The sequence below is a fragment of the Ictidomys tridecemlineatus genome, chromosome 3 (genome assembly GCF_052094955.1).
Source record: "Ictidomys tridecemlineatus isolate mIctTri1 chromosome 3, mIctTri1.hap1, whole genome shotgun sequence".
NCBI classification, from domain to species: domain Eukaryota; kingdom Metazoa; phylum Chordata; class Mammalia; order Rodentia; family Sciuridae; genus Ictidomys; species Ictidomys tridecemlineatus.
This window is the reverse complement of record NC_135479.1, coordinates 117,643,296-117,787,474: the sequence shown is the minus strand read 5'-3', so window position 1 is coordinate 117,787,474 and position 144,179 is coordinate 117,643,296.

The following is a 144,179-nucleotide window of genomic DNA, read 5'->3' as shown; positions in this document are numbered from 1 at the left end:
AGTCACAGCAGGACACCCAGGATCTCAAGTACTTAAAGAAAACAGAGGAACATCACAACAAGGGAAGATGAAATTTTCTCTTTCCAAACATAATCTAGTTTTGAAAAACAAAAACCTTACTAGGTTACAGTGTGTTAAGTGAGGTGTCCAAGGGCAGAGAATGACTCACTGGCAAGGCTAAGAATAAAACATGGGCTTTACACCCTAGAAAACTTCTATTTAAAATAAAAAATGAAAAACCTATGTGCAACTGAAAAGCTGTCCTGAATTCTAAGTGTTTCACTGAAAAGTTATCTCTTGCATTCTCTCCAGTTGAGCTAAGCACTTAACAAAAAAAAAAAAAAAAAGTTATACTAAATAAGATGGCATTAACCCCAAGATTTAGAAGCTTCAATTTAAAGAGTTGAAAAAAGAACTAAAAGTGACAAGGTATAATTACTTGAAATTAGGTTAAATTAGGTTGAAGTTTGTAATTTGTGTTATAGTCGGAGCCCTCTAAATATTTCTTTTGAGAGGACATTGCCATGTAGTACAAAGGGTATAAGTTCTAAAAATCAGAAAATATGAGTTCAAATCCATGCACTGCACTATGAGACCTGGGTAAGTCTCTTAGTTTGAACTTCAAGATCCTTATCTGTAATTTAGGTTGTCATGTAGCCTAAAACATATCATGTTGGCAAACTCCAAAGCGTATGTAAGTATTATGCATGTTCAGCTTGTAAAATTTTACACCATTTTTCCTAATCCATGAAAGGATAGGGACTAATTCTAGGCAAAACTATAAAATAGAACAAATGAAATCTTCTCTCTCTTCCATTTTCCATGTTTTTCCCTCATTAGTTCTTATCCATGTCTACCCATATCTCATCCCTCTCTAAAACAATAACATAAATTTCCTCTACCCTTCAATTACCTCCTCCCTTTTCCAAACTCAACCAAGATGAGAAGGTATCCATGCCTGCCTATGCACATTCTATATAGACACATAAGAATGAAGATTTACAGCCAAATGTGAGATCTTCCTCTCTCCTGGTAGAATTTTATCAGTGGGCTCCAAAAGACAATGTCCCCATCTCCTTGGCATACTCCAGAAAATTTGCTGTCATGATGCGGGATCATTTGAAAACAGAAAACATAGTTTCAGCACAACAGGAAAAAATTAGGGAAAGTCAATGCCCTCACAGCCCCACTCATGGAGGAAGATACCAGCCACTAGCATATGCCCTTTATCTACTTTCTACTTTATTTTTCTAAATTTCTTCAAGAGAATTTCTGGATACATCATTGACTTTACAGGAGTTCAACAGTAGAACCATTAAGGCGTTTATGAAACAAAGTTGCCCAACATGAACTGCAGCCATTTTTAAACATGGAACTTCAAGAGGTATAAATAGCAATTGGATGTAAAATATAATTCAGCCAGATTTACATTCATAGATTGAATGACTAGCAAGGAGTATTTTCACTTTCTTGTCCTGGAGACATTCTAAATGTGTGAAAACAACTCTTTCTGCAATATGCCAGAAAATTAAATGAAATGGTCTGCAGTCTGAGAGGCTTGTCCTGGTGATGATGCTCTGAGATTTAAGAAACTGCAGATCCTCTAATATTCTTTGATTACCATTTTAAAAACATTTTAATAAGAACAATTACACACTCCAACCAAGTCGTGTGCTATTCTTGTACAAAGAAATTTAATAATAGTATTTATAAAGACTCTAGAGGACCCAGCAATTTGTCTCTATCTCATAATGCATTTCCAAAACCACTTGCTTTTAAATTGGAGTATGCATAATTTTGACTTCAGTGAAACTGCTTCAATTATGGAATGCTATTAATATCACATTGATATTGTCAATATATTTGATATTTAGTTTTCATGTGCCATATGTCACCCTATTTTGTCCAACTTTATAGGTCCTAACAAATATTTATGATCACAAATAAAGGTTGTAAATAATAAAGGACTCAGGAATTACATATGAACATTTATATTATTTTTTTCTGACTTTCAATAGTTATTTTGTATACATTTTACAAATCTCTTTCTTATTGTTTATAATACACACCCCTTCACTGTGAAAAGGCCACATCTATATCTTTCTAAAAATGTTCATGTACAATACATTCCCTTTGACATTATGGCAATTTGTGTTTTCATGTAATATTCCAACATTTTCTACAGTCATCTAATGTTTCCAACATGATGAGTTATGACAGTTTAGAAGCTATATCTAACTTCATAAATTTCATAAGAAAGTCTTGGCAAGCGCTTGTCTTTGCAAACTAAAATTCTGATTTGGACATCTTATTTTAAAATATGAAGTTTCTCTTCTCCATGTCCCTCAATTTTGTGCCCCTCAATCCTCAATTCTCAATTCCTCATGTTCCTAAATCCTCAATCCTGAATTCTCCATGTTCACTAATCCTCACTAGCTCCTCATTTGAGGATGTAAAATGCCTATTCTCTGTGTCGCCTCCAATCAGCCTCTCTGGCCAGGAGTCCTTGGCCATTCCTCACACTGCCTGGTACACTGCCGCCTGGGATCAATTTCACTGCCGGCTTTCTTAGCCTCCACATAAGCGCTTCTGAGCTCTGATGGAGAAAATCACACGACTGCTCCGATCGATTCCAATTCCAAGTTATGGCTTTCACATCCAATGGGCACTCACAACTGCCTGGCAAACCTTCTGTGTATCGCTAGACAGCTCTTCTCTCCCAGTCTGAAATTGGCTATTTCAAATGTTCTCCCTCTCCTAACGCCTCCTACTTCATCTCCTAATCTGTCCCTTTCAACACCTGACCTCCCTTCCTACTGAGAAAAGGAGAGAGAGAGAGAGAAAATCTTCAGGTCCTCTGGTTTCTAACCTGTCCTCCTCCCATGCAGGGAAGACCCCTAGGTTCTGAACTCAGCCCTGGGGCCTCCCAGATTACTGGCTGTCTCCCTCTGACAACTTCAATACCCTCCTTCTGCTTACAGTTTTCTTCCCACCCACACTTAACCCTATCCAAGAATCACCCTTATTAAAATAAACTTTCTTGAACTTTCCTTTTCTACTCCTGCTTACTCTCCTCCCACACACTTCCCAATCCTTATATCCCACTCTAACTACTAAAACCCTCCTTACCAAGTCACCAATGATTTTCTTTTATGGAATGCAATTAATGCCTCCTAATCCTACTCCGGATCATTTGAGTTCATGTGATACTTTTAATTTCTCTTCCTTTTTTGCTAAAATTTTCCCTCTTGGTGTCCTCTCTGACACCGACTGGACTCTCCTGATTCTCCTCCTCAATTTTTCCATGCTCTTTCTTGGTCTCCAGTCAAGCTGCTCTGACAATCCCTTGAAGACAGAGTTCAGAGGCTCCACCCTCAGCCTCCTTCTGCAAGCATGTTAAATATTTTCCCTGGATGATTTAATTCACTTCTGAGACTCATTTACTGTCTCTTTGCTGATAGCCTCCAGAATTATAGCCCAGACTTCTCTGCTGAAACTTAAGACTCATATAAACAACTGCTATGAGACATTTCAACTAGAATGTGCAAGACTCCTAAAATTGATATGGTAAAAGCAGAACTCATCAGATATTCATCTGACTTGTGGCAAACCTACCTATTCTCTCCAGGTTCTCTGGCTTAGGAAATGACATCCCAAATTCCCCCAGTTTTCCAAGCTAGTGAAATGTATGTCTATGTACAAATTGAGTGATATTTATGTATGTAGATAATATTTTTTTCTGACACCATTTTGCACTAAACACAAAATCGGAATAATTCTCTCTTCTTAGTATCCTTTGAACCTGTCTGCTTCTCCCCAGGCCCACTCCTGCTCACCTCATTCACACTGCCATTGTCATTCTCCTAGATTATGGTTAAAAGCTTCTTGCTTGTCTCCCGCCTTCTAGTGATCCATCTTCCGAACAGCATGTTGCAGCTGGAGTAATCATTTTATAGATGAAATCTCCTTGTAATACCTTCCCAGGTTACTCAGGAGTTTCTAACCCGAGCATGGCACTTCAGACCACTGAGTATGGTTCCCACTTAGCCCCACATCTCATTCCTTTCCAAGGCTGGTTCCTTCACTCCCTGTTCCTGTCCAGCTGAATTCCTGAAATCCCCCACAATTGCCCTGTTCTTGTTCTTCTCAGTCCTTAGCTCATGTCAATACCTTTGTCTAGACTGCTCATGTCTTCTGCTTAGCCTGCCTCTTCCTCTGTGCAATCTCATGCTGTTTTCCTGTACTGATTTAGAGGTTTTCACCTGCAACAAACCCCTCTTCCATGTTTCCTGCCACAAGCTAGCTGCCCTTCACATTGGTGCTGAGTGTCCTGTGTTTTATTAGCATATATACTCCATCATGATTTTTTGTTAACTTATTTTTTTTCTCCCACTAACAGGATGGCAAGGCCAGAGTAAGTACTAAGTGAATAGTTTTGAATGAATGAAAATGAGCACAGGCATTGGTAGCACAAGTGTTTATGCCTTATACATTTCCTTCATTTCCAAGGAAATCCTTTCTTCCGAAAAGGAAAAAAAAATGTGTCTACCTTAGATGAATAATTATATCCATTTTGAATTAAACATTTGACAATCTCTCAGCATAGGGAGCAGATGAAGGGAATAGAGACCCCTGTATGTGGTTTAAGACCCTGTCATATGCAGGCAGAGCTGGGGTACCTCTTGCTTTGCCATTAGTAATAAAGTCTACCAGCTAGGGGCTTCACAGTGGGAATTTCAGCAGTCACAATATGCTGAATTATTATTTCTCATGTTATCTAATTCATAAACTATCTGCTAAACACATATTGCATTAATAAAAGAGGGCAAAGCAATAATCTTCTGTACAAATCCATGATCATCATTTTTGAAAACATCTGAAGATCAAGATAATATTAAAAATACCACTCTAAATAAACACTACACTAGCTACTTATGAAAACTTCAGAATTCTATTAGTAAAATTCTTTATTTAGCACTTTAATATACAAACTATGAAGTTATTTAACTCAATTCCTAATCCTAGAATGATTTTAGCATTTTAGCATTTTTTTTGTAAGTAAAAAGCTTTCTTTCATCTTTTCTTCTTCTGGTAACTGATATTTCCCATTTCTAACTCCATGGAGAGTTTTCAAGTCTATTCATGGATTAGCCTGGTGACTTCTTATGTCAGTACTAAGAAGTCACAGGTTTTTTTTCTTTTTTTTTTTAATCAGAGAAGTGGTATTACAACCTGAGCAAAAAAAAGAAAGTCACACCCTTCCCACCCCATGCTGCACCAGTGACAAACAAAAGACCCAGACTGTCTTTATGAGCTGATGCCCTACTTGTCCAATTCAACTTGTTGAGAGAAAACAGGTTATTTTCCACTATGTAAGAGTGCCACATAATACATAGGACAACAAGTTAAATTCTAATTTCAGCTAAACTGAATAATTTTGAGTATAAGTGTGTCCTAAATATTCCATGGAACACACTTACAGGCACAATTATTCACTGTTCATCTGGAATTCATATTCAACTGGCAATATTATAGTTTCACTTATTAAATCCTCGCTATGAGGATTACTGCTAAATGAAGAATTCTCTCAAAAGTCCCTTTCTATTTCCTAACCAGCCACATCTCCACCATTCCTTATTTTATTTATTAATTTGTTTTGGCAATACTGGGAATTGAACCCAGGGATGATGTACCACTGAGCTACATTCCCGGTCCTGTTTCCTTTTTTATTTTGAGACAGGGTCATACTAAGTTGCCAAAGCTGGCCTTAAGCTTGGAATCTTCCTGCTCAGTCTCCTGAATTCCCTCTTCATTTTTCTTCAAAAGTCCCCCTAGTGAGAGTTGCCACTCAGAGATACAAGAAGAAAGAATGTTAATCTTCAAGTCCCACTTTAAGCTCACTGTTCTTATTTTCTCTTGAAAGATAATGGGTTGAGAGTTCAGTGGTTTGAATAAAATAACACACTATAGCGAAGTAGCTCATGGAAACTGAGGGGGTCCCAGTTTTTTTGTTAGCTGTAAGCTCAGCATTCTATCCCCTACTTAAAGGTATTGGATAGTTTAAAAAAGAGAAAGAATCATTTTCTTCAGGAGGTCACAACCAGATGCAGCTAAGTGTGGTTGAGTGAGAGATGATTATTGATTCCCCCTCAGAAAATCTCAGAGTCATTGAAATACTTACAATATAATGCAAAGTAAACCAATGAATAAGCCAAGGAAAAAAATATGGATACATATGGACATGCAAGACAGTATAGGAAAGAAAGTTAGCAACTGGAGGTGTTGCTAAATCCAGGGAACCGAGAGGCCCCTGGAGACCTGATCTTGTTCTCTTCAGTATAAGTGTCTTTATATCCCAGTGACAGAATGTACACAGAACTCCTGACACTTATCAATGTAAAGTATATCTGGAAAACAGTCAACACAAAATGGTACCTGTACATCTGAATACGTTCAACCTATTTGTGCTTGAAGACAATTCCTTTTGTGGAGTCTGCATCTGGGTCTGCTCTACCCTAAAACTCTCATTTGGATACTCATAGATATCACAGATGTGATGTTTTCATGTGTGTAATCTAATTTTAACACTGTTAAATCACAGGCATTTTATTCTCAAGGTCACCCTTTATGAGGATCAATTTTATGTGTCAATTTGACCGGTTAACGTGGTGCCCAGATATTTGCTGAAAAAGTGTTCCAAGTGTGTCTGTGAGGGTGTGGGTGGGCCTCATCCAATATGTTGCCTTATGAATAGGAAAAAGGCTTGAAGTAGAAAGAATTCTTTATTTCTGTTTGACTATCTTGGAGCTGGGACATCGGTATTCTACTGTATTTGGAACAAGAAATGGATTAGAGGCAAAAATCTATACAAATCTCTAAGATTGAAACCAGATTTCTGTAAAGACAGATATATATGATATGTTGCATCTAGGTTAGCAGGTCCTGAGAGCTAACTAGGTACCTCTTTACCCATACCAGGTGCGGTAACGTTGTTTTGGTAGTTAGAAAGTGGCCAGAAGAGGAGTATTTATATCAAGAAATGGACAAATCCCACAATCCAGTGTTGCTTGCTTATTATTTATTTACTTTTCTGAGAACCAGTTTAACAGCACAGCAGTGACTGCTGCCTAAATCCTGGTAGAGGAAACATGTCATGGGGTCAGAGAACGTGTCCTTTGGTGCAGAGAAGGCACATTCAGAGATAGAACTGGAAAGAAGGGTCTGGCATAGCTTCTCCAAATGTAAGGGCTCTACCTATTCAAATCTAGTTCAGAATAAAATCTAAGAATTTTCTAGCAGATTATGTTGAGACATAGAATAGGAAGAAAGTAAACTTTGGGTAATGTTTAGAAATGGATGTTCTAAAAACATGTCTATTTTTATTTCCATTTTGTTTTCTTCCTGAATTTTCTTTTGAAAAATTCAAATCCTACGTTTGCTGTTCTAAGGAATATAAATTTCTAAACCTTAGTCATGATAGTTCCAAATGAGGTTGCCGGAGCTGGTACAGGAAATGGAAAAGAGATGCTAAAATAGGCCAAAAAGGAATGTAAACTTAAACTTCACCTACTGCTGAACAGAAGCTAATGGCTATCTGACCAAGCACAGCTCTGCCTGGAGGGACTGCACAAAGCACCCACACAATGGTGGAGATCCCAAATATAATAATGAAGGCCTCCACCTACACCCTTAGCCCCCGAATTGCTCAACAATATCAGAGTTACCCATTAATTTTTTTTCCTGTCTCTTCAAGACAGGGACAAACCTTACACAATCTGTTTACATGGCCAAGCAGATAATTACTTTTGCACTTTAACCAGAGATAATTACTAAACTTATTCCAAAGAATAGGGGAATAATTGCTTGCATTTTCTGTACCAGTTGAGCCAAACTTGATAAAGAGATTTTAAGAACAAGTCCAATTATGAAATTCCCTTGTTTGTGCAAGAAGGAGCAATTATCTCTTTGGCTTTAATAAGAAACTGTTTTATTTACTAATACAAATACAATAGTCATTTTATAGACTATGTAAAAGAATGACCAGGGATAATATCATAAAGAAGCATATGACATGTTGTGTGTACCTGTACATATGCATTGGTTTTTCTACTTGGAGATTATATATAAAATTCATATTTGAAGTTTCTCCTAAAAACCATATTTCAATCATAATTCAATAGTGCCTTCATTTTAAAGTAGATGTAAATAAATAGTTATAGAGGAAAAATGATTATTTTAGTAATCAAGTGTTTCAAAGTCTACATGTTACATAAGAGGAACTATGTAGTTGCTATTGGTAGAACTCAGTTCCATCTGAAAAAGAAATGCCAACCTAGTATCTACTTATTGAGTTGTATAAAATATGAAAGTATATGATATTTAACAACTCAGGAGGAGTAAGGGCAGAGCAGATTAACTGAAACAAAACACTACAATCTTTGGGTGATGTTATCGTCCCCCTTCAGAGAGCCTTCCACCCACGAAAACCTCAGCTGGTGTTCTCAAATAGGATAATTCTCAATCTCTCATCTTTCCCCCGAAATTCCTGCTGAGTGATTTTTGACCAACTATTCACAATTGGACATTGTGAGACAAATGGCCCCTAAAATGCTTTCTACCTGCAAAATGTTCGTTTCTAACCCTGTGGTCACTCTCTCATCCATTCAGTACTTTTCTATTCACCGGCTCACCAAGTACTGCATTACCTATGTTAAAGGTGTTAGAAAATCTGTACTGTATTTGTCTGGTATTTGTAATAAGATGTCCTACTCTCTCTTGGCTTGATAGGTCTGAATACACACCAACAGAGAGTGTGATGGCTCTATTTTCAATTTCCAAGGTACAACCTTGCCTTAAGTATCTTCCCTTAATGTTGCTTTATGTTTCCTGGAAAAATGCCCTGGATGCGTCAAATTTTTGCATCAAGTGTTTTGACAACTAAAAGCAAAGATCAAAAGGTTTCTAATCCCAACCTCACTTATTTTATTTCTTGTTTATACTGACCTGTGTTCACAAACCACTTGTAATTAAAAAAATTAAATCAACATGAATAACAGGTTGCTGCATATGATTATGCAAGTAAGACTGAGCAATTCCTAAGGATGCCACTCATGCTATACTATTCATAGATGGCCCCTCCTGCGTAGCAGTGTCATGTACAATCTGCATGGCTTTACAAGGTGCCACCATCTTTTTATGGGTCTCGTTTTCTTATAATTATTTATGGAATACAAGAGCTATTCACTCATGTTTTGTGATCTTCGACAACTTCTTGTTCCCTCCCCCCTCCTTTTTTTTTTCCTTTCTGGTTTTGCAAACTCCCCCACTGAGTCTCAAATATACAGACTCCATACCTAATAAAACCTTCACTACTTGATCTCTGATGACATAAGGAAAACTTTCAGCACGAGATCATCAAAAATAGAATTCTCTTTAGTGGGAAGATTCAAGTTCAAAACCTTCAATGACTGAACATGTTACTATTGGACTTCGAGCCTCATTTTCTTCAATGGTATGACAGTGATAGACTCAGACTAACCTCATTCAGTTACTGCACTGATACCATGAAATTGAAATCATTTAGCACATTTCCTGTCATCTATAAGAGCTCATATTAAAGGACACTAAAGTAATTCTGTGATAGCCCTGAGATTTAGCCCAATTCTTGACTTTCCCACTCACTCATGCTAACCCAAAGGACTGAAGAATAGTGTGCTCATTCCACCGTCCTTCCTATCCCCCTACTCACTCCTCCCTCCCCTCACTCTCCTCTGCAATCCAAAGTTCCTTCATTCTTCCCTACCCACCCCCATTATGGATCAACATGTACTTATCAGAGAAAACGTTCAACCTCTGGTTTTTTGGTTTGGTTTATTTCACTTAGCATGATATTCTCCAGCTCCATCCATTTCCTGCAAATGCCATAATTTCATTCTTCTTTAAGGCTGAATAATATTCCATGGGAAGGACGTTGGAATGAGATGGACATTATTACCCTATATACATGTATGATTACACTACTGGTGTGACTCTGCAACATGTACAGCCAGAGGAGGGAGAAGTTGTGCTCCATTTGTGTACAATGTGTCAAATGCTTTCTACTGCCATGTATAACTAATTTGAACAAATTAAAAAATAAATAAATCAGTAAATAAATAAAAACAAACTTACATCTTTTGCAAGTAAAAAAAAAATATAGTGTGCTGCTCACTCATGGAGAAACCAGTGTCAAAAGTTAAGGAGACTAAGGGAAAAATATAGCTATAACAAACCACAGTAAGAGTACAGATTATTAATAAACAAATATAATCAAGGAAATGATAAACAACAATGAGAAAACATTTCTCACCAATTAAATGAACAAAGAAGAAAGAAAGATTCCATGTTGCCGAAGCTGAAATGAGATACCATCACACAGCATCTACAAAACTATAAATAGCATCATTTTGGTAAAGTGAGTATAGCAGGACACAGGGAAATTTAAAAATTAATGTGTTTTAACTTGGAAATTTCACTTACAGGAATCAGAGAAATAACTCAGAGATGTACATGAAAAGGTATGCATGGAAATAATTAAATGTAGCAAAAACTGGTCAGGAAAAAAACCTACCCTAAAGCCCTATATTCCAAATAAAACAATGGTGCATTCATGCAGTACAATAAAATGCAGAAAATAAATTCATAGCAGAGTATTAAGTGACACTCAAAAACCCTCCTTATACAGTATTAAGGGAGGAAGAGAGAATGGATTTCCCATTTATACAATATGGTAGAGTGGACTTTCAGGGAACACGCTAATGCTGGATAAAATATACAAACATATTATGTTAATGGGGGCTGAACTCAAAGAATACTAATTAGAAACCAGAGAAAAGTAACAGACATAAGTCCACAGAGGTACATGGGCACTTGAGCTTGCACTTTCCTGGATGCTAGCTCTAGAGATTTGAGTCCTCCTGAACCACACATGCAGAAGCCAGGAGATAGTTGGTGGTTCTAATAGATGTCAGAGGCAGAGAAGAGACTTCTACATTATCTGAAGGATAACATTTTCAGGGACTGATCTGGGAAAAAAGAATTGTCCTTTAGAGAAAATTAGTGAAGAGATTTACTGTCTCAGCAAGAACAGCAAACGGGAGGAAGAAAGGAAGGAAGGGGGGGTGGATATTACCTTCTGAGTGTTCCTAAACATAAGCTTACTTCTGTGCAGATTTGAGGATGGAATTCATACTATGTATGTGGATTGAAAACCTCAAATCAAAACCTTACTTAAGACTTTTCCAAATAGATGCCATTGGAAGATATAACAATGCTAAATATGCATATGCCTAATAACATTATATTTTATGTGTGTGCAAAACTATATGTTAAAATGGTAGAACTACAAAACTAACCCTATTTTAAAATAAAATATATTTTCATACTACAATATTTTAATATATCTTTCTCTGATAATAAAGCATTCACAAAAAAATTATTAAGAACACAGAAAGTTTGAATAATACAATTAATAAACTTGATTTAATGGACACATCTATAATTCTGCATTGAAAAATTGAATAATGCACTTTAGACACATGCAAAACATTTATAAAAATTGATGTTATATTACAACAAAAAAGCAATCCTTAATTTCAAAAAATTGATATTACACTGAGCACATTCTCTAACTCAGTTATTCTCAAAATGCTGGGTTCACTGAAATAACACGAGAGCTTTGTTAAAACACAGATTGTGTGGACCCATCCACAAAGATTCCAACTCAGTAGATTTCAGATGGAAGCCAAAAGTTGGCATTTGTTTTTTGTTTTTTGGGTTTTTTTTTTTTTTGAAAGGGGAAGAGTTGTCATTTTTAACAAGTTCTCTTGTGTATTACTCCCTAGAACTGCTGTAAAAATATCCCATAAACTGGGTGGCTTAAAACAACAGAAATATATTCTCTCATGGTTCTGGAAGCTTGAAGTTTGAAACTAGGTTTTTGGTCTGCTATCTCTGCAGAGTGGAGGGGAGAATCTGTTTAAGCCTTTCTCAGTTTCTGTTGTTGTCAGCAATCGTTGGCATCCCTTGGCTTTTAGAAGCATTACTCCAATTTCTGTCTCCACCATCACACGGCATGTCCTGGTGTCCATTTTTATATTGTTACCAGTTTTACTGGATTAAAGCTTATCATAACTAAATATGACATTATATTTTTACATCTGTAAAGACCCAATTTCCAAAAAGAGTCAATTCACAGTTACCTGGGGATAGGACTTCAACACATCTTTTGAGGAATATAATACCATTCACCACACCAAACAATCACATACATTGAGGATCAGTACGCAAAATAAATTTTAAAATGAGAAACAAATTCTGGCGTACTCTATTATACAGAAGGATGATTATAGTTGACAATATTGCATCCTGTATTTCAAAATAGCAAGAAAAGAGAATTTTTTTAATGTTCTCAATAGGAAAAAAAATGATGTTTGAAAGGATAGGCTAAATATTCCAATTTGATCATTACACTGTATATATGTATTTAAATGTCACACTGAATTCCATAAACACATATAATTATTATATGCCAATGCAAAATAGAAAACAAAATTAAGTGTTGATTTTGTATCCTGCCACTTTGCTGAATTCATTTACTAGTTCTAGAAGTTTCTTGGTAGAAACTTTTGGGTCTGCTATGTATAGGATCATGTCATCAGCAAATAGTGCTAATTTAAGTTCTTCTTTTCCTATATTTATGCCTTTAATTTTTTTCAAAAATTGTTTTTCAAAAAACTGTCTAATTGTTCTAGCTAGTGTTTCAAGAATTATGTTGAATAGAAGTAGTGAGAGAGGGCATCCCTGTCTTCTTCCAGATTTTAAAGGGAATGCCTTCAATTTTTTCTGTTTAGAATGATGCTGGCCTGAGGCTTAGATAGCTTTTACAATGTTGAGGTAAGTTCCTGTTATCCCTAGTTTTTCTAGTGTTTTGAACATAAAGGGATGCTGTATTTTGTCAAATGTTTTTTCTATGTCTATCGAGATGATCATATGGTTCTTATCTTTAAGTCTATTGATGTGGTGAATTACATTTATTGATTTCCGTATGTTGAACCAGCCTTGCATCCCAGGGATGAATCCCACTTGATCATGGTGCATGCTCTTTTTGATATGTTTTTGTATCCAATTTGCCAGAATTTTATTGAGGATTTTTTCATCTATATTCATTAGAATGTTGGTCTGTAGTTTTCTTTCTTTGAAGTGTCTTTGTAAACTTAATAAGAGTACCCATAATGGTGAAAGAATGTAATTTGTCCCCAAGATGGGGAATAAGGCAAAACTATCTGTTCCTACCTCTCATAGCTGGCATCACACTCAAGTTTTGGCAAGTATAAAAAAGCAAGAAAAAAATAATAAAAAGTATACATACATTAGGAAGGAAAAAATCAAATTACCTCTACTTATAGACAAAATAATTATATATTTAGATCTCAACAAGTTATGAGCACTGAATTTAGCAATATCACAGGAAATGACATTAATGTACAAAATCAGCTGTATGTTCACAGGATAGCAATGAATCAGAGGAAACAATGTTTTAAAAAGACTATTACAAGACAACCAAAAACATTAAAATCTTAAGTATAAGTCTTTAAAAAATATGTGCAAGAGCTGTACAACAAAGCTATAAAACATTGATAAGAAAAATCAAGGGTCTAATTAAATAGAGAAATACACAATGACTTTGGCTTAAAAGGCTCAATGCTGTTAATTTTTCCAAATTGATTCACAGGTTCCAACTCAATTCCAATCAACTTCCAACAAGATTTTTAAAAAAATGAACAAACTGATTGCAGAATTTACTTGGAAAAGCAAAGAAAATAGACTAAATGAAATAATTGTGAAAAAGAATAAAGTTAAGAGATACCACCCTCATTGAAGATTTACTTCAATGCTAAAGCAACCAGGAAAATGTGATATTGAAGAAAAAGTGAACGTATGGATAATAGCACTGAACAGAATCCACAAATAGATCCTAAATATTGATTTTTCAATAAAGGTGCAATAATAACTATTCAGTAGAAAAAGAACTCTTTTCAATGAATGGTGCTGGAACAGTTGGTCCTCCATCTGCAAAAAGAAATTAACCTCAATCCATAACTTTCACCCCACACAAAATTAACTCAAAAAGGATCCTATCCCAAATGTAAAACCTTTAACTATGAAGTTTTCAGATAAAAACTTAGGAGAAAAGCTTTGTGTCCGTGGGCTAGGAAAATTTCTTAGATACAAAATCAAAGCACAAGCCATAAAAAAGATTTTAATTAATTTTCATCAAAATTAAGAATTTCTATTCTTTGAAAGACCCTATGAAGAGAATGAATAGACAAGAACAGACTGGAGGAAAATTTGCAAAAGTGCATTGCCTGATAAAGGGCTTATGTTAAGAATAAAAGAACTCACAATTTTCAACAATATGAAATTTAATTTTTTGTTAATGAACAAAACATTTGACCAGATACTTCTTCAAACAAGCTGTGGGTGTCAAATATGCACAGGTAAGAAACAACATCCTTAGTTATTAGGGAAATATAACCTAAAACCACAAGGAGATGTCACATTATAAAATGAAAAAGAAAACAATATTAAGTGTTTATTGATAGTAAGGATGTAAAGTAACTAGAAGTGTCACATGTTTTCTAGTGAGAATGCAAAATGGTACAAAAATTTTGGAAAATAGTTTTATGATTTCTTGTGACATTAAGCACAATATGATTCAGCAATTTCATTCCTATGAATGTACTCAAGGAAAATGAAAACATTTGTGTATAACAATATGTATGCAAATATTTATAATAGATTTATTCATGATTACTCCAAATATTCTTCAGTTGGTGAACAGATAAACAATAGTATAGGTACACAATAGAGTATTACTCAGCAATAAGCAAGACTGAACTACTGATAGCCATCACAGAAACATGAAACTTATCCATTCCATGCTGAATAAATGATGCCAGACTGAAAAGGCTACTTGCTGTACAATGCCATTTATTTGACCCTTGGAAAAGATAACACTATGGGGACAAAACCACATCAGTAGGAGCTAGAAGCTGGAATAGTTAGCAGGGTTAACTATAAAGTGACATGGGTTACTTTTTCAGGTGACAGAAGTATTCTAAAGGCTGGTTGAGTGGTGATTACAATTAAAACTACCAGAATTGTTTACTGTGCTTAAAAACTGAAAGGAATCAGGTTTGGAAGCAATCTGGAGAGCCATTCATCAGTGAGAGTTGTGGAAGTGAGCTAGTAGGAAAACCATGGCTCCTGGAGGGGAACCAAAAAGCCTATTTCTTACACAGCAGATGTTACCCACACCTCATCTCAACTGAATATTGTATCTTACCTAGAAATGCACTTGCCCCATTTTTCAAAAGAATAGGAGAGGGTACTGGTAGAACTATTCGAATGAGACAATTCTGTTCCCTTTCTTCCCCCAAGAAGTGGAATCATAAAATTTAGTAATCACTTTGCATCAACTTTTTAGAAGATGATTATAAGCAATGAAAGCATAAAGTAGTGAAACCATGACATAAGGTTTAGAAACGGAAAACTAAATCATGGTGTTGGAAAAAGGAAGAGTCCGGGACCGGGGTTGTGTCTCAGTAGTAGAGCACTGGCCTCGCACGTGTGAGGTGCTAGGTTCAATCCTCAGCACCACATAAAAATAAATAAATAAAGAAGTTATTGTGTCCTACTACAACTAAAAAAATATCAAAAAGAAAAAAAAAGGAAGAGTCTTTACCTTTGAGGAGTAAAAAATAGTGACTGGAAGGGGCTTCTGATGTTAGGAATACTTTCTTAGGATGGTGGTTACTTGTGGGTTCTCTTTGTAATTATTTATTGAGCAGTTAATTCATTTTTCTATGTGAATGGCATATTTAAGTGAAAGTGAAACACCCATGATTTGTTAACCTACAAGGAAAAGCAAGGGGATGTTACAAAAGGGAAGAAAGATGCAATTCTTAGTGGTACACGGGGGTATCAAACATAAGGTAATATTCTATTTCTTAAAATATGTGGAAGGAACATGGCAGCTGTTTTAAAATGATTGTCTATATATATGTATATATGTCTTATGTATTGAATTTTACATTGTATATATGAAGAGAACTTAGACTTCTACCTATGTAGAGTTCAGAATACAAAGAAGTTAAAATATTTTTCTTCAGAAAAACCATACAAAACTTTATAAAGTGCATACACGTATATCATATGCCTTAGTGTGTGTGTTCAGAGTCACGGAAGAGGCATGGCCTATTTAATTTTTTAATCTATTCATAGTAAAAGGACTACAAAGGTACGTACTAATATGTTCTTTGTGCTTCTCTTTAGAGACATATCGTATTTTTTGGATACATCTTTTTGTCTTTTCCAAATTATTTTCAACACATCTACTACTTTCCGCATCTGGAAGGACAAATACTAACCACCCACGAGATGCAACAGGTGCAAGGCAGAGAAAGGAAGGGGAGGGCAGCAAGGCACGTGACTCCCGCAGAGTGGGCACGTGACTCCCGCTGCGGAGCTCCACGTCAGCCGCTGGAGCAGACAACCACGAGGCCTCCTGGCCTCGACTGGGACTGGGACGTTTGGAGCCTGGGCGCGGGGAGTCCAGAGCTGCGCCCCGCCTCCGTCCGGCTGAGGCCACTGGGGTAGGTAGGAGCGGTCCGTTCTCCTCAGTTCACATTTCCTTGGTTCACTGGTTTGGTGGGAAGGAAAAGATGATCCTGGGGACGCATCTTCCGTGATCAGGCAGAGGACGGCTTCTTTCCACTCGGAATGAGAAACGAGGTTACTGAGGGAAACTTTAAAAAGAAGTAAAAGGATCATCTCCCCTAGGCAGTTAGAAAACAGGGCTTTCCAGAGTGGTCCCATCTGCTACTTGGGGACCCCCACTTCTCCCCACTTTGAAGAGGAAAGAAAAGATGAGGTCCTACTTGGTTTCTGAGAAGAGTAACGGTGTGTGTTTGTTTGTTTTTGTTTTGCTTTATCCCAGTTAAGCTATATGCTCTAATGAAGTGTCTATTTTGAAGACATCTACTTCTGTGCAGAGATGATGGCTATTTCAGATTGCAGAGTCCATTTATTTGTGAGTGGAGGCCGTTGTCTCCTTTACACCCTGTGTAACTACAGACAAAACATCAAATATAACTGAGTAGGATTTTGGGAGACAGTCCAAACTCTCTCTTGCTAAGACACAAGTGTGTATCCCAACATCATACCTGGCATCAAATGTGTCATATTTGATGTATGAATGAGTGAATGAATGAATAAATGAGTGCCTTTATTTTTAACATTATTTTTTTTATTGATTCTTTTTAGTTGTACATGATAGTAGAATCCATTCTGATATAGTTATACAACATGGAATATATCTTATTCTAATTAGGAGCCCATTCTTGTGGATGTACACAATGTTGGGATTAACTGCGCTGTTTTCATATATGTACATAGGAAATATATCTCAGATTCATTTCCCTCCCTTCCCTCCATTCCTCTTTATCTAATCTGTTGAACTTCTAGCCCCAACCCCCTTTATTGTTGGCTAGTTTCCACATATTAGAGAAAACATCTGACCTTCGGTTTTGGGGGGGATTGGCTTATTTCATTTAGCATGATAGTCTCCAGATTTATCCATTTATTGGCAAATATCATAAAGTCATTCTTCTTAATAGCTGAATAATACTCCATTGTGTATGTATACCACATTTTCTTTTTCATTCATAAGGAGACAGCCATTCAAAAGCAATTCATCATGAACAATGAAAAATAGTTGGCCAGCTTAATTTAATAAAATCTACATTTCATGTTCTTTACTCCTAAAGTATTTATAGACATCAGTAAGGGGTCTCTGTTTTTGAAATACCAGGGAAGTGCTTCCCATTCTTGGTAAGCCACTAGTTTGAAATAAATGCATAAAAACTTATTTCACATTGATAAGTATTTTTGTTTAACCTCTTGTGATTAAATTTAATGTACGAACATTATTATTGTACATATCAAAGGCTTAGAATCTTTCAGATTTTGCCAGTGAGACCTTGGATTCATAAAGGTACTATCTTTTCAGTGTTATTGCAGGCTTGATGGACTGTTTTCTTCCAAATGAAAAAAAAAAATAACAAAAAACATTTTGGACCCAATAACATATTGCAGGATTTTTTGGTTTGTTTTGTTCTTCATGTGTGATAAAGGCTCAAGATATTTTGTAAAGCAAAAAGTAAATAAAGGGAAGATTCACTGGCAGCAAAGAGAGGCCAGAACACTTTAAAATAGCTAACTCTGTGCACAACCTGTAATTTTCTTCCTTGTCCTGATTTGAATAAGGAATGACTGATATGGGACAAAGGGATTCATTTGAGGCAAGTCTATTGTGTAGCATCTCAGCTAGGATTAAAACAATTTTCAAAGCTCTTCTCCAAGAGCATAGGGCCAAGTTAAATGGGTGAGCTGCCATGGAGTGTAACCAAGTACATAATCAAGATAGAACTGAGATTTTTTTTTTTATTCCCCAGTGGACTTTTCACTGAAGTATCTGTTTGACCTTATTCAATCTGTTACTCGTCTGTGTTATTATAACCAAATGGCTAAAACTTCCCATCTGGTCACTTTCAAAGACCCTTCCAGAGAGAAATAATTTTAAAAGCCATTCAGAAAATTTGAAAAACTCCTTTTTTTTTCTTTCTTGCCACAGTTAAGAACAGAAGGAAGTACTTATAAGTTGTTGATCATGACAATAGTGAAACCACCACTTTGGAAATTAATTAACAAGTTAAAAAAAGCAATAAGTAAGGCTGAATCATGAGTTATGGAATCTTACCATGATCTCAAGGCATAAACCTGGGTTTTAATGCTTACTGCAAGAGAATTTTTTTTCTAATTAACATGCACAATGACTAAAGCCACATTTTGCTACATCGAATTTGACTGCAAGTTGTCTTTTTTTTTTTTTAATGTGACACATCAGTTCAAAACAGATGAATAGGTACCCCAACAATGGTAGGACAGTGTAACAAAAGTGATACAAACACCATATGCTCAAGGGTTTTTAAATCCTTTTACATCAGGGAGCCCAGAATATTGTTTCTCAACTAGTGTAGAATATATTGAGTCATCTTCTTGGAAAGTAACATTCAAGTTTTAACATTTTGCACCCATAAACAGCCTTGCAGATTTTTTTCCAAGGATGTTATAAAATAAAATATTACAGCAGTCTGGCTTAAAGATCATCAAAATAGAGACGATAACTTATCACAGCTCTGGCTAAATTTCAGAATATACATGATGAATGAGCATGAGCCATCTGTCCAATAGAAAGAGAATCTCCTAATTGTCTAATTTTTAAAAATTGCTGAGCAATAATTCTGCAATAATAAAAATGAAAATAATGATAGGATAACAGTTAAATTTATTGAACATTTACTGTTATCAGACCACCTTCCTCTATGAGTCTTCTCAACAACCATATGAGGTAGATATTATCATTAACCCCATTTTGGAATTGAGGAAACTGAGAAGTCAGTGTCTACAACTGATATCAGCATCATTCCAAATTCTCTATATAATGGGAAAATTGTAAAAGTAACATGAGAATCATGATTCAACTTTACCTCTAGATTCTCAAAATCTTCAGGGATATATTTGTTTACATATTATATGACATAATATATAGCCACATACATCTGTGTACTTCTGTTAGAAATGTGCAGGATTCATGTATTTGAACCACTAATATTTCACAATTTGGGCAATTTCAAAAGATAATTGAGCTGATTTGACATGGGATAAGTGTTAAATAGCTCTTTTTAACCTTGAATGGGAACTGAAGCTGAAGTCACACTGTAATCCAGAATTGCATGACAACTGGAAGATTTAAATAGACCATTAAAAACCATATTTCAAAAGACCAGCATTATAATTACTGGATAGAAATCAGAGCTCCTGATTTAAATTCCTTTTCATAGATGAATTAGTTGTTCTATCTTCCTATTTGTTTTAGATTTACTTAAATAAGTCATACATACGCTTTTCAAGAGTAAGCACTGGTATATGGGATTGACATTTAAAATGATTAAATTTCTTTCTGCAGAAAGGAATTGTATATAACTGAGCTCATGTTTTCAAAATGTGTTTGAAAATATAGACTTGAAAATATTGGTCTTGCTTTTCTTCAGGCAGCCTTCGTTTATTACTTATGAGGGTGATAGCTCCACATGTTAGTTTAAAAGTTATTGGACTCAACCTGGGCCTGTGTTTGTCTGCTGGAATAACTTTCCTTAGGAAATCCCACATTGTGGGTGTTCATCTGATTTCACATGCATGAATGCTTCAATGCTCTCCCACCAGTTCTCACTTCAATTCCTATTAGCCAGCATAACTCAAGCAGAAGAATTCAATGCTGTCTTTAAAGATCGCCAGTTATAGCTCGAGAAGACACAGTATTGTCACCCCCACCCCCACAAAAAAAGCATGTATTTAACTTGTTAGAAATCAGCTCAATTTTGTTAACCTGAAGAGGTAAGGAACAAAACTATGGCATAATAACTACTTTAAATCCCTGTTGAACAGAAACCTGGAAACCAAAGTTTAAGGTATAGAAGAATAACAACAAAAAACTGCAGTTGTCCCATGGTTTCCACATTGATGTTCAGCATATAACCACAAGTCTAATATAGCTGCTTTCTAGAGAGGGATGTGTGTGTGTGTGTGTGTGTGTGTGAGAGAGAGAGAGAGAGAGAGAGAGAGAGAGAGAGAGAGAGAGAGAGAGAGATCCTCCTCAGAGAAAGACAGTGGAGGAATAAATACATGAAAGGCATTTAAATCTCCTTAAGTATTGGGGGTAAGGCTTAATTAAAGGCTATGAAAAATTCATACCTCTTAGTTAACTTCCACTTTTTTTTTATATTCACTATTGTAGTTAACACTATGATCACTACCACATTGAGGGGAAAGATTTGATACACATTAAAATTGTCACCATTTATAAATTTAGACATTTTGACTCAATACATTATGTGCAGAATGACTTAAAAATGTTGCCTTTATCACCCAATTCCGTGAATGTAGAAAAGGAAGTTCCACAGTTAAGAGAAATGTTAGCTTCTGCAGTTGCCATTTCTCCTCCCGTGGATCCTGCCTTCCATGGACCTCAGAGTGGTGTTGACCAGTACCTACACTAAACTGGTGAGCTGTCTTTGTTCTTATGTTTACATAGTGGGTGACATCTTCTGTTGGCAACTTATCTTTTGACATCCCAACTTCTCAGTATTTTTCTAATTTCTCCATGTTGTTCATATCTACACTGTGCTCTTAAGAATAATGGGGGTAGAGTTTAGGCAAAAGGGTAAGGAGATACTTTGGAGAAAATCCCTCCAGATCCTAATTCATCTCTACCTCCAGGTTTGAGAGTGCTACTTCTGTATGGAACAATCCTACCTGCAGATGTCTCTGGCATAGACTCATTTATGACATACGGGAATGGCAGAGGCAGACACATCAAGCAAGCTCTTGAAGCCCCATTCTGCCAGTGCTGGAATGTTGAAATCAGGACAGGGACTGTTAAAACTTGCCAATCGGAGATAATTCAGTAATGGTTTAAAATAACTTCATTGGGTGAATATTGAACAAAATAGAAGATCTAATTCCCTTTCAGGTCTATTTTCCCTTCTCAAGTAGTTACCATTTTCTTTTTCCTTGCCTAGACATAGGAGAGTAAAGCTTGCTCATTTACATGGCTACCAGAGGTCTTGGGTCATTGTCCTCTCTGGTCCTAACTGACTGCATGAAACATCCTTTTCCCTACTTATCCTAGGGATTGAGGGTTAACTGACATAGAATTGTTACCAAGTTTATATAATCATGTCTTTATTCACCATACTTCCCAAATGAGAAAGCAAACAGTTGCAGAGAAGTTGGATCACTAGAGAAAACATAGGGCTTTTTCCTCCTTCTGCATGACTAAAGTTTTACTATCATAATGGAAGCCAGCAACTTCTTCATGTCCCTTGCAGTTTGTCCAGGCTCTCTAGTCAGAGGCTCTTTCCCACTCTACCCATCAGATGCCCATTCTAAAAGTTTCTCAGATACTTTTAAGAATATCGTTTCATTTGTTCTGTTGTGGTTTTGCCCTCCTGGAGAGTTTTCAATAAAAACAACTCTTAACTGACTCTTACATTTTTACACTGCCCAAGACTCATATATTTTCTGACAATACAAACATTGTAGTAAGGGAGTAGGGGACATATGTTTAGGAAGGACAGACCTTAGGTAAACTCAGGGTCTTTGATATATGAACTTTCAAGCTGTCCTCATCTATAATATTGTTAATGGAAAACTCTTAATACAAAATACACATTTAGTAAAATACACAAATTATAAGTGGATAGCTTAAGGATTTTTTTAATGAAGTAAACAATTTGTGTAATCAACCCTCTAATCCAGAAATGGTGGTCCTGGTAATTTCAGGAGCCCCTTTCTGCCCTATTTTAGTTACTAGTTACCCTTTCAAGAGTGGCCACTATTCTGAGTTCTAACGCTACAATTAATTTTACCTCTCTTTGATATCTATTTAAAGGAGTTATATAATATGTGTTCTTTTCTTTCTGGCTTCTTTATCTTAACATTTTTTTAAGAGTCTTCCATGTGATTTCTTGCAGTTATGGTTCATTTATCCTCACTGCTATATATTTTTCTATTGTATAAATATAACCATATTTTTTACTGTTGATGGATGTTTATGATATATTCAGTATTTTATTACCATGAATAATGCTTTTCTGAACATTATTCACTAGTTATTTTGTTGAGCACGTGTATGCATTTCTGCTGGGTATATAAGAAAACAGTTAAGCTTTTTAAAAAAAGTTTATTGGTCATTTGGAGATTCTCCTTTGTGATATATTTATTAAAATTTTTGTCCTATTTATCTACCAGGTCATCTGCCTTTCACATTAATTTATATATATCAGATCTATTTTTCTTATACTTTGAATTGGCTTTTAATTTTTGATGGTGTGTTTTGATGAGCAGGAATTATTACAGGTTTCGTATCCCTTTTCAAAAATGCTTGGTGCCAGAAGTGTTTTGGATTTCAGATCTTTCAGATTTTGTAATATTTGCCTATACATAATGAATACCTTGGGAGGGAACCCAAGTCTAAACATAAACATTTATTTATGTTTCATATACACCTTTAATTTTATACAATATTTTAATTCATTTGCATTTTGACTGTGTCCTGTTACACAAGGAATTTCCATTTGTGACATCAGAAAGTTTTGCATTTTGGAGAATTTCAGACTTTAGATTTTTAATTTTCAGATTAGGTGTGCTCATCTTGCACTCATGACATGATCCAATTATTTTAAGAAATCTTTTCCTACACGACTTGTGAAAATTTTCTTTTAACAGCATTAACCTCATTTTTTTACATTTAGTTTTTCATTGCTTTTGAAATTGGTATTTTGTGTAACATGTAAAGGTTGAAATCAGAATTAATTTTTGTGTACTTTGTCCAACACCATTTATTTAAAAGATTATAATTCCTTCATTACAGGTCAGGGTAATTACTTAAATGACCATTTTTTTGTGAATCTACTTCTGGATTTTTTAGATTCTGTTCAGATTTTTTGTTTACACTTATATCAAGAGCTGTCTTAATTGCTATAGCTTCATTTATAATAACCACCAATACCTAGTTGTTTAAGTTCTCCAGCTTTATTCTTCTTCAAGATTAACATGGTTCTGCCAGGTGCAATGGTACATGCCTGTAATCCCAGCAGCTTGGGAGGCTGAGGCAGGAGGATCATGAGTTTAAAGCCAGCCTCAGCAAAAGAGAGGCACTAAACAACTTGGCAAGACCTTGTCTCAAAATAAAATATTAAAAAAAAAGGGCTAGGGATGTGGCTCAGTGGTTAAGCACCCCTAGGTTCAATCTCCAGTACCTAAAACAAACAAACAAAAAAGATTAACATGGTTCTTCTTGGCCCTTTGTATGTAAAATGTGAAATTTGTCCTAACTTACTTCAATTTTGGTAAAGATTTCAGATAAACTTGAAACAAATGTATGCTTCAAAGTTCTTCAGTACAAGAGTACACATCTGTCAATTAGATCAAGTTTGTGACTTCTTTTGCACAGAGCTTCTGTATTCTCTTAAGTTTTTCCCCACTTTTTCCTTTGAAATTCTGTCAGCTATTAACATTTGTCAATTTTGCCTTTTATCTTTAAATTTTTCTTTCTGTATTTTAAAGCCACATTATTGACAGTACGTATCTAAAGTGGTGCTATCTGCTTTTTGCATAGCCCCCTTGTCATTATAAAAATATCCTCTGCATCCATTAAGGTATAGTCAGCAAACAGAAACTAAACAGATCTACAACAAAGAATTATTAACTGGATAAAAATTATTTGACAACTAAAAGGAACAGAAAGAGAACAAGAGGATTGCAGTATCCGTAGCAATAAGGAAATGTGAACAAGGAAAGAACCTGGAACATGAGAGGATTTCCTGCAAGACTAAGATTCAGATCTCTGAGGAGAGGGTGTGGCTGTGCTGCGTACTCAGTAAAGTGGGTTTTATTTGCCTTGAAACCAGGAAAGCAGCATGGCTATGGTGAAGAAAGTTTCCAAAAGGATACATCTGCTGTCCTGTGAGGGCCACCACTGAAGTGGGAAACATTTCTGGACCCCTACAAACCAAAGCACTTGCTGCTGGTGAAAACAGAGCATCAGAAAGAAAATTCCTTTCTTCCTCTTCCAGCCCTGCAGTGTTTCTCTACTGGCAGTGGCTGACTTCCAGCCCACTGGAAAAACAGAAATGTCATCAGTTCAGTTCCATTATCACATACCAGGAGAGGTGCGGTTTGCTGCTGACAGACAGTAAATTAGTAACTTCATCTGATATTAGTAGAGCCACCCTCTGAGTTTGGTTGATGTTACATGGTTTTATTTTTAACTTTTTTGGGTTCTTTATATTTAAAGTATGTATCCCCTAAGTAGAATACACTTGAAGTTTGTTTGGGTTTTTTTTTGTTGTTGTTCCAGGATGGCAATCTTAGACTTAATTGGAATCTTTGATACTTTTAAATCTTAAAATTACAGCTGATGTATTTTGGTTTATATTTATCATATTACTACCTGCTTTTAATTGGGTCCCTTTTTATTCATTTCTTCTTGTTTTTTTTAGATTGATTTCAAAATTTTCATTTCAAATTTTTCCTGTGTCAATTTTTAGTTATATATTTTATTATTTCTCACTTGTACCCTACAAATTACAGCATAATTCTATATTAATTAAATCTATTACAAATAATTATGAAATATCTTAAACTTTTAGAACAGTAGAATAACTTACTTATCCTTTTTCAACTTTTGCATTGTGATTGCCATTATTTTTAATTCCATATACATTTCAAAGCCTGTAGAGACATTTTTAAAATTCATTTACTTTTTTTGTGGTGGTGGTGCTTGGGCTGGAACCTGGTCCCTCCTGTGTGCTAGGCATGAGATTCATCCCCAAGCTCCTGAGAAATTTCTATTGTATTTGAGTATTGTTGTTTAACAGTAAGTAGCATTCCTATATGTATATTCTCACATAATAACCCTTTATTATTCCTCATTTCCTCCCACAATTCTCTTTTGCTTCTGCCTCATTCTCACACTGTGTTCCTTATGGGTTTTAACTACACTTTTCCAGAACTTTTTACTGTGTTTTGCATCTCTAAAGTTCTTTTCTGTATTTTCCATTATTTATCTGCTTAACTTGAGGCATTTTTCTATTTACTGTTTCTTAAATTTACTAATCCTGTCCTCAGTCACATCTAATCTGTCATGAGTTAACTGTAGATAGCATACTTTTCAGTTCCAGAATTTTTGTTTAATCCCTTTTTATAGGTTCTGATGCTCTCTAAAATATTTTTCACCTCCCCTCTCATCTTGAATATGTTAGATAAGGCTATTTAAAATCCCATGTGTGTGTTTTTATTGTCTATATTTTCTTTTGTTCCTTTTGTTTTTGTTTTGTTTATCTAATCTTCAGAGACTTTAGCATAATTAATATTTTTCTACTAAATGCTGACTATTGTGTTTAGAAAATTATAGAGGATCCATGTGATACATCTTCCCTGTAACAGATTAGCCCTTCACTTCACTAAGCAGATAACATGGTGGTTCATCTTAAATAATTAGAGACTAGCTAAGCAACATGTTCCATGCAGAGGCTGAGTTGCAGCCCTGGAAAGAGTCTGCCTCCTGTTCACCTGGTTATCAAAGCATTTCTACTGAAGATCCGATGCTTCCCCAAGGCCCTTCTTCTTGTGTATCTTTTGTCTCATAAGATTGCCAAAATTTCACATTAATTTTCAGAGCTTTCTACTGCAATATCCTGCTCCATGTAACCCCCCAAATTGGCACTCTTTTTCTGAGTGGTAAACTGCTTCTGTGCTTGAACCCCCCAAATATCGACCCAAAGCTGTGCTGGTTTCAGTATCACCCATTGCTGCACCTCCTTGGCAGAAGGCTGAGTTGCTGCTCTCCAATGGACCCAATAAAAATAGCTAAAAAAAAATTAGCTTAGTTTGATGAGGGAAACCCTCTTGGTTTCTCATGGCCTCCCCAGCTCTCTAGTATACTCCAACAGATGATTTGTTACTTGATCCTTTTGTTTGTTCTTAAAAGAAGTTTTGATCTGCTACTCTGCCTCACCCATAAGCAGAAGTCTAAACGTGTAACAGTAGTTTCATTGACATAGTTTTTCAACTTGAGATGTCAAAACAGCAGTTTTAAAATATGGCTTTGTTTTGAAGTTTGGCACAAGTCAAAACTTTTATTCTGAGAACTCCTTTGACTCTCTGGTTCTCTTTTGCTGAGATCAGTTGGGAAAATATTAGTGAATGATTAATGTACAATCAGTTCTTAAGTATTTCTGAGCACCATAAGCTTGTAAATCTTCATTAAATGTAATTGAAGCATGATTGAAAAAGGTTTTTAAAATCTCTTAATCATTTCGATACCATCTTTTGTCTTAATTCCAAAGTTAATTTCTCCCACAGACAAATGCACTTGTACAAAATAAAATCATGAATTATACCAGACAAAGGTTTAGAAGAAATCCTCAAATAATATCATTAAAAACTGTACAAGTTAAATTATTATTTTTCTTTATCTAGGACAAATTTATATAAAAGTTCCAAATAGTTCTGTTTAAAAGCACTACATAATTATATTGTCTTTGGTAGAGAATCAAACCAACATTCTTGCAAAGAATCATGTGAGCCCTACTTTCAGCTCAGCTTTACATGATGTGAAGTGACTTGGCATTGATAGTTAAGTGGATAGATAAGGCTGTCTCCTTGTCCAGATTCTGTAATAAGTACCATGCAACATTGAATCAGTCTTCTTACCTAATAGGCAGAATCCAGTGCATCACTCAACCTGAGTCAGAATCTGTGAAGTCTGGAAACTATGGGCCTCAGGGGACTCTGATGCATTCTGAAGTAGGACCTTTTACTAAACCATAAACTCCCTGAAAGTGAAAGCATTACCAGTGCCAACCTAAGTCACAACACAGAGTGGTTACTTAGTAAATTGTGAACGAATGATTGAATAAATTAATCAATTATTAAGAAAAGGTGGAACTTTGTCAGCACTCCATAATTCACCTTTGTCAACCACCTACTTTATGTCATGAGATTTTGGCTGACAACTACTGAGGACACTGTGTTTTTAACAAATAAGTTTTGATTAACTACACTAATATGAATGTGGTGGAAATCTAGAGTCAGAGACTGTAGATCAACTTCCTCTTTTACCACTGAATAAGGATAGACCCTTCTTGGCTTATCCTAAAATAAAAGAATTATAGTAGATATGCCCTATGATTCCTTTCAATGCTAGAAATTTATTTTCATGTTTAAAATGTTCGTTTCAAAATAATTGCAGGAACTATTACCTAACATTTTAGTACTCTTTTACTTGTGTTTCCTGAAATGATAGGTTTTACTTTTGAAAAAGTGAGAATATATACACTCAAGAAATAGTAAAATGTGGCAGGAAAAATCAGGTTAAATATGTTTTTTGTTTGTTTGTTTTTTGTTTTTTAGCAGATCCATTAGTGGTGACCAGGTCTCCATCGGAGCATTCTAATCCTACTGTGAGTTGAGAAAAGGAAGTCATCATTTGGAATCATTGTAGATTAGATTGTAGGCAAGGGTTATCAGTGGACAATAAATAGAGAGGGGAAAGTTTGATGAGGAAGCAGGGAAATGACATGGCCTTAAAGTACCTCCCCAGAGACTGTGTTTAAATTGCCAGGGGAAAACTTGTAACTATGCTCTAGAGAAACTAGATAACATCTGGACCAGTCATCAAAATTGTCATTACCAAAGTAAGCCAAGTGGACACAGTATGCCTCCAGATGTGAGGCATTGAGAACAAAACAACATTATTTTGTTGTATGCTGAAGGGGGATGTTTAACCTGAACATAATTATGAAGAAGTATCATCCTCAACCCCAAGGAAATATAAAATTGAAGTAGATTCTGTAAAATAATTGGCTCAGACCCTTTCAAGATGAAAAAAATCATGGGTGGGATGGGGAAGAGCCTGAAGAACTGTCCCAGAGCAGAGACAAGTCAACAATATTCAGTACATTGTCTAGGACTGGATTTTATCCTAGAAGAAAAAAATTCTAAAGGGACATTATTGAGATAACTAAATAAATGGGGATAGTAAATGTAGATTAGACAGAAGTATTGTATCAACGTCAACATCCCTGACATTGATAGCTGTATTTTGTTACAATAGAAAAATATCCCTGATATTAGGAAATGTACACTGAAGTATTAAGGGGTAATGAGGCATGATGCCACCTCTCATCAAACATCTTACAAAATGAAATTGTATATATATAACTGTATATATACAATTTCATTTTGTAAGACATTTATTTACATATATATTTATGTGTGTGTGTGTAAATTTAGTATCAGGGAAAGTGTTTACTATCTAACAAAGTCTAAAGTAAAAGACAGTTGGATAGGTACATTATAAACCTTGTTGACTTGAAGAAGCAAACAATGAAATTAGAAAAAAAGGAAAAAGAATTGGGATGCCACCAGGTTTGGAGAATCTTCACATGGAAAAGCCAATTTGTCAAAAGTTACCTTATATTTAGTAAACTGTACAGTTTAGTTGTATTTTTATGTTTGTTTTACTTTTTAAAAATATTTGTTCTTTTCAGTTATACATGAGAGTAGAATGTGTTTTGACATGATACATACATGGAGAATAACTTCCCATTCTTGTGGTTGCACTGGTCATATGATTCATACTTTCTCATTCCCATTCTCCCTTCCTTCCCTCCACACCACCCCCATCAAATCTGGTGAACCTCCATTCCCCCACCCCCCACCTATTATAAGTCAACATCCATATAGCAAAGAAAACATTTGACCTTTGGTTTTAGGGGATTGGCTTATTTCACTTAGCATGATAGCCTCCAGTTCCATCCATTTATAGGCAAGTGCCATAATTTCATTCTTTTTATGGTTCATTAATATTCCATGGTGTATATGTACCACATTTTCTTTATCCATTCATCTGTTGTAGGGCACTTATCCTAGGTTGGTTCCATAGCTTGGCTATGTGAAATGAACTGCAATGAACAATGATGTGGTTGCATCACTATAGTATGCTGATTTTAACTCCTTTGGGTATATGCCAGGGAGTGGGACAACTGGGTCAAATAGTGGCTTCATTCCAAGTTTTCTGAGCAATTTCCATACTGCTTTCCAAAGTGATCGCACAAATTTTCAGTCCCACCAGCAATGTATGAGTGTGTACAGCTTAGTTGTAAAGTGGTATAACTACAAAAAATCATTTTTAATTCTTCTTAGTTGAACAATAAGATGGAGTTATACAGTTGTTCAGAACATCAACAGACATTTATTGTTTACCTAATCTACCTGGAGCCCATTCTCTGAATATAGCAGTGAAATGGCATTCAATGTACAATCTCTCATTGAACTTACATTCTGGTGGGAAAGATAGATGTGAATGAAATATAAATAAGTAAATGCCACTGTAATAAGCAGCATGGAGAGATTAAGATAGATCTGTGACTGGTTATGTAAGTTCATCAAATATGGATTTGGGGGGAACAGAAATTTACACCATTATCTGAATAATGTAAAAAACACAATGGAGCAAACATTTCAGCCAAGCAAATGCAGAGGTTCTGAGGTGGGAATGAACTCATTTAGTTGAGCAGAATGAAAGTTATGTGGCTGGAATATAGGAGACAAGAAGGAAAGATGCGATGAATCTTTAAGGGAGAACAGAGGCATAGGGAATCATACTCTCAGTGCTAAGGGCAGCTTGGAAAGTTTTAAGCAAGAATGAGGTGGGATCTGATTTTTATTTAAAAGGATGACTTGGGCTACTATGTGAAGAAGCCATTGAAATAATCAGGCAGGGGAACATGGGACATGGAGGAGGATATTAGTCATGAATTTATATAGAGGCAGACCTTTGAAAGAAAGAGTCAAAGGACTAGACAATGAATTTTAGCATGGCTTTTGAAAGAAAGAGGGATTCAATTCTTTCTTGTTTGTTTTTGTTCAGACTTCCTCCCCTTGACCTCTGGCAGGAAAAATTTATCCCTTGAGATTTCCTCTAGGACATGATTATTTACAGTCACTACAATTTAATGATTTCTTGAAGATTTCTTTGTAATTTATCCTCCTTTTCTTTTTTTCATTCTTATATGCAGTTTTCTTTTTTCAAAAAATACTGTTTTTCTCTTGGGTATTTTAAATTATTAAAAAATTGTAGCTTCTATATATTCTTTTTTATTAATTTTTTATTTATATATTACAGTGGAATGCATTATAATTCTTATTACACAAATAGAGCACAATTTTTCATATCTCTGATTGTATACAAAGTATATTCACAACAATTCATGTCTTTATGTACTTTGGATAATAATGTCCAATATATTACACCATCATTTCTAACCCCATACTGCCTCCGTTCCCCTCCCACCCCTGTGCCCTATCTAGAGTTTGTCTATTCCTCCCATGCTCCCCCTTCCTATCCCACTAAGAATCAGCCTCCTTATATCAGAGAAAACATTCAGCATTTGGTTTTTTGGGATTGGCTAACTTCACTTAGCATTATCTTCTCTAACTCCATCCATTTACCTGCAAGTGCCATGATTTTATTCTTCTTATTTCTGAGTAATATTCCATTGTGTATAAATGCCACATTTTTTTATCCATTCATCTACTGAAGGGCCTCTAGGTTGGTTCCACAGTTTAGCTATTGAGAATTGTGCTGCTATAAACATTGATGTGGCTGTGTCCTGTAGTATGCTGTTTTTAAATCCTTTGGGTATAGGTTGAGGAGAGGGATAGCTGGGTCAAATGGTAGTTCTATTCCCAATTTTCCAAGGAATCTTCATACTGCTTTCCATATTGTCTACATCAACTTGCAGTCTCACCAACAATGTATGAGTGTGCCTTTTTCCCCACATCCTCGCCAACACTTACTGTTGTTTGTCTTCATAATAGCTGACATTCTGACTGGAGTGAGATGAAAGCTTAAAGTGGTTTTGATTTGCATTTCTCTAATTGCTAGCAATGATGAACATTTTTTTCATATTTATTGATTGTATATCATCTTCTGAGAAGTGTCTGTTCAGGTTGTGGGCCCACTTGTTGATTGGATTATTTGTTTTTTTGGTGCTTAGCTTTTTGAGTTCTTTGTATACCCTAGAGATTAGTGCTCTATCTGATGTGTGAGGAGTAAAGATATGCTCCCAAGATGTAGGCTCTCTGTTCACCTCACAGATTGTTTCTTTGGCTGAGAAGAAACTTTTTGGTTTGAGTCCATCCCATTTATTAATTCTTGATTTTAATTCTTGTGCCACAGGAGTCTTATTAAGGAATTTGGGGCCTAGAAAGAGTTGCACAATTTGCTATAACTAAAAAAAGAGAAGTAACTGATTTGAGGTACAGGACAGGCAAAATCTCTGTAAGCACAGCCTCCAGAAGTCAGATGGATGGGACAAGCATGTGCCAGCAGCCTGCGCCCAGATCCTCCTTCTTTTGACAAGAATTCACTTCCACCTTTCAGGGCTCCTTCCAGCAGAAACCAGACTGTCTGCCATCACTTAGGGGATTTGTTCCATCTCTGTCATCTGTCCTTTCATGCCACATCCTCCTAAAATTTTGGAATTATATTTTAAATGCTCACAAAGTCTTATTGATTTAGGGTGTTGCACATTTATAAGCACCACTGCACAGCACTGCTTCATGTGTAAAATGGTCAAATCATTCCAAATCAAGCCCAGCCCTTCACATCTTTCCTATGTTATTCCTGCTCAGTCTCACTTCAGTCACCTAGTGTTTGTGAAATGGCTATGACTGAAGAAGGGTAAAGAAGAGGATAAACATTTATGGAATGTTTTCAATAAACCAAGTTCTAAAGCAGAAAAGGAAGGAAGGAAGGAAGGAAGAAAGGAAGAAAGGAAGGAAGGAAGGATGGATTAAAGAATAACTTGTAAAGTTGTGTCCTGGAGTAGATGTATAGGGAGGAAGAAGACCTGGAAAGGGATAATTTAAGGGAACAGGAATTAAGAGATGTTTAGCAATTATTGATTTTAAGATGCATTTTAAACAATCCAAGTGGAGATGTGGTATAGCAAATTGACTATACAGTTTTGAAGTTTAAGAAAAATATAAGGACCAGAGTTGTGATGCTGAGATTTAAGAGCTTATAATAATATTTGAAGTCAGAGGACTGGACAAGATAGCCTAAGGAGAGAATGCAGTTGAGGAAAAGAAGAGGATCCAGGACTGAGCTCCTGGGTGGAACAGAAGAGAACAAGCTAATTCAGGAGATGAGAATGAGTGATAAATGAAGTAACAGGAAAATTGTAAAAACATGGTCTGGAGAGCAGGCTGCACCCTTCTCAGAGTGACTTTATGATGTATAGAACAGCAGTTTTCAGACTGTGTCTGCACCTGAGTTATGCTTTTTATGTAATAGTAGTTTGTCATGAGTTACTCCATTTTGAGTATAAATGTTGTGGTAGAATGACTCTACACCATGTTTGTATGAGTTAAACACCACCATATGCCTAGCATAACCATAAAATGCAAATGGATAAATTAATTTGCTTCCTTTTTAAACTAAATCAAGGAGTACCTGAACACATAGACATCTCAGATTGTATCAGGAACATCAAACACAGGAGCCTATTAACCTCACAGAATGCAACTCCCTCACTTAAGACCCATAAAAAGAGGACCCCTACTCCAACACTGGACACAACAGCACATTGACCCCATCACTTTGTTGCTCTTCCTGGGAGTTTGGCCCAGGAAAAATCAGCAATGAGCCTCTGAATCTCTGTTCTCAGGCTTCAGCAGAGAGTGATTTCTCCTGCCCATTACTACCATGTAACCAACTACTCCAAGCTGACATCTCAAGTTGACACTCCAAGTTGACATTCTGAAACTGCCATCCCTCCAGACCCTAGCCTAGAATAAGTTCTCATGTTGTGACATCTTTGTGCCCTGAACAATTTCTTCAGCTGGTTAGTAATTTTATCTTCTGAATTCCAAGAGTGACTCTTTGCTTTCAGTATCTGCTCTCTCCCTTTGCTCCCAGTTCAGCCTGCTGAATATTTGTGGCTTCCTTAACCCTTTATTAGCCAAGATGATATATATATATATATATATATATATATATATATATATATATAGTATTACTTTAATGATAAATTACATTTATACACACACATATTTGTGTTAAGTATGTGGCTTGAGCACTATAGGAATTAGAAATTAAGATTAGAATGAAAGAACTTGCATTTGCCCAGTATATGACTATCAAAAGACCCACAAGTATTTCTTGAACTGTCACCACTTAAAGTAGTGTAGCCTGTGAAATTATTATTATTCAATAAATTTTGACATTATGGAAAGACACAAACAGCTTTGGTCTGTGTCAGTGACATAGCTTACTCACAGCACAGGCTGTCATAGGAGGTGAGAAGAACACATTTCACTAGAGAGAGAGGCTCCACTGTGAAGACTGCTGTCGAGAGCTCTGGCGGATGCCAGGCAGGAGTGGCCACTGGGTTTTGATGTAGAAGTCATTGGTGACCTCTAAAAGAGCAGATGCAATGGTTTGGTCAGGCTCCAATATAAGTGGATTGTGAAGAGAATAGATGATGGAAAAGTGGAGACAGAATGTAAAGAACTGCTGTAGTCTCTTTTGCAGTATAGGGGAGCCATGGCTTGGGGTGGCAACAGGAAAAAGATGTGAAATAAGATTGGGGCATTTTTTGGTTTGGTTTTCTTATAAGAAAAGGTTGAAGGATCAGCATGTTCACCAACAGGAAAAATCCAATAGCAAAAGAAGACATGGCAATGTAGAAAGGTGATAATTGCAGGAGCAAAATCATTGACAGGAGTAAGGGACAGTATCCAAGCAAAGGCCTTAGCCATGGAGAGACAGGCATCTTCTAGAAGCTATTTTTGGAATTCCCAAACCTCTTCTCTTAAAAAGTACCATTTCATAAGTTTTCCCATTTGATTCTTGCATAATACTCATGTGTTTGATCATTCTCAAGTTCCAGAGGAGGAAAATAATGTTTAGAGATTTTGGATAATTTCTCCTAGAACATACAGTGAAATAAATGATAAACCTAGAATTCAAGCTACTCTTGCAAACTGAATGCTCTTTTCATTATGTAGTACCATGATAAAGAAGCCCTTGCAGTGTTCTCTCTAACACAAGGTGACAGATATTCACAGTGTATTAGCTATAGAAAAAAGTACCGTTGCTTTAATGCCATATTCCCATTTGGTAACTAAGTGACCAGCAAATGATGTGACAATGTTAAACTTTAAGTTACTTAAATCTGTTCATGTGTACATTTTATGTCCACATCATTTTTTTTCTGAATATAATGACTGCTGCAATATAACAGGGCCATAATTACACTTGCAACTGAATATTTCTAAAAACACTTAAAATGTACTGTGCCTTTCTTAACCAATTTTGTCCATCTACTCAAGTTAACCATTAAATGTTTTTATCTTACCATTTTTAAGGAGTCTCACCCAGTATAACAACAGTAAAGTCGAATATCTGGTTAAATAATTCTGTTAAAATACATTTCTAAGGAAAATAAACTATAAATTTCAATCAATGGGAGCATAAAATCAAGTAATTTATTATCCAGTGGCCCCCAAATCACAGAATTTGTCATCAAATGTCCTGAGTTCAGTTCTTAAGTTTGGTAAATTCTCCTAGTAATCTCTTTCAAGTTGTTTAACCTATCAGTTTCTTCATTCATAAAATAAAGCTGATAATATTTATGTAAAGAGTTGTTAGAAATAAATGGATTAATCCAATGAGATAACTTTACAAATAGAGATACCTAGTGGTTGTTATTATTTTGCATATACTAATCTGTGGAAGGTGTTCTTTTTAAAAAATTTTTAACAAGCACTTTGAACTACACTCACCTTTCCCTTCTAATAATGCTACAACATTCCTAAAGGGTACTTGGATAAAAGAGAGAAAAATCACCTGCATAAGAACCTTTATTCTATGTTTTTCAAAAAACAAAAATAACTTCCAAAATATCTTGAAATTGCATCAGTCCCATGTTCCCACAGAAGCATGTCCATTATTGCTACCTACCATGGTACCTAGTACTTCACATTCTCTCTAGTAACAAATGTTCATTGAGGGCCTATTATGTTCCAGCTCTGAAGAAACCTACATCAGTATAGAAAATGGACTGTCATACATTTCTGCCTAGCCAGCAGTTCAGTAGAAGATCATCATAGGAGTGAAGTTTTTTACTTATGTGTCTCCCCTGTCTTTCTACACTCACCCCAAGGTGTGAGCAATAGAATGCCAAGGCCCTGGATCAGCTATCTTGAGTCTCCTTAATATTACCTAGCACAGTACCTTACTCAAAGTTGAGGTGCTCAATAAATGATTATTAGATTCAAGGGATATTTCGTAGTGTGTTTTTAGAAATATCAAGGTGCACTGGTAGACTAACAAGCAAGGTGTTTTTCCCCGTAACATCTCTCTGGTTGCATTTAATGGCAAGTTAAAATTAGGTCTTTTTTCCCCCCCCCTTTTTTTTTTTAAAGAAAGAAAACCATAGCAACTGTGATATTGAATGTTTCAGAGAGCACATTTTTAAGGATTCTCTTTTTCTGAATTGCCCGTGTTTGAGCTGCCTATTTCAAGTGAAAATCTAATAAATAATTTGTGTTACTAATAGCCATGTAAACCACCGATTGAGTCTAAGAAGCAACAGAAACTCCCACATAGAACAGAAAGCTTGATGAAAGCTTGAAGAAAAAAAATAAATGTGTTGAAAATCCACTGAATAAATTTAAAATGGTTATCCGCTGGAAATGATTGAACATTAACCTCTCTTTGTTTCTTGTATCTGTACTTAATAAAAACCTTGGAGCTTGCTCTAATGTTTAATATCAATATTTGCTGGAGATCTTTTTATGCCTGTATGAGGAAATCAATTTTACAGTGCCCCCTCTAAATTAAAGAATGGGCATTTTTACCAAACATCAGCAAACACTTCTTTGACATACATAACAATTGTCTAATAGTATCACTAAAAGTATTTTTTATTGAAATAATGATTAAAATGTAGCTCAGTGCCTTAGGAACGCTGACTAATGTCATGTTAATCGACTACCAAAAAAAAAGTGAAGAGGTTGATAGTTTAAATCTAGTTTGTACATGATTCACTTGAACCATCAAAGAAGAAAATGTATTTTACCCAGAACCGAATTTAAAGCTAAACAAGACAAAATTCCAACAAAACCTCTCAGAAACCAATTTTTCAAGGTTTTGGTTGTACCTTTAGGAAAAAACTCAACTTTGTTTTTTGTAAAATGTGTAAATTAGCCTTTGATTCACAACATTCATATTGATCAACATCTATTGAATGCCTACTCTATGCAAAGCACTGAACTAATGTCGAGATAAGTAAAGCATATTTCTGCTTTTAGTGAGTTTATTGGAAGAAATAAGTCATCCAGGCATAACTGCAATATAAAAAATAAGTGCTATAAATGCTGTCGGCATTCCGAGGAGGTGGAGATGGATAACTCCTGGCTTGGTTTAGACAGGTGGAATGGTGTGGGAACAGGAAGCTGGGGAGTTCTTAGTAGACAGAGTGAAAAAAGAGCATGTCTTAGAGTTCAGCTTGACTTCAAGGTCGTTTGCAGGAGGAGAGTTGAATAAGGGAGACACCTGTTGGGCTAGTGATAAAAGACCTTTAATTCCAGATTATTTAAATGAAGTTTTTATAATTGTTAGAAATGCTGAAAGGGAGCAGTTCCATAACTCTTCTGTATATGAGTGACAATTTTTTTTTATAAAGAACATGTTTTAAATGTGAAATCAAAGTCACCTGATTTGCAAACAACACTGTAAAATATTGATTGGGAAAAAAATATTGATTGGGTTTGCCTATGCATTTTCATTCTGCCTATTTAGGATGTTTTTAATGTTCAGGTACGTAGACTGGATTGTAGGGGTACTTAAATTATTGTTTCTTGGATAAATTTGGGATAGCTGATCTTCCAGATGCCTGAAAATTAAGCATTTGCTCGTATAACTTAATACCTCGGAGTGTCCTATATATACCATGTCTACATTTCCCCTCCTGTTATTGTTTCTGGTAAAAAGCTGCCCTAGAGACCAAACTGACAACTTCTACACAAGGTTTAAGGGCTGATGCAGAAGCACTCAGAAGCCTGCTTCTAAAAAGTAATAAGACCTTTCTTCTTATAGGGAGAGAACGGAACAGGATCGGGGAGAGTAAGGGGAGGATTGGGTAGGATGAGTTTAGAGACAAAATAGGCAGAGGAAAGGAGAGAAGTGGGGAGAGAACAATTACCTTTCAGAAGAAATGGTTGCAGGCTAGGATGGCACATGCCTATAATCCCAGCGGTTCAAGAGTCTGAGACAGGAAGATCTAGAGTTCAAGGCCAGCCTCAGAAAAAGCGATGCACTAAACAACTCAGTGAGACCCTTTCTCTAAATAAAATACAAAATAGGACTGGGGATGTGACTCAGTAGTTGAGTGCCCCTGAGTTCAATCCCTGGTACCCCCCCAAAGAAATTCTTACAAAGATAACTTTATATATTTATGTGTTTTAAGAGATATGACATAAATACAGCAGAGATAGCTGATGCTGGTGCAGGTGTTCCAAGCGTTACCAACAACAATCAACTCCAGATATTCTGATATATTTTAGCCTCTGGTGCTTCAAGTAAACAATTTAGGTCAGATAATGGGAGATATCATGGAAATTTTGGGAACAACTCACCCACCAACATTTACTGTTTATATGTTTACAGTGTATTGTGAGAATTAATATGAACCAGAGATGCTTAAAACCAAGTATTTTGATCTTTCAACAAATTTCAAGAACTGCATCTCTGCTATTGAAAGAAATTTCCTGAAATAGATGCATATCTAGAGTGTCCATCCACCAGAGATCTGAACTAAAGAACAGAAGCTAATTTTTACTCAATCATGTGGCACAAACACAAACACAAGATAAGAGTGATGGCCAACACAGTTTTCTCCTTGCTACTTGAGGTAGCCAGGTTAGTGGTCCAGAAGACATGCTAGAGAGTAGCAATGATTCCAAGAGGGAAAAAGGAGAAAGCATCCTGCTCAAAATGAAGCCTGTGATTCACAGCCATATTGATCTTCCTCAGCACTGAGCATAACACAGACTGGTAAAAATGTCATTTTTTTTTTTTTGTGTGTGTGTGTTATCACACCAAAGCAATACCATTCTGATATGTATGTGTAACTCAATGGGGAAATATCACTCTAGCTTCTAACTTTTGCAAAATTAATATCCAAGATAGGCATTATTGAAATTATTGGAATTAGTTAATTCTATAGACTATATCATAGTAGTTTCTTTGTGTTCGAATATTATCTTCAACCTTTCTGATGACACATACAGTTATAGGGAGGGGACTGTCAAAGGTTACAGCCATTAGTGGAGTTTTGTTGCTTCCTTTATTTTTCTTAATGATCTTAAGGTCTTCTGCAGGCAAACTGCTATCTTTCAAACAAACTAAAATAACCAACAGCACTAACAAGTTTTAAGCTTTGAGAAATTACTGAAGTTAGGCATTGTCTTGTTGTAGATATAAAGAAACAAATGTTAGATTTTATCTCACTGTTGTTTTCACACTCTGCCATCTTTCTTGCCTTTTCCTGGTGTCTTTGTGGTCTGATATAAGTCTACTCTTAGCTCTCCTAAACAATATGCCATAGTGGAAGTACCCTACGTTAGGAATAGTGAATACAGTTCTAGTGAGGAAATAGGAATCTAAATGGGTATATCCCACTAATGAACATGAGTGTGACGTCTGTTAATAAACTCACCCTCTCTAGCTCTTGCAAAATGCCGTCCTTATCCTTATTTATCCCTCAAAATTATTTCTACAACAGAACGGGATAGGTGAAACAATTTTAACAATAGAAACAAGGGCTGGGGATGTAGCTCAGTACTATTATGCTCCTCTCATATGCAAGAGACTGTGGGTTTAATCCCTAGAACTAAAAAACAAAAACAAAAGTAAAAAACTCAAAAAACACCTAAATAATGATTACTTTGGAAAAAAAGTTGTAAGCAAGGTTAGCATGCAGAAAACTTTGAATCAAAAGACAGTTATATACAGTGTTAGTGCCTTAAGAATTGCTTCATCTTCATAAAATACAATATATGGTATTGATAACCATTGCTACTAACATGCTAATCCAGTAGACTCAAGCTGAAAACAGCCCCATATCACTGTGAGGTTGAAGGTCATGTTCTTTTGCTTTGAAATCTGTTACGAACACTAGTTGTATTTAAAGCTGTTTGAAATTCAGGTTTTCATTATTAATAGAAGAAACATTGAGGAAACATTGTGCTCACACTTTTGGAAGCTTTTTAGAGGAAGCAGCTGTGGTTTCTTTAAACTTCCAAGTCTATTATGCAGGTTAGCAGTGTATTTTGTAATGAGTTCTAGACCACCTGCCTTTCTGAGGAAATTAATATAGAAATAGATTTTAGGGGGATCTTTTTTTTTTTTGTCCTGGTGACTGTGTATGAGATTTTCCTCTTCAGTGACTTTGGGCATCTCATAAAAATATTCATTCAAGTTGGTCAGCTGAAGATTATTTTTAAGGCAATTTCTAGATGTGTTTTCAATCATTTCTTGTTGAGTTTTAAAAATGAAACATACATTGCCTTAGTAAAACAGTCAGGAGATGATATAAAGACAATTTTTAATGTAAGGCAATAAATACCTATAGTGACTAAATACCTATGATGACTAAAACAAAATTAAAATGAAATTGACTATAGTCTAAACTACTAGAATTTCAAAATACTATTTTAATTACCCCTCCCCCCTTTTCTTTTTTTTTTTTTTTTTTTTTTTAACCTCTACAGGAGTTTGGGGTGAGATCAATGGATTCAGGAAGCAGTAGAAATTTGGAGAATACAGTGAAGAGAATCTATCATGATCAGCTTGTTCCAAAGATAAACACAAGCAAGAAAATGTCCACCTTAGCAAATTCACCTAACAGCCTGGAGGTGCCACCAGAGATGAAGAAAAGCTGCGGAGAGAAACAAGTAGAAATCACAGCTGAAAGAATAAAAATGGCAAAGAGCATCAAAGAAAAACAAAATAATGATTTAGAGAAAGTAGCCTTTAAACGGAAGGCAGAATGTGAAGAAAAACCAGTGGGAAAGAAAGAGGCAAAGATACTTGAACTTGACAATCAGTTAATCACCATGCCTCTGCCTCATATCCCCTTAAAGAACATAATGGATGTGGAGATGAAGTTGGTCTACATTGATGAAGAGGACGTGAGCTATGAGTTTGTGGAGTCCTTTATGTCCACTGGGATTCAGCCAGCATGCCAAGCTACTGAAATAGTAGACCCTTTGAGTGTACCTAATTTCAGCTTTCTGCCTCAGATTGACAAATGGCTTCAGGTAGCCTTAAAGGATGCCAGCTCTTGCTATAGACAAAAGAAATACGCCGTGGCAGCGGGACAGTTCAGAACAGCACTTGAGGTATGGGATTTAAGAAAATATAGATTGGTGACAAGAAGCTATGAAATGGAAAGTTGCAATTACATTGAGTGGTTCTGATCATACTGTAATGAACATTGAGCATGGGGAGAAAATATTTAATATCAGAATTATGCAGTTCCCAATTTACATAAAGCAAATAAGATATGCCTTCAAATTAATATGCCTGTGTGCACTTGACATACAGAAATAACCCCAAAGCATACCTCATGTTTTTTTTTTTTCTGTTAAGGAACCCTGCAGTGAATGGCAACATATATAAAAATGCAGTTGCCTTCATAATTTAGATGTACATCTATAAAAGCCATAAAATTTCAGTGTAGTGTTGGTCGGTAGAATAAATATTTTCTAGAAATAGGCAATTCATGAGTGTTTAGATTATTATAGTATGTAGTCTTCATGAGCAAATAACCACATGAACATCTTTCCATGGGCTGACACTTAGTACATGATTTGTTTTTTCAGTACTAGGGATTGATCCCAGGAGTTTACACATACTAGGTGAGCACATTACCACAAAACTACATTCCCAGCACTTTTTATTTTGAATTGTGCCTCTATAAAATTATAGAGGCTGCCTCAGCCTCCTGAGAAGCCAGAAGGCATGTACCATTGTACCCAGCTGTACATATTTATTAAGAACAAAATAGCATCATTTTATTTAATCATCACACTTCACTTCTTTCCCATTCTGGTGAGCTTTGAATAATTAACTTTGTCAGCAAGCAGGTAAGTTTGTCAACATCTTGGCATTAAGAAATAGCCTGTGGACTAAAATAAACTTAAGTATCACCACTAAAACCAAAATAAGTCATAAGAAAAAAGATGTTCCATCTCATGACTCACTGACCCTATAAAAGACCAAAGTATGTAACTAGAAGTCCCATTGGCCTGGCAATATTAGTGACCCAGTGCTTCATTAATTACAAAAATACATTTCAATGCATTCTATACATGCCTGCTGGGCACTGGAGATATTTTAAAATTGAGTTAAGGTAGGGTTACTTCTCTTTAACAGTGTGGTGAGGGACTCAAGCCAGTAAACATGTAAATAAAGATGGCATAGAGGAATAATTGATCTACCACAGGGACATGAGAGAGGACAGGAACCAAATATGAGATGTTGGGATAGAGATTTAAAAGTAAAGTATTATTTCCCATTGTTATTTGCAGGTTAAAATGATTAAATCTACAACAAATTATTTATGGGAAATACCAGGCAATGTTGCTTCTAAATATTTTAAAAGAAACTAAGCACACACACACAAGAAAAGGCCTGAGTAGAAATGAAGGGACTGACTAACACACAAAAAGATATATCTATAAATATTTCTGTTCTCATAAAGGGTCAGTGGAAAGAAGTGTTATGTGCCATGTAAACTTCTAAATGTTGTTGTAAGTGCCACAATGTCTGGGCCATCCCTTGGGCTCTGAGATCACTTTGTGCTGTCTTTTGAGCTGCAGTCCAAAAGCCTGTGGCCAAGGAAAGGATGGTAAAGATGTGTAATGGTTTGGATCTAAAATTGTCCCCTGAAAAGCTTATGTTTTTAAAGTATGAGCCCCAATCCTGGAAGGTTATAGGTGGGGTTTTGGGGCAGTGATGAGAGCTCTAACCTCATTGTGGATTAATCTATTCAATGGTTAGTAATTTGAGTGGATTACTAGGTGGTAACTGCAGGCAGGTGGGGTGTGGGTAAAAGAAGGTCACTTGGAGCATGGCCTTGGACTATTTCAAGGCTCTGTCCCTCTCCTCCCTCTCCTCCCTCTCTGCTTTTCTCTACCATGAGCTAAGCAACTTTCCTCCCCCACACCCTTTTGCCATGATGTTCTGCCTCACCTTGAGCCCAAAGCAATGGAGTCAGCTATTCATGGACCTCAAATACTGTGAGCCCCAAATAAACTTTTCTTCCTCTAAGTTGTTTTTGTCAGGTATTTTGGTCCCAGCAATGAAAAGCTGAATAATACAGAAAGACTTTGTAAACATTCCCAAGCATTTCTGTCAGGACCATTTTCTTTTTTTTCTTTTTCTTTTTTTTTTTTTAAAGAGAGTGAGAGAGGAGAGAGAGAGAGAGAGAGAGAGAGAGAGAGAGAGAGAGAGAACTTTAATATTTATTTTTTTTTTAGTTCTCGGCGGACACAACATCTTTGTTGGTATGTGGTGCTGAGGATCGAACCTGGGCCGCACGCATGCCAGGCGAGCACGCTACCGCTTGAGCCACATCCCCAGCCCAGGACCATTTTCAATTAAAATGTTTTTCCAATGAGGGGTAGGATTTAAGGATAATTTTATAGACCAAGAAAAGCAATCATTTTGGCAACAAAAAAAGGAAGGCACAAAAATAAGAAAAAGTGCTAGAAAAACTTTAGATTAATTTTATTGGACGCAAAAGATGCTGTATTAATTGAAAGAAAATATGTAGTTTTCCCTAAAAACCAGTGTTCATAATCGCAAAAATTTGAATCCGGATTTGATGACCTCGATATGTAATCGTACTAGAAAATGAATATGTTTTTTCTGTCTCTCTGTCTGCCCCCCCCCTTTCTCTCTTCTTTTCTTTCCCCTTCCCTTCTTCTCCCTCCCTCCCTTCCCATTTCTCTCTCCCCAGGTTTTTAGGAAAGTTTTGGATGCTGACACTAATTACTGGTAATTAACAAAGGTAATTATTTTGAGACCAAAACTTAGCTTAGACATCTGGCCTAGCTTTTGTCTAATTATCTTGGGAGTTAACGTTGAAATGTTACCTAGAATGTCTCTTAATAAACCAAAGCTACTGGGAATAGAAAAGATTTGTAGCTTCTTTAACCCTTCTTCTCTTGAAATTAAGTTCTTTACTTTCTCAGTGTTCCTAGGATGGCTTCATATAGCTCTCTCGTTTACTTATGCCCTAGCATCATTTTGAGTAAGACAGGATGGATGACAGAGCCAAGGCCTAATGATAACAATCACATCCAACATACAGATGTACCAGCAAGTATTTGTGGGTGGACAAACAAGGATTAGATTTGGCTGCAAGTGACAGAAAACCCAAATAACAGTGTCTAAAGGAAGATAAAAGTTTATTTCTCTTTTACATAATTACAGGTAGTCAAGGGCTGGTACAATTTGGTCATTAGAGCACAGATTATATTTTGTTCTTTAAGAAGTAACTTTGACCTCATGATCCAAAATGGCTGCTCCTACTGGTGTCACCAGCCAGCCCAAAAGGAAGAAGAAAAAGAAGAGGGGTACACTGTATAAGCACACTTCATGAAAGTTGTACCTACTATTTTGAGTTTTTCCTGTTGAACAGAATGTAGTCATGAGGCCACACAGATCTGCAAGGATAAGTAGCATCTCTCCCAAGGAGTACTTACTAGTAGGGAGGTATTGTGAGGCATATAAAATGCTCGACAAATGGTTGGTACACAGTCAGTTATAGGAGTGTACAGAGGATCAGTTGTAGATAAAGGTAAAACCAGAAAAATGAAACAAATCAGGTTGAGGTCCTGTAAATTTGTAAATATTAATTGGTATGATTTGTAATGTATAATATGCATCTAATAAACCCATTAGGAATATTCTGTTAATATATTAGCTTCTTTGTGCTCTTTACATATAATATTAATAACAGAAGTCAACCTGGGTAAAAGGTCTAAACTGAAGATTTAAAAAAATCATATTATTTTCATGCCCAGATATTTCACTATAATTTTTAAAATGTAGTTATACAAATTATTTACTATAAAAATAGCAAGGATTCTATAAATAAAAATAAAAAGTTAGCCTCATGTAGTTGTATTTGCTTATCAGGCAGTATGTACCACTATTATATAAATTGCTTAGCTATCAATAAAACGTGGGGAAATAGTAATGAATAAAAACTCCAGGTACACTTTCATGAGGAGGATAATAATAATTAGTAAAGATTTCTAGGAAGTTGTAAAGGTCCAAGAACATAGTAATCAGATGTTTCTTATCACTAATACGAAAAATACTCAAAGAAATTAATTAAAGGCTCTTCTAAGTTTGTGGCCTGCAACCTAACCATTACCGTCACTTCAGCCTTAATCACGGGATTTTAGTAATTAAAAAGCTGCCCTTTTGAATTATAACAGGTTTATATGTACCCTTCAAATTTCACAGCTTCAAAAAATCCCATTGAACCAAAGAAAACAGAACAGGACTTATCCCTTACCAACCAGAACTTTAAATTCTCATCATTTGATCACACAAGAATGAACTCCTTCGGGTGCTAATCTATTTTTTAATATCTTGTTGTTCCAGTCACTGTTCTGTAAAGCTAAAGCATAATTCACAGTAGTGTGGGCTCCTTTCTGTGTGTCAGGTATGTGTTATACACTCTGGAAATATTTACATTCATTATTTCATTTCATTTTCACACCGAATATATGACATAGGATTTTTATTAGTTTGTTACTAATGAGAAAATCAAGGCATTGACAGGGTAAAGGAACTTGCTCAAGGGTCCACAGCTAGAAGTGATGGAGCCTGCATCTGAACCCAGGTGGTCTGGGTTACCAGCTTAACCATTATGCCTTTGCTACTCTAAGTGTATGTTGACTGAAAATACAGCAATCCAAACGGTGCCAGACCAGATTCCATGTGGTCCTTGTGCACATTGTAGTTTACAGAGCACTGTGCTCTGTAAGATGCCTACACTGAACAAATTTACTGTTATAGTTTAGATGTTGAATGTCCCCCAGAGGCCCATATGTTGAAGATTTCATCTCCAGGTGGCACTATTGGGAGGGAATGGAACCTTTGAGAAGTAGATCCTAGTAGGAGGAATGCCCTGAAGGGAGTTTGTGCAACCCTGACCCTTGGCCCTTCCTCTTTCTCTTGTGCTCCTTGCCTTGTGATGTAGATAGTTTTGCTCTTCTACGTGCTCCCACCATGGTATGCCACCTCACCAAAGGCCCAAAACAATGGAGCCCATTGATCATGGTCTGGAGTCTCCAAAATTGTGAGCCAAAACAACTTCTTCCCTTTATAAGTTCCTTATTTCAGGTATTTTGTTATAGTGGCAAAAAAACTCATTAATGGGGCTGGGCTTGTGGCTCAGTGGTAGAGCTCTTACCTGGTATGTGTGAGGCACTGGGTTCAATCCTCAGCACCACATAAAAATAAATAAAAATAAAATAAAGATATTGTGTTCATCTACAATTAAAAATGTTTTTTAAAACACTGATGAATACATTTACTCTCCAATTAACACTTTGTAGTTTGGCCTTTAATACTTCCTGTGCCCAATTCTTTTGTAGGAAATAATTTATTTCTTTTTAAGCAAGGTTTTTAATAGCAATGATGCACAATTTTTGGATCCATAAGACTTTTTTTTAAAGTGGGGATGGGGAATTGGTGGACATTGTATTTGTATTGTGCAGAAACATTACAAAAAATTCCATCTATTACTACCATTGCATTATAAATTGTGGTGCAATAGCTCATCAATGTAGATAGATAGATACACAGATAGATAATAGATAGAAAGTTTAAAAAGTGGGGGAGAGGGAGAGAGGAAAGGTCATCCTCTCAGAATGAAGAATATTTTTAAAAATAGATTATGTTTTAATTTTATAGAAAGCTTCCTAAGTTGTCTTTGTTTTTTTTTTCCTTGGATCCGTAAAACATTGGTCTGAGAACCAGCTTTTGGGAATCATTGTTCTAGAACACATTCCCTTTATGGTAAACATTAGGTATCCAGGACAATTGAACCCGCACCAGGGCCTACTTATAAGATTACTTCCAGTCTAATGGAATTTGGTATGAGGCAGGTCCATTTTGGAGCCCATTCAAGGGGGTTTATTTAATGAAGTAGCAAAGATATCTCATTATAGGGCAGCCTCACCTCTAATTGCTGTGCTGAGAATAATTCTACAGCAAATCTCTAGGGCATAAAAATGTGTATATCCCAGAAAGCTTAATTCAAATAGATTCTAACACAGGTATTTCTTTGTGCAAGAAAATCAGGAAATTGAGAGTTCACCAAATTCTGATCTGTCTTATCACACACATCTGTCAATTTGCATATGAATTCAGATTGCATTCTTAAACTCCTGCAGGATTCCAGGTATTTTTATTCGTGTAATTATTGTAATAAGTCTCTAAGATAGATATTAACCCCATTTTACAGAGGAAGAAACTAATGCTCTTAAAAAGTTAAATGACTTACTTAAAGTGTGACAACTTGTCTGTAACAGGGACAAGATTAAATTCAGGTGCCTTAATTTCACATCTGGAATTCTTTATACTATTGTCTTTCATACTTTAGATGAATAAAATTTGTATAGGAATTTTTTTTAAAAAAATGCAGATCTTAACATATTAGATCTGTGGTGAGACACCAGATATCTCATTTTAAATAAGTTCCCAATATTGTTTATGTTGGTGGACCAGGAACCATTTCATGTAGCAAGTACTTAAGCCAAACTATTAGTTGGTTCTCCAATACCAGCATTGTCCCTCTAGCAAGTTAGCAGGAAACAATTCTATGTATCCAGTTCCATAGTCCTAGGTAGCCACATGGGTTCAGAGCTATGATGAACAAAATTCTGAATTTGGAATCAGATTATTGCTGTTTTTTGTGCCGAATTGCTCTGTGACTTCGAGTAACTTTCTTAACCTCTTTAGAAGACAGCTAAATAGAAAAAAAAAAGCTGCCTAACTATAAGAGGCTTTCACACAAATATCAAAAACTGTGCTTATTAAAAATGTGGCAAACAAGGTATGGTGGCACATGCCTATAACCCTATAATGTTCATTAACATTTTTAAATCCATAGTCTTTTTCTTCTTTGATTAACATTAATTTTTTATTATTCTGTTAATGGTAGTTAAAATTCAATCAAAAAAGTGCCAAAATAGTGCATTTATTTTTACTTAATTCCTTTTTAGAGGCAGTGATCCAAATCAAACATTATTTTAAACTATTAACTGCTTCTGACAAAAATATAAGCCTTCACTTTCATGTATAAATTATTATGCTACAACTAGTCTCATTTTTTCTTAGTTGCCAGGTATAAACTGACTGTTGAACTCTGTCTATACTCATAATTAGACATTTTGATTTTTAATTTAATTGTTGCCATCTTTTTCCATGTAGGAACACCATAAGTAATAAGTATTTACTGATAAAAGATATGTGAAAAATTTTTAGCAAAATTACGAGGTAGGAAAATACAGAATGAATGGCTCTCTTAACCTTAAAAATAAAATTAGATATGTTCCTATAATTAAACACTGATTAAGTAAAAATTTAAAACCTGTGATCATAGAAAAAATTATGTTAATACCACTACCATTCACTAGCTGACACAGTGCTAGATGCTACAAATGCAATTACAAAATAGCATGCTCCCTTTCCCTCAAAGAGTCCCAATTTAGAGACAAAGAATTAGGGTCCTGCTGCCTGAGTTCCAAAGATTTATTTGCATTTTTAGGTTATGTATTTTATTTTTAGTTCAGTGTGCTATTGTCTATATTTTAAAAGATTTTCTTCTAAAATGTGACCTTTAAGTGGACATTTAGAGAGACTGCCTACATATTTCAGTGTAATTTAATTACTTCCAGTGATCATCATCCCATCCCCAGTGGAATCAAAAAGATTAAAAGATTTAAGATACTCAGGGGCAAGTTAATTATTGGTTAAAGGAACAAAATCTTTTTTAGCTGAACATTATTAAACAGTGATGGGAGATGTAAAGGATACCTCAGTTTGGTGGCCCCTATTTCTGTCTAGGTAGTCCTGGCTCTGCCACATACCCACCTGACTCTGACTCTTCTGACTCCTCATACTAAGCCTCAGGAGGCTTAGAAAAGCGACCTTTTACTCAACAGGGCAAGAAGGGAAAATCCTATTAGTTTAAGGTGCCTGTGTAATGGAAGAGATTCTGGGTGAGATAGGGGAGAATCCAGAGGGAGGAGGAGTGAGAGGGAAGGGTCAGTGAGGGTTTCCAGGTGGACATTGACTGAATCAGGAAGAATAGAATTTCCCCATTACTACGATGGTGGTAGACTGTGGGAGGGGGTGAGTAGGAGAATTTTGTATCACTTTATTTTTTTTATTGGTTTATAAATGAAAGAAGAATCACATTTCATATGAAAAAATCACAAACCTTAAATTTCTTAATATAGTTATAATCTCCTGGGGAGCTATTGCATGTAAATGAATGCTACAACTTACTCCCCAGATAGTCTGATGCAATTGTCTACAATCCAGGTAATGACCATGCCTGGGAGAATGGTATTCTTAAGTTCTCAGGTCAATTACTGAGCAGTTGCAAGTTGAGAAATACTAGTAAAGATGTCAATCACTTTCTTCTCCTTTAAAATTACCTATAATAGTAGTGAACCCATATGTAAATTTTTAAAGAGAATTAATAGAAGTAATATATGAGCATTTTAAAGCTATTAAAAATAATCCAGGTCATAGATATGTCATTTACTCTCATCTTATCCTTACATAATGTATACACATATTGAAATGCCAATGTACCCCATAAATATGGAAAATTGCTATGTGTCAATTTAAAAAAGTATGAATTTAAAAACTATTAAAAGCATACAGAAAAAATGTAGACATCATTGTCCTAAAAATTTACTCATTGGAAATTTACACTTAAAATAATCTTCTCATATTAATTTAAAAAGCAAATTAATTTACTTAATGACTCCTTTCAGCTATTAACACCGAGAAATATATTGATAATAAACCCTAGCCAATGGATAGTCTGTGTCTTGGAAATATTAAATTCATCCCATGAGTGAAAGACCTCACAAAAAATGAATGATTAATATATGAGCTTCACTTTACTCTGCTCACAGAAATGTAACACAAAGTAAGCTTAAGGTTTCTCTTTTGATTCAGCTTATCTAGAAGAAAGTTAGAGGAAAGCTTCTGGTTATCTGTTTAACTCTTCTGTTGCCTCATTGACATTCACCAAAATAAGATTTTGCTTCTACCTAAGAAGTGATTATATTCCTATCAAAGAAAATGATGCAGTTTGGTAGGGGATCATAAAAAAGGGAAACAGATATTCTAGTTGTACTGTCTCAATGTGGCTTCTTTATTTTTTATGCATTGTTGTGCATATCTAGAATATTGGATTCACACATATTGGAATGCCACTATTAAATTACATTTTATATCTAGAAACAATAACTTCTAGATCATTTGTTTTGATTAATGATAATGATGATGGTGATTATACTACTAATCTATGAATAATTTTTGATCATTGATTTTTGTGGGATAAGTTAGACAAATAAATCAACCACAAATTATTAAGTGACTACTTTCTCACTGCAAGTAACTACTTTCTATCAACTTTTCAGATGACCTGGGAGTAAGAGAACATTATATGGCAGACATTTGAACCTCAAGGAATTTAAAATCAAGCTCTCAATAGAGTATTATAACCATAAGGCAAAGTTAGAAATCTATCAAATGTTCTGTGTTGTAGGATGACTGTATAGAACAAAGGCTTAGGATTAGAAAGTTTAGTGGAGTTGATAATATACATTTATAAGCACAAACTACATGGCACATACTTTATCAATATGAACTCATCTAATCCAATCAGGAAAACAACCCAGTAAGTTGGCAACTATTATTGTCTCTATTAAAGATAAATAGATAAAAATACATCAGGTACTTATGAGAGGATGAGAAGATTTTGAACTGGACCTTAAAAGATAAATAGCTAAATGGAAAAATGGGATGGGGAGAAAGGATAAAATATGAGTTTGATATGTGTTATGGTTTGGATATGAGGTGTGCCCCCCCCCAAAAAAAGTTGATATGTTAGACAATGCAGGAATATTCACAGGTGAAATGGTTAGATTATGAGAACTGTAACCTAATCAGTGGATTTATCCATTTGATGGATTAACAATCTGAATGATCTCCTGAGTGGTAACAGTAGATCAGCAGGGAGTGGCTGAAGGAAGTAGGTCACTGGGAGTGTGTCCTCTGGGATTATGTTTTATCCCTGTCTCCTTATCCTCTCTGCTTCCCAGTTGCCATGGACTGAGCAGCCTTCCTTCTGCACACCCTTCCTTCTGCACACCCTTCTGCTATGATGTTCTGTCTTACTTCAGATCCAGAGCAATGGAGTGTGCTAACCATGAGCCAAAATAAACTTTTTTCCTTCGAGTTGTTCTCATCAGATATTTGGGTCACAGCAACAAAAAACTGACTACCACAATATGTGAGTGGGAGAAACACTACTAGCAGGATGGAAAACTTGAGGAAAGTAGCACGAAATAGAAGGACAGCTGGGAGACAGAAAAAGGCATTTTTATGAAATAAGGTAGATAGATCCAGATTCTGAAGGGTCTTAAGAAATAGAAAGAGGATGCAGGAACTAGTGTTGAAGAAAAGAGATGAATTCTTGATGTGATAAAAGGGATTAACTGGGGATCAGCAAAGAACACAAAAATATTTATTGAGTAGTTGCTACTTTATCAAACACTATCCTGATTATTACCAGGGAAATTCAAGATTTCAACCTCAAAGTTATAGCTCTTTATCTTTTCTTCAAGTTTATCTGTAATGTAATTACAGTCTGCCCTCCATAACCATGGATCCACATCCAGAGAGTCAATAAACCTCAGATCAGAAATTTTCAGAAAATAAAATGTACCCGTATTGAACATGTACCTTTATATTCCCTATACAATACAGTATAAAAACTATTTATATAGCATTTACATTCTAAGTAATTATAAGTAATGTAGAGAAGATTTTAGGTATGCATAAAGATGTGTATATGTGAAAAGTATGTTACTTTATGAAAAAAAACTTGAGTTATCATCAGGGGTCCTCAAACCAATCCCCAAGAATTCTGAGGTACAACTGTATACTCTTTATGATAGACGTTTTATTTGCCAAGATCCAGGGTTTAATTTTAGTAGGAAGAAGCCAGAGATATGAGGATACGAAGAAACCAGAAAGAGAAAACAACTGGGTAAAATAGGAAGGAGTTGCATGTTGCTAAGATAGTAAGAGCAGAGAAGAATGAACAGGGAGAAATGAAGCTGGAAACTCTGGAGGGTTTCCAGGGACCATGCATGCCTTGTCAAGTTTTTGGACATTATCCAGTGGGCAATAGGAGACCTTCTGAAAGGATCATTCATTATGGGACATGATGAAGTCCAATTTTTATTTTGCTATATTCTTCCAGAGTATATAAAGAGAAACTATAGTATTCAGTCTCTGGTTTCTGACCCATTACAAGGTCATGATTTCAATTTAAGTGATTGTGATGAGCATTGTGTTTAATTGAAATCATAACAGAATGGAATGTATGGAATAGATGGTTAGAATAAAATAAGAATACAATAAAATATCAGTTCGTTGAACCTTGAAAGATAAGTTTTACCATGTGAATGCTTTGTTTTTATAATGTATTTTTGTTCCTGTCTGTAAATACAAATATAAACAGAAAAGGGCAGGAGAGAGAAAAAACAAAGGAGGAAAGGAAGATGTGAAAGGAGGGATGGAGAAAATAAGTAAAATAAAGAAATGGTGTGGTTTGTGTGTATGTGTGTAGGAGAGGAGGCACAGTTCTGGCATAAATATATTTCTTTCCATGAATTTTAGTTAAAAAAATGTTTGAAAACCATTGGTTTAGAGTCAGGTTTGAAGGAAAAGACTAGAGGCCATCCATTAGAAAGTTATAACTTGAGATAATCCAGATGAGAAATGGAAAGGGCAGAACCAAACCAGCAGTAGTAAATATAAAGAGGACAAATTAAAGAAAGGAAAGGAGGAAGGAGTAAAATTTGCAGACCTCAATGGCAGGTGAGAAACAAAGCATTTTGTAAGGATCAAAGTGCCACCAAATCAGGAAAAAAGCACATCACCAGGTAAAGTTGATGAATGCAATTTTGAAAGTGTTGCATGTGAAGGCTGGTGGCAAGTCCAGTTGGAGCAATACATTTGTTGGCTAGAGGAAAACACAGGGGAGAATTCCTGACCAAAGATAGACATTGAGGAGCCATCAGTGCCTGGTGCTACCTAAAGTGTAAGAACAAAAGAAGGATGAAGAATGAATCGTGGAGAATATGAAGAATTAGAAAAGGAATGGCTTGCTGATTAAGAAATTATAAGACTAAATTAATTGACAGGGATCTGGAGGGTTTCAGAAGGCAACTGTTTACAGAATTTCTAGAAGTAGCATTAAGAGTGAGGAATAATTTACTTGTCAGAGTCTTTGAAGAGACAAATTTTAATGTTATCAATGCAAACCAACAAGGAGGCTTTTTCTTGAAAAATGGGTCTTGACACTGTAGTTTAACAAGCCTGGGAATAAGATAGCTTGGACCTTAAAAGTTACACTAACCACACTATCCAAAAACTAGCAAGGGTAACTTTTAACCTTGAAATTTCATATATTACCACAGTTTGTCTTTGCACTTCTTATGTGGTTGAGCATATGATATAATTGCTTGACCTCTGTTAAAAGAGTAAACCAATGTCTGTAACTGAATGCCGACTTTAATGCTTGCAATTAAGGGTGAACTCTGATTGCAGGACACAGACTTTCTGATCGAAGTCAACTTCCACAAGCAGAGGTTAGCCTGGAAAGGGAGGTAGAGGCACTGCCGTAAATTTACCTTGAAAGGAAAATGAGAGATGGAACCTACCCAAGGAGCATGTGGAGCAATGGACTGATTCTTAACTTGTTTTAAGAATGTGAAAACTTGCCAGGCACGGTGATGCATGCCTATAATACCAGAGGCTCAGGAGGCTGAGGCAGGATGATTTTAAGTTCAAAGCCAGCATCAGCAACAGTGGGGCCTTAAGTAACTCAGTGAGACTTTGTCTCTAAATAAAATACAAAATGGGGCTGGGGATGTGGCTCAGTGGTCCAGTGCCTGTGAGTTCAATCCATGGTACTTAAAAAAAAAAAAAAAAAGAATGTGAAAACTAAACATGATTATATCATAAAAGCTCACATATAGAGAAAGAGTGAACATAAAATGAGAGAGGTCTAAGATTCCCAAGGAGATATGGAAGGTGGCTGTCTGGAGAAGGTTTAAAGATAAAGCTTGAACGTGTGGGAACCTGTGTCGCTGAGATAAGAATTCTTGTGGGTGGGGAGTAAGTTGAGACAATTCATAGCTCAGATATTTTTAGTTGAGTTGAAAGCAATAGAGGAATTTGAGAGTTGAAACAGTATATTAAAAAGACTCCAGAGACAAATTAGACAGACAGAATAGGAATAAGGGGAAGGATTCAGGGCCTGTCTAAGGAGATAAACCTATAGTGGGTTTATCTCACAATAAGCTATAAACTTACATGTCTTTGAGAACCCAAATGTTTGATTGACTCAGACTTGAGGTTGTGATGGGAAGGATGAGTGGGCAGAACCATTGTGAATAGTCAGGAGAGTGGTTCCAGTGATGGCCTGTGGGTTTGGGCCGGGTAGAAAAGGCAGAGAGAGCTGTTGGACTGTGAGAGTGCACAGTGGTCCAGGGATGGAAGCTCAAAGGAGAGGTGTTTGAGGATATAAGACTGAAAGATCTGAGATCTAGGAGTCTTAGTCAAGAAGCAATATTTTGAGATTTGGAGTTTGAAGTTTCAGAGATCACAATTTCATGCAGTTGGGTGGCTAAACTAGAGAAGTCGAGTTAAAAAAGTAGGAGGGGGTTATTAAAGATTTATCCACAGCTAGATATCTGAACTCACTGAGGATGCTGTGAAGGCTAAAAGCAAAGGGAATCATAATCTAGCTGTCAAGTCTTCGTAAATGGGGGAAAATAATTAGGATTCTGGTAGATAACAGGGTTAGACAGGGTAGAATATCTAGGTGGTATGGTGGGTGGCAATATTTTGTGTGATAAGACACAGGAAGCAAGAAAGGGGAAAAACACCTCCATGTGACACAGACAGTAGGGGTTGTGTGCTCCTTCTTAAGCCTAGACAAAGTTTAGGAAGGTGGAGAGAAAAATCCAACCCTTCAATCCAGGGGTTTTGGAATGATTTGCTTATTACACACTGTGGATATTGAAACTGAGCTATAGTGGGAGGATAGATTTCCAAAAGAAGGCACAGAACACAGTTGTAATGAGCTTTTGGGGTGTCTTCTTTAAAGAGGGGATGAAAAGGCTTGGTGCAGGAAATATTAACTTTCTCTAAATTCAAATGGGCTGATGCCCTAGCCCTGGTAGAACTCAGTACATGTTCCCTCTGTACTGCAACAGTCTTGGGGAGCTCAACAAGCCCTATTCTGAAGGGAAAGAAAAAGAAAGGGAACTGCCATACCCAGGAAAATGTAGAGATAATTATTTTCTTTTTGTTATTTGTACCTTTCCTCCCTGCTTTTTTTCTATGTATATATATAGTGCACTAATGGAAAAACAGTAAAGGTTATTAGAATTATGCAAACTGCTACAATGACAAATTGCTTTTATAATACACCTTTAAAGTTAGTCAGCAAGGTTGTTTGTATATTTTGACATGTTCATTTATATTTATTGGATTTTTCTCTTGTTTTTGATGCTTGAAATATTACTGAATAATTATTTATGACCACTTAGGAGAAAATATACTAATACATAGAGTAGCAAGCACATCTTTTTAATAAAGGAATCACCCTTATTTACCTGGTGTACTTTTTAAAAAGTAATTTAATGTATCAATAAATAAAAATTCCCAGTGGCTTTATTAACATTGTATGTGTGTGTGTGTGTGTGTGTGTGTGTGTATGTGTATGCATGTACATGTGCTTCTTTGTGTGTTATGTGTTTTTAGAACACTCTATTATGGATGTTTCCTAGAGCACTTGCTTTGAGATAAGGGTGATAATTATTTGTTAGCATGAAAAATTTTAAACACATAATAAATGTTTTCAAATACCGAAAATGGAAGCTCATGAAACAATACTTGCACTTTCTGATGTCTTCATAAAGTGTGAATGTTGAAAGCTGGTGATTTCACACCAGTTGTTTTTTTTTTGTTTTGTTTTGTTTTTATTTTAACCATTTTATAAATTTTCAAAATTTTAGTTCAGCAATGGACTATACACACAACACACACACACACACAACATACACACACACACAAATTAAAAGGGGAAGTTATTTTCTTCTACTCTATGTAGAATTACATAGGAAAAATCCATATGCCAGAAACTTTTCAAACTTGTTTTCAACTTGAAATTACTACCCTCCTAAGCTAAACATCAAAGACCCACTAGAAAATTGGGGTATAATAAAGCTGAGGAAATTAAAATATACAGAAATTTACATACCTAAACTGTAAAGTAGCCTATCTCTGATACTAACCTCAAATTAGAAAAGAACTGAATGCCTCACCATATATATGGGTTGTAGGAACAGCAATCAGGTATCCACTTAAGCAAATAAGTATGTAAAATATTTTGCTAAAACTTGGAGCATATGTCAACTTAGAGTAGAGAAACCTTAGCTGACACGAAGGTGCCTGCTCAGCATTTCTGGGTCTCATAGAGAGTTGTCCTCACAGATACTTAAAAATTGAGTTACTGTATATTTCTTTCAGCATTAGTGTCATGAACACTGAGTCATGAACTGAGTCATGAGTCATGAACACTTCCAAAGCAGATCTGGACTGCTAAGTGTTTTGGGGCTGATTAATTTAGTAACAGTTCTACTAAGAGGGAGCATCCAGATAACATGATCTTACATATGTAGATGTCCATGTAATGGATCACACAGATGCTGCCACTGCCACTTGTTAATATAGGTTGTCAAAGGAAGAAATTCAAAAATAAAAATGAATCCTAAAAGTCTTAACTGAAGCTAGAGAGAGATAGGTATCTGCAACCAGCTTTTGACCTCTAAGTAAGGGCATTCTGATGACAGTAACAAGCACAGTGGGATTCTTGAGTAAATGATCAGCTCACCCACACAAAGAGGAGATGTGCTGTACCACTCTCTGCTTTTGTTTTTATGTTTTAAATTTCTCATTTTTTAAAAAATAGGTCATGTATTTACATAGTTCAAACTCCAAAAGGCAGAATATAGTATCCAGTAAAAAGGCTTCTTTCCATACCTAACTTCTGCTACCAGACTTCTTCCAAATAGGCAACCATTATTTTTTAATCTAATAAATGTGAATAATAGAGGAGCATACAATATTATTTCTTCATAATTTTTAACTTAAAAATAAGTCCACTGTGTTTTGTTTCTGGCATTCTGATCTGTGAGAGAGTACTGCAGTGAATAACTTTGTGTAAATGTTGTTTTGCATGAATACAGACATATCTTCAGGATACTCTCCTGAACTAGATCCAAGAGTTTGCACATTTGAAACTTTAATAAATGTAGCCAAATCACACTCCTAACAGCAGTGTCTGAGGTCTTTTTCTTTATCCTCACTAAATGGGATTGTTACCAATTTTTTAAATCTTTTTGATGATAATAAGTTTAAAAAATCAGAATATAAGGTAAATTTGCATTTCTCTTATTATGAATTGAACATCTTCCTATGTTTGAGTTATTTGCTTTGATTTTCTGTTTATTTCCAATTCCATATATATTATCACATCCCAATTTTATAATGGGTTGTTGATTTTTATCTTAGGAGGGTAGTAATTTCAAGTTCAAAACAAGTTTGAAAAGTTCCTTTCTGGCATATGAATTTTCCCTATGTAATTCTGGTAATTCTCCACAAAGTAGAAGAAAATGACTTCCCCTATTAATTTGTATTTGGTTATAAACTTGTATTAGTACCCAATTACCATCCTTTAGTAGAGACAGTTCTGCTGTGAATGCCCATTTCATAAAGAATTAGGTAACTGTCTCCAAAATGAAGTGCATGTTCATATTTTCAAGAAATGGAATAGTAGTTAAGCAATAACATTTACAAAAAATATTCTTAAGTCTATAAAAATCAGAAAATTCTTTATTAGTAGTAAGGTTCATATAAAAAAGTATTATTTCTCTTGTACTGAGAAATTATAAAATCTGCAAGGGCATTTTGGCACTTTAAGAATTGTTTATTACTTGAGATTACAACATTTTAGATTTTGTGATTTATCTTATAGAAATTCTTAGAGGCAAAACAAATATAGCATAAACCAATGCCTAGATAAAGTTAGATTTCACCAAGAATATTAATCAAATGATGCTGTTCATGAGTAACATGTGGTACCCACAATTCTATTAATTACAGGTGATCTTTCCTTGTTAAATTTTGTTGAAAGTGTTATATTTTTAATTAGTCTCTGGTATAAACCATTGATATCAAATAGAAATATAATTTGATTCCTCCTGCTACATATTTACTCTGGAACAAAAAATAAAAAGATGTCAATAATGGCTGAGTCAGCTGGGCACAGTGGTGCATGCCTGTAATCTCAGTAGCTCAGGAAGCTGAGGCAGGAGGATCACAAGTTCAAAGCCAGCCTCAATATCAGCAAGGCTCCAAGCAACTCAGTAAGACCCTGTCTCTAAATAGAATACAAAATAGGGCTGTGGATGTGGCTCAGTGGTTCAGTGCCTCTGAGTTCAATCCCTGGTACCTCACCCCCCCAAAAAAATAATAATAGCTGAGTCAAACATGATGCCCTTCTTGGAATTCTCTCTGGCTAGTGAGTGGCATTGATTGATAGAAAGGATATTTTTCTTCCATGACATCAGGACATCAGTGCTTGAGTATGAATTACCTCCAGTAATACTATAAAAACTAATTTTTTAAGGCAGAATACAGCTACATAGGTAAATTTTAAGTTATTTGTATTTATTATTCATCTTTAAGAGGTAAGGGATAAAAGAAATTTTTCCCCACTTTTATACCCAGAAAAAATTAATAGTTTTCATTATTATCCTGAAATCACTTTTATTCAAATAAGTAGATACTATTTTAACTGTTTTTGCTTTATTGTTAGTGTGCTTAAGTCAGAATTTTTAGAAAAAAACTTGTTCACAATGATCCTGCTATCAAGCCACCGAGCTAGAGCTAGGACTTAGGCCTCCTGGTTCCAAAAGCATCACAACTATAACCACTACATATACCATTTAGCCACAGAGTGCTTTTTCAAATAAAATCTTACATAGCACCAAGAATGATGATCAAAATATTTTCAACATAACCAAACCACTGGACAGTCATAAAAGGAACATATACTAATCTAAATAGATACAACCAATTGCTAAACATAAGCTCAATATATTTAGAAAGGTCAAATGGAGCAGCTGTGGGGCTAGTGCAGAGGCCCACAAATTACCCTAGTGGCTATCCATCATAGCCTTTTAGGAGAAACTCTTTCCACCCCCAGAACCCCTTCCAAACCTCACTCTGCAGAAATTGATGTTTGATAGTACAAGGGAAAAAAAAAGTTTCACATAAAGTCTCATAATATTTGCATTAGTACTTGATCTGATAGAAGAGCTTATATGCTTCCTATTTCTACTCTATGAATAACTGGAAATGAAAATATAGATTAATCTAAACCTCTTTAAAATGTCTTTTGGATAGACTTTATTCTGCTTTTTCTGCTATCACTTCTTAGAGAAACTTTTCCTCTTACATTTTAGCATACACCTGAGAGAAAATATATGTCAGTCCTTTATGGTCATTTACTAAATGATCACAACTATATGCTTGAAATTTGCCTTTAGCTCAAAATTACTTTCACTTTTAAAACATTATATAGATAGTATAATATTCAAATGGGGATTTGGCTTGAAACATTTATGATTCATTTATTTAAATAGTTATTAGGCAAACCACATAGTGAGAAGATGACCCTTGAATGTGGTTCTTACAGTGAGAAAATCAAAGTATAGAGGAAAGAGTTTAGAATAGGCATAGCAATCAGGAAAACTCATGTATTTGGGTCTTAATTTACCAGTGCTTGAGCCAGGTTGTGCCTGAATTTTTTTCAATAAGTATTTGTGGTATCTTACTAAACAAAAGAAACATAATTAAAAATAGGAGTTAAAGGAACACAAGTCAAAAATGGAATTGAATAGGGAAGGGGCAGAGAGAGTAGGACAGGAAAGAAGAAAACAGCAAATCAGAAGACCATTCTATGCTCCATGGTACTCCAATGGTATTCTATGCTTGCTAGGAGCTAAAGTGCAAAGAGAAATGGAATTTAGCTACCTCCTTTTTACTAACTTAAAAGAATACTGGTCCATAAAAAGAAGTCGGAATTTTCTTACTATTGAGCTCTCAAAGAATTTGGTGCATAGGAATGTAAAAGAGTGGTAGAATAAATATCTTTGTAGCTTATTTATTTAGGAATATGAGCAAGCTATCTACAAAATCAGTGGCTCCATTTTTGTCTCAAATGCATAACTTCTTCACGTTTACCTTAACAAGTACTTAGTGTGTTTGCATGCATAATTGTAACTGTAATTGTTTAATTCTAATTTGCACAGTATCATTGTTTATATAATAATCTCTTGGAAATTTTTATTTCCTAATTCAGTAGCATTCAATAAATGTTTATTCTGTACCTGCGCTTTGCCAGGAACTATGTTAAGTTCTGAGATATCATCTGAAATAGTCATGTTCTCTGCCTTCATGAGAAATATAATTCAGAAATAAGAATGCAATAAAAACTGAAATATATGCATCTGTAAAGAAAGAACAAGGTGTTAAGACAGTATTTGGTATTTGACAGTCTAGCTCTGTGGCTCCCAATTTTTTTTTAATTTCATGAATCAATAAAAAAATTGTTTACATGAGAATCAACACAGGTTGCTAACATTTTATTAGCAAAGAAAAGACACTTTAAAAGGAAAAAACGGACCACTGTCTTCTAACAACATCAATTTCATATAAAGGAAATTTTAAAATTAAAATGTAGGAAGAACATGGCCTAATTCTAAAATCAGGGGTAGACTTTCGCCCAAAAAGTCAATCTTAACCTGATATACACACAAGCGCGCGCACACACACACACACACACACACACACACACGTAATGTTTTAGCTGCACAAAAATTATGACAACACCTGATTTTAACTGCAACTGTGGAAAGTGCTACACAAAACAAACCTTACAATAGTAGAGAATAACAGAAGGGGGCTACTTCAGAAATAGAAGACAGGAATTCTCCTTTAAAAAGGTAAGAACATTTAAGCTGAGGTCCAAAGGATGTGCATAAAACAGAATCAGTTCTCTTGTCCCCAAATCCCATGGCAGCCAGTGCACTTGAGGCCCCATCACGCCTGCACACACTGTGGATGGTAGTACAGGATAGGAACTTCAAGCTTAGGAAACTTGAATCTTTAACAGTGAGCAGTAATTATGCTTGCTTCTGTCCCAGAGAGAGACACTGCCTAACTCTTTCAAGACTGTTTATTATACCAATATCCCTGAAAAATTATCTAAAACAAAGGTGGTTACTGCCTCACTGGTGAGACATTTAAAACCCTAGACACCTCTGGAAAATTATGCTGCACCCTTATCTCAAACATAGGAATTAATTCTTTGAAAATTATTTGAAAATTGGTTGATTTTAAAATGGTTTTATTTCCTCTCTTCAAATACCATTTTTCCAGCTTCATTACTTATTCAACTCAAGATTCATTTATTTATACATTTTATTTAAGCATTTTTTAGCACCTAGAAAAATGTCCTGTTACTTTTCCTTGTTACTGCCTTATCAGCAGATAATTCATATGAAAATATGTTGACTTTTTGGCTAATTTAATAAATAAATGACTAATGCAAAACACAGCTTGACGTAAGTTCCTAATGAGGGAACAAATATTAGCAAATTTACTAATTAAGGCTGAGACACAAAGAGGTGATTATGAAGAAAAAGCAGGTGCCAATGTTATCTTGATGTGAAATGTCACTAAGAAGTAGAATATGTGGACAAATTTGTTGCCACATATTCAATCTACACCCATTGGAAGAGCAAATAATGGCTGCGACAAGTTAAAAAAACACAATCAAATGAACAAATGATTGTATCTGACATTAAATGTATGAACATTGATGAATTTGCTAATGAGTCCATTCCCTCTTTTTACTGACATTCTACTTAGTTAAAGCAACTGATTACATTTCTAGGGTAGAAGGTGAAGAAAATCACAAGTAAAATATTAAGTTATATAACAATAAAATGAAGCTAGATCAGAAGGAAAATGAAATGCAGAAAAAGAAATACGTCTTATCCTGTTTGTGCAGAAGTGATGGTAGTAGATGCATATCAGTAAGGTATATTCTTCCAGCAACATTTTCCCCATATGTAAAGTGAGTTGTCCTGTCCTACCACCTAATTTACTAACATTAGGCCAACATTAAGACATCAGGCCAACAGAAAGGTGGCAGTCTTCATTCAGAAAAGAGATCTATTTGGAAGCCAACTAAATTGTATTTATACTCTACATAGGTAGTGATTACATACAATCTTACCACTCATAATCTTTAGTGCCGTTAATGGTTTGGAAAAACTGGAGTACAGCACTATTCTAACTTTTACCCTATCCTTGTGGTATAATAGATCATTGATCCTATCCTAAATGTATTGATTTGAATAAACTGACAAGAACCACTTAGGAGTTGTGAAGAAACCTGACAAACTGCACAGCTTTCTTTGACAGGTAAAACTCTTTGGCAATTCAGTGGAAGGCATTTAGAAATAGCAGTTGGAAAAACCTGCATCTGTAGGCTGGCTCCTCCCCATCTGATGTCTGTGAGCTCCCAGCCTCAGTGTTCTCATTTGCAATAAAAAGAGGATGGGATGTGTTGCCCTTTCTCTGATCTCCAAGTGATGTAGTGTTTGTGGAAGCAACAAACTCACAGATGTAAGGATTTTTTTTTCCTCCTTTCTGGATCTCATCCTTTATTTATTTTCATTTCCGAATTTTCTTGGAGGGAATTCTTCACCACCTGTTGAAAGCAGGATTCTTAGTAGATAGGATGCAGTTACAATCCACAATTTACAAAGTGCTAAAATTAGAAATTTCTGAACAGATCTCACAATCCCAGCTTTACCTTACGCCCTGAGGGCTGCATAGGCTGAGTCCAGGAGGAGCAAGACGTCATTGGTACCTTCCCTTTTCCTCCTGGGCCCTCCCCTCTTGCTCATCATTAAGGGCTTTTCTCACTTCCCATTGCAGGAAGGCTCACCAGAATATACCCCTGACTGCCGCAGCTCTTCCTTGCCTTTCGCATTCCTGACACAAACTGCCACCACCATTTCTTCAGGTCTCCTTAAGTCACCGACTCCCCATTTCAGAGCCATCACTGACTTTTTTGCCACAGAAACTAATGGGCCCTTATCCTTGTCTTCCCTGACTGCTGTCACCGATACAGACAATCATGCACTCCACCTGAGCCATTTACTCCTCGAAGTCACTGCCTCATCAGAGGCCTCCCAGTTCACTCCTCAGCCATCCACAGATAAGAACACTTATAATAGTGAAGTGGAGATAATCTCGTAGGCACCATCTGATGTGGCCTCCTGCCTCTGGGGAAGAGAGTGTCCTGTGAGATGCATGTTTTCACATCAACATTTCCCCTACTCTCTGTTCTCCAGTAATCTTCTGATGTGTTTTGAACATAATTTTTCCTCCCTGATCTTGTCTGGAGAATTTATCGTTTTATTTGGCCAGGAAGAATAGGTTTTAAAAAAAGGCTAGAAGTTGCTGGGTCCAACCATACATCTACTTTTAAAAATACAATCACCAATCATCATGTAGCCTGAAAGAGAACTTGCTTCATCCCAGAGTGACCTTGACTTGGAGAAATGTTTACCTTGAATTGTCTGAAGTCTGCCTTCCAGAATGTTCCATTTTCTGCTTATGTTCCTTGATAGCAGAATGTCTTAATAGCTTCTATGGTCAATGCCTTGGTCACCACTTCCTCCATGCCTAGCATATGTTCCTCCAAAACAGGGGGCTCACAACAAATATTCAGTGGATGAATGAGTGCTAGGGTTCTCTTCTTTAGTATATAGGACATCTGTGAAGTATACCATGGGGCTTTGCTAGTCTAGAAGCTCTTAGCTCCTTTACTTGTTTCTCATAAGGAAAGTTTCAAGTTCAATACCTGTCTAGTTCCCCGATTCTGATCTTTTTTCTACCACACTCAAAATCATCAAAGTAAACTTAAAAATATTAAATTTATACTTTATGTATGAAATTATATTTAATCACATTTTATGTAGAATATAGTCTACTTTTCTAAATAAAGTATGAACACATAGAGCATAAATAAACAAAAAATGTTAGTTTTTGTTAAAAACAGCCTCATTAACTTACATAAAAAAAATACTTTGGCATTCTCTAACTCTGCAAAGGGAGGTTTCTTAGTATTTTAAGTTAATTTTTATTTTTGGGCAGAGGCTTTGTTATATCTATAAAAAAATTAAAGAAAAAATTTGAACCACAGTTCTGCATTTTAATGCAACGGTTACCATTTTTTTCTATTTTTCCTGCACCTTATCTATATATAAAAATAACTTTTGAGTTATTATACATGGTCTATCTTTGGTAGTTTACTTTTCACTTAGTTATATTGTACACATACATATTTTTTATGTTATCACTTTAATCTGCATCACTTTAATTTCATCGGCTCAATGGTGCTCCGTAGATTTCCTAATTATCAGTAATTTAAAATGTTTTCAGTTTTCTCTAAAACTTTGTAAAAAAAATATTAACATACATATATAGATGTTTTTTCTAATTATCTTGCCATGTCTAAACCTTCCTTTCTCTCCATTATCATTCAAAAGAATTTTTCAGTTCCTGTATGGATGCGTTTTGTTTACATTTACACTCTTTTTTTTCTTTCCAGATTTGTTTGGGTTGTGTTTTGTTGTTGTTGTTGTTGTTGTTGTTGTTTTGTTTTGTTTTGTTTTGTTTTATAGTACTGGGGATTGGAACCCAGGGCCTCTCACATGTAAGGCAAGCACTCTTTTACTGAACCACTTTCCTGACCCTTTTAATTTTATTTCTAGTTTTATATCGATGCAGTAAAAAGAAGCCTATAAAACTGACTTAAGTTTTCCAGACTGGACTCAAACTTGCAATCCTGTTTCCCCAGCCTCCCGAGTAGCTGGAGTTGCATACATGTGCCATCACACCTGGCTTTTTATTTCCAGTTTTACTTTAATGCAGTGAATGGAAGCCTATAATATGACTTTTAATTAAAACTACTTATCAAGTCCTAAGACATATAGTTTTAATACATGTCACATGTGAATTTTAAAAGAAAGAGTACCCTTAATAATGACCAGCATTTCTTATATTCCATGCACATCAATACCAATTGATGCCAGTCAGTGTGCTCTAAACTGGTGACACAGTTATCAAGGCAGATCCTTGCCTGTGTGGGTTTTAAAGTCTGAGATAAAAGAAGTGAAAATAAACTGATGATTTTTATAATTGGGTAATCTGAAACACTACCATTTTTAAATTCTTAGCCCTTGCCCTTGGTCCAGGGTTTCAGAGAATCCCTCTGTGGCCCAATTCCCAGAGCTATGTCCCTCCTTACCAGGCAAAGAGTCAGGGAAGCAGGGATGGAGACTCTTGGGCATGCCCATTTGGAGCCCACAGCCTCCACCATACTCACTTCTTGGTACCAGGGATGCAGAATTCCTTGCTCAAACAGTTCAAATCCACTCCTGAAGCCAGAAGAGAATTCTCTAGACCCATCCTCCCAAAGATGGACCTTGCTGTATACATGTCCACAGTATTGGTAACTATTTGTGGGAGGTTGTAAATGGGATGTTAAGAAGTATGTGTTTGGTCATCTGTTATCCACAATCATAAAGGAGAAGGACCTCCTTGAAGTCCTTCTAGAGACCGGAAAGGGAAAAAAAGGATGAGTGACCACAGACTTAGGACAAGGGGCTGGGGCACACTTCTGCCCATCATCATGTTTCTGTGCAGGATTCTGAAAATTCTAATTTGAACCTAGTTTCCAGGTGGTTTTAAGGATATATTTGTCAAGATAGGAGGATGAAACATATTATATTTAATGGTTTGTTAACTTGGTTTATAGTTTTAAAATATTTAGACATATTGGATGTGGGCTTTCATTTGTATTCTTGCCCCAGGCCCTGCAAATGATGGGGTAGGCCTGGTACAAGGTGCTACTGGGCACACCTAACAAGGAGTTCTAACCTTAAATATAGGAATCACAGATCTCTCAAAATCATAGTTCAGGAAAATAGGTTCGGCCATAAGATCATCTGATGTGATACACCACATTTATAGAAAGGAAAATTATATGCTCGTCTTCATAAATGTCAGAAATACATTTCATGAAATCCAAGAAACATTTGCATTCAAATTGACTTTGTATTCTAGAATAACACCATTACCACAATCAATGATATCTGTGTGAACCTAAATGATGGCATCAGACTTAAATGCTATGTTTTAGCTTTTTCACTGCTTCGACCAAAGACCTGACAAGAACAATTAGAGGAGGAAAAGTTTATGTGAGGCTCACTGTTTCAGAGGTCTCAGTCTCTAGATGGCCAACTCTGTTGCTCTGGGCCTGAGAGGAGACAGACCATTATGGTGGAAGGGTATGGTGAAGGAAAACAGCTCAATCCAGGACAATCAGGAAACACAGACAAAATATAAACCCTCAGTGACCATCCCCTCCAGCCATATCTGACCTGTCTATAGTTACCACCCAGTTAGTCCCTAGCAATGGGTTAACCCAGCCATTTCACCTCTAACCTTTCTTGCATTATCTTACACATGAACTTTTTTTGAAAGACACTTCATATTTAAACCATAACATGCAAATTTAAATTTAACCAGAATCAAGGATGCAAGTATCTTTAAACTATTTAACCCGAGTTGTAAATTTCTAATCAGTCCACTTTTGCTGATGTTCATTTCATTTTCTTTTTCTGGCAGTCAGATAAACAGTTTTAAGTGAGAACACCTGTGTTTTCATTTATTCCACCATTTAATAAAAAGTCCTTTTCCTTTCTCTGGTCCTCCGTCATGGTGGTCACTGGTCTATGCTCCCTTTTTAAATTGTGAGTTCCATAAAATTGCCCACTGCTATTTAAAACATACTTTTATTTATCTGAGATCTTTCCCCTTTCAAAATTCAATGGAAGCCTTCATTTTGCTCTCCATGATTTTGTATTTGTTTGGTCAGCCCTTGCCTGGAGCTGCTGTGGAGACCAGGAAGCCACTCATTCCCCCAAATGGTTCCTGTGTTATTAATCTGCATCAGCTGGAGGCAGATAGCTTTCCCCACACCCTCCAGTCTTCACACATAATCAGGAACCTGGCATAGGAAGAGAGTGGTGGTGGAAATTTTGGTCTGGCTAACTATGAGGAACAAGCAGTTAATCTAATAAAAACAAGTCATATGGCATTTTTAATTTGAGTAAGAATATGTGTCTATTTTAAGTTGTTTTCCTGGTCACTGCCAGGCATCTGTTAACTACTGTGTAGATTACCCCCACCCCATCCGTTCCCTCCCTCCTCCTTTTACCCTCCCTCTCATTTCTAAACTAAAAATTCCCAGATAAAATGTAATATTTTGATGTTGGGTTCAAAAGGCTTTATGAAACAATGAAAAGGGAAGACAAGTCATCTTTATGAAACCCAATTGGGGAGTTGCTTTCTGGCTCCCTCTCAAATTTTACAATAGAACACTTAAGGACTAGGGTGCTGCCTGATCTCACAACACATTTTCAGAGAAAAGTAATTCATTCCAAGCTTGTATAAGATATCATTCTTTGTTTTCCAACAATTTAGTTGATAAATTTTTGGTAATTTTTTTGGACATCAAATATATTTATGTACAGTTCTCTTACATTCAGCAGAAGGCAGAACCTTCAGCTGTGTGCGTCTGCTTTTGGTCCTCCCTGTACTTTATAAGTTCATAAATCAGGGAATACATTCAGGATTTGTCTAGTGGCACCCCTGTTCACTTAAATTCAGAGTCTTGGCAAGATCAGAAATTGCCTGAAACTGATTTTTCCATTAGCCATCAAATATAATTTTGACAACAAAAGTGATTTCGGAGATAAAATTTCCATAAAATGGATTTCCATCAAATTCTCCACAGTGGCTTCCCCACTGTGCCTCACCTTCCCCTCACCTTCCCATCCCCACATCCTTTCTTTTCTCCCCATCCTCATTACACCCACAACTCAAGCCTCAGAAAGAACAACCAAATGACAGATGAAAGGCCCTGAAATGGCTTTACCCAGCGTTCTGAGGTTTCAACATGAAAAACCCATGCTTGGTTTCTCCTCCTCTTAGAGTATTCCATTTGGCTCTGAGAGGGCCTGCTGGCATGCTTTCTTACTCTCTCCAGTCTGTGCCTGGTGCCTAATTCCTGGATCCTCTGAGAAATGTCTCCACTCTTTTTTGACCCCTCCATTCTGGAGGGTACTTTAGTGGATTCTGGTAAAAGAAATCCTGGGTTGGGTCCAGGGAGTCTCTAACCGCAGGCAGGGCGGTGCCAAAATGCAAAACATGTGTTCTGTCCCCTCCCAAACTCCAAACTCATGTTCTAGAAAATCAAGTCTCATACAATCCCACACACTAAATGCAAATTAAAAAAAAAATTAAAGTCACAAATAATATCATGACCTGGAGATGACAGAGTTGAAACTTTAGGGTATGTTATGGTATGGGACATAATTAGATTAAATAATTCTTTGTTATATATCAAAATTATTATTTTAAGTAGGCATCATGCATCTTTACTTGTTAAATCTGGCAACCCTATTACAGCTTTTATCCCAACAGGCTTGTTTTCCTTTACGTATTCCCTCACTAATAATCCCACATTTAAAAAATAACTGGTAAAGTAGCATCTGGGGAATAATTTTCCTCAAGAAATTAATAACATTTTGCTACCCCTGCACAGAAAGGAATATTCGTGTCTTGTTCTTTTATTGGTTAGCAGTATATTAATAAAGAAAATGAGAGTGATCTTAGTTCACATTTTTGTGTTGTTGGTTGGGAGTTAAAGCTTCAGTATGTACTAACTGATGAACAAGTACATACCAATTATGACCAATTAAGTTCACTCTTAGTACTAAGTGATGATGGAATGATTGGATGTTTTTACTTTAGTGTAAATAAAAGTAAAAAGTTGTCAGACCAAAGTCTTGAACTAAGAAAGAGAGTAATTCATGTGAAAAAGATATAATATTATTTTTACTTGGCTACTTGTATCAGTCTCCTTCCTGTTGCTTTAACAAAATAACCTGAAACTGCATAATTACAAATCAAAGGGTTTTTTGTTTTTGTTTTTGTTTTCATTTTTAACTCAGAGATTAAGAGGCTGAACATCCAAGATTGGACAGCCCCATTTGCTCCACCTCTGGTGAGCCTCTTCCTGCAACCCGTGATTGGGTCACAACATGGTGAAGAAACAGAAAGGAAACCACTCATGCAGTAGTGGCAAACCCACAGCATAGCCCGCTTTATAACAACCTGTACTTTCAAAACCTAACTCATTCACAGCATTAATTCATTTTAAGAGTGTTGCCCCTGTGACCTAACTACCTTGCATTAGGCTCCACCATCTCTTAATATCACCACATTGGGGACCTCCTGTATGAACCCTTGGGGGGGTGCAAACCGATCCAAACCATAGCACTACTGAATTAAAAAAAACAATTTCATCAATGTTCATGGGTTTTTAATTTTTATATTGGTTCTTTTTAGTTATACATAACATTAGGATTCATTTGCATATAATTATATCATGGAATATAATGCTCTAATTCCCCCATTCCCCTTCTCCCTTCCATCTCTCACCCCTCTTACCTTCCCTCTACTCTACTTATTGTTCTGCTATTTATTTCTAGTTGGGTTTTTGTTTTTTGAAATGGGATTGAGTATAATTTCATTAATTTTTATTAATTTTTGTTTTAACTAAAGATTTCACATTAGCCATGTAGCCATGGTTTTTCTTATTTATGTTCATCATAATACTGTCAACCATGCACTTCTTGAAGTGCATTTCAAATCACTAGAAGTGATTTCAAGTCATAATGAGGACTGCATATAAAATGTTTGTGACTTGTCAAGCTCACAAGAAATACAAAGAATTGCACCTGAACTTCTGCCCTATCTATATCAACTCACTGTCAATCTTTGGACAGTATCATATTTCAGACAGTCATTTTATAAAATTTAGGCACGTGGAGAAATTCCTTAACAAACTAAAACATATCCAGGATGACTTGACAGACAATGTTAGAGATAAGATGACATTTTCAGGGAGGTTAAAAAAAAACTGGTTTTGTACTGCAGACTTTTCTAAGGCCTTGTAATTGGTGTAATCATCATGGATGGAAAACGATGGCAAGACTATTTCCTTCTACTCATCTACAGAGTTTTTTTCTTCTATTCTTCATCACCAAAGACTAGTGTAGAAGACAGTCTTAAAGGTTGAGCAATGGAAAAGAGCTTGCATCTGCTCTTTGGATGCTTTTGAAAAGTAAAATGGAATTAGGGATTACAAATAGCTGAGGGAAGATCTGCAATGTTAATTAGGGGAAAACCAATTCTCATTCAGCTGGCTTTTTCTGATATCACCTCTTGGCAGTCAAAAGAGACTAAGACAGTGTGCAAATTTGACAATTGGGAAGTCAATATTTGATATCATCTCTCCTTGCTGGTCACTTGGCATCTGTACTATTTTGAATATTATTTCCAGTGTTGAACATGATTTTGCATGGTCAGAATCCCTCTGGTATGACCCACAGTAAATGTGATATGCTAGGAACTAAAATCAGAATCAATGCATGTTGCTTATTGGTTCTGTCTTTGACTATATTTAACCAACAGATATGTTTTATCCATGGAGTAACCCATCCTAAAAATATGAAGCTTTTAACCATTTTTCTCTAAATATTTGTCCTTCTAACTTTGCCATAACCAAAAAGAGGCAGATTCCTGTAGAGAAATATTTGCACATCCTGTCTAGGAGCCAGTACTGTTACCAGTAGTGTAACAGCCAGATCTTTAAAACTATAGTCTTTTGTAATATTTAAGAATGTAGTAGTTAAGAGCATACCCTCTGGGGTCTGATCTGTGAGAGTTTGAATCCAAGTTCTGTTGTTTACTGTAGCTTTGTGACCTTGAAGATGTTATTTAAACTGCCAAAGCCTAAGTTTTATTATCTATAAAATGAAAATGATATTAGTATCTAATTGATATGATAATTCAGGTAAAGAGCTTAACACAATTCAATAGCAAAAGAAAATATTCAATAAATGTTATATTATTACTATAAGAAAAATTAATAATATTAAGTTTATATTGTAGTACAATTCACTATAGAAGTGTTCTAATTATCAAATGTCCTCATGAGTTTTCTTTCTTCACATTTGACTAAGGTAGACATTTTTTTTTCTTCATGAACCATTTTTCTCTTGTCACTTGTCAATAGAAAATAGGTAAATAGGAATTTGGCAGTAGTGTCTCTGTTAACCTGTTTTTTTCCAAGCAAGGTCAGTACAGAAATCCACTTCCTGTATGTCTGGGTGAGTCCTTCCCTTTCTTTCAAAAATGGAAAACATTTTCACAGAGTCTTTAGCTGACTCTGATAGGAGGGCATTAGTTGGTGAGAGAGAAAGTAATTGTGCTCTTCTTTGTGCATTTGGACCAAGTCATGAAAGTAAGTTATCACCCATTTTCATATCCCTTGAAATCCTGATTACTTCTCTAGCAGAAGTACTCCTTTCTGTTATGTCTTACCACCATGAGAAGCAGCATGAAGGTTTTTAATGCTGAAACTTCAAAGGTTGTGCGTTAAATAAAGTTTTATCCTCATATGGAGGGATGACTTACATGTGCTATAGAAACAGATTTTTTTCTGCATAGATTCATAAATATTGCTTTAATTTCCCATTCAGGAGCTCAGATCTTCTTATCATTGTTTTTGTGCTTCTTTTCTCCTAAAGTATGCAAATTTGAAACAGTGCTTTTTTCTTAAACTCATTCTCCCTTCTACCATTTTTCAAAGTCATAAGAAAGGAATGAAGTTTAACTTATAATATAAACTACATAAATGTGGAATTAGAAAACAAACCTGTGAAGAAAATATTTCATAAAGAAATATACAAAGGAATAGGGAAAGCACTGATTTTAAGAGAATTATTTTTAGTTTCTTCTTTAACTATTTATGAGTTGTGTGGCCTTGGACAAATCACTAGATCCTTATGAGTCTTATTTTATTACCCATAAAATAGAAGTCAGTGCCTGTTTACCTCACCACATAGGGCTTCAGAAAAGAGAAAATAAGTTAATATATGTAGAAGTGTTATATAAATTCCAAAGCTTCATTCACATATTTTTAGTAATATAGGATTAACTGATCAGCTGCTCTTCAGAAAGTCTGGAAAGGTTCTGAAGACTTAGCTGTCTTTTATAATTGAGGAGCCTTTGTTATAGGGCCATGTTGGAGGGAACCAAGTTCTCTATAGCCAAAACATCATACGTGTATAATCTTTATTTTAATTTTAGGACATAGTGATAAGAGAGGGATTATGCAAAAGCATACTGACATTTTACCTAAAAGACTAGTGAATACTTTTTCTTTATCCTATTTTTAAGAGTAAACTCAAAAAAGTCATAATATTGACTAATATATTCCTCTCATCTACATAATATAATATATTCTTCAAACTTTTTATTATCCCTGAGTGGTTATAAAATCTCAGCTGTCTAAAATGAAATTTTTCAGATTCATAGCCTTCCATAAAAATTTTAGGTGTAAAAAAATATTTTCTACTGAGCTAAAATTTTCCCAGCCTCATTTTTTTAAAGTGTCATTCATCATAGCATACCATCAAAGTGTTAATCTAAACATACATTCTGAGAGAGAAACTCTCCATTGGTATTACTAATTTTGTGAAAAAATTTTATACTTACCAGTTTCACACCTGATATAACAGTGGGGATTAAATGACCTCAGAACTTCATCCTTTCTCAGACTAAGAATAGAAATCTCTCAGTATCTACAAACATTAATTTCTAGTATTCTTTAAATATGCAAACAAACATCTCTGAAATGTTTAAAAGGAACTTTTTAAAGACAGTGAGACTGGATTTGACAAACTTTAAAGTAACATGGGTGGCATATAAATTGAAATATAGTATGCTACTTCATGTCAGTAATATACTTACATTGCCTTGTGATAAGATGCATTAAACCTTCTTCTTTCTCTCCTCAAATTCTTTTTAGAAACATTTATCTCAAAATTGGGGTATTAACCAGATGCCAGCTGGATTTGAACTAAGAAGTAAGACAGATAGAAGTTTCCATGGGATACATTTTCTAAAATGAATTGCACAAACTCTAGGCCCTCAAAACATTCTTCTTGCAAAAAACAAGTTTGTTGCAGGAAGGGGATTCTATGGTCAAATAAGTTTGAGAAATATTCTATGTCATCTCCTTCTCTTAGATATTTGCAATATGTATTAGTATGATAACTAGTTTTAAAGACCCTATAGTCAAGCATATTATAAACTTATTTGATTTGAAAAAACTTTTTTGATATAACAACTCTTTGTTATACTCATGGAAGATAGTTTCAAAACTCTTTCTGTTCTGAAGGTGCTGTGGTACTAAAAGAAAAAGAAGAACAGTGGATGTTGAGGCCCAGACTTTTGTTGTCATATCCCACACTGTCCACCTTCATATGAGAGTGTGTGGGTGAGGAATTTGGGAAATAAATCCTTAGAGATTTCTCTGCTTACACAGACGAAGTTGTTGGTCTCCATTCTTCACGACTCCCCAGTCTGCCAAGTCACAGCACTATGAGCCCACACTCTATTTTCTTGGGCTTTGACTTTGGACTTGACCATAACCAATGGCATATTATGGAACTGAAATAAGCAAAGCTTCAGTTGTGCTGATACAATTGTCTTACCCTCTTGTATTCCTGTCTTCTCTATGACAGAACATGTCTAATGGAAAACAACCATCTGCTGTTAATAAATCCTACTTAAATTATAGTTAGCTGTCATCTCAGAGTCCAGCCTAGCAAAATGCAGCCTATATCAGCCAACCTTAGCTAACAAGTAGATGTGGATGAGATTGAGTATTGTTGTATTCTAGTGAATTTAAGAATAGTTTGTCTTGCAATGTTTTCATGGCAATTGCACACTGATACATAGGGTGCTTGCTATATAAGATGTTTGCTTCAAAACAAATACTGCCATAAATGTCCACGATAACTGGAAGCAAAAACAGGAGTAAAATTGAGTGATGTATCATAGGGCACTGAATTTGCAAATTTGGAGATTTTAGTTTGAATTAAAATTCCTTTAATTCTTAAGTTCTTGAAAACTATATCCTGTCTCAAGCATGTAATTTCTTCATATCTCACTTATCTTAGGAGAATAACCCTCTCAGACAGCCCATTTTTTCACTTACATTTTTAAAAGGTTTTGAAAAATATCTAATTTGTAGGAATAAAAATTAGAAAAAAAATACATCTGAAGTTTATACATAAGGTAAAGAGTTCCACAAAATTTCAATTACCATCAAATGTCCTCAGAATATTAATTTTCATGTCACCACTATTTAGCAAAGGGGAGGAAAGAATATTTCAGAAACTCCCCTGCCTAGGGAGCCATGGTCCCATAATAAAAGGCATTGATCACTGCATCTAACCAAGGCCTTCATCACTGAACCTTAGACAAGGACTCCTGTGATCTTGATAAGAACTGTTCTCCTTTTCTTCCTATAGTACTTCTACCATCTCTTCTTTTCTCTTATTCTTTCTTCTCTTTACTTCTGTTCTAGCCTCCTGCGCTTGAATTAGGTAACTCTATTTTATCTAGAAAATAAGTGATTGTAGGCATTAAGTAGTTAAAAGTGCCATATCTTGTTGCTTAATAGATTTTGACTTATCCCTTTTTCTGCCTATCTTATATTCTACTTTTTCTTTAATGGTAATTTAGTTATTAAGATAGATATAGTAATAGAGATAGTCATAGAGATGGAATAGTCATAAATAGGAAAGCGATGTTAATGATAACTATTGGGACTCATACTTATTAGGGTTAATGGCTAGTTGAGAAGCACTTTCCTTACCATCTAAAGGATATAGAATTTAGTTGAGGCAGCAGACCTGGATCTGAATCATAGCTCTAGCTCTTACTGTTTGATAAATTAATACCCACTCTTAAACCAAATTTCCTCATCAGAAAATAGGAATAATATTTAATAAGATACCATGTAAAAAGAATAATATTTAATGTGATATCATATATAAAGGATAGCACAATGCCAAACACATAGCTCTTAATAAATGCTAGGCATCACAATTATTGTATAAGATCTGAGTTTGTATATGATAATATACTTACTTTACAATACCAGTAACTACTGTAAACTAAACATACTATTAACATTATCTTCATTTTAAAGTCACTAGTTTTATGAGTGAAAATATAGGAGCGAAAAGGAAGAAAGATTCATTGTATTAATTCATCTCACTCCTGCCACATTTCTAATCTGCTTTACACATTAGATAGCTGAAGTTTAGGGGTATCTCTGGGGAAAAAAAAAAACCCTGAAGGTTAATGTGTATCATCTACATGCTTCAGAGCATAAGCAAATTACTGTCTGGTCAGATCAAGGTGAAACACAGTGGAATGAACCCACTGTGGCCACACCTCAATTTTAAGCCTACCTGAAGGTGGGGGGGATAAAAAGGATGAAGCACAGCTATTTTAACAAATAGGTGTAGGAGTGATTAATTACTTTTTACTGTCATTCAACAGCTTGTCACCCAGGGAGTAACCTCATTTCCCATAAATTTAATAGAGGTCACATCATGGCCTATTTGGCTGAAAAGCATTACTCCTGAAACCCTGATAGTACTTTTAAGTCCACTGATGTGTGAACATAATTCTCTTCATCTCTTAGCCCTACATACTTTCTCTCTCCTGGGGAGACACTTTAGTAGACCTATGTGGCACCATGTAGAAAGTTACAAGTGACGAGCTCTCTGATTCATTCTTCTTTCATATAAAAAATTATAGAGAATTTAAAACCAATGGGTGTTATTCTACAATGTAGAGCTTCTTTCCACTCTGTTAAATAAGTATGAAAAGATATTTATTGAAATTGAAAACTATTCATTGTAAGACCCTTACAGACTTGAACATTTAGTTTGGTATCTAAAAAGGAATTTTAAGGATCCCATCAAAGAATTTATAGGTTCAGATAGAGAGTGATTTTTCACCTAATTTTCATCCCTCCGTATGCTATTACCCACATGAAGATACAAAAAGTAGGATAATTGCAACATGCTCCAGATACATGGTAGAATTAAACAAAACAAAACCAAAAAAGGCCCAAGGAAGAATGGCAAATTAAAACTAATTTTTTTTATTAGTTGTTCAAATTAAAACTACTCTATAATATCATCTCACTCCAGTAAGAATGGCAGTCATGTACAAAGTGGAAATGGATAAGCAGAGTTATACCCCACATTGAGATACATTGATGAGCAAAAGACATAGAAAAAGAAAATCAGGGAAGTCTGGAGGTCAAAGCTTGTTGTTGGTTTCCATTATAGAGGAAGTACCATATGTAAGCTCTACCAATACTGAGGTGAGCTTCAGGAGAACTAAGAAGAAATAATCAACCCAATCTATTAGCAAATATTTGACTTGGATCAATCTCTTACACAAGGACAAGCCTTTGAAAAGATTCTGTGTGGAAATCAGAAGCCATATTTTTAGAATAAAATCCTTGGAAGTTGTAGCAAGAAGTCTACTGAGTTCGTAACCTAAGTACTGAATACTAAGTTTTTTAAAAAATGAATTATTTAGGACAATGATCCTGATGTCGAGGAAATAGAATTTTTTATGTAAAATCACTTCTGGTTTCTGTTACTAGTTGGGGCAAATGACCAGACCTTCTAGCATAGCTTTTAATACCTGTAAAATTGGGGTAATATTACCAGTTTTATCAACTCCATGAAGATAATGAAAATTTAAATATAATTATGTATATTAAAATGCCTTAGAAATTGTAAAATTTTGTTACTAATGACTTTTTAATATCTTTCATTTTTAGAGATTGCCTTCTCCATTTCTAATTTAATTTTATCTTATATTGATTCTTTGCTTATTGCTTCTGGTTTAGAATTTGTTCTACATTCTAACTTTTACTATTTTTTGTAATTTTCATTATTTTCTCCAATTCTCTAATCTCAGTTACTTTTTTTCAAAAGAATACTGCTTTTTAAAATTATAAAGATTCAGGGGTAGGTGGGCTCTAAAATCTAAGACAGGTTAGTGGAGTAGATAAAAGGGATGGGGGAGAAAGAAGGGATGGGAAAAATACTGAGGAATGATATTGACCAAATTATAGTTGCCTTCTGTGCATATATAAATGTGTAACAATAAATCTCACCATTACTTATATAATGTACCACTTAAAATATGGAAAAAAGAAAAAGAAATAAAAAATTTATCTTTTATGTTTTGGTCCAAGAGAACATCTTTAGGATTCACCTCTGGCCTTTCCAGCTTCTCCATCTTTGACCCTAATACTTCTGCGTTTTGATTCTCTGATAGAATTTCGTCCCCTAAAACTTGGGCTTATGTGCAATTATAATATTTGTGCCCTGCACAAGAGCTACCCTATGGGGTAAAGACAGTTCTCTGAAGGAGTTTAGTCCTGTAGAATAAGAAAAGAAATTCAGAACATGACAGAACCCCAGGCTTTCATGACTGAGCTCATGGAAATCAACAACAGCAACACAAATTAATGAGATCATATGTAAAGGGACTGATAAGACTGCACAAGTGTTGGAATAGAAATGACTAACAAACATACAAAAAGTAGTCTAGCCTTGCAAGTAATCAGGAAAGTCGGTAGTAAAGTCTTTGTTGTTGTTGTTTGTTTGTCTGTTTGTTTTTTCCAATACTAGGGATGTTCTCAGGACACACTATGCCTGAGCTACATCCCAGCACTTTTCTTATTTTTTATGTTGAAACATGATCTCACTAATGTGCTGAGGATGGCCTAAAACATGATCCTTCTGCCTCAGCCTCTGAGTCACTGAGATTATGGGTATGTGCCACTGCACATGGAAAGTTTTAAAGAATAATAAACCCATACTTTTCATAACTATGAAAGAGATAGAAATGAAACCCATGTTTCATCCCTGGGATGCAAGGCTGGTTCAACATACAGGAATCAATAAATGTAATCCACCATATCAATGGACTTAAAGATAAGAACCATATGATCATTCTCGATAGACACAGAAAAAGCATTTGACAAAATACAGCATCCCTTTATGTTTCAAACACTAGAAAAACTAGGGATAACAGGAACTTACCTCAACATTGTAAAAGCTTTCTACCCTAAGCCTCAGGCCAGCATCATTCTAAACGGAGAAAAATTGAAGGCATTCCCTCTAAAATCTGGAACAAGTTAGGGATGCCCTCTCTCACCACTTCTATTCAACATTGTTCTGGAAACACTAGCCAGAGCAATTAGACAGACAAAAGAAATTAAAGTAATAAATATAGGAAAAGAAGAACTTAAACTAGCACTATTTGCTGATGATATGATCCTATACCTAGCAGATCCAAAAAGTTCTACCAAGAAACTTCTAGAATTAGTAAATGAATTCAGCAAAGTGGCAGGATATAAAATCAACACCCATAAATCAAAGGCTTTCCTGTATATCAGTGACAAATCCTCTGAAATTGAAATGAGGAAAACTACCCCATTCACAATATCCTCAAAAAAAAAAAATACTTGGGAATCAATTTAACAAAGAGGTGAAAGATCTATACAATGAAAACTATAGAACCCTAAAGAGAGAAACAGAAGACCTTAGAAGATGGAAAGATATACCTTGCTCATGGATAGGCAGAATTAATATTATTAAAATGGCCATATTACCTAAAGTACTCTACAGATTCAACACAATTTTGATCAAAATCCCAATGGCATGACTCACAAAAATAGAAAAAGCAATTATGAAATTCATCTGGAAAAATAAGAGACCCAGAATAGCTAAAGCAATTCTAAACAGGAAGAGTGAAACAGGTGGTATAGCTATACCAGATCTTAAATTATACTACAGAGCAATAGTAATAAAAACAGCATGGTACTGGCACCAAAACAGGCTGGTAGACTAATGGTAAAGAATAGAGGACACAGAGATCAACCCACAAAATTTAAACTACCTTATATTAGACAAAGGTGCTAAAAGCATGCAATGGAGAAAGGATAGCATCTTCAACAAATGGTGCTGGAAGAACTGGAAATCCATATGCAACAAAATGAAATTGAATCCCTATCTCTCACCATGCACAAAAGTTAACTCAAAATGGATCAAGGATCTAGGAATCAAACTAGAGACTTTGCATCTAATAGAAGAAAAAGTAGGCCCTAATCTCCATCATGTGGAGTTATGCCCCAAGTTCCTTAATAAGACTCCTTAGCACAAGAATTAAAACCAAGAATCAACAAATGGGATGAATTCAAACTAAAAAGTTTTTTCTCAGCAAGAGAAATAATATGTGAAGTGAATAGGGAGCCTATGTCCTGGGAACAAATTTGTACCCCTCACACATCAGATAGAGCTCTAATCTCTAGAATATACAAAGAACTCAAAAAGTTAAAAAACCAAAAAACAAATAACCCAATCAACAAATGGGCCAAGGACCTGAACAGACACTTCTCAGAAGAGGATATACAATCAATCAATCAACAAATACACGAAAAAATACTCACCATGGCTAGCAATCAGAGAAATGCAAATTAAAACTACGATACCATCTCACTCCAGTAAGAATGACAGCCATTATGAAGTCAAAGAACAAGTGCTGGCGAGAATGCAGGGAAAACGGTACACTCATACATTGCTGGTGGGGCTGCAAATTGGTGCAGCCAATTTGGAAAGTAGTGTGGAGATTCCTTGGAAAACTGGAAATGGAACAACCATTTGACCCAGTTATTCCTCTTCTTGGACTATACTCAAAGGACCTAAAAACGGCATACATACTACAGGGACACAGCACAATTCACAATAGCTAGACTGTGGAGCCAACCTAGATGCCCTTCAGTGGATGAATGGATAAAAACAATGTGGCATTTATACAAAATGGAATATTACTGAGCACTAAAAAATAACAAGATCATGGCATTTGCAGGGAAATGGATGGCATCAGAGCAGATTATGCTAAGTGATATTAGCCAAACCTCAAAAAACAAATGCTGAATGTCTTCTCTGATATAAGGGAGGTGACTCAAAAAGGGGTAGGGAGGAAGAGCATGAGAAGAAAATTATCCCTAGACAGGGAAGAGAGGTGGGAGGGAAAGGGAGGGAGAATGGGAATTGCATGGAAAAGGGAAAAAGACCCCCTTAGTTATATAGAATTCAAGTATGATGATGTCAGGGGAAAAAAAAGTGGGTCACATTAGATTGGGTAGAGAGAAGTGATGGGAGGGGAGGGGAGAGGAAGGGGGCAATGGAAGGACAGCAGAATAAAATAGACATTATTATTGCTGTGGGTATATATGTGACTGCATGACCAATGTGATTCTGCAACCTGTACACTCAGAAAAATGAAAAATTATATTCCATCTGATTCAAATGTAAAAAATTAATTAATTAATTAATTTAAAAAACAAATGAAACCCTGAATTTTTTTCCTAAATTAAATACAGAAATAATCAACAAATTTATATAAAAGAAAAACTAACATAAATGAGTTGACTATCCATAGACATTAGTAAAAGAACCAAAAAAAGAAAAGGAAAACAAGACAGGGGGAGGGGGGGACAACATAAATGCCAAAATTGACGAATTAAATAAGATTAATAAATTAAGAGTTATTGTCCTTGAAGAAAACAAAATACACTGCAGATAATTCTGGTTAAGAAATAAACATAGTAAACAAAACTACATAGTAGCAAGAATGAGCAAGGGGATGGCATATGAAAACACAGGCATTTAAAATGTGCTAAGAATATAATGTTCTCCACTGTAATGACAGATTTTTAAATCTGCATGAAACTGACAATTTCATGGGAAAACAAAAATTAATAAAATTGGTGCAAAATACTGAAAACCTGAGTAGAACAATATTTAAGAAAAAAAGAGAGAGATGAAAGGAGCCAAGTTCAGATTTTTTTTTCAAATATTTATTTTGAAATGTTCCAGTGCATTGAAAAAGATGGGAATCTTTCCAGTTTGTTTTACAAAGCTAGCAAAAGCCTGAGACCAAAACGTGATCAACATAAGTCAATAAATTACATATTCGGGAAAATCTATGTATTTATTAAATGAAAATAAGTCAATAAAATTCAGGACAGCCTAATTCTTAAATGAATAAAATTCATAAGCAAACAGTATACCCATACATATGTCAAATAAATGTAAGAGGATGAGCTAGTAATCAAATTAAGGGAACTGCCATTTTCACCCATATGATTTGCAAAGAATAAATAGATTAAAACATTGCTAATACCTAGTGTGGGTAAGATAGGGAACCAAGAACTTTAATGCTTTGTTGGTAAACGTTTAAAGCTTTTTTGGACAACACTTTCTTGATGTGTATTCTAAAGTGTTTTTTGGATTATATGGTACGTCCATGATTTAACAGTTCCAATATGTAATAATATACTTTGAAAGAAAGAATATATCAATTTGGATATGACCAAACACAGGCAACGATATATATATAAGACTGTTTGATACACACTATTTATTTATGACACTAAGAAAATTCCTACTGAAGAAATAATTAAATGGGGAGCCATAAAGTTACACAGTCATTTAAAATAATGATATATAATTTAACTAACTATGAAATGTCCATAATATATTCAGATAAACAGACAATAAAAATAATAGAATGTATAATAGTAATACAGATTTATAAATGGATGGCTATAGATAGATATCCATATAGATATAAGCACATTATGGAGAGAGGAGACAGACAGACAAAGATAGAGAGATATGAACACAAATATCTAACAGTGGCCACTTTAATCATTGATAGTAATATTAATACCAATTTATAAACAGATAGCTAGAGATTAATAGATATCCATGTAGATATTTACATACTATGGAGTGAGGAGAGAGACAGAAAAAGAAAGAGATATCCACACTAATATAATAGTGACCACTTTGATAATTGAATAGAGGCTTTTAAACATAATTTCTGAATTATCTAAATTCCAAATAATTTAGTAGAGTTCTTTCCTTGATCTCTGATGAGGAACCAGTTCTCTTTGATGCTTTGTGTTCTAATCTGTTGTGGTGGAGACTTTATTGAATACAGAAAAAAGAATTACTACAAAAATAGAAGTTAAAACAAGACATAAAAAATAAAAACTAATTTTTGTGGTTCAACAGATGTAATATTTCTTTGTTGAATTGCTATAAAAATTTCTAGATGCTTATTCTGGGTTTCTGTACCCATCTCATCAGAGATGGTTAGTTCTCTGTATAGCTCCAGTATACTGAATAAAGACAGAAATTCTAGAGTCAATATTTGGAGAAAATCTCACTTACTGACTGCATGGCCTGAGCAAGTTACTTAAGTTCACCAAACCTCAGTTTTCTCATCTATATTATGAAAATAATATTTGGTGTAGTGGTTGTTAAACGAAGTAATAGAGGTGGAGCACTCAGAACATTTCCTTTAACATGGTAAACACTATTTAAATATTTGCAGTCATTATCACTAGTATTGATTTTTACATGAAAAAGCACATAGCCTTAATAATGAAAATAAAACCAGTAATTTGGCCATCTTAAAACACATTCCAAAATGTAGAAGTGAAAAATCAGACAACCTATACAGAGATGGGAGATGCAATTTAAGAATTGTTTTCTTAAGAAAGAAAATACTACAGTTGGAATGTGCAATAAATTAAAAATAGGGCTGAAAAAAAAAACTTTTCTAAATTGAGAAAAAAAAGACCCAAATATGCAAACAAAAGATACTACCTTTTTCCAAGCAAAATAGATGAAAATAGAACATATCTAGACAGAAAGTAGTAGTAATTTTGAAATAGAGAAACAAAAATACTGCTTACATGGGTAAAGGAAGAAATTTCAACGTAGGGAATTATTTTAAATTATGTGTGGTTTTATCAAAAAAGTATCCTTTTGGGCTGGGATTGTGGCTCAGCTGTAGAGTGCTCACCTAGCATGTGTGGGGCCCTGGGTTCGATCTTCAACACCATATAAAAATAAATAAATAAAGGTATTGCGTCCAACTACAACTAAAACTTAAAAAAAAAAAAGTAGCCCTTTTCCTTCTCTTTATGCCTAATACCAGAATGTGCAGATCCAAGAATTTTTTAGAGAAAATTATGATGTCCCAAGAAATGTGTACTCAACCACATTCACTTACATGTCAGCAAAAACACATTCTTAGCTATTTATGAAATCATAAATATATCCATTACTCTTTTTAAAAAGAATTTCTTGGAAGTGAATGCTAGCAAACAGAAAGATGATTTATAAAACAAAACAATCAAGTTACTATACTTTCCACATTCTCTCTGTGGATAACACTAGATACAATCCTTACAGCAAATGTTCTAAGGGCATGGGAAAATACTGGGGAATGAAATTTACCAAATTATGCTATATCCATGTACAGAAACAGCACAATGATTCAGCACCGTATACACTTTTCAGTAAAATATCTGGTTAGGTCTTTTGATCATTTTTCAATTTGGATTATTTTGGGTGTGTGTTTGTGTGGTGTGTGTGTGTGTGTGTGTGTGTGTGTGTGTGAATACATATATAATTATGCTCTGCTAATTAAAACAATAATACTGGAAAAGAGATCAGTAGAGTAGAGCAAGCAGTTGATGGGGGGAGGGAAGGGAGTGAAAGAGAAGATACTGAGGAATGAGTTTGATCAAATTATATTCATGTACAAATACAGCATCATGAATCTCACCATTATCTATAATTATCATGCACTGATAAAAATGTTTAAATTTTTTAAAATTAAAAAAATGATAATAACAGACAATAATAAGGATTTAGACGGACTGATGTGAATGAAACTTCACAACAAACCACATTAGGAGTTGTTTATTATAGGACTCATCTATAATTTAACAAAAATTTTGTGGAAAAATCTTGCCCTTGGATATGATTTATCTTCTCATCTAAAATCCCAGTTAAGCATGATCACAGGTATCCTGAAGGAAAAAGAAAACAAGGGAAAAAACTAAAAACACCTAAATTTTAACATGATTTTTAAATTTATATTTTACTTTGGGATAATTATAGATTCACATATATTTGTAATGCAGAGAGATCCCATGTATAGTTTATGCAGTTTGTCCCAATAGGACTATCTTGCAAACTTTAGTATAGTTTCACAACTATAATATTACTATTGACACAATCCACTAATCCTAAAATTTCTTCAGTTTTCCTTGCACTCTATGTATGTGAAGGGAGTGGATATTATTTCAGGGAAATTTTATTTTTTGTAAATCTGCATATTTAGCTACCAAATCACAATACCCTACAGTTCCATCACCCTTTAGTTATATCATTACAGGGATTCCTTCCTATTAGCCTCTTAAAACCACAAAACCCATCCAGTACTTAACACCATGATATTTTCTCCATTTCTAAAATTTGGTCATGTAATCACACAGTGTGTAATCTTGGGAGATTGGCTTTTACACTCAGCATATTTCTAGGAGATTCATTCCAGTGATTGCATATCACTAGTTTGTTCTTTCTTATTGCATAATTGTATTCCTTATTTTAAAATGTACCACAGTTTCTTTAACCATTCACCCAATGAAAGGCTGTTGAGATTGTTTCTGGTTTGATGCTATTAATGAATGGCATTGCTATAAACAAATATATATATATGGACACTTTTTTGGGAGGAGGAATTGTTCACATATATTATAAACATCATGTTAATGTTAATTTATACATGAGAAGATGAACATAGAGCGTGGTATGTTCCCAATTTACATCTGTAATTTAACAGTGCATCTTTCATCCTTTAAGGTATCCAATTATAAAAATATATATATATAATTTTTTAAATTTTAGTCTTTTTTATTGGTTCTTTTCAGTTATACATGACAGTATTCATTTTGATACAATTGTACAAGCACGGAATATATCTTATTCTAATTAGGACTCCATTCTTTTGGATGTATATGATGTAAGATTCACTATGGTGTGTTCATTGCATATGGATGTTTGTGTAAACAAAGTCTTCTTTTCTGTGGACTAAGCGTCTAGGAGTGCAATTGTTGGGTTTTACAATAGTTGCATGTTGGCTTTTAAGAAGTTGAGATATTGTTTTTCACAGTTGGCTAGACCATTTTACATTCCAATCAGCAATATGTGAGTGATCCATATTGTCAGCATTCTCACTTCTGATGTTATTGCTCCTTAAAAAAAAAAATTAGCCATTCTCACATGTGTTCAGGAATATCTCACTATAGTTTTAGTGCATATTCTCTAATGACTAATAATGTCAAATGTTTTTATGTGTTTTTTGCCATCTGTATACACTTTTCAGTGAAATATCTGGTTAGGTCTTTTGCTCATTTTAAAATTGGATTATTTTGTGGTTTTTAACTGTTGAGTTTTGATTCCATTATGGTCAGAGAACATATTCAAAATAAATTCAATTTCTTCAATTTGTTGAGGTTAATTTTTTTACTATTTTTTATTTTATTTGGTTCATTTTAGTTATTCATGACAATAGAGTCCATTTTGATATAATTATACAAGAATGCAATATGTCTTATTCTAATTAAGAGCCCAGTCTTGTGGATGTACAAAATAGTGAGATTCACTGTGGTATATTCATGAGGTATAGGCAACTTTCCCTTGAACACTTTGAGAAAAATATGCAATCTGCTTTTTGGGGGTATTTGGGGGTAGACAATTTTATATGTTCATGTGTGTATGCATATGCATATACTTGTGTGTATTTTATACATATACATTATACATACTGTTTTAGTCAGTTTCTGAATTGCTGTGATCAACATACTTGACAAGATCAACATACAGGATGAAAAGTTAATTTTGGCTCATGGTTTCAGATATATAGTCCAGGGTGGGCTGACTCCATAGCTCTGAGACCAAAGGTGATTCAGAACACCAGGGCAGAAGGGCATGGCAGAGAAAAGCAACTCAGGATATGACAATCAGGAAGCAGAGACAGCTCTGTTTACCAGGGACAAAATATAAACCCCAAAGGCATACCCCAGTGACTTACTTCTTCCAGCCACACCTTACCTGTCTACGGTTACTGCCCACTTATCCATATCAGCATTTTATTACACTCATTAGATTACATCTCTGATAATCTAGTCATTTACCTCTGAAAATTCTTGGATTGTCTCCCACATGAGCTTTTGCAGGACACCTCATATTTTAACCATATTACACACACACACACACACACACACACACACACACACACACATCCTGTTGCTCGATTATATTGTTTATATCATCTTTACTGACTTTCTAAGATTTTTTTCATTTGCTGAAAGAGGACTATTGAAATCATGGACTATAATTGTAACACGAGTCTATTTTATGTTCTAATTTTTCAATTAAAATAGGAAAAAAAAGACAAAAGATATGAAGGAATATGAAATCATGTGCAATATATCCTTTATTATGATATAAAACCATGAAAGTATAGAAAGGAAATATGTCAAAAATTAATGGCAATTGTGTATGATGCTAGAATTATGGATAACTTTCTCTTCATCTTTATTTATGTGGTAATTTCTAAAAAGAAATGAAAAATCTTAAAGTTACTGATTGGATGATGACATACATCTACATCTGTAGATATTTGATAACTCAAATATTGCCATGTTTTTCAAGACTTATTGCTCTCTCCTAAATCTTGACAGAGTACTCAAAATTATGTCCCAGGAATATACTAGACAAATATTCATCATAAAATATTCAAATATTTTCTAATACCAAAATACTCTAATAATCAAATATTCTAATAGCAATATAAATATTATTAATGATAACCCTAATTAAAGAAAAATATATGTCAGCATTTGTTAGAATGTGACCACAAGATAATACCAGTGATTATTTCTGCTGTGTCTTTAAATGGCCCTTGGAATTTCTTTGTGAACAATTTCTAAAAATGGATTTGATATTTAGTACTTAAAACAACTCTGAGAAACCAAAGAAAACATGTTTTATAACTCTAAAGTCTCATTATCTTATTGTTTTCAGAAAATTATCAAATATTTTTATGAAATATATATCACTTTATTAACTTTTTTATTTTTGGTATTGGGGACGGAACCCAGAGATGCTTAACCACTGAGCAACATCCCCAATCCTTTTTTTAATTTTACTTTATTTAGACATCATTGTTAGAGTCTGTAAACAAGTCAGGATGGCGCCTGGCATTTTGCCAGAGAAATGTTAGGGTCTGTAAACAAGTCAAGATGGCGCCTGGAAAAATGCCAGAGGGAGTGGTTCATGAAGTAAGGCCAGTGAGCCATTAAGTGTGGAGATTTCTTATTTGTTGACTGATGTATCTAGTTTATGCTAATTAAGATAAGCTGTGTGGAATGTATAAATACAGCTCCTGTCCTACAATAAACCACTCCTACTGTATCAATCTACACAGGTTGCTCATCACCCCCTGGTCATTTTGCTGCAGCCAGACTGCGGCAGATGGTGGCCCGTACAGGGAGCCCCGGGACACCCCGGGGTAAGTGACGAAAAAAAAAGCCTAACCACTGAGTCACATTCTCACCCCACTCCCTTTTTTCATATTTTATTTTGAGACAGGGTCTCACACAGTTGTTTAGGTTAGGGCCTTGCTAAATTGCCAAGGCTGGCTTTGAATTTGAACTCACAAATTTCCTGTCTCGGCCTCGCAAACCTCTGGGAAAATAGGTGTGAACAACTGCACCCAGTTTATAATGTTTTATGTATAGCACTTATAAAAACATGAATAAAAGTTAATACTTATATGAAGAATAATCTGTAGGTAAAACCCCATTTGATCATATGTATGTGTGTGTGTGTGTGTGTGTGTGTATACACGCTACAGGAAAGGAAAATAACATAGCTAAATGGCTACTATTATCAATAAAAGATTACTATGACAATGGAAATAGACAAGGAATAGAAAACAAAAATTTGCACAGAGCTTAAAATTTCCAAAATTTATGAAAAAAGCCAAATTAGTGGTTTTAAATTATGAAAGCAGCAATTTTGGGCTGGAAATTAATAGTAAATGCTCAATAAATATTTATTAATGAATAAATTGAAATTTTTATCCATCAAGATTTCAAAACATTGTAAAATAATATAAATCCATGGAATTAATATGATATCCAAAGAAATGATAATAGCATTCAATAACTCCCAATTTATTACTATAATTATTGAGTGTGTTGGGGCTGGGATTGCAGCTCAGTGGTAGAGGGCTCGCCTAGCACAGGCCAGACCCAAGTTCGATTATCAGCACCACCACATTAAAAAAAAATAATAAAGGCATTGTGTTGTGTCCATATACAAAAAAGATATTCTCTCTCTCTCTCTCTCTCTCTCTCTCTCTCTCTTTCTCTCTCTCTCTCCTTTAAAAAAACTAGTACAAAAACTAGTCATTCTCAAATAACTCAAAATGCATTTTAGAAAATTAATAGTAGTGCTAATGTACATGGCAAGTCAGTCTTAAGACAGTCTATAACAGAAAAAATATTTTGAACTCTGTCATTTAAACAAAGAGGATTTAGAATACAAGAAATTTTATATTAATTTATATACACAAATTGGTATTACTTCCAAGTATTGCTCTCTCTGGTGAGAACATTTCCCCCAGTATAAGCACAGATGTATGTAGAAGAGAACAAACAATAAAGTATCCTGAATAAGGCCCATGAACAGACGATGGGGTTTCTCCTTTCCCATCAATCTTCATTCCAAGGAACAGTAGAAAAGTCTGAGGTGGGGAAAATGTTGGTACACTCTTGTCATATTATTGATACTTCTTAATGTTTGGGGTTCTCTCAAAAAATTATTATTTTATTTTCTTCCTCTATAGTTTATCTATGTTGCCCAGAAACCATTGACTTCCTGGAATTTTTATTAAGAATTCCACATTCTTGCCATGTTTTTCAAATACCGTAGCCTCTGCCAATAAATTCTTATAAATTTTCACTTCTTTTCTTTCAATAATATCCTAGAGAATATGATTCAGGCTCAAATTAATCACCGATCATGTTAATGGCTCCTAGGAGTTTACTTCCGATACCCCTTATTATATTAAATCAAACTTGATAGTGTGCTAGATCATTGCTCAGCTGGGTTTTCATAAAAGCACTGGTATTTAATATGATTTATGCCTAGTTTTCTGTTAATAACTTTGCTTATTGTGTGCATTATTTTTAAAACAGACATTCTTAGCAAATGGTACTCCTTTAAACTGTATCATACTTTTAAAATATTATATAGGAAACATTTTACAGTAAAATGTATCATTTATTTTGTATTATAGTCACATAATAGTGAACAGGAACAATTTATTTAATTTACAATGAAAAACATTAATATTTTATTTATAGTTGGAAAAGTATGCGTACATGTGTATGTTTTGTTTACTTAAAAGATAAATTATATGACAAGATTTTTAGGAAATTTAATGTGTTCTATTTTTTAAAGCTTTGCAGCAAAGGGGCAGCTCTGGGAAAACCTTTTGAATCATCTGCTGAAGATATAGCAAGTGTGGCAAGTTTCATTGAGACAAAGCTTGTTACCTGCTATCTTCGGATGAGGAAACCTGACCTTGCTCTGAATCATGCACACAGGTAAAATGAAATGTTACTAACCACAAGGAAATACTATCCATGCAAGGACAGAGAACTGTCAGAGCTTGTCTGATCACTTTCTATTTCATTTCAATTTAAAGATAAAACCAAAAAATTATATACTGCTCCATTTATGAAAATCTACATAAAACATCGAGACAACAAAGGGGATCTCAAAACCTAATGGGAGAAATAAATACATAACTAACTTTCATAATGCAGGGCAAAATAAAAAAGCAGATAACTATAGTATCACATTACCACAGGAAAAAAAGGAGAGAGAGATGCAGGTAAGAAAGGGAAGGAATATTGAAGGGTAAAAAGTGTTTCTGAAATGTAAGAACAGATGGGGAATGGCAGAGGGATATTCTGACTGTGAAGCATCAGACACGACTTGAAAGTTCGTGGTTTGTTTGGTGATAACACAGCTGATTCAAAGGATGCTGGAAGCCTTTGGACAGCTTTCCAAAGGGGTGAAATACTTTTTATCTATGTTCTTAAAGATTCCCTTTTCATATTTATATCCTTCTTGAGAATTCTGTATCATATTATCATGTAGCTTCCTAGAATTCCCATGATTACCTGGCCTATTTTTTCTTTTATAAAAATGATCCTGTCCTATGTCCTATTTTCTAAGGTCCTGCTCTTATCAGTAATAATCAGTTTTAATCTGCAGCACAGATAAAGTGATTATGTTATGCCTTTCAAATAATCCTTTCCTTAAAATTATGAAGCCTTTATCCCTCCCTGCCCAACTTTGAGCAATTTGCCTAGAACTTTGTGTTGTCCTTTTTCTGATCTCAGGTCCTCATACTTCTTTTAACAAAATGGCAAAACTATTATCCCTATGAAAATGTAATATCTGCTTTGTTAATGTTAGGAGATATAATTATCAGTTATATTGAGACCCTTAAGTAAGTAAGAAATATGCTAATATGGTAAAAGTCATTTGAAACTCACATCAACTGGGATATAAATGTTCAACCCAGGATTTTTTACTACCCTAATAGTGGTCTTGATCTGATATCAAAAACCTAAGACAACAAAACCACTTTGAAATTCAGAAGATAACCTACTTGAAAGAAATTCTCCTGCTTAAGTAAACTACAGAAACTAAAGACATATTCTCTTTGATGCCAAAAGAAAATTCTGCTTTCTATATATCTAGCAACATTTTATGCATCCATAGTTTCCAAATCAATATCAGGATATCTGGTTTGTCAAAGAATTGTACTTGATTTCCATTTAAAAGAAGCAGTATTAGAAAGGTAACATATATTTCAAAATGTCAAAATATTGTAATATCTGGGCTACTAGGGTGGCTTGGAGCACAATGGGAAAGCTAATCAAAATTAAGACTAGTCCAAAAACTATCTATAGGCATACAGAAACAATAATAAGTTGAGATGCACTGCAATTATACGACACCTTCTCCATGACTTTCATCACACTCAAAAGGACCAGTATAGCTTACATTTTAAGGAAAGTATCTCCTGGATATCAGAATATTTTGATGGGTTTTTGAATCACAATTAGTAATAAAAGCCTCAAATGGTATGAGTTTTGATTTTCTCAAATCAAGATTCCATTCAGTTTATTAAAAATGAGTTCTGGGAAGGAAGGATCACTCAAATATAAGATACTGTTTCAGTCAGCTGTTTCAGACCCCACCAGAACAATTGTAGAGGAGGAAAAGTTTATTTGAGGGCTTATGATTTTAGAGGTCCTAGTCCATAGAAGGTTGACTGCATTCCTCAGGACTCTGGGTGAGGCACAACTTCATGGTGGAAGTTTGATAGAGGAAAGCAGCTCACCTGATTGATGATCAGAAAGCAGTGAGAGAGAGAGAGAGAGATCTCACTTGCCAGATACAAAATATAGACTCCAAAGCCACACCCTCAATACACCACTCCTCCAGACACACCACACCTGCCTTTAGTTACCACTCAATTAATCCCATCAGGTGATTAATTCACTGAATGGTTTAAGGCTATGACCACATCATTTCTTCTCTGAACCTTCATGCATTTTCTCATATGTGAGTATTTGGGAGACACTTCACATCCAAACCATAACAGATAAAATTCAAATATAAGAACAATAAGATGCTACTGTCTCTAAAAATGCACAGTCAGCTACAATAGGCTCATTGTTTAGAATTAGAAAACTTCTGTCTTAAAACTAAGAGTGCTAAGACCTCTAGAATTATTTAGCAAAAGAAATATAATGATAGATAGTAACATGATCTTCCCTATTATGTTAATATTAACTTTGATATACTTTTTTTTGCTATAAACTAATTTTTACTTCTATTTCCAAGTTGAACACTAAGTAATAAATGCGAATCAATAGAGGTTAAACAGTCAATTCATACAATTAATAATGCACCAAGAGAAATAAATCATTTTTCTGTACTTGTTATAGTGCAAAACTATAGAAGTCAGTGCGTATGATTTTCATATTAAAGCATTTTCAAATATCCTAGACATAAAAACAGAGTCTGAAGTATAATCAATAAATATATTTCATAATAAATTAATTAATCAGGATATTTAGTCTATAAATAGCTTATAACCATTAGTTATACAAAGAATACAAAATTCTGCTTTTGTATTATAACCACATTGTGATAGTTGATACCAATCATGCATCAAAATTAAAATATTCCTTTTTTGCATTTATTTGCATTTGCTGAAGCACCCTTTCTTTAATTTTATGTAAATGCAAGGTCTACTGCATATTTTTAGGAGACCTGTTAACGAAAAAAAATTAACTTAAAAATAATCATGTAGTTTTGCTTGTGATGAGAATAAACATACTGTTTTGTCATGTAGAAGGCTTCAAGAACCATTACTTTATGGTTTTAAGATCAACAAAAACACATTTTGAAATTAATCAGTTAGGTCACCAGTTAAATAATAAAAATGACAATATGTGATACAAAATCTTTAGAAAAAAATGTTATCAATAACGGTTTTTTTTTCTTATAACAAATCTGAGATGACAAATACAATTATCATTTTTTACTTCAACCAAAGTGCTGCCTGGACCCACCAGTGAAGCACATCAACTCTGCGTTCATTTCATCAAACTAGTGCCACTGTTTATCAGTCGGTGTTTTGAACTTCCCTAAGTCTGATTCCTAATTACAGCTGTCTTATCAAAGATGGAAATCCTGCTATAATTCTTTTTCTATCATGTAATTATATTTTGATGTGCTTAATTATGAACATTCTAATGATGCATGTCACTTTTTGTATATTCCTTACCTCTAGTTTTTGTTGGAGAATTTTGTTGCCACAAGATGGCAGACAAGATGAAGTCTAGTTCCAAATATGTAGAAAGATTCTATTTTTAACAGTGTAAAAATGGTGGTATGTGCATTCATTTATTCATTCAAAAAGTTATCTATTAAATCACCACCAAGAGCCCATTAATGTGTTGGACACTGGAAAGACATTTATAATTACACAGAAAATACATGGTATTTATACATCAGCCACAGTAGCAAACAAAATGTAAAACAAATATTAAATAATATTAAATGTTTGAGATAGAGATACATACTCTGATAGAAATAAACATAATTTCACGATGCAGCAACAACACAGTATGTTGAATCAGAACACAGAGTATAGATTCAGACTTAGGCTCAAATTCTGACTCTGCTACTCACTAGTTATCCTGAATTTAATTTTCCATAAGATTAGGCTTATAATAGAAGTACCTACTCCATAAACATCATCTCACAAGATTTTGTGGAAATTAAATATAAATCCATGGATTTTTAAATTCCTGATATGACTGCTTTACTAGTACTGGACCATTATTCTAACTATAAACAACTATAAAACTGGACAAAATATAGGAAGCAATTATTCTCAAGCATTGGACAATGTCCAGAATAGGACTGATTCTTGAAAGAAGAGAAATACATGTTGTGAATGCCACAATTCTCTCATCTTTTGGTTTATTTTTCTACTCAAATTTAGGGATATGGAGACCCATGTTGAACAGTAGTAGTCTTGCTGAACTGAGGAGGCAGGGAACTAAATACAAGTCTTCCCACAAAGCTACCATTTAGAAGGAATGTTCCCAAAGAAGAAGTAGCAGCATGAAAGGGTTGATGAGCATAATCTGCATAAGGATTTACTTCATGTTCTTAACCAAAATTGAGACAAGCATGTGAGGAACGAGATTCCATGTAGCAGAGATTGTTTGCTACATAACTAAATGCTAAATGGAAATACTAGATGAATGCAGGACTGAGAGATGTTATATTATTAGAGTAAAGAGACCCTACTGAGCACCGCAGGCATTTAGTAAGGACCCAAAAAATCATGCTTTACAAATAAGGACCATGAGCTACAGAAGGATTAAACCTTAGAATTAAGCTCAAAGCCAAAATAGACATGCACTAAAAAATATTAAATCCAAGCTAGTTAAAAACAAGAGTATCTGCCACTTGATTTTCTAACAGAAAATAAAAATCTTGGATGTTTTCAAGGAAATTTTATAATCCAAATTCCCTATAAGAATTCACCCAAAATATTCAGCATAAAATTTAAAATTATTATTTGTTCAAAGAAGTAGGAAAATGAGACTGATAATTAAGAAAATAATAGAAATAGACCTCAAGGTGACACTGAAGTTGGACTTGGTAACAAGACTTCAACAAAATTATGAAAATATGTTTAAACACCTTAGAATAGAAATAGTCACAATTAGTTAAAAAATGAATCTCAACAGAAAAATGGAAACTATAGACAATAACAAAAAAGAGATTTAGTATATGATAATAAAATGTTTAAAAGAAATACTTATTAGTTGACCATAACATCAGGTTGGAAATTGCTTAAGAATTGTTATGAACATGGAGACAAATCAATAGAAATTACCCAAAATGAAGAACAGAGAGAGAAAAAGAGATTTTAAAAAATTAGCCAATGCATCAGTGACCTGTTCTCAGGTATATTAAAAACAATATGACATATGTGTTATTAAAGTCACAGAGGGAAAGGAAAGAGAATGAAATATAAAAAATAATTTTCTGAAATTTCCCAAAAAACAGTGAACCTCAGTTAAGATGAATATAAAGAGAACCATATTAGGGAGATAGAGATACATATATTTATTCAGGTCCTTGGCCCATTTATGTAGGCTCTCTATTCACCTCACAGATTGTTTCTTTTGCTAAGAAGAAACTTTTTAAGTTTGAGTCCATCCCATTTATTTATTTTTTATTTTAATTCTTGTGCCAAAGGAGTCTTATTAAGGAAGTTGGGGCCTAATCCCACATTATGACAATTAGGGCTTACTTTTTCTTATATATGACAGCAGAATGCATTACAATTAATATTACACACATAGAGCACAATTTTTCATATCTCTGGTTGTATACAAAGTATATTCACACCAATTCATGTATTCATACATGTTCTTTGGATAATAATGATCATCACATTCCACCATCATTTCTAACCCATGCCCCCTCCCTTCCCCTCCCACCCCTCTGCCCTATCTAGAGTTCATCTATTTTTCCTTGCTCCCTCTCCATATCCCACTATGACTCAGCCTCCTTATAGCAGAGAAAACATTCAGCATTTGGTTTTTTGGGATTCACTAACTTAGCACTATCTTCTCTAACTCCATCCATTTACCTACAAATGCCATGATTTTATTCTCTTTTATTGCTGAGTAGTATTCCATTGTGTATATATGCCACGTTTTTTATCCATTCATCTACTGAAGGGCATCTAGGTTAGTTCCACAGTTTAGCTATTGTGAATTGTGCTGCTATAAACACTGATGTGGCTGTGTCCCTGTAGTATGCTGTTTTTAAGTCCTTGGGGTATAGACCAAGGAGAGGAATATCTGGGTCAAATGGTGGTTCCATTCCCAATTTTCCAAGAATCTTCATACTGCTTTCCATATTGGCTACACCAATTTGCAGTCCCTTCAGCAGTGTATGAGTATACCTTTTTCCCCACATTCTCACCAACACTTATTGTTGTTTGTTTTCATAAAACCTGCCATTCTGACTGGAGTGAGATGAAATGTTAGCATAGTTTTGATTTGCAGTTCTCTAATTGCTAGAAATGATAAACATTTTTTCATATATTTGTTGATTGATTGTGTATCCTCTTCTGAGAAGTGTCTGTTCAAGTCCTTGGCCCATTTATTGATTGGGTTTCTTGGTTTTTTGGTATTTAGCTTTTTGAGTTCTTTATATACTCTAGAGATTAGTGCTCTATCTGATATGTAAGGGGTGATGATATGCTCCCAAGATGTAGGCTCTCTCTTCACCTCACAGATTGTTTATTTTGCTGAGAAGAAACTTTTAAGTTTGAGTCCATCCCATTTATTTATTTATTTTAATTCTTGTGCCAAAGGAGTCTTATTAAGGAAGCTGGGGACTAATCCCACATGATGATGATTAGGGCCTAGTTTTTCTTCTATTAGATGCAGGGTCTCTGGTTGTATTCCTAAGTCCTTGAATCATTTTGAGTTGAGTTTTGTACACGGTGAGAGAGAGGGGTTTAATTTCATTTTGTTGCATATGGATTTCCAGTTTTCCCAGCACCATTTGTTGAAGAGGCTGTCTTTTCTCCAATGCATGTCTTTGGCACCTGTGTCTAATATAGGATAATTGTAATTTGGTGGATTCTTCTCTGTGTCCTCTGTTCTGTACCATTGGTGTACCAGTCTGTTTTGGTGCCAGTACCATGCTGTTTTTGTTACTATTGTTCTGTAGTATAGTTTAATGTCTGGTATAGTGATGCCACCTGCTTCACTCTTCCTGCTAAGGATTGCTTTAGCTATTCTGAGTCTCTTATTTTTCCAGATGAATTTCATGAGTGCTTTTTCTATTTCTAAGAGAAATGTTATGGGATTTTGATTGGAATTGCATTAAATCTGTACAGTGTTTTTGGAAGTATGGTCATTTTGATAATATTAATTTTGCCTATCCAAAAGCAAGATAAGATCTTTACATCTTCTAAAGTCTTCTTTGACTTCTTTCTTTTAGGGTTCTGTAATTTTCATTATATAGATGGGAACATCTTCATCTAACTGTTCAAAACCCAAGATGAAGCAAAAATATTAAAACCTATTCAAGAAAAACAACACTTTATATACAAGGTAACACTGATACAAATAATAGGTGACTTTTAACCAGAAACTATGGATGGAAAAAAAACATGGAAAATCATATTTAAATTGCTGAAAAGAATACATGTAAAATCAGAATTCTATTTTTAAAAAACTGTTATTCAAAAATTAGAATACATATAACCACAAGTATGGGATCTTAATTAGAATAAGTTATATTCTATTTATACTCCACCTATGTATAATATGTCAAAATAGATGCTACTGTCATGTATATCTAAAAACAACAAATTTTAAAAATTAGAGTAAATAAACACTTTAATAAAAGTAAAAGTTGAAAACTTAGTCTCAAGCAAAACTGAATTATAGGGATGATAATAGATATATTTTATGTTGATAGAAATGGCAATAGAATCAAGCTTGCTGCTATGATAATGAATGAAGAATACCAGAAATTATAATTAAAGTGAGTTTTGTTTTCTTCTGAAAATTTCTTTATAGATAGGCCTGTAAAGAGGAAAAAGAGCATTTTATTTTATTATCTAATTTTAAAGTAATTTAAAATAAGATTATATATGTTGATTAAAATATTTGAACTACATTACTGCAGAGGCCTATGGGAGGGAGAATTTTGCTACACTGAGGTGGTTACAAGAGGCAATGCAATATTAACTCTCAGTAGACTGCAATAATTTAAAGATGCATATTATAATCACTAAAGTAACCAGTAATGGTATATAAATATCTGGATCCAATAATGGACTTAAACAATAAATAATATTTTATAAACTGAAAATATCAAGAAAGAAGAATAAAGGGTACAAAAATAGACTAGACACTAGAAAACAATAGCAACCTAATCATACCAATAATTATATTAAGTATATACATATTGATTAAATGTTCTGGTCAGACAGAGACTATCAGTCTGGATTAAACTTCAAGGTTCAACAATATTTTATTGGTAAGAAGCAGAGATTAAAAGTTAAAAAAATATTCACTATATAACAGATTCTTTTAGGTTGAATTTTGCTATATCATCATCAAAGTAAGTTTGAAGAAACTGCATATTATCAGAGTTATAAATAAGGATCAATAAAATTTTAAAAATTTAAGAATTCCATTAGTAATCAATAACAGTAAGATGTGTAGAAAATCCCTCCAACACTTGGAAATTAAACAATATGTAACTAAATAACTCATTAGGTAAAAATATAAGAGAATGCATCAACCAAAGGCATAGATTTGAATTTGTTCTTCACCATTTACTATCATTGGTTTTCACAAGTGGCTTTTCTTTGCCTCTATTTTCTTATATTTAAATTCAAGTGAATTGCTATAAATCATTCCTGAATCTCAAAAGATATCAGGTTTGTATTTTATTTAAATTCCATTACTAATAATTGATACAGATAGATTTCAAAGGTAATCATAGTAATAAACTCTGCATTTCCATAAAAACAAATTTTCTGCGACTAACAAATACTCAGTGTTATGTTTTAGTTATGAGCTATCCCCTATAAGCTCATGTATGAGACACTGAAAAAAAAAAGTCTACAGGTTGAATGATTGGATTTGAGAGCCTTAACCTAATCAAGTGCATTAATCCAGTTGAATGGATTATTGTGGGTGGTAACTGCAGGCAAGTGGGGGAAGGTGGTAGATCATTGGGGGCATGCTTTTGGCATCTATATTTTGTCCCTGATGAAGCAAGCTTAGTTTCTTTTGGCTTTCTGATTGTCATATCCTGAGTTGTTTTCCTCCTCCACACACTTCCACCATGATATTCTGACTCACCTCAGTCCCCAACGAATAGAGCTGACACATGAGCCCCAAATAAAATTTTCCTCCTCTAAGATTGTTCTTGTCAGGTCTTCTGGTCACAGTAGCAAAAAGCTGACTAAAACACTAAAGTAAACATCTATGAAATACAGATTTTGATATATCATTCTCCACAATTTTGAGGGTAATTAAAATGTTCAGAAATGACATTAACTCATAGCAATAAGATACTCATGAGTTTTAAATGAATTGGTTAATAGTAATACTATTAGGACTTTCACAAATTTCTTGCAGATCTCGAGAAATGAGACACTTTAAGTACAATGTTCTTTTCTTTATCCTGAGAGTTTTTAAATTGACAATGAAATTCAGCAGGTCAATAGAATTAAATAAAATAATTTTCACAATCTCAGGTAAACCTAAACAAAATCCTGGATAAGAAAAAAAGGGAGTAGGGTGGGAGATGGAAGAAAAGAAATCCTATTTCTCCTTAGTTGTTTCCTTCTTTGGTGCTTATATTACTAATTATTCCTTTCATTCAAATGAAATATAAACATTCTAGGATGTTTGTGTGCCTGTGTATACATGTATTTATGTTTGTATGGACTTGCAAGTATGGAGAAAATGAAAGAAAATTGTAGCATTGTCATTTTTAAAATACCTGTTTAGACTTTTTGCTAGTTAGATTCTTCTTCAAGGAGTCAGGCACATTAAAATGTTGTACAAATCACTAGTACCTCTATATCTCTTGTTATTATATACCAATAGAAATAAATCCACCTATAAAAAGATGCTTCTACTAAAGATCATATTAAACACACCAAGTTCTCCTTTAAAAGGAATATAAAACGTGACAATTCTGTGGGAGGGTAAAGATTATGTTGACTGCACCATACTGCTTGAAACAATTGCAATGTCTTTTTGCAATACAAAGTTGATCACATTAAGAAATAATTATTTGAGAAGAAAAAGAATAAGCATTCATTAAATCCCCACCATGCAGCAGATATGAATTAACCACTTATATATTCTATCCAACTCAGTCCTTTCCATAACTTCCAGTGAAGTTTTTAACATTTCATTGGTGAAAAAACTATATCCCAGTACACCTATGATATCACTATTATTTTTCTTTCTCCTAAAAATTCTGTTATTTCATCCTTAAAATGATGAAAATGATACCATCTTTAAAATCAGGAGTCATTCCCATGCAGATTGTGGTAACACTGGGATGCAGTTAACATTGTCCCTGAAACTTAGGGTAAGGTATCACCTCACTGATTGTGTTGGAAAGTCATGTCTTCTTCATGTGTGATTTGCGTATTATAATATTTACAAGTCTACTCTAAAATATTAATGCAACATGACTCTTAAATCATAAGCCTCTACTCTGAAAATACATCATCACCACTTTCTTTCCCTTTCAGATGCCTGAAGCCCTGCCTCTTGTTTGTGATTCTCGCGTGAATTAATAAATATAATGTAAAAACATAGCCTTATTTGTGTAAAAAATAAGAAAAAGAATGAATATTAAAGCAAATAAATTTTAAAAATTAAGCTTGACTATATATTACTCAAAGAAAATAAATTTCTATGTGTCTCACGGTCATCATTTACTTATCTTAGTAAAAACACAAGATATAGGGCCCAGATGGTTCAAATGCCTTATTAGAGATTTCTTTTCTAAAGAAGAGAAGGAAAGGGAATAAGAAGGGGGAGAGGAAGAAGAAGGTAAGAATTACTACATCTTATTATTAATAACTGAGGAAAAATTTTTTGATATGAAGTCTCAGCTATGTTGCCCAAGCTGGTCTTTAATTCCTGGGTCCAAGTGATCCTCCCTAGTACTGGGACTGCAGGAATGCACCACCCCACCCAGCTGAGAAAGAAAAATTTTAAGACATAACAAAGGCATAAAAAGATAGATTGGGCCTTTCTTAAGTTTTCAATAAGCAGATTCTGAAGCTGAAGTAGTTTCCCTAAGCCTATTCAAGATGTAAATGATGTGAAAAGGGGTCATATTCTGTTTATTAAATTTTTTACCATATTTCAAATGCTTATAGTTGGAAGTTTTTTTTTTTTACTATAAGAAAGCTTCCCATAGATCAATTAAAATAGCCCTGCCTAGAGCACACCCATGTTGCCACCATTGTACTTTGACATTCCTTTTATGAATTCTTACTCCAATATTTCATCTTCAATCCTTATATTCAAGTTGACTGAATTTTAGTTTATAATTTTTGTGATGTTTTATTTCTCATCACAGCTCTCACACTTTCTCTTCTAGTAATTTCACCCCGTCTTAACTGTGAAGTCAGTGTCCATTTGGCCTTTATTTTTCTTTTGCATTTCCTCATGGATACAAAATATGTTTCTCACAAAAGAAAGCAGTATATTAGTGTACTTGGGTGGTATTGTGATGCAACAACACATCTGCCTTTCGGGTCTCTCTTAGGAAGTGAATCTGCTAGTTATTACTGGTTAGTTCCCTGATTTTTATTTCCATGTGGTCCTTAGAAAACAAATCAGGGGGTGCTAATGCAGTTTCCATGCCTTCAGGAAATAATGTTGGTTTTGATACTTGAAGCTGGCAAGGAGGCTGCATATATACTCCGTTGGGTGTGTTTATTCATGTGGTATTCTAAGATTATTCTTTTATATTCATTTCCCTCTTTCTAATATACCTGCTCTAAAATCCATTCTGATGTTTTGAAGAAGTCATTTAGCCTTTTTGAAGCCTATTGCTCTGTAAATTCTGACTGGAGAATTAAAATTATTCATGTACTTTTGATTTTAACTGTTCCAAAACATATAGTAATGTGTGGGTAAGTGTGAATAATGGGAACAGAAGAGACATGTTTGTTCCTACTTTCTAATTGTCCTGTAAGATCAGTTGATGGGGAAAAGAAGTTTTAGGTTGTCAAGAATCAATTTTTGCAATTACAAATAAAGAAAGATAGAGGAGTTTTGCATTTCATTGTAATATAGGAAAATGGGTGTCAGCAACCAAAGACCAGGATTTAAATCCCTGTGACATCACTGGCTAGCCTTGACTTTCACAGGTCACTTAACTTCCCTTTGTCTCAGTTTCACATATCTAAACAATGTATAAGGATAACATTTTCCTCAACTCTTGTAAAGAGGGTGAAATGATTTTTACAGATGTGAAAGTGTTTTACAAATGTAAAATTTTGTGCAAATCTTAGCTTTAAGGTCCCCACTGGAAGTTTTTATCTTGATCATTTGTTTGGTTCTGGGGATTGAGCCCAGGGATGCTTTACCACTGAGGCCTTTTTAAAAAAATTTTGAAACATGATCTCATTAAATTGCTGAGGGGTTGCTAAGTCACTGAGGCTGGCCTTGAACTTGTGATCTTCTTGCCTCAGCTTCCCAAATTGCTGCGATTATAGGCCTGCACCACAGCATCTAGCTATACCATTGTGTTTATGTTCAAAGGTATTAGCTGTCCAACCTGAATATTTCCAAGAACTTCAATTCTCAAATTTATTTTCATGAGCACATTTGTGCTGGTTGGCTCAGTGAATGGTCAGTCTATCTAATGCTCATCAACAAAGAGGAAAGTATTTTTAATGGTCTCCATGGGAACATGTTTGTTTTTAGCCTCCTTATTTGTTGCCTTGACACAAAAAAATATTTCCAGGCAAGTAGTTAAAAACTGAATAGATAATGACCCATAGTAAAACTGAAGAAGTGTGAAGAAATACATGGAAAGGTACCTATTGGGTGTCCAAAAATGTTAAAAAATAATAAGGTGGGAGGAAACATGAGAGACTACACACATTTCCAAATTTAACCAACATAGTTCTGAGGGACTAAAGCTCATTCTCACTGAATCTACCTCACTCAAGCTAAACTCTAAAACTAATGTTAATGTCTTGTTCTCAACTCCCTTCAATGTTTTCTCACCCTCTCAGTCCTAAGGGTCTCTTCTGAGACACATGGCATGGAGAAGTCACCATACAGGCTATTACAGATAAGATTACAAAGTAGCTTGAGCAAACTCAGACCAAACCAGTTTTTAGTAGAGCCAATAAAAACATGGTTCAGATGACAATCCCTGTTCATTTTGTAGCTCTCACCAGCCTGTGTTTGATTTCTTTCTTTTCCAGATAGAAATTTCTTATTAGGTGCACCTGATTTGTCCTCGTGCTACTAGTTTGCCTTAGAAGACCTGGTGACTTGAAAAACCTAGGTATCAGTCTTCTATCCCTTTGACTTTACACAGTTCATGAGTGGATATTCCCTTGATTTTAAAAATTTTGAGAAGTTACATACATGTATTATTTTGGTCTTAGGAAAGACTGCTAAAGGGTGATGTAGTATAATACAAATTATCAGACAAGTATGTTCCATGTGCTTCTTCATCTTCATTTTTAAAGTTTTAGCTTTCATCCAAATTTTGACCACTTGGTTGTATAGTAGTCCTTAAACTTTGGTCTTATCACCCATTATGTTTTTCAATACTATTGAAGATCCCAAACAGTTTTTGCTTACATGAACCATCTCTATAAATATTTATCATACAAAAATTAAAACTCAAAAATTTAAAATATTTGTTTATCTTCTAAAAATGACAGTAAACCTGTTACACATGAGTATAAATACATATTTGATAAAACAATGACTATGTTTTTAAAGCATGCATAAGAGATATAGCATTGTTTCACATTTTCTCAAGTCTATATATATTGTCTGACATCATAAAAGAGCTAAATTCTCATATCTGATTTTAGAGTATTGCAATATGATTAAATTAGCTGAACAAAATCCAGTCTTACACAAGATATATAGTTAGAGAAGGAAAGATAATTTCAATGGTCTTTATAGATAATCTTAAAATTTTCTTCCTTGATACTTTACCAACACTTGACAAATGATAGTTTCCTAAAGATTAGTTGCAATGTGACTTTTTAAAGCATATTAATCAACTTTTGTACTCTGTAACGTTGAAAGTTGTTGAACCATTTTGCACTTGAAGTGTTTGTTTACCTATTCATGGTGAGTTTATAATATCACCCATTGGTCATTCAGAAAATATTATGCAGATTTCTAAATGTTGGCACATTTCATTATGCAATAGCAAATTAAAAATCACATTTGTTAATATCACCAATCTCATCAGAAAATCCTTTAAGCATTGAAAGGCTGTCAAACTTACAGTGACAGATGTAAGATTTCCAAAATTATAATTTCTGCATGAAAGCTCAAACTTTTGTCACTGGCAATAAATACTGTCAGTTGTGTTCCTTTAAGTGACAAGCAAACTTACTTCATTTTCAAGAAAATGACTGCCAAATTCCATGTCTGATGATCATAGTTGGTTAGTCGTTCTTTCAAGTAAAACATGATGTTCCTTGGAAACACTGGCTAAGTCAGATGTAAACAATGTAAACAATGGCGTAAGTGCACAAGTGCTTTTGCTCAGGACATCCATCAAATTTTGGTTTGCAGAAGTTCTTGATGCATATTTTCATATGCATTTCATCATACCAAACATTCCTCAAGATTGAGATTTATTTTTTAAATGTTGGTGGGGCGAGTACACCTAGTGGTGAGGAACGCACCCAATGACAGATGAAATGGTTTGGTATCATTGGTTTGATTCCTGCCAAACAGACAGCAATTTTATCCACCATGGCATTCACAACCACAGGACAAATGTGGACACAGTGAAATTAAAAAATAATATATTAATGTTATTATGAAAGTAGCTTTAATGTTATGAACCTCTAAGCAATATATAGTAAACCTTGGGAATTTGTAGGATGCACTTTGAGAAGCAATATATTAGTTCATACCATCCTCAATATCCTTCCAGCTTTTAGATTTCTCCTCTTTCTTGAGAATAGTTGCAATGATTGTGCTCTGTGAATGTTTCCATTATGTACTTGCTCAATCATCCTTAAAACATTAGTAATTTTTTCATAAAGTTCAAAATTCTATCACTAATAAACAACTCTTTAATATACTCCTAGCTTCCTTAATGATTGATGAAAGCAAATTCATGGCAGTTTTTAAAATTGATTTTCCATCTATCACCAAGCCATTTTTTAACTACTCTCCCAATTCAGATTTTCTATCTTTCTTCCCTGTGACCATTTCAAAATGAAACTTTAAAACTTACTTTCTGATTTCTTTCCAGATTAGCGCCTTTCAAGTTTTAAACTTTCCTGTTTGAAAAGTCACCTTTTCAAACCTTTCATTTTTCGCATCTCCTTTATATGCATCATACAATTTAACTGTTTTAAGCTTCAATTTGCTAATTCCTTGTTATGTATTTTTCTGATTTTTTTCAATTAGGTTAATAGTTTCATTTGAGGTCAAACCTTTTATTTGCTAATGTACTTTTAAACAATGTAGCACAATATATGTTGTCATTTTATTCAGAGAAATGGCTGCACTTATAAGGATAATCAGAAAATATATTCTTTTCAAAGTAATGTTCTAGGACACTCTATTTGATATAAGTCACATCAGGTTGAGAATGAACACATTGAGCTGAAGAGGAGGTGTGGTCAAAATAAGGTATTTATTCACCTTTGTCAATAAAGACAGGAGTATGTGTTTCAAAGAAAAATCATTAATTCTCTCTTATAGTATTAGCAATTAGTACACTTCCTAACTGGAAATACTTTGAGTAATGTTAATTTGATCTGTAACTAAATATTGAATACAACATTGAATGCTTTTCCCATATCAAAGTTCATATCCAGTTCAAATTTTGACTTTAAACTTGCAAGCAATAGTATATCATCTAGGAGTTTATCTGGGATGAGAATTATATTTATAAATATAATGCCCATTAAGATCCAATCTTATTAATTCTTCTAATTCAGAAAAAAAATCACAGACAGTTGTCAGAAGTACTAATGTTTCATACAGCATAGTTGTTAAATATTTTTCTCTTTTTTAAAAAGCTTTATATTAGGTAAAACATTGTTATTTTGATTAATTAATTAATCCACAAAGCCAAAAAATTATGCTATTAATATGAGCAAATACATTTTATATATAATATAAAAATTATTTTTGTTTTTGAAGCAAAAAAATTCCTCTAATTCTCAAAATTTTTAAATTTTTAAGTTTTCTCTGTCACATTCCAAAAAAACAAATATTTCATCTTATGGTCCAGTAAACTTATATCATGGAATCAAATATAACTTATTTCAGTTCATCACAGAGATTCTTGCATAATTTTCTATTTAAACACAGCATAAAAACTAATAGAACACAGGCAGACATTTAGTATTTCCATACAATAAGGTACCAAAATATCAGTTTAAGTATGTATTTACCCTTTTGGCTCTTTTCTTTAGAACCTGTACAGTGTCTGGAACATGGTTTATACCCAATAATTGTTGCTGAATGAATCATAAGTAATTTCTTGTAGGTTAGAACAGAAGGGAATTTATTAATTGTACTTTTCAAATTAATCATTCTAAAATGCATCCCACCCAAATAACACAGAGAATAGAAAAAAACATGGGAAACTTGACACGCTGTTCTTGAACCACCACCGCCACAACTCCACCCTCCGCCCCCTCAAGTTACATCGACAGATGAATAGAGCCTTACATCTGCATCTCTGGTTTCTGAATCTTGATAGCTTTTCTGTAAGAGAGATGATAGTTGGTATTTGTATCACAGACCCTGAAGAAAAGATAATAGGGCCAACACTGTATTATTTTTTAAGAGAAAATGTCAAGAACAAAAAATGAAAATGTCACAAGATAGGTTGATATACTGTATTACTTAAAAACTATTTCGTTGAGAGAACTGACCAAATGATTTACTAACAGCTTTTACTGGATAGTCTTTGGATTACAATGTAGATGAAAAATAAATGGGAATACATTTCATGTTTACTTTATCTAGACATTTGACAGATGGAGAGAGAAATGAGAAGACACAATTACAGTCTACAAAAATATCAGCTTTGTTTCTGGTCTTCAAATTAAGGAAGATAATTTTGTACTGGGAATTTTTTTTCAGAAGCCCCATCTATCTCTACTTCTATATCCTGTTATTACAGTAAATGTCTTTCTTTCCTAACATACCTGCAAAAAGGTAAAGATTATGAGTTTGTGTGAATTTGGCATTCAAATTGAGTATAGGCCCAAAAGTCAGTGGAAAAGGGTCCTTGATATATTCATGTATTAATAGATATAGATCCCTGGTGAATCTTTGATAAGATTAGATTCTCTGATGGCTCCTAAGGAGAAGTATTATTGTACCACGTCATTGACACTTTTATTCTATAAATATCAAGTGCCCATTACGTGCGAGGAATTCCCAGGGTGCATGTATATATGAAGATGGTGATATTAGACAGCATTTGTTCCTATCATTGGAAAGTTTCCTGGATAGAGAATAATTGACCAAGAAAAATACTCAAAGAAATTTAGAGCGAAAGAAATGTTCTCTATTGATTAAGAAGACATCACTGCACACTTCTAAAGATTCAGTAGAGTACCATATTTATTTTTGATGGTTATTTAATGCATGATCCCTAATAATACTCATTAGGATGAAGACTTGAAGCCCCAGGAGACCTCCGTCTAAGGATTCCTGTTCCTTAGTATTGATGGGCGATAAAAATTTTTATTTAAATCCTTTTAACTCTCATTCTGTTTTTCTAAATAAGCTAATCTCATATTCAAATTCTACAGTGATAATATATTTAGAGATCTTGATCATTCTTTCTCGGATTAAAAAGAAAATGTGTCATTTCCCTTCTGATTACATACTATTAAGTGTTGTGACAATATGTCTAATTCTTTTAAAAGTATTTATTTCATAAATTCTTGGTTCTATCAAGAAATAAAGTTTTGTGGCTCATTTGAGATAATTTCATAGTTTAATATTTTTGTACATAATTGGTTGTACAATTAATTGAAATTTTGAGTGCAAATATAAGTGATGATATTCAAGTTACTTTTCTTTGTTGATCCAAAACTTATTTTCTTCTCCCATGCCATGAACATACTGAGACCTCAGGAAGTAGCTGAGAATGATTTCCAGTGGTTGTTTCTCAGAAGAGTTAGCCTTAACTTTCATGCTTTTGTTAAAAAAAAAAATACTCTGCTACTGTTTTGTAGAACTATATTCTTTATTGACGATGATCTGCAGTTTTCATATTTCAAAAACTCATGCTTTTATTTCTAATTTTATGCTCTAATACTTTATAAAATAGTTCCATTTCTACCGTGTAAATTTAATTGGGTCATTCTGTTTTTCTGCTTTGATTGTCAGTAGATGATATTTAAATTGAGTACCTGGACTTCTTAATTTCTCTCTGTAAGTGGAAGACTGTTATGCATCATTTTAGCTTTTAATTCTAATTGTCAGTCTTCTATAGCAAATCAAGTGACTAAATAAGACACATCACTGTTTCTCTGAATCCCTGTGTAATAGTAGCACTATTGAGTAGTTTTCTTTTTATTCCAGTTACTTCCACCTACCCCAGAAACTTAGGTTACTAGATTGAGATTTGGTACCATCCAATAATCCATGGAGAAAGAGAACCTAAGAAGAAACAATGTGGAACATTTTTTATTTTTCTATAAATCTGTCAAAAAGAACAGAAATTTTATACTATAGGGCATCTTTGAATAAATTTATTTTTCTGATCAAACAACAAGAAATATTTGAATTGAGAAAATTGTTTGATTAAAAGAGTTTATTTCCCTCCTCCCATTAGCTACCAGCAAATCCCCCCAAAAATTTGCAGTCCATCTCAACCAAATGTTCAGGATCTAATGACATGAATTTTGTGTACTAACCTCATCCAGGCTTCATCTTAACTTCTCTACTCTATCTTGCTTGCCTAATTAAATTATTTTGTTTGTGACAAAATATGTATAACATAAAACTATTTTAGCCAATTTTTTAAATTTTATTTTTGTTTTTTGTGGTACTAAGGATTGAAGACAGGAATTTATACCACTGAGCTATATCTCTAGCTCTTTTTATTTTGAGATAGGGTTTCACTTTGTTACTTAGAGCCTTCCTAAGTTGCTGAGACTGGCTTTGAACTTGCCTCAGCCTCCCAAGTCACTGGAATTACAGGATGTGCCAGCACACCAGATTTAAGTGGTGCATCTTAGTGCTGTTGCATTCATTCACATTGTTGTACAACCAATATCCAGAAATCTCATCATGCAAAACTAAAAAACATTTCCAAGAAACAACTCCCTTTTTCCTTTTCCCTCTAGCACCTGACAAGCACCATCCTAACTTTCAATCTGTACAAATTAGATTACTTTTATTTTTTATATGTTATAGCTTTAAAGTGTAACCCAGTATTTGTGTGTTTGGAAACTAATCCCCAGTGCAACACTGTTAAGAGTGTGATTAGCTCATAAGAGCACTGCACTCACTAATGGATGAATGTCTTTTTCATAGTAGTGGATTAGTTATCAGAAGTAGGTTCTGGATAAAAAGAGCAGAGTGGCTCACTTTGCCACCCCCACCCTGTCTGTCTCTGTCTCACCCATGTGCTGTCTTTTCTACCATGTCATGACATCGCAAGAAGAACCTCACCAGACACAACTGTTCAATCTTGTACTTCACAGACCCAGACTCCAGAATCATTAGCTAAATAAATATTATTTATGAGTTAATCCTTGGTATCATTATAGCAGCAAAAGCAGACTAAGATATACTATTTGTCTTTGTTTGTGGCTTATTTCCCTTAGTGGAATGTCCTGAAGATTTATCCACATCATATCACGTGTTTTGATTTTTGAGGCTAACGTTGAATTTTATCTATATGCCACCTTTTGTTTTTCCATTCATTTGTCAATGGATGCTTGGGTTGCTTCCACCTTCTAGCTATTGTAAGCAATGCTGTGATAAGCATGAAATACAAGTATTTATTTTAAGACCCTGCTTTTGATTCTTTTAAGTATATACCCAGAAGTGGAATTGCTGGATAATCTGGTGTACATTTTCAATTTACTGAAGAACTCCTATATTGCTTTCCTTAGTAGCTGCACCACTATACATTTTCACAAATAATGCACACAATTTCCCCCCGTCCTTGCCAACACTTATTATTTTCTGTTTCTTTTTTCCATGGTAGTTATTCTAATGTGTGTGAGATTGTATCTCATTATGGTTTTAATTTTAATTTCCCTATGGTTAGTAATGTTGAGCATCTTTTCATGTGCTTATTAGCCATTCACATATCTTCTTTGGAAAAGTATCCATTATAATACTCTGTCCAATTTAATTGGGGTTTTCTGTTCCTGTTGAGTCATAGGAGTTCCCTGTATATTCTGGATATTAACACTTTATCATATATGTAGTTGGCAAATATATTCTCCTGGAATCTTCCCCATGGGTTGTGTTTTTATTCTATTTATAGTGCCTTTGGAAGCACAAAAGATTTTAATGTTGATGTCATTCAATTTATCTATTTGTTTTTGTTCCCTGTTCTTTTATTTACTTTTATTAAACCTTGTAAGTAGTCTATAAACTGCCTTAAACCTGTACTAGGAAAGAACATAGATAGTATTATAACTATTTTTCCTTCAATATTTAGCATCCTGTCATTTTCCTATACTTTTTTCCTTGTTATAAACTTTTTGTTAATAATATGAATATAACAAAGATCACCATCTAAACAGAAGTTATCTGTGTGGGGAGATAATGTACCCTGCAACTCCTGCATTTCGTATATCTTGAACCAGTACACCTACTGGCCTTTGCTCCAGACTATCTTTTCAAAGATGGTTATATAACAAATAGCCTTGAAAGAAAAGGCAAGTCAAATTACATCCCATTTTAGAAAGTGAAGATAATACTTTCCTCTAAAACAAAATACAGGTGTGCTTCTAGCCCATTACAAAATATTTACATTCCCTAAACTCAGGATTCCTCTCCTGTGATGCAACCTACTAAATGTGACAGTGTCACCTGGCATCACCATCTGGGAATGTGGCCCAGGGAAAGAGTGCAGGAAAAGACCAATACTGAGAGTACTGCTATTCTATGAGTGGTTAACTGTCCTTTTTCTTAGACCCTGGGGGCCCATATCTTCTATCAGACCAAGACATCACGTAAGTGGAAGATGCAGCTATGTCAGGGAAGCTTGCTATGTTTGCAAGTAGGGAAAATCTGAGACTCTTCATGGTGCTGAATAATGTATTATAAGGAATTTTTTAAATATACTTGAAAGTCATTTAGCCTAATCTCCCACTCAGTGAAAAATTTCTTCTACATGTCCTGACAGATGGCATTCTAAATATCACTTAAATGTTTCAATAAAAGGAAACTCTTCTCAAAGCCTGTTGCATCATTGGTTATTAAGTCCCTCCTTATGTCGAACTGAACTATTTGCAACTTCATAACACTGGTATTTGCCTAACGTCATCTGGTATTACATATTCTGTTTTTCACAAGAAGTCCCTTGAACTTGAAAGAACTTACTGAGTCCCTAATATTATTTTATTATTTAAACATTTATTTTATTCCATATTTTGTATATACTTTATTTTCCAGGCCAATTAGACATTCTAGAATGCTCCAATATGTTGATGATTCTTAGATATGCTCAGAACTATATATGAATTCAAAAGACTATATATGACTAAACCACAATTCACAGAAAATAGCACTTATTATTTGTGAACAATACCCTCTATTGATTTAACATAAAATTCTATGTACAATTTTTGTAGCTCTATCATATTTTCATATCACATTTAGCTTATGGTTGGTTAAAATATTCAGACTTTTCTACATGACCAAACTAAGCCATGATTATAGTTGTAAATCTGATATTTTTAAATCCATAACATAAGCTTTTTATTTTTAAAAAGATCATTTTGAATTTTGCTTCTGTCATCGTATTAGCTCCTGGTTGGATAAAATTTATGCCATCTGAAAATTTTATAGATGTCCTTTCTGCTTCTTAATCTTAGTCACTAATGGGATTAATGTACTCAGAAAGAGGTAAGGCAATGCCTTCTTTCATAATAACCCAGATTATACTTCAATAATATTAATTAGTTTTTCATCTAGTTGTAGTCTACTGAATGATGCTATTAGCCAGCATGAATGTCACCATCTTTTCCACAAGGATATCATGCTTTGCTAAAATTAAAAATATTTTCATGTTCCTGGAATCTTCTTTCTATGAGTGGTTAACTGTTCATTTCTTTTTTTTTTTTTTTTAACTCAGGACTTTATTAGGAGATTAAGAAGGTTTGGTTTCAGGAAGATGAATCAATTATTCAATCAAGAGACATAGATCCCCACCAGTGGTGGTCCCTGCCACACCCATGTGGGCCCTGCTGTATGCTAGCTCCCCATCTACCAAGACAGGACTCCCCCAGCCACATCCATCTTGGAACAATGCAACCATTGCCACAGTCCCCTCCATGTGGCAGCCTATACCTGGGGACACCAGACAGGGTCTGGAGATAGCCAGCCCCTGTAGCACCACAGAGCTATATCTCTGAACATGCTGCCCAATTCCACCATCCAGCTCACCCTCACTGCCCCATCTCTGAAAGTGTTTGTCTCCATCTTGGGACACCTTCGCCACCATTTGGGGTTATCCCAGATACCACCATTTCCACTTTTGTTGGGGCAACTCTCCTCTTGGGACACTGACTGGGGCATAGAAGCAATATCAAAGTACCAGTAGTCCCCCAACCCCCCTCCCACAGTCAACAACTCAGCACAGCACTTGCAGCTATGTGGGTAGATATTAGCTCTCAAAGCCTGGCCTTGATCTGCCCAATACAGAACAGCTCTCCACAACAGGGGCACAGATCCCAGTGCTTAGCCCATAGGACGTCTGGAAAGAGAGGTTTCTGGTTGGGAAGTAGAAAGTGAAGTGGTGAGTGAGAAACAAGTCAGAGACAAAAGTAGAGACCAGGAATTGTGGAATCTACAACAGGGAATGGCAAGTGCTATACCCCACCTCCAGGAGTTCTGTCTCCAAGACCAACATTTCCACTCTAACAACTTTCACCATGCTGAGAGTGGAGATACCAGGAAACACCAGACAACCCCACCTATTAGATGAGAAGGGACTATATATTGAACTCCAACAGAAACAATCATTTAATTTTCCTTCGAGATTTTTTCTATCTCTTTTCTCACCCTCACATTCCCAACATTTGTAAAACTAAGTACTTTTTATGCATTAGGCTCCTAAGGACTGGGATGTCTAAATAGTATTTATAGTTTGTTGTATATTCTTTTATCTTTTAGTTTTACATTTTTCTTTTTCTTATTAACTTTTGTATGTTGTTTGTTGTACTCTCTATTTTCTTCCCACTTATCTGTCTTCCAAGAGTTTTTTTTTTCTCCTGCTCCCAGCCAACTTCTTGTGATTCCTCTTCCACACATCCTAAGAGCTAATACCTCTATATCCTCGCCTCCTACCTCCTTAACATCTCACCCTACAGTCCCCCATTTTATCTTTATCCACAATTATTAACTGTAGGTCCTTTCACAAACCCACTGTTTATATTGTAGATAATAATTGAACACACTGTTTCTGTTTATTGTGACAAAACTGTAAACGTCTTAATAGGAGATATTTAAGTCTGCACATTGTTTGCATTGGGATTTGTTAATATTGATCTCCCCTTTAAAGGGAGATATTGTAAACCTGCAGGGACACTATAAGTCTGTAGGGTAGAAACTGTAATACCTTGGATCCACACTAATAGAGGGGAAGACACATAAACAACATGAAAAACCAAGGGAAGAAAGTGCCCCAAACAAACCAAGACACAACATTACTAGAATCCATGGCCAGCACAGTAGAAAAATGTCAGAGAAGGAAGACCGGATGTACATGATTAAAATGTTTTGTGAACTAAAGGATGATAAAAGAGACCAAACACAGACAACAAAAGATAACTTTGATAAAGAGCTATGTGAGCAAATACAGGAAGCAAAAGATTACTTCAATAAAGAGATAAATATTCTGAAAAAATTAGAAATACTTGAAATGAAGGAAACAATTAACCAAATTAAAAACTCAATAGAAAGTATCACCAACAGACTAGATCACTTGGAAGACAGAACCTCAGACAATGAAAACAAAATATATAATCTTGAAATTAAAGTTGACCACATAGTGAAGATCATAAAAAACCAGAAGCAGAATGTACAAGAATTATGGGATAAGATGAAAAGACCAAATTTAAGAATTATTAAGATAGAAGAAGGCATAAAGATATAAACCAAAGGAATGAGCAATCTATTCAAAGAAATAATATCAGAAAAAAATCACAAACCTGAAGAATGAATCAGAAAATCAAATAAAAGAGGCTTACAGGATGCCAAATGTACAAATTCACAACAAACTCTTCTCAATTTCAAGAGTAAACTAGACCAAAACACAATAGTTATGGGTGACTTTAACACACCTCTTTCACCACCATATAGATTTTCCAAACAAAAACTAAACAAAGAAACTATAGAACTCAAGAATATAATCAATAACTTAGACTTAACAGACATATAGAATATTTCAATCATCAATGAATATACTTTCTTTTCAACAGCACATGGATCCTCCTCTAAAATAGACCATATATTATGCCACAAAGAAATTCTTAGCAAATACAAAAAAGTAGAGATACTACCCTACATTCTAGAAGATCATAATAGAATAATATTAGAAATCAATGATAAAATAAAAAAATAGAAGCTACTCCAACACCCTGAGACCAAATACTGTGCTATTGAATGAATAATAGATTGCAGAATACAACAAAGAGGAGATTAAAAATTCTTAGAGGTAAATGAGAACAATGATACAGCATATCAAACCTTTGGGACACTCTAAAGGCAGTACTAAAAGGAAAATTCTTTGCATGGAGTTCATTCCTTAAAAGAAGAAAAAGTCAACAAATAAATGATCTAACATTTCATATCAAAGCCCTAGAAAAAGAAGAACAAATCAAACCAAAATTAGAAGACAAGAAATGATTAAAATCAGAGCTAAAATCAATGAAATTGAAACAAAATATACAATTAGAATTATTGACAAAACAAAAAGTTTGCTGTTCAAAAAAATAAATACAGTTGATAAGCTTTTAGCCATGCTAACAAAGAGAAGGAGAGAGAAAATTCATATTATTAAAATCTGTGATGAAAAAGGAAATATCATTATGGACATTACAGAAATACAGAAGACAATTAGAAATTATTTGGGGAAATTTGTACTCCTGTGAAATACAAAATATTCAAGACATCGACAAATTTCTAGAGTCAGACGATTTACCCTAACTGAATCAGGACAAAATAAACAAGTTAAACAGATCAATTTCAAGCAATAGAAAGTGCTGTCAAAAGACTACTACCAAGAAAAGCCCTGGTACAGATGGATTCACATCTGAGTTCTCCCAGACCTTCAAATAAGAACTAATACCAATATTCCTCAAATTATTCCATGAAGTAGAAAAATAGGGAACATGTCCAAACTCATTCTACGAGGTATATATCACCATGATTCCAAAACCAGGCAAAGACATATCAAAGAAAGAAAACTGCAGTCCAATATCTCTAATCAACACAGAAGAAAAAATTATCAATAAAATTCTGGCAAATTGAATACAAAAACATTTAAAAGATAGTGGATCAAAAACTAGAACAGAAACCCTGTACCTAGTAGAAGAAAAAGTGTGCCCAAATCTTCACCATGTAGGACTAGGATCTGACTTCCTTAACAAGACTCCTAAAGCATAAGAAGCAATAAATGGGATGGATTCAAGTTAAAAAGCTTCATCTCAGCAAAGGAAACAATAACATGCAGAGAGAGCCTACAGATTTTGAGAAAATTTTTACCTCATGCACTTCCAATAAAACATTAATCTCTTGGATATATAAAGAATTCAAAAAACTTAACAAAAAAAATAACCCAATCAATAAATGGACTTAGGCACTGAATAGATACTTCAAAGAAGAAGAAATTCAATTGATCAACAAACATGAAAAAGTACCTAACATCTCCAGCAATTAGAAAAATGCAAATCAAAACTACACTAATATTTTCTCTTACTGCTCTCAGAATGGCAATCATCAAGAATACAGGCAATAATAAATGTTGGCAAGGATGTGGGGTAAAAGGTACACCATTGCTGGTGGGACTGCAAATTGGTGCAATCACTCTGGAAAGCAGTATGGAGATTCCTCAGAAAACTTGGAATGGAACCACCACACCTCAGTTTATACACAAAGGATTTAAAATCAGCATACTACAATAATGCAGCCATGTCAATGTTTATAGCAGCTCAATTCACAGTAGCTAAACTATGAAACCCATGAGGTGCCCTTCAATAGATGAATGGATAAAGAAAATGTGGTATATATATATTTAATGGAATATAACTCCACTTTAAAGAAGTATAAAATTATGGCATTTGCCATTAAATGGATGGAGTTGAAGAATATCATGCTAAGCAAAATAAGCTGATCCCAGGAAATCAAAGGCTGAACTGTTTTCTATAATATGCAGACACTAATTCACAATAAGTCCAGGAGCACTGGAGAAGAATAGCATTACCTTAAACAGGTAGAGAGAAATGAGGGAGGCATTTGCAAGTAAATGGATGGAGATGGAAAACATCATGCTGAGTGAAGTAAGCCAAACTGCCCCCCCCCAAAAAAAGGCCAAATGTTTTCTCTGATAAGTGGTTGCTGATTCATATTGGGGTTTGGGGGGGAGCATGGGAGGAGTGGAGGAACTTTGGGTTGAGCAGAGGGAGGAAGGGTGGGGAGGGCATTGTAGGAGGGAAGATGGGGAAATGAGATGGATATTATTACCTTATATATGGGTATGATTGCATAAATGGTGTGACTCTACATCATGTTCAACCAGAGAAATGAAAAGTCATGCTCCAATTGTGTAAAAATAAAATAAAAAGAGACATAGGTTGACAGATTGAATTAAAAAACAAGACCAAACAATATGCTGCTGTCTGCAAGAGTCTTATCTCACAGGCAAAGACATCCTCAGACTGAAAGTAAAAGGATAGAAAAAGACATGCAGAGCAAATGGTACTCACAAACAAGCAGAGGTAGCTATTCTTACATTTAAAAAAAAAAAAAAAAGTAAAATTCAAGACAAAACCAGAAAAGACAAAGAAGATCACTTCATACTGCTTAGGGGAATCACACAAGAAAAAGAATAATTATAATATTTATAATAATTATAATATTTATATTTATGCCCTAAACAATGGTGCATCTATGTACTTAAAAAAAAAAAACTTCTCTCAATATTAAGAATCAAATAGGCCACAATACAATAACACTGGGTGGCTTTAACACACCTCTATCACCACAAGATAGATTATACAGACATAAACTAAGTAAATACTCTACTGAAATAAAAATACAATTAATAATATGGTCCTAACAGACATGCTAGAATATTCCATCCATCAATGACTGAATTCACTTTCTTCTCAGCATAACATAGAACTTTTTCTAAATAGATCATATGTTAGGTCACAAAGCAAATATCAAATACAAAAAATAAAGATAATACCTTGCATTCTAGCTGATCATAATGGAATGAAATTAAAACTCAACAAAAGATAAAACCAGAAACTTTTCTAACACATACAGATTCAATAATACACTTTTGAATGATGAATGGATAGTAGAAGAAATTAGGAGAGAAATAAAAATATTTTAATGTGTATTTAAGTTCTATTTTTAATTTTCTTTTTTAAATTTTTTATTCTAATTTGTTATATTAACAGCAGAATACATTGTAATTCATATTACATATATAGAGCACAATTTTTCACATATCTGGTTGTATACATAGTATATTCACACCAATTTGTGTCTTCATACATGATAATAATGATCCTCATTAATTACCATCATTAATTACCCCATGCCCTCTCCCTTCCCCTCCCACTCCTCTGCCCTATCTAGAGTTCGTCTATTCCTCCCATGGTCCCTCTCCCTATCCCGCTATAAATCAGTCTCCTTATATCAAAGAAAACATTCAGCATTTGGTTTTTTGGGATTGGCTAACTTTACTTAAGCATTATCTTCTCTAACTCCATCCATTTACCTGCAAATGCCATGATTTTATTCTCTTTTATTGCTGAGTAATATTGCATTGTGTGTACATAGACAACAGTTTCTTTATCCATTTATCTATTGCAGGGTATCTAGGTTGGTTTCACAGTTTAGCTACTGTGAATCGCGCTGTTATAAACATTGATGTGGCTGTGTCCCTGTACTATGCTGTATTAAAGTCCTTGGGGTATAGACTGAGGAGAGGGATAACTGGGTCAAATGGTGGTTCCATTCCCAATTTTCCAAGAATTCCCCATACTGCTTTCCATATTGGCTGCACCAATTTGCAGTCCCACCAGCAGTGTATGAGTGTTCCTTTTTCCTCCCACATTCTCGCCAACACTTACTGTTGTTTGTATGTATAATAGCTGCCATTCTGACTGGAATGAGATGAAATCTTAGAATAGTTTTTGATTTGTATTTCTCCAATTGCTAGAGATGATGAACATTTTTTCATGTGTTTGTTGATTGATTGTACATCATCTTCTGAGAAGTGTTTCTTAAGGTTCTTGGCCCATTTATTGGTTGGGTTACTTGTTTTTTTGTTTGTTTGTTTTTGTTTTTTTGTTTTGTTTTTTGGTTTTTTTTTTGTTTTTTCGTGTTAAGGTTTTTGAATTCCTTATATACCCTATCTGATGTGTGAGGGGTAAAGATTTACTTCCAAGATGTAGGCTCTCTATTCACCTCACTGATTGTTTCTTTTGATAAAAAGAAGCTTTTTAGTTTGAATTCATCCCATTTATTGATTCTTGATTTTAATTCTTGCACCAAATTATTAAGGAAGTTGGGGCCTAATCCCACATGATAGAGATTAGGCACTACTTTTTCTTCTATTAGACACAGGGTTTATGATTTAATTCCTAGATCCTTGATCCACTTTGAATTGAGTTTTGTGCATGGTGAGGGAGAGGGGTTTAATTTCATTATGTTGCATATGGATTTCCAGTTTTCCCAACATTTGTTGAAGAGGCTATCTTTTCTCCAATGGATGTTTTTGGAGCCTTTGTCTAATATAAAATAATTGTGATTTTGTAGGTTATTCTCTGTGTCCTCTATTCTGACCATTGGTCTACCAGTCTGTTTGGGTGCCAATACCATGCTGTTTTTGTTACTATTACTCTGTAGTATAGGTTAAGGTCTGGTATAGTGATACCACCTGCTTCACTCTTCCTGCTAAGGATTGCTTTAGCTATTCTGGGTCTCTTGTTTTTCTAGAAAAATTTCATGAATGCCTTTTCTATTTCTATGAGGAATGTCATGGGATTTTGATTGGAATTGTATTAAATCTGTATAGTTCTTTGGGAATAGAAATATTTTCAGAAGTAAATGAGGAGAGTGATACAGCATATCAAAATCTGTGGGAGGCAGGAAGACAGTTCTAATAGGAAAATTTATACCATTAAATTCAGATAGAAAATACTAAAGAGAAAATTTTCACCTATACAGAACATATACAGACCTTTTTTGTCATTATTCCCTAAACAATGCAGTATAACAACTTTTTGCATAACATTTCACATTGTATTAGGTATTATAAGCAATATAGACATGATTTAAGGAGTATGGGAGAATGTTCATAAGTTATATGGAAATACTACAGTATTTTATATAAGGATTTGTGTAACACAGATTTTAGTGTCTACAGGAATTTTGGAACCAATTCTCCATGAATACTAAGGGATGACTATATAAAAGTAGAATTCGAAATTGAAAAACAAAACATTGGAATTTATAGCTAAATCTAAGGTCTATTTAACTTAAAATATCAACAAAGTCTAAACACTTGGCAGCTCAATTTTAGTACAATATTTCATAAGAACTACAGTTTGATAAAAAGAAGACTCCTCACATTTCTTGTTTTATTGGCTGTGGTTTTGTTTTATTATTAGCTTCCTTACTTATTGATTTTAATATTCCATTTATTGTTTTTAAGCTTTTTTATCTTTAATCAACCTAATTCATTTCTATAAAATATAAAAATGCAAAGTCCACATGATTATTTTGATAAATTTAGACATTTGAAAAAAATTTTTTCTGACAATCACTCTTTGAAATAATAATAGAAAAATATTTTTGTTTTTGCTAAAATTGATTTATAATCATAAATATTATTGAAATATTGTAGCACTAGATATTCTGTTTATTTAAACTCTTAAAAACTCATAGCCTACACAGTATGAAAAGAAAAATAGATATGAATATTAAAAAGCAGTAACTAAACATGAGTATTTGCAGATAATGTGAATAAAACTAAATATAATATAAAATAAGTATTTTAACATTGAAATCTGAATGCCATAAATAAAAATTCAGAAAATATAATGGAATAAATTTCATTCTTATTATTCATATATATAGTTCTCAAATTTCAGTGTACCTACAGATCACTTAAATATCTTTTTAAAATGTACATTCAGTAGGTTTAAGGTGGGAATCAAGAGTTTACATGTCTAAAAAACTCTTGTGCTGATTTTGATCATTCTTTGAGTGGTACATATGTGTGTGTGTGTGTGTGTGTGTGTGTGTGTGTGTGTGTGTGTGTAGACATATATTCTCATGTATAACTTTACAACTCAAGAATTAACAATAAATTAGAAAATTTTCTACTTTTAAAAGGTTAATGGTTAAAATATTACTGGGAGAAATTAAAAAATAAGTAAAGAAAAATGTCACATTCCTGAGTGAGAAGACAATTATATAAATATATCTATTCCTCCCATTTAATCCAGGATCTTTAACTTAGCATCAATTTTAGAAAAACAAATAATGTTTTTGTAATTTAAGAAAACAAATTCTAAAGTTTATCAGGAAGAATTAATATACCATGTTAACTAGCAATTTTTTTCACAAAGAGAACATGAGACAGCTTTTTCCCTTCCAAAAATTAAAATGTATTGTAAATTAAAAACAAGACAGTTTTAGTGCAACGCAGTGGTACCTGCATGTAATCCCAGCAGCAGAGGAGACTGAGCCGGGAGGATCGCAAGTTCAAAGCCAGCCTCAGCAATTTATTGAGACCCTGTCTCAAAATGAAAAATTAAAAAAGATTGAAGATGTGGCTAGGTGGTTAAGCACCCCTGGATTAAATCCCCAGTACAAAAAAAAAAAAAAAAAAACGTTTCGGCCAAAGAAATAGAAATTGACATATTGAAAACATAGAATACAAAGTTCAGCCATAGACTTAGGTGTGCATGTGAATTTAGCGTATGACAAAAGTGGTATATGATTTCACTGAAATCATTTGACAAGTGAATTGGGAAACCTGGGATAATTAATGAAACAGACTTACTAACCTCACTGTTTTACAAACTTAGAATGTAATAAAACATGCACACATCCACATATCAAATTGTGTGAACAGTAGTATAAAGATAAAATTTAAAGAATCCATAAATAGAAATCATTAAAAGAAAATTTATACCATACATTGGGAATTGGTTTTTAAAATAATTGTTTATCTCTTTTTTTAATTTATTTTTTTTATTGTTGGTTGTTCAAAATATTACATAGTTCTTGATATATCATATTTCACACTTTGATTCAAGTGGGTTATGAACTCCCATTTTTACCCCGTATACAGCTTGCAGAATCACATCAGTTACACTTCCATTGATTTACATATTGACATACTAATGTCTGTTGTATTCTGCTGCCTTTCCTATCCTCTACTATCCCCCTTCCCCTCCCCTCCCCTCCCCTCTTCTCTCTCTACCCCCTCTACTGTAATTCATTCCTCCCCCTTGTATTATTTTCCCCTTTCCCCTCACTTCCTCTTGTATGTAATTTTGTATAACCCTGAGGGTCTCCTTCCATTTCCATGCAATTTCCCTTCTCTCTCTCTTTCCCTCCCACCTCTCATCCTTGTTTAATGTTGGTCTTCTTCTTGTGCTCTTCTTCCCTAGTCTGTTCTTAGTTACTCTCCTTATATCAAAGAAGACATTTGGCATTTGTTTTTTAGAGCTTGGCTAGCTTCACTTATCATAATCTGCTGTAATGTCATCCATTTCCCTCCAAATTCTATGATTTTGTCATTTTTTAATGCAGAGTAATACTCCATTGTGTATAAATGCTACATTTTTTTTAATCCATTCATCTATTTAAGGGCATCTAGGTTGCTTCCACAGTCTTGCTATTGTGAATTGTGCTGCTATGAACATCGATGTAGCAGTGTCCCTGTAGCATGCTCTTTTTAGGTCTTTAGGGAATAGACCGAGAAGGGGAATAGCTGGGTCAAATGGTGGTTCCATTCCCAGCTTTCCAAGAAATCTCCATACTGCTTTCCAAATTGGCTGCACCAATTTGTAGTCCCACCAACAATGTACAAGTTTACCCTTTTCCCCACATCCTTGCCAGCACTTGTTGTTGTTTGACTTCCTAATGGCTGCCAATCTTACTGGAGTGAGATGGTATCTTACGGTGGTTTTGATTTGCATTTCTCTGACTGCTAGAGATGGTGAGCATTTTTCCATGTACTTGTTGATTGATTGTATGTCCTCCTCTGAGAAGTGTCTGTTCAGGTCCTTGGCCCATTTGTTGATTGGGTTATTTGTTATCTTATTGTCTAATTTTTTGAGTTCTTTGTATACTCTGGATATTAGGGCTCTATCTGAAGTGTGAGGAGTAAAGATTTGTTCCCATGATGTAGGCTCCCTATTTACCTCTCTTATTGTTTCTTTTGCTGAGAAAAAACTTTTTAGTTTGAGTAAGTCCCATTTGTTGATTCTAGATGTTAACTCTTGTGCTATGGGTGTCCTATTGAGGAATTTGGAGCCCAACCCCACAGTATATAGGTTGTAGCCAACTTTTTCTTCTATCAGATGCCGTGTCTCTGATTTGATATTAAGCTCCTTGATCCATTTTGAGTTAACTTTTGTGCATGGTGAGAGAAAGGGATTCATTTTCATTTTGTTGCATATGGATTTCCAGTTTTCCCAGCACCATTTGTTGAAGATGCTATCCTTCCTCCATTGCATGCTTTTAGCCCCTTTATCAAATATAAGAAAGTTGTAGTTTTGTGGGTTGGTTTCTGTGTCCTCTATTCTGTACCATTGGTCCATCCGCCTGTTTTGGTACCAGTACCATGCTGTTTTTGTTACTATTGCTCTGTAGTATAGTTTGAAATCTGGTATCGCTATACCACCTGATTAACACTTCCTGCTTAGCATTGTTTTTACTATTCTGGGTCTTTTATTCTTCCATATGAATTTCATGATTGCTTTCTCTATTTCTACAAGAAATGCCGTTGGGATTTTGATTGGCATTGCATTAAACCTATAGAGAACTTTTGGTAATATCGCCATTTTGATGATGTTAGTTCTGCCTATCCATGAACAGGGTATATTTTTCCATCTTCTAAGATCTTCAATTTCTCTCTTTAGGGTTCTGTAGTTTTCATTGTATAAGTCTTTCACCTCTTTTGTTAGGTTGATTCCCAAGTATTTTATAATTTTTGAGGATATTGTGAGCGGAGTGGTTGTCCTCATTTCCATTTCAGAGGATTTGTCGCTGATATACAGGAATGCCTTTGATTTATGCGTGTTGATTTTATATCCTGCCACTTTGCTGAATTCATTTATTAGCTCTAATAGTTTCTTTGTAGACCCTTTTGGGTCTACTAGGTATAGAATCATGTCTTCTGCAAATAGTGATAATTTAAGTTCTTCTTTTCCTATTTTTATGCCTTTAATTTCTTTCGTCTGTCTAATTGCTCTGGCCAGTGTTTTGAGAACTATGTTGAACAGAAGTGGTGAGAGAGGGCATCCCGGTCTTGTTCCAGATTTTAGAGAGAATGCCTTCAATTTTTCTCCATTCAGAATGATGCTAGCCTGAGGCTTAGCATAGATTGCTTTTACAATGTTGAGGTATGTTCCTGTTATCCCTAGTTTTTCGAGAGTTTTGAACATAAAGGGATGCTGTACTTTGTCAAATGCTTTTTCCGCATCTATTGAGATGATCATATGGTTCTTATTTTTAAGTCTATTGATGTGGTGAATAACATTTATTGATTTCCGTATATTGAACCAGCCTTGCATACCAGGGATGAATCCTACTTGATCATGGTGCACAATTTTTTTGATATGTTTTTGTATTCGATTCGTCAGAATTTTATTGAGGATTTTTGCATCTAGGTTCATTAGAGATATTGGTCTGTAGTTTTCTTTCTTTGAAGTGTCTTTGTTTGGTTTCGGAATCAGGGTGATGTTGGCCTCGTAGAATGAATTTGGAAGTTCTCCCTCTTTTTCTATTTCCTGAAATAGCTTGAAAAGTTTTGGTATTAGTTCCCCTTTAAAGGTTTTGTAAAACTCTGCTGTATACCCATCCAGTCCTGGGCTTTTCTTAGATGGTAATCTTTTGATGGTTTCTTCTATTTCCTCAATTGATATTGGTCTGTTTAGGTTGTCTATATCTTCCTGACTCAATCTGGTCAGATTATATGACTTAAGAAATTTATCGATGCCTTCACTATCTTCTATTTTATTGGAGTATAAGGATTCAAAATAATTTCTGATTATCTTCTGTATTTCTGAAGTGTCTGTTGTGATACTGCCTTTTTCATCCCGTATGCTAGTAAATTGAGTTCTCTCTCTTCTTCTCTTCGCTAGCATGGCTAAGGGTCTGTCAATTTTATTTATTTTTTCAAAGAACCAACTTTTAGTGTTGTCAATTTTTTCAATTGTTTCTTTTGTTTCAATTTCATTAATTTCAGCTCTGATTTTAATTATTTCTTGCCTTCTACTTCTTTTGCTGTTGTTTTGCTCTTCTTTTTCTAGGATTTTGAGATGAAGTATGAGATCATTTATTTGTTGGTTTTTTCTTTTTTTAAGGAATGAACTCCAAGCAATGAATTTTCCTCTTAGAACTGCTTTCAATGTGTCCCATAGATTCCGATATGTTGTGTCTTTGTTTTCATTTAACTCTAAGAATATTTTAATTTCCTCCTTGATGTCTTCTAAAACCCATTGATCATTCAGTAACCTATTGTTCATTCTCCAAGTGATGCTTGATTTTTCCTTCCTTCTTTTATTGTTGATTTTCAGTTTCATTCCATTATGATCAGATAAGATGCATGGTATTATCTATACTCCTTTATATTGTCTAAGAGTTGCCCTGTGACATAATATATGATCTATTTTTGAGAAGGATCCATGTGCTGCTGAGAAAAAAGTGTAACTGCTTGATGTTGGGTGGTATATTCTATATATGTCAATTAAGTCTAGGTTGTTAATTGTGTTATTGAGTTCTATAGTTTCCTTATTCAACTTTTGTTTGGAAGATCTGTCCAGTGGAGAGAGAGGTATGTTGAAGTCTCCCATGATTATTGTATGGTGGTCTACTAGATTCTTGAACTTGAGAAGAGTTTGCTTGATGAACATAGCAGCACCGTTGTTTGGGGCATATATATTTATGATTGTTATGTCTTGTTGGTGTATGGTTCCCTTGAGCAGTATGTAGTGACCCTCTTTATCCCTTTTGATTAACTTTGGCTTGAAATATATTTTATTTGATATGAGTATGGACACTCCTGCTTGTTTCTGCAGTCCATATGAGTGATATGATTTTTCCCAACCTTTCACCTTCAGTCTATGTATATCTTTTCCTATCAAATGCATCTCCTGTTGGCAGCATATTGTTGGGTCTTGTTTTGTGATCCATTCAACTAGCCTGTGTCTCTTAATTGGTGAGTTTAAGCCATTAACATTTAGGGTTATTATTGAGATATGGTTTGTTCTTCTAGCCATATTTGTTTATTAATACTACTAAACCTGATTTGTTTTCCTCTTTGATTATTTTCCCCCCTTTACTGTCCTACCTCCCACTGTTGGTTCTCATTGTTGTTTTCCATTTCCTCTTCCTGTAATGTTTTGCCAAGGATTTTTTGAAGAGATGGTTTTCTAGCTGCAAATTCTTTTAACTTTTGTTTATCATGGAAGGTTTTAATTTCATCTTCCATCCTGAAGCTTAATTTCGCCAGATACATGATTCTTGGTTGGAACCCATTTTCTTTCAGTGTTTGAAATATGTTATTCCAGGATCTTCTAGCTTTCAGAGTCTGTGTTGAAAGATCAGCTGTTATCCTGATTGGTTACCCCTAAATGTAATCTGCTTCCTTTCTCTTGTAGCTTTTAAAATTCTCTCCTTATTCTGTATGTTGGGCATCTTCATTATAATGTGTCTAGGTGTGGATCTCTTATGGTTTTGCACATTTGGCGTCCCGTAGGCTTCTAGGATTTGGGATTCTGTCTCATTCTTCAAGTCTGGGAAGTTTTCTCGTATTATTTCATTGAATAGATTGTTTATTCCTTTGGTTTGGACCTCTATGCCTTCCTGTATCCCAATGACTCTTAAGTTTGGTCTCTTTATGTTATCCCATATTTCTTGGATGTTCTGCTCATGGTTTCTTAACAGTCTTGCTGAGCTGTCTATGTTCTTTTCAAGTTGAAATACTTTGTCTTCATTGTCCGATGTTCTATCTTCTAAGTGTTCTACTCTGCTGGTAGTATTCTCAATTGAGTTTTTAAGTTAGTTTATTGCTTCCTGCATTTCTAGGATTTCTATTTGTTTGTTTTTTATTACCTCTATCTCCCTGTGTAATTGATCTTTTGCTTCTTGGATTTGTTTATGTAATTCATTGTCAAAGTGATCTTTCATTGTCTGGTTTTGCTGTCTCATGTCTTCCTTGAGACTTCAGATCATCTGAAGCATGTATATCCTGAATTCTTTATCTGACATTCCATCTGTTGCAGCTATTACCTCTTCTAGAGTTGAGTTGACCTGCATTGCTTGTGGTCCTTTCTTTCCTTGTCTTTTCATACTGCTCGCGTTTCTTTCTGCTTGGTGAAACTGTTGTGTTTTTGAAATTTTCCCTCTATTTATTTATATTGCTCATGTATAGTTGAAAAATCTCCCTTGCAGGGCAGGTAGTGGCTGTGATCCTCCTCCAATTGGGGTGATCTGTCTACCACGCTGGCGGGCCGCTAGGTCTGCTCTGCCAGTCAGTCGCAGGTCCGCCTACCCTGCAGGCACATGGGGCAGCTCTGTCACTCTGCAGGTTGCTGGGCCTGACCTGCTGGTGGGTCGCAGGTTGTTTATCTCTTATAAAATTTATTATTTTACACAATCTCATTCTCTGAGAATGGGGCTAATCAACTGAGTGAATAATGATTTGTCTGTTACTAACACTAACTCCATTTCTTTGACTTCTATAATTTAGCTGTTCCCTCTAACATGGTTTTTGTTTTTGACCAAAAGCCCTATCAGCATAGCTAAATCAGATTTATTTCCTCTGTGATAAAATCAAACTAATCAGCACAGAGACCTCTCTCTGATTACAATTATAGCTTTTTTTCACAGTAGCCCCAGCAAGAGTGTCCATTTTGATTATAGCCGGCCTCCTGCGTCTCCCCAAATGGCATCAAATGACAAATGATTAGGAACTTTTTAAAGGACAAATCATCATTTCCTCTACAAGTTGTATACAACATAAAATATATTTTTAAAAGGATATTCCATTTTAGAAAGCATCAATAAGATGATAAAATTGTAAAAACTACATGTTACAATCACCACTAGCATATGCATGCCAAATATCTAATAGGGGCATATGAAAAACACACAGTGAATAATTATAAAAGAATAAAACATAATAGACTGCCAGATGTTACACCTCTTTAAAAAGTTTCTAATTCTTTTATAACTGCACCTTCAAGTAGAGACTGGGACTGGATCTTCTTTGGGTCTTTCTGAGGAAGTTGAGACTTCTGTGGTTCTGGTCAGGCAACATCATGGTCAGAAAATGAGTCTAACAACAGGATTCATATTCTCTGCTTGTATTTCTTCATCAAAGAAGGCTCATAATTATAAGCATTTTATCCAATTTTAATCCTTTTAAAAAATCTTATTGAAACAATTTCCACAGTATCTACCAATTCTCATTACCCACAAAAAAACTCCTCTACCTACATCCAAAGTCACTTTGATGATGCCTCTTTTTTAAGTTTTCCCCTATCTACTTCTCCTGTTCATGGCATTCAATTGTTTTCTCCAATCCAATCAATTTTTGTCACAAGAAATTATTTGACACAGCAATATCTTGGAAAGTAGTTTAGCAGAACCAGAATGTTATCTTATGTTTCACCAAAATGTTATCTTATGTGTCAAGGAATATCCAAGTCTAGAAACATCCGCTCATTAAGGACTTTGTCCCATCACGTTTGTAGATGGTTACTAAATGTGCCTAAGTGAATCAATGACTGTAAAGTAAAAGGAGAGAATTAATTATGATGTGAAAGAAAAAATTTTCGTCAGAAACAGAAAATCCAGGCCCTAGTCTGAACACTAATCTTAGCTATGTTCTGTTGCTTTTATAAGATTGTTTTCACATGGGATAAAACATGTAAACATGGTTTGTAAACATACTTTTTCTAAATCAATAGAAAGTATCAGTGGTAGATATTTGTAGTTTTACATTGACATCAAATGAACCCATGTGATCATTTTTAAATTCCCACATTTTACTAAGAACTCACCAAAGAAAATGACCTATATTCTTAGGGTTTTAATGTGCTAATTTTCACAAATTATTAGCTGCACAATACAACAAAATATCATTAACTCAGACTCTCATAATTTGGAATTCATCACAATAGATGCAGTAAGGTATAAATAATATAGACCTTTGTGGCTAAAGAAGGAACCACAAACTTGAAATAATAACTCTTCAACTAATTATGTATGATTTTAGAAATTTCCCTTAAACTCTCTGGTTTGGGTTTGTGTTTAAAGTGAGCTAAATTATGCAATCAATCTATTTCATCACCATATAATTCTACAATTCTTCATAAGCTGGATAGATTTTTTTCCATGTTTGCCTTTTCATATGCATTGTTTCTGGAAATGAAATTATTTCAGTCTGCATGTTTTTTAACCCGAAGTTCATAAATAGCCCTGAAGAGGTCACATGACTTACCTAAAGTTGGGTGACTTTTGTATGCATTTTTTGGGGGGACAGAGGTTTATAGCTTTTATCTGAATATCAAAAAGTTCTGTGCACCTTTCAAAAAAAGAAAAACACATTAAGAACAAGTTACTTCAATAATGAACTAATTCCAAATTATTATCAGCTTACAATAACAAGCTCACAAAGTGTTACTTAGTAATCCTTTATCATTTCCATAACAATTTGAACAGCACATCAAGAAGCATAATAGAAGCTACATTCCAAACTTTCACCAACTTACTCTTCCCATCTGATGATGGGGTACAAAGTGCATCTATCCAGTTCACATCATTATATTGAATGCCTTGAACATTGCCTACCTCTAACAGTCTCACGGGAAGCAAGAAGGAAAATGTCCACCAGTTTATTTCTAGAGGGGAATGATAGCTGAGGTATAACCATATTCTCACCTGAGTAGGACTGTGATTACAGAACTCTAGAAGATAATGGAAGACTCAGCTGGCAAGGATGAACAAATCATCTCTAAGTTAAGCCTTATAATTTCAGTCAAGAAAAAGAGGGGACCCAAAGTCCCAATGTAAAGTGGGATTTTACCAGTTCATGCCACTACATCATCTAGCAGGGGTAAGACAAAACCTAATTATGAAATTCAAATGAGCATGTCACCCAAATTGCAATTTATTTCTTTTCATTGAAATTCATCAGTCAACAACCTCCTCTTTTATTAAAAGTAGACTTAACAGAAAATTGCATAAATATGAGTTTTACCTGATTTATTAACATAAGCAAATAAAATAGCATGTCTTATATGAGGTATAGGTTTGAATTCAAATTCTTTGTCATTATCAGGCCTGTAGAAGATATTCAGTAGCATAAAGTTGCTTATGTGACACAAACAATTTGCTTTTCAAGAATGCTTATTTGTCTTAATTGACAATTACAGAAAGAAAGGGCTTCATTCATTAGTCTTTTTTAAAAATAGATAATATATAAAATTGATTTAATGCATGTGATTTCATTCTTCTACACTTCTGGTAATTGTCTTTTAAAAATCTAATAATGTTTGCATTTCATCTGTCTTTTCTCAGGAGTATTGTTCTAAACCCAGCCTATTTCCGAAACCATCTTCGTCAAGCAACAGTGTTTAGATGTCTGGAGAGATATTCAGAAGCTGCCCGGTATGTTTGTTATAACTTTGTGAAGATTTATTTGAAGTTAAATTAATTTTGTTCCCAGATTCTGGTAATAGCATAAGAGAACTTTCCATTTCTCTCATGGAATATGATTTTACCCAAATTATTGTCTTATAAATGTCAAACCACCAATTATTGACTATCTTTTCCTTTAATTAAAGCTATTTCTTGTTCATAACTCTTAGCAAATTCAAACTTTCCAGTCATGAGGTCACTGACAATGATGGGAAAACTTGCACAGATAGTAGAAATGAACTTGACCTCTTACTCTGGAGAACATTCCTGGTCAAGATTGTAATGACACAATTCTGTGACTCTTGTGTTCTGACAATGAAATCCATTCACATGGAAAGGATCCCAGCAGTCCATTTCTAGAGGAAGTGGTATCCATTCAGTAACACCAAGGATTGTTAGTATTGTTTCTTGGATCTCAATGTGTTTTCAACAGAAACCTAATGAAGCAGCTCCTAATATTCTCATCCCAAGAACCTAGACTATGACAAAAACTGATAAAAGTTTTATAACAGAGGCTGGAGTTGGGGCTCAGTGGTAGCACATTTGCCTGGCATGTGTGAGCCACTGGGTTCAAGTCTCAGCACCACGTATATATACATAAATAAAATAAAGGTCTATCAACAACTAATTTTATACACACACACACACACACACACACACACACACACACATACATATACACTATGCTCTGAATTCCTTCTCACCTGTAACAATCAAGGCTTTTTTTCTCCCTCTGGGATCAAGCTTATTACAACCGAATCCTATTCTCAATGACTTTTCCCTCTCTCTCAAATATATAGAATGCTGATTCTTACTCAATTTTACCAGTCCAGGAATTCAGTGATTAAAAAAAAAAACGAGTAATTTCTGGATTTAGGCTAAGCATAACACCTAAGGATAAATCTACGGTAACAGGCATGTGATGCCTAGGTCGCAGATAACTACTGTCTCTAGAACATTCGGAAATAACATTTTCTTTGAAACTGGAAACAGGAGTCAAAGTGGGAAATGAAATGATTCCATAAAATTGATGCTTTGAGGTTGATATGACTTCCATTCATGTAAGATGGTTCCAGGAGTTGCCTGAACTCAATTAAACATTGGATATGAAAGGCAAAGTGAATCCCAACTGCTGTCACTTTGCAGTCAGACAACAAATATGGCACATCAGCTTTTTATCTGTCTCCATCATTCTTTTTTTGCATTCCATTTTCCCCATAATATTCCTTAAATGTGTTTTACCTAGTATACTCAACTAACTGTGTGAATGACAGAGAAATTAAGAGATGATAATAAGCATCCTTCTGTCCCACACTTCAAAAAGCGGATTTTTATAAAGGTCATCAGCTACAAACAAAATTAATATCAAGATTCAGCATAAACAGCAAATAGGCATCTGTAAAATGGCATTCCTTAAGAGGTGGTTTGTTAATGTGTCTTGAATCCAACCAAAAGATCAATAAAAAACAAGCTATACCTTCAGAACTAGAGTGTAACTAATAGAGAAACTGCTAGGGGTATACTCCTGCAGGCTTGCAAGAACAGCTGCTTATATAATCAGGATTTGGGGAGGATTGTTAAACTGTAGGAGAAATTAGAAATTCTGGCAGGAAGTTCTATGGAAATTGGCAAATGCTACAAATCCAGGCTTCATTATTTGTTTATATTAAGACATAATTTTTTTTTAAAAAAAGACCTAGGTACTAGCAAACCATTGGCTAGTACCTAGAACTGGTAAAATGCAGTACGAAATAGCTTCTATACATTGAGAGATGGGGAAAACTCTTTTTGAGAACAGGATTCTTTTACCAAAGTGGTAACAAATTCTTTATGGGTCCTAAAACAAGCAAGCAACAAGAAATTGAAATTAGGAATTTATTAGTATTTGCCACCTAACATAGGTACTATATATTCCATGTTCTTGACTGAAATAGGCGTACCTGCTTAACGTCATTTGATGATTGACATGACACAGTGCTCCTTGAGAAAGTTCCTGGTAATGCTGGCTATACTGGTATGGACTTTCCAACAGAGAAACAGAAATAATTATCAAATATGAAAGTTTTTCATTTCAGTTTCCTTGGCAATTACAACCCTTGACATAAAGTACACATCATCCTCTCCCCCAACCTCAAGAGAAGAATGCTATGAATCATGAACATGAATATCTTAGCATTTCTTAGCTATAACATCTTTAATGTAAATCAATATGTACAGCATTCATTTTTATCAACCAATCTCCTAGAGACTCGGATAGTTTGCTTCAGGCCTTTTGTAAGCATGTTATTTTAAAACTCATTAGTAACACCAACACACCAAGGTTAATGCCTTTAGGATGATAAGTAGTCATATTTCTGGAATTGACAGTCACCTACCAAATACTAAAGGAATGCCATTGTTACATGAGTTAGGCGATCTAGAGACCATGATTCCCAATGAAGTGGACCAGCCAAAATCTCATCCAAAATAGGATATTTGTAAGTAGCCCCTGGAAATTTGAATGCTTGAGTTTGTTTGAGCCCAAACACCTCCACCCATGACAGCCTCCTAAAAGCTCAGGCTCTCTTCCAAGGACACTAGAGGACATGCTACTGCCTGAGGTTAAGTGGAAGGCATCCATCAGATTTAGAATAAGCAGATCCTTTTAGTTTATATGTCAGTGTCCTTCCAATATTATCCTACTGAAAGAAGAAGCAAGAATATATAATGGTAGAAATTAAATAAAATTAGGGATATTGTATTATGGTTTAGGCTCTACAGGGATGCTGGTTACCCTTGAGGAGACAGCTGGCCATGGTTAAACTGATGAAATCACATTTTCTACCACCAAACTAAATTAAGATTACCATAACCACCACCATTCCACCCCAGTCCCCAAGAGTCAGCCACCCTTGGAGACCTTTTCTGAAATAGCATGTAGTCTCACTCTTTAACATCTTTATTTTTATATAAGAATATCAGTGTTGATATAGACAATCTTTGCTCAAATCTTCCCTTAGTCACCCAACATACATATGTGAGTGCACACACATGTGCTCATACACACATATCCCATTTGGAAATTTTAAAACTCATTGGTAACACCAATATACTAAGTTTATTGTCTTTCTGATGCTAAGTAGTCATATTTCTGGAATTGACAGACACCTATAAATTCCTGAAAAACATTCATTTCTGATACCTTCATGAGAAATATGATCGAATGAGAAAATACACAAAGAGAGACAATAAAAGCCAAGATTGACAGTTCTGTTAAGAGACCTAAGACTCCTGACAACATGATTAACATGGTATCTTTCATCTTTCATGCTCAATAACTAGTTCCTAGCCTAGAATGGATCAGCACCTGCAAGGGAATTATGAGTTAATTTAGCTAATTTTTGAGTCTGTGGTGTTATGTTATTGATAACTACTCAGTATCAGTAAGAAGATTATGGATCTTCTATAGTGAAGATCCATAATGAAAAAAAAATAGATGACATTGCAGGGTATATGTGCATGAAGAAGCAAACAGAAGGAAATGCAGCAAAGACTCTTCATCCATCACTGATGAAGAATTAACTGTATGTTTCTAAATATGTGAGCTAGACCTGGGATTCTGGAGCACAAGCAACACACTCCAAAACTGGCAAAGTCCAGGAAGATGTAGTGTGTGTGGTGTTCCAATTACAAGGAGTGTTCTGTGAATGACAGTGAACTGGAGAACATTAACTAGAGTGACCATGTATTTTATCTTTCAGACTAGACACTAGTGGAAGTGAAAGTGGATCTGATTAAGAATCTATCCCAGGAAAACAGGCATAAGTCAGGACTATCCCAAGCACACCAGCTATGTGGTCACCCTATCACAGGCCCTTCTAAAGGTAGTGTCCACTGCTCAAGTCCTTCAAATGTTGCTATATAGGAATATAGGCTGTTAGAAACCTTTTGAACCTTCAAGAGAGAGTATAAATTCAGAGCTTTTCAGGAAATTTCTTGACTTTTAAACGTTGGCAATTATTTCAGTTTTTTTTTTAAAAAAAACGTAGTGTCATCTTTAAAAAGTTGAAGTAGATCTATTCATTAAAATATAATGCACTAAAAAATCATTTTGCCAAATGACCAATTTGTAGAAGTCACCAAATTAATGCTCACTACAAACTTATTTTAAGAAATAGTCTTACCTAATATACTTAATTAATATGGACACATTTTTCTTACCCATACATTCCTTATTAATATGTTGAACATTTTTCTTATCTTTAGAGAATTTTCAGTATTTCAAGAGCTAAAATCATAGAATGGTTGTTCTCCTTAATGTGTTCTTCTATGTGTGATTGTCACTGTATTGTGCTTGAACATATTTTTTTTCAGTATAACTACCTCTTCATTCAATCTGCTAACATGTGTCCTTTTTTATTGGTCCTTTTTAGTTATACATAACAGTAGAATCCATTTTAATATAATTATAGAAGCATAGAATATTATCTTATTCTAGTTAGAATTCTATTCTTGTGATGTAAATGATGCTGGGATTCACTGTGTTGTTTTCATATAAGTATTTGGGAAAATTATGTCAGATTCATTCCACTATCTTTTCTTTTCCTAACCACCCTCACTTCCAACACATCAAGTTTTATTTTCTCCATTCCCCATTGTCTAATCTACTGAATTTCTATTCTTCTTCCCCTTATTATGAGTTTGCTTCCACATATTAGAGAAAACATTCAACCTTTGGCTTTTGAGAACCAGCTTATTTCACTTAACATGACCATCTCCAGATGCATCATTTGCTGACAAATATAATAAAGTCATTCTTCTTTATGCCCAAGTAATACTCCATTATGTATATGTACCACAATTTCCTTATCCATTCATCTTTTGAAAGGCACCTAGGTTAGTTCCATGGCTTAACTATTATGAATTGAGCTGCTATAAATATTGATTTGGCTGCATCACTGTAGTTTGCTGATTTAAAATCCTTTCGATATATACCAAGGAGTGGGATAACCAGGTCAAATGGTGGTCCCAATTCAAGTTTCTTGAGGAATCTCTATACTACTTTCCAGAGTGGTTGCACCAATTTCCATTCCCAGCAGCGATGTATGAGGGTGTCTTTTCCCCCACATCCTCATCTTGAACATATTCTATATCATTATCTTCTTATGAATGTAATCAAAATTCAAATTTGAAAGTTTAACAGTTTATATTAATCTTTCTAATATTTTAGAGCAATTTTGTTTTAATATTTCATAAGTTTTAGGATTATTTTCCAGGTTTATATCAAGTGACTGAACTAACCTATTTAATAAAATGGTTTTTAACTATCTATTGCACTTTCAACATGTCATATTTAATGAGATCATTGTAAGAGATCTCTGCTTTATCTCATGAAACTAGAGATGCCAAGGTCAGGAGAATCAAGAGTGGGTGCCTAGCACAACCTGGGCTGTGATCCCACAGAGGGGAAGGTTATGGAATAGAGAAAAACTGCAGGCCTCGGGACCCTGGAGTTCTGGCTCCCTTCACATCCATCTGAAGGACTGCTATACATTTTCCATAGATCCAAAAATAGGCTAGTATCTAGTAAAAAAAATATAGATATAAGTTTGACCAACTGGTCATTCAACAAAATTGTCATAGACAAATCAGCCTGGAGCCCACAGAAAGCTGTGGGCTGCAGCATCAGATTTGTAGTCTGAATCAACTTCTGTGTTCCAGCTTAAAATGAAAACTGAAGTTTCATCACTCCATGGTGAAGGCTGAGCTTCCTCCCACCAGTAAGAGAATTCTTTCCCATGTCAATTTGGGAGAAGGTTTTAATATAATCCATTTGGGAGAAGATTTCAATATAAAGCCAGCAGTCCTTCATCATAGAAAAAGATGTATTTTACAGAATTCAGTTCAATAGATTTAGTTAATTCACTATCTGGTCTGCTTTCTTATTTTGTAATACTTTTACTTAATATCACACAACATAGGTGAGAAATAGAATAAACAATAAAAATAGTTACTCTAAAATTATTTATCTTTGCCCCTTTTAAAATGAAGCAGTAAATGATATACTGGATTTTAGAGTTGTTTTCTATCATATGTACCTTTGGGGATAAAGATAACAAACAGGAAAGAAACTGCAAAGTTGGTTGCTTTGGGTTACTAAAAAATTTCTTTGGCTGATTCTCAGCTTTGCCTGCCTCACTCTTGGCCTCTAGCCTTGTCTTTTTGTTTATTCCTATTTCCTTCTGTTTGTTCCTCATTTCAACTGCTGTTTACTCCTCATCTCATCCTCCTTCTCTGTATGCTATGGTTTGAATGTGTCCAACAAAACATGTAAGTTGGATGTTAGAAACTTAATTCCCAGTGTAACGGGGTTAAAAAGTGGGACCTTTGAAGTCTTTAAGAGGTGATTGCATCATGAGGGCCAACCCCTCCTGAATAGATTGATTCTGTTATAAGAATGGGCTAGTTGATAATGGGAGGAGTTTCCTGATAAAAGATGAGTTCTGTCCCATCATCACATGTGTAAATTACATGTGCTCTCTTGCCTTTCTACCTTTATTGTGGAATGATGCAATAAGAAGGTCCTGACCAGATGCAGTTATTTGACCTTGGACTTTCCAGTTTCCAGAATTATTAGAAATAAATCTCTGTTCTTTATAAATTACCCAGTCTCAAATATTCTGTTAGAGCAGCACTAAATGGACTAAGACACTATGTTTACATTTTTCCATGTTTCATTCCTGTCTTCTTTCTCCAAAATCTGACTCTCATGGTTTACCCAAAAAATATACTAGCATAATTCCACAATTTAAGCTTCCACTGTTTTCTGGTCCATTAATAAGTCATTCTTGGACTGGGGCTATAGGTCAGTGGTAGAGTGCTTGCCTTACACATGTGAGGCACTGGGTTCAATCCTCAGCACCACATAGTAAATAACTATCTACAACTAAAAAAAAATTCAAAAATATAAGTCATTCTCAATGCATCTCATGAGTCTATGATGATTGCTGTTCTTTCTAATATATCATCATTTTTAGATTATTTCAGGGTTATTTCTTGAGTGACCAAATTTACCTACTTAATGAAACGTATTTTTAACTATTTATAGCATATACTACAAATCATATTTAGTGTGACCATTTGTAAGAACTTTCTGCTTTATCTACCCAAAACTAGGGATGCCAAGATGGGGAAAATCAACATTGAGCATCTCAGCTTTTGGTGATTACATTTGAGTTTCTGCCATTTTATTTCAACAGAGTTTGAGACTTATTGGGATATTTGAATTTTCTGGAAACCTATTCTCTGGATGAGAGTACAATGAAAACTGCAAAAAAACAAATGCATTCAAAAATAGATTCTTCTAGAAATGAATGGTCAGCTATGCTGAAGGCATGACACATTAGTCTATCAATTTTTCAGTGAGACACAGCATTTAGCATTTGTATATGGGCATCAAGATATCCCAGAGTCATTCGTTTTTGTTTTTGTTTTTGTTTTTTTGCCAAGCAGTATGTTTCTATTAATCAAAATCAAGTCAAGTATTAATACTTGATTAGTAGAGGTGGTAGTCAATGGGTGGGATGTCACTTTTTTCCTCCTCCTTCACCACCTTCTCCTCCACCTTCTCCTCCTTCTTGTTCTTTTCTTCAAAGTTGATCCTGCTAGAAATAATGCATATATAAATCGCAATCTGCCAAGGCTGATCCAAAAATAAATTGAAGTGTTCAGAAATCTAGTAATATAAAACAGTGACATTTCCATAGATAAGCAATCACTCAGGAGCAGTATTACAACAGCAAGCAAGAAGAAACTGTGTCAGCTTTTTTCCATGTCATGAAACTCTATGATTTTAAATGAGATTATTATGTATTTTGCAAAGGAAGAGAATATTCTGACAGGTAGACTCCAGACAAGTGATTCTGAAGAGAGGATAGTAGTGTTGGGAGTTTATTTGAACTTAGTTTTGATTCAATTAGAAGTATAAAATCCATTCATTCATCATGCAAGTTGCTAAAAATGCATCACAGATACTTTCTGGCTGAAATAAGTTTCATTTCTGCCTACTAATAGACTGAATGAAGGCTGTAAGCTCATTTTTATTCTTAAACTGGCCATCTGTCTGAAGGATCTTCTTTCTTTTTATTGGGAGCACTTTGCCATTGCCACAGCCTCTCTGGTTCATTCTGGCATGACTCATAGGTAGCATATATGTTGGAAGATCCTGTGTTGGAAGATTATATGTTGGAAGACAAACTTGGTAATTCTGCCATTAAATGATTTTCCTGTTCCACACATATTACAAAGCTGTGTGAATCCTAACCTAAGCATTGCAAAAATGTTACATCTTGTCATATAATTTCTAAAACTGACATTAATGGAAACAGACTTACTTATTTTCCATAGCTAAAGTAAAATATCTCACTTTAAAACCACAGCTAATCCAATTTTCAGGTAAGAAGTAGAGGTACAGTGTTTGTAATTTCAAAGGAAAAAGTGAAAGTTGAAATACAGCAAACTTTCAAGTTCATAGCCATCTCTTTTGTCTTAAGGATATAAAGTTTTAGAATTTTAAATGTCTAATCTGATAACAGAAAATACTAATTTCAGTATTTCAATGATAGCAGGTGGCTAAAGAAAAGCAGGTTAAATAAAAATCAGACCTTGGGACATGTTCTAAATTATAAATAAATTATTGCAATGATACATAATGTTTTCTATAAAAATTAGAAAATCTTTTTTTAAATTCAGACTTTTGATAAGACATTAATTTATTAGAGAAAAAAGAAACAAACATTGATTGACTGAATTCTTCCATCCTGTGTTGATGTTCATAATAATTATTTTTATCATTCTTTTTCTCTTTGCAATGATATGCTATGAATCTGCATTATGTATAAACATTTATAAAGTAATTTATAAATGCAAAGTTCTTGGACTGGGTATACTTTCAACAAATATTGGTCTAAAAAATGTGTGGCAGAGTACAAAGAAATGTTTGTTTTATTTGCTATAGATCCAGCCTTGTACCTTAAAAATAAAAATGGATAAAAGCAATAAAAACTACATAAAATAAAATATGCAGAGGTCCCAAAATGTCATGTTTTAAATGTAAGGAACTCAAGATCTCTTCTTTTCCCTCCATCCCCTTCAATTAGATATACACATGATTCTACATGTTCTACAAAAATGGAATGTAGAAAATCAAACATGGACATATTTAACCCAAAAGAGCTGAGGTTTAACTCCTAAAGTTGTATGCTGTTTCTTAAGTGTTGCAAATGAATTAGAATTTAATCTGCAGATGCTAAAAGTATGACAAACAGCTATAAACCTCTGTGACTTCAATCTGTAAACTTAACATAATAATAGCATCTGTGTTGCCCAGGTAATTATAAGGAAGAAGTGAGATAATGTTTTTTTTTTTTTTGCCACTCAATAATGTTTATTGAAAAAAGTTGTCAAATATTGTGTATTCCAATAACATTTTTTGAACAAAGTTATTCATCAAAATATTATAGTTTTTAAAAATAAGAAACATAGAGCAACAGGAAATTGAGTAACTAAGATGAAGCATATTTATATAACAAACTATTAGTCATTAAATTGATGCTTGTTTCTTAACCATAATAAATGCCTATATGAAATGGCTATAGCTAACATTACTCAATGGAAAAGACTATTAAATTTCCCTCAAGATCAGGAACTAAAAAAAAAGATGTCACTTTATCACTTCTATTTTAGAAAATACAGAAATTCCAGCAGAGAAATAAATCAAAAAAAAAAAAAGAAAGAAAGAAAGAAAAAGAAAATAAAGGCAATTAAATGTTCTCTACACATAGATGCCATAATGCTATACGTAGGAAATTCTAAAGACTAGAACTAATAAATAAATTCACAAAGTTGCACTATACAAAATCAACACAAAAAAAGAGTTCCTTTCTATACACTAATCATTAATAATACAAAAAGGAAATTAGCAGTTGAAGTGAGATAATTTATATCAAGCCTTAGCACAGTACTTGAAATATCATAAACTCTCAATTAAAATGAGCCATTATTATTGGTTTTGTTGTTGTCGATAATTGTAGCTCTTTGAAGACAGATGAAGCTACCTCAAGAGACAATGAGTTTCTAAACATCAAAACCAAAATGTGTTGGGCAGTCACTTAGCCATGCTATTGCACCACAGACCATGACATCCTCTTCTTCACTGACGGTTGATGCTTTGGGGAAGCCCACTGCTAACACTGAGATTGAAAGGGCAAGATTCCAGTTGGTTTAAGGCAATGAAATGGGCAAGACTCTGACTGTTGTGTTTTTAAATTTTTGTGTATGCATAGTCAAGAATTTTAGAATATTGCTTCATGCTGAGTGATATTTCAATTATTCTTGAAGGGCCTTAGACTGTAGAGTCACCCAAGATAGGAGGATGGAATTTCAAATAGAGAAAGAGGAGTATTCAGGTCAGCTAGTCAAGATTCCAATTCCTCCTTTACCCTTTCCTTCATTTCAGTCACAAGCAGTAACAATCTGACAAAAAATGAGGTTGAAGATCCTAATAGCAGGCTTCCAGGAGCTGACTGAATTTTCTACCATATTTTTTAATACTGGCATCAGTTCATCACACTATTATGCACATAAATTAATCTTGATTCTGCTAATTGTGAAGATTTCATATAAGACAAAAGTTCTGTTTCTGGATCTGACTGCTAAGGAATTATTTATACTAGAGAATTATAGTCAAGTCAAAGAGATTTTGTTCCACTCTCAGAGCTATAAATGACTAGCTCTGTGTGACCTTGGGCAAGTTAATTATGCTCTTTGACTTTCAATTTCCTTAACCATAAAATGGAAATAAGAATACAATGTTATAAAGTAATAATGAGGATTAAATGAAATAATGAATATCAAACACTAAACTCAGTGCCTAGCACATAGTAAACCCTCAATTATTGCTGCTGCTGCTTGTTATTGTGTGAAGAAAGATATTTAAAACCTTAATAATTCTGTTCAGTGAAACTTTGATATGAACATTACATTCCTAGCTACCACCTCAATTTATATCAGTTTTAGCAGACATCATCTATGACTCTCTACTCTCTGCCAAACTATGTCACTTGTTTGGTGCATGCATTATCTTTGTTCTTCATAATAGCCAAGAAGTTATATTCTGCCTTTTGCAGATGAGGAAACTCCAGCGAGTTTAAATGACTTATCAAAGATCCCACTACTAATAAGTAACAAATATAAAATTTGAGATTAATTTTATGTCAAAACTGGATGCCTGCATCAAAGAATGCAGTTAGTGCTGTCAGACTTCTTCATATTGCCACTTATGTAAGTTTGAGATAGTATTGTCTTATCCTCATTTCCATTTTATTAATTACTAATGAGCAATTTTAATGTATTCATTGTGCATTTTAAATGTATCCATTAGCCAATAATGCTTCCTCTTTTGCAAAGTGCTCATTTTTACATATCTTTTGCACATTTTTATTGAACTGTTTGTCTTTTGGTCATTGAATCTTAGGATTCCTATAGATTGAAGATACTAATCATTTATAGTCATGTTTATTATAAGCAATTTTTCCACTTTATGAAAATACATTCTTCATGGTAACTTTTGTTGAAAATAAGCCTAAGGAATTAGTATTAGTGTTGTCAGATATAATCAATTTCCTTTATGATTTGTACTGTTTTAGTTTTAAGAAATCCTTTTCTATCCCAAGCTCACTAGGATAATATTCTAAATAGTCTGTAAGTTTTGCCTTTGCTTTTAAAATGTTGACCTAATGCTACAGTAATTGATTTTTATACATGGTGTGAGGTTAGAATCTGTTACTATGGTTTTTAACTCATTAGATAACCAATTATTTTGACATCATCTAACTGATTCCCTTTGCACTGTTGATGTCATATGCTGATGTCCATAAGTGAGCATGCTGAATTCTCGCCTCTGACTCACACAACTGTCTATTGCATTGCCAAAACCACACTATCATATATAATATTCCTTGATAACAAATGTCCCCAACTTATCCTTTTTTCAGGAATTTTTCGTCTATTCTTGGTCTTTTACTCTTTCATATAAGTTGTAGGAAGAATTTGAATTTTAAATCAGAATAGTGCAGGTTCTGGTTAGAAATTCCCCAAAAATACTTTCTACTTTTCCTTTGTTCCACCAAGATCTAAGGCCAAGACTGGTATTAGTCCTACATTTTGCTCTGAGAGTTGTTCCTAATTCTTTTACTAAGTTTGCTATTTCAAAAGGAAAGATTTAAGGGAGTAATCTCTTCAATCTTCACACTGTTCAGGCTCCAAGTTTTATCCCCTTTTCTCCATATGTATGTCCTATTAAAACATAGGTACAAGGCTAGGAATATAGCTCAGTGGTACAGCACTTGCTTTGCATGTGTAAGGCCCTGGGTTCCAACCCCAGCCCCACAAAAAAAAAAAAAAAAAAAAAAGAAGAAGAAAAGAAAAAGAAAAGAAAAAAGAAACCCAAAACCACAGTGAATAAACCACTAAGGATTAGCAGGTATTTTCAGAATAACACTGCTTCAGTGTTTGATTACCAAACCCCCTTTACTTATATAACTCTATCCAATAATTTTTTTAAATGCCTGTTAGACATAAGAACTACGCAGAAAGAGCTTGTAGTGACTAAAGCTGAGTTTCAAATTAAGTATTGATAGTATCAGATATAACTCTTATAATTAAGTTAATATCCATTATTATAAAATAATAAATAAGTATATGGAGGATAAAGAAAAACTCTTCTTTACAGAAGAATGACAATTAATGGGTATAGAGAGAATGAGAGAAAATCAATATGAGCAAACATCACAGCAATAATTGTTGCAAGCAAGACTCATTAATGGACTTCTGGTTACCAGTCTACCACGTAAAGAAATTAGAAATTACCATTCTACACCACACTAATAACAAGTCAAATGCTGAAAAAAAAAAACTGAAAAATCTACGTTTTTTTTCTTAGATTCATCAGAGAAACATCACAGGGGAAAAGAGCCATTGTGAAATAGACTAGAGCATTTTGCCTTTATTAACAGGATCTCCCATCACAGCATAATCTGCTGGTACTGTATCAGAGCCTGATTCACCTGGGAAAAGGAGACTGTCCAACTCTATCTGCCTTTAGCCATCCTGTGACATCTAAGGGAGAAAAGGAAATAAATAAATAAATAAATAAATAAATAAATAAATAAAATAAAATAAAAAAGCACTGGTGAAATTCACAGTCCATGAGTAGGGCTTTCTAAAAGACTGAGGCCCTAATTACAGGACTATGGAATACTTCCTCCTTTTCAGAACTAAACTAGTAAAAGTTTATCTATTGCAGTTTCTTTTACCCTCTGCATCATGTTAAAGTTATACCAAAAAGCTCCAAGCATGATTTGCAGAGAACAAAAGAAAAAGATCAAAATCAGAGTCAAATATGGCTGCAATTATCAAACCAGGATTTTTTTTTAAAATCCATGGTTAGTATAGTACAGCTTTCAAGGAAAAGGTAGATGACATGCAGAAACAGATGAACATTTCAAGTCAAGAAATAGAAATTCTAAGAAAAATCAAAATGAAATGGTGGAGATCAAAAGCTGTGACAAAAAGGAAGAATGCTTTTGATGAGCTCATTGCCTGACTGAAAATGGCCAGAGAGCTTAAGGAAATGACAGTTTATGCTTCCAAACCTGAAGAACACACTAAAAACAAACTGGAACAGAATAACCAAGAGTTGTGGACCAACTACCAAGGTGAAAACACGTGTAATGAGAATACCAGGAGGAGAAGAAAAGAGCAGAAGCAAGTAACTTGACATTGTGAAAAGGGCAAAGAAGAGACGACTTACTCCCACAGGTACTTTTACAAAAGCACTAAATCCATTCTGGAGAATCTGACGTGAATTTAAGGCATACTTGGGGCAGCCAAGGAATGCTGAATTGGCATATGTGAAGCACAGACTTGCAACCTGATGTGGAGGTCTTGGGAGTGCCCAAAGCTCCTCTTTTGACATCTTTATGGATTTGA